Source organism: Alosa sapidissima, chromosome 6 (assembly GCF_018492685.1).
Source record: "Alosa sapidissima isolate fAloSap1 chromosome 6, fAloSap1.pri, whole genome shotgun sequence".
Taxonomy (NCBI): Eukaryota; Metazoa; Chordata; class Actinopteri; order Clupeiformes; family Clupeidae; genus Alosa; species Alosa sapidissima.
In genome coordinates this window covers 23,896,956-24,032,041 of record NC_055962.1, presented here as the reverse complement: position 1 = coordinate 24,032,041, position 135,086 = coordinate 23,896,956, and the positions used below count along the sequence as shown (strand labels likewise).

At 41.4% G+C, this 135,086-nt stretch overlaps 7 protein-coding genes, 2 long non-coding RNA genes and 1 other non-coding gene across 18 annotated transcripts in view; 7 read left to right on the top strand and 3 right to left on the bottom strand.

Annotated features, from left to right (window-relative positions):
- The window catches only part of LOC121711063 (uncharacterized protein C14orf132-like), a 29,030-nt gene extending 25,016 nt beyond the window's left edge, over window positions 1–4,014 (bottom strand). Inside the window, exon 1 of the mRNA XM_042094361.1 lies at window positions 3,768–4,014. Coding sequence (XP_041950295.1) covers window positions 3,768–3,794 — 27 coding nt within the window. The 5' untranslated portion in view covers window positions 3,795–4,014. The remainder of the gene's footprint in view (window positions 1–3,767) is intronic.
- A 25,075-nt stretch (window positions 4,015–29,089) lies between these two features.
- On the bottom strand, window positions 29,090–30,722 carry glrx5 (glutaredoxin 5 homolog (S. cerevisiae)). Its single transcript, XM_042094358.1, has 2 exons — window positions 30,296–30,722; window positions 29,090–29,587 (listed from the first exon to the last, which is right to left on the bottom strand). The coding sequence occupies exons 1-2, from the start codon at window positions 30,588–30,590 to the stop codon at window positions 29,415–29,417; spliced, it is 468 nt and encodes a 155-aa protein (XP_041950292.1). The 5' UTR covers window positions 30,591–30,722; the 3' UTR covers window positions 29,090–29,414.
- Window positions 30,723–31,011: 289 nt separating this feature from the next.
- Window positions 31,012–31,755, top strand: LOC121711067. Its single transcript, XR_006032235.1, has 2 exons — window positions 31,012–31,251; window positions 31,644–31,755. It is a non-coding gene; the product is annotated as an uncharacterized LOC121711067 (long non-coding RNA).
- Window positions 31,316–31,558, top strand: LOC121712395. Its single transcript, XR_006032611.1, has one exon.
- Window positions 31,756–33,939: 2,184 nt separating the features above from the next.
- Window positions 33,940–50,138, top strand: LOC121711031 (nesprin-3-like). Of its 5 annotated transcripts, XM_042094308.1 has the most exons (19): window positions 33,940–34,239; window positions 34,423–34,436; window positions 35,407–35,564; window positions 35,794–35,966; window positions 36,700–37,009; window positions 38,244–38,399; window positions 38,589–38,933; window positions 40,344–40,480; window positions 40,649–40,823; window positions 41,871–42,053; window positions 42,450–42,593; window positions 44,089–44,223; window positions 44,417–44,578; window positions 44,917–45,083; window positions 45,164–45,350; window positions 45,703–45,870; window positions 47,092–47,250; window positions 49,077–49,124; window positions 49,612–50,138. In XM_042094308.1, the coding sequence occupies exons 3-19, from the start codon at window positions 35,421–35,423 to the stop codon at window positions 49,804–49,806; spliced, it is 2,988 nt and encodes a 995-aa protein (XP_041950242.1). In that variant the 5' UTR covers window positions 33,940–34,239; window positions 34,423–34,436; window positions 35,407–35,420; the 3' UTR covers window positions 49,807–50,138. The 5 variants fall into 5 exon arrangements, with proteins under 5 accessions (XP_041950242.1, XP_041950241.1, XP_041950240.1 ...); XM_042094307.1 differs by lacking the exon at window positions 34,423–34,436 and having other exon boundaries at window positions 35,404–35,564; XM_042094306.1 differs by lacking the exon at window positions 34,423–34,436 and having other exon boundaries at window positions 33,942–34,239; window positions 49,612–50,137.
- Window positions 50,139–55,443: 5,305 nt separating this feature from the next.
- Window positions 55,444–59,398, top strand: clmnb (calmin b). Its single transcript, XM_042095905.1, has 10 exons — window positions 55,444–55,765; window positions 56,352–56,413; window positions 56,902–56,997; window positions 57,309–57,392; window positions 57,677–57,769; window positions 57,853–58,073; window positions 58,432–58,625; window positions 58,720–58,802; window positions 59,011–59,205; window positions 59,300–59,398. The coding sequence occupies exons 1-10, from the start codon at window positions 55,750–55,752 to the stop codon at window positions 59,396–59,398; spliced, it is 1,143 nt and encodes a 380-aa protein (XP_041951839.1). The 5' UTR covers window positions 55,444–55,749.
- A 9,644-nt stretch (window positions 59,399–69,042) lies between these two features.
- LOC121711069 lies at window positions 69,043–70,620 on the bottom strand. Its single transcript, XR_006032237.1, has 3 exons — window positions 70,433–70,620; window positions 70,234–70,317; window positions 69,043–69,186 (listed from the first exon to the last, which is right to left on the bottom strand). It is a non-coding gene; the product is annotated as an uncharacterized LOC121711069 (long non-coding RNA).
- A 3,242-nt stretch (window positions 70,621–73,862) lies between these two features.
- On the top strand, window positions 73,863–91,467 carry LOC121711041 (alpha-1-antitrypsin homolog). Of its 5 annotated transcripts, none has more exons than XM_042094323.1 (7): window positions 73,863–73,873; window positions 85,572–85,576; window positions 85,954–85,962; window positions 89,569–90,249; window positions 90,433–90,703; window positions 90,830–90,974; window positions 91,084–91,467. In XM_042094323.1, the coding sequence occupies exons 4-7, from the start codon at window positions 89,577–89,579 to the stop codon at window positions 91,279–91,281; spliced, it is 1,287 nt and encodes a 428-aa protein (XP_041950257.1). In that variant the 5' UTR covers window positions 73,863–73,873; window positions 85,572–85,576; window positions 85,954–85,962; window positions 89,569–89,576; the 3' UTR covers window positions 91,282–91,467. The 5 variants fall into 5 exon arrangements, with proteins under 5 accessions (XP_041950257.1, XP_041950258.1, XP_041950260.1 ...); XM_042094324.1 differs by lacking the exons at window positions 85,572–85,576; window positions 85,954–85,962 and adding exons at window positions 82,566–82,569; window positions 83,215–83,218 and having other exon boundaries at window positions 73,869–73,873; XM_042094326.1 differs by lacking the exon at window positions 85,572–85,576 and adding an exon at window positions 77,374–77,376 and having other exon boundaries at window positions 73,869–73,873.
- On the top strand, window positions 74,912–76,660 carry LOC121711042 (alpha-1-antitrypsin homolog). The gene is given in 4 exon segments (XM_042094328.1): window positions 74,912–75,581; window positions 75,765–76,035; window positions 76,162–76,306; window positions 76,416–76,660. Coding segments are annotated over 4 exon segments (1,284 nt in total). The 3' UTR covers window positions 76,614–76,660.
- A 28,610-nt stretch (window positions 91,468–120,077) lies between the features above and the next one.
- Window positions 120,078–122,293, top strand: LOC121711038 (alpha-1-antitrypsin homolog). The gene is made up of 5 exons (XM_042094319.1): window positions 120,078–120,214; window positions 120,520–121,206; window positions 121,299–121,569; window positions 121,713–121,857; window positions 121,990–122,293. The coding sequence occupies exons 2-5, from the start codon at window positions 120,528–120,530 to the stop codon at window positions 122,188–122,190; spliced, it is 1,296 nt and encodes a 431-aa protein (XP_041950253.1). The 5' UTR covers window positions 120,078–120,214; window positions 120,520–120,527; the 3' UTR covers window positions 122,191–122,293.
- The last annotated feature ends 12,793 nt before the right edge of the window (window positions 122,294–135,086 follow it).

The following is a 135,086-nucleotide window of genomic DNA, read 5'->3' as shown; positions in this document are numbered from 1 at the left end:
TCACTGCAAATTGCGTGCAGCCGACGTAGCATTACGGCACAGTGGTCATGGGAAATGTAGGAAGTAGGCCTACTGCCGGGGGATATATGACCGAAAACAGAGCCTTATGTATCATGCTTGTAATGCCTCATGCATCACCGGCCAAACTGGCTAGTAAGTTTTTATTAACACCCGCCAAAATGAATTTTAACCCGCATTTGGCGGGTTGGCGGGAGTTAATTTAGAACCCTGGTGACAGGAGCTTTTCGGCATGCACATGGGCGGATTATGAACTTTCGGGCCCCTGGGCCCAGATGTATTAAGGACCCCCCACTTATTGTTGTATATGTGGGAGGGAGGGTTTGGGGGTCCTCCCCCAGACATTTTTTAATTTGTTTGATGAGATTTCCTGTATTCTGGTGCATTTTGGGGATGGCCAATACTAAATTCAATCAGATTCATAGCCTACATCCTGATTTGTTGATATTGAGGCAATGATTCCATGCAAAGGCTTGGGCTTCAGGGCCCCCTGACCCCTTGGGCCCCTGGGCCTGGGCCCGGTAGGCCCGTGCAGTAATCCATCCCTGGGCATGCAGAACAGATGCAGGCCTCTTCATCTTTAGTTATTGGAGAACCTTAGAATACACCGAACCAGATCTTACAAAGAGGCCCTCAAAACTTCACCCCTCTCCATTCAGCACCAGTCGAGTGGAACAGAGAAATTCAATTAGAGATAGAAGAAGGAGCGTCGCTATCTGCAGCACGAGATAAACGGGACGAGTCCGGGAGCAATAACGGAAATCTCCACGGTAATCAGAGCCATTATGAAAAACCATAGCGACCCCAGCCATCCGTCATCATCTGCCACAAAGAATAAAGCCGCAGATTCATTTGCATAAAGGACACAAAATAAAGGATAAGATGAAAGAAATTTTGGAGACATGGTGCAGGGGCTGGAATGGGGGAAGGTCATTTAGCAATGAACTGCGGATCATTACAACTGGGGCTATTACGGAGGAGCACTGACTCAGCCTGGAGAGAACGGTGAACTCAGACTGGGGTATTCAGACGGGCAAAAGTGCCGGAGATCAAACGGTGTCTCGCACCATGAGCTGCCCACGACTCAGGCGGCTTTGAACCTTCATGCCTTTCCCTGTGAGGTGACTGGAGCTTGGTGAGACAGTAACTGTGCAGGTGTCGGGCATGGGGTTGGGTGTGTGTGTGGTGGGTGGGTGGGGGGGGGGTTGGAGGCTGTGGGGGTAGGGCCAACTATTCTTAGTTCTCGGAGACACCTCTCACTGCCACGCAGTTCCGCTGGCAGGCATGTCTGAAGTTGGCCTATTGCATTAATATTAAAGTGACAGCCTGCTGCCAGTCTGCAGGATAGAACAGAGAAGGAGAGAGAAAGGGAAAGAAAGAAAGAATGAAAGAACGGTAGGTCTGACAAAAAAGGAGGTAAAGCAGATAAAGGGAGGAGAGAGAGACAGAGAGAAAGAAAGAATAAGAGAGGAGATGAGAGTAAGAAATAACAGATAGAAACAAAGAAGGAGTGTGAAAGAGAGAGAGAGAGAGAGAGAGAGAGATAAAGAGATAGAGAGAGATAAAGAGAGAGAAAGAGAGAGAGAGAGATAAAGAGAGAGAGAGAGAGAGAGAGAGAGAGAGAGAAAGAGAGAGAGAGAGATAAAGAGAGAGAGAGATAGAGAGAGATAAAGAGAGAGAAAGAGAGAGATAAAGAGAGAGAGATAAAGAGAGAGAGAGAGAGAGAGAGAGATAAAGAGAGAGAGAGAGAGAGAGAGAGAGAGAGAAAGCAATACAGACAGCATGCTAGAGATGACACTGACACAGACTAATGGGGTGCTGGCTCTGGCTGGCGAGCGGAGCAGTGTCAGCTCCCCCTCTGTCCGCCCTTTGATCTCTACGCACTCGCTGCTCGCAGGTGTTTGCAGCTGGGGAGAAACACAGCCACCGCCAGCCAGTCAAACACCTCTAACAACCAGCTATACGCAGATAGAATGAGACATACGGAGAGACAGAAAGAGGAGAGAGAGAAAGAGAAAGAGAGAACAAAGAGGCGAAGAAAGGAGACTTCAGCTGTTTCCCAATCAAAATAGACATGTTCTGAACCAAAGAGGAAACTATGAGATAGACTCTTAAGGGCCTGAACAGAAAACGAATAACATGCAGCAGTCTCTACCTCTGTCTCTATCAACTGGTGACACAAAAGCCACTTTCCTTTGAAATACCTCTGACCAGTTAACACAAACTAAATCTGATCGGCTTACGTGAACTGTGAACTTCAGTGAATGTCTGTGCACATATTTCAAACATTGTTAGACACCTCACCTGTCTTTTAAATGAGTGGCTCTCATTTCAGCCATGAGAAAACAATGAGGTGAAAATTACAATCATGGGTGGATCAGAAACTTCTCAGGACCAACAGGCAGCAAATATAGACATCCTCGGTTGCCATTGGCAACACCAATATGAGCAAGAGGCCTAATTTCCACATAAAACACATTTAGTGAAACACTGTTCATTCCTTTCTTTTCATTCAGAGGCTGAATACCAAGATGTCCACAGAAATATTACCTATAAACACCAACTAACAGCTGGTTTTAACAGTCCACTTAGAAGGCTAGTGTGGATAGATTGATTAATTGACATTAACAAATGGGATGTGTTTTCATGGGTTGCAGATTTTAAGAGAATAGGAACACTAGTGGTGTTTCAGAATGCTATTACAGCTGTGACAACAGATTCATGGCAGGTCATGTCATTTGCACAAGTCTCTAAATGCAGGCGAAAATATTCAAATTATATGCAGGTGACATTTAGACATGGCATTAGATGCTGTTCATGAAACCCAAATAACCAACAAGTTTGAAAATAAAAAATGTCAGTATAGAAATGTCTCTTTCATTTGGGATTCTCTCCATTGGGATTTGCATTGAGATATTTTTCACCCTCTACCTCTCACTGACATCTTCAAATTGCCAGAAGGTCACTAAGTGGAATGAATGGAAAAGGGAACTTGGGGTGCAATGACAAACACATTATTCAATAGTTAATGTATGTGTTCAAGAAAAGTCATCCTCAAAATGAAACCACAATCTAAAACTGGATCATTCATTCCATTAACAGTGTGATTAATCATATAAGTATTTAAGTATCCATGCAAACCTGATTGTATACTCATAGAAGACCTTGTTATTGATGTAGTCCAGCTGCATTCTAACTGCATTTGATTTAAATTAATTTAGCAAATAACCCAGGAGATTAGAAATATGTGTGACCAAACACCCGACCATTTAAATTAATCATGTCTAACCGTAGAGAGATATGGCATATCAGGTGTTTGTGTTTGTGTATACATGTTTAGGAACATAAGTGTGCGAGTATGTGCGCGCCTGTAATTGTGCGCGTCTGACGACATGGTGGAGGAATAGGCTTCCTTAAGCATACCTTTTCACCTGTAGAGAAACGCTATTACGCATATTCAAGTAAGCGGTAGGCTACATGAAAACAGGCAAACATTGCATTACACTGTATGTACATTGAAACCGATAGCATCACTACACTCACGATCAAGTTCGAAAACTGACGAGTCTTTTCTCCTTTATAAGAAGGTTGTAATTAAAAGCAATTAGGCTATATTATGGTGCACGCGAAGTGTCTATCTTCTTGCAACTTTCTTTAAAAATGTCCCATACGTAGGTTATTTTCATAAAGTTGACTGAAAACGACATCAAATTCTCAACAATGACATTGGACACATAGATTAGACTTACCTGCGCAGCCATAAATGACAAATCCATGGTGATTTGCGCTCAAGACACCACGGGACAAATTAAAAAGGAGAGGTAGGTCGAACAAGTCCAACCGGGGACATGAAAGCGAAATCTCCGGTCCAATGCAACCTTTTTGTCCTCAGCGCCAGACTGTCTTCATGGCTCGCGCATGATGGCAGGATGACTGTATGAGGAACAGACGACTACGGGGAGCGAAAGAGCGAGCAATTGAAGAGCGAGAGAGAGGGATAGGAGAGGTAGAGAAGGGGGATGAGGGGAGGGCGCAACAGCTTTGTCAGACGACCCAATCTCTCGACAAGACATCCGTGTAGCATGTAACTTTCATGAAGATTGTTGCAGTAGCCCACGTTATTTGATCGTTTTGCACTCTTTGGTATGTTTTAGTTTGTCAAATTGTACATTTGTGCAAACAGTTCGAAAGAGATAAAAAAAAAAACATTTAAATATTTAAACTGGTATTGCAAGAGGACATGTATCATGTAACGGACATGGTACTGCTCTAAAATACCTTTCCGTTTTCTTTGTTTTGGTAATCATTCACAGATCCCAGATATCAAAATGTGTGATATCAACAAATGAAAGAGTTACACGGAAACCCAGATAGAGTTGTCAGGCTACACTATTACCAGCATAAGAGAATATGACCCAGCAACAATGGTCTAGTATAGCCTCTTGCAATGCCCTCAGCAATGTTGCAGCATTCATGAGATTGTGTTGTGTAGTCATATGCTGATTCATGGGCTAATGTAACTCTCTTATGCTAAACTTGACCTGAAACCTGACATTTACCAGTGCATGCAAGACTGTAATGTGAATATTAGCCATTTTGTTTTAGCTTTATTTAGGGCTTCAATATTCTTAAGTCCCCTCTGGACTGACTTAGCCTGGCTAGCGCCACCACTTCTCAGGAATGACTTGCAATCAGTGCTCAGTCTAATTGAGGTCTGAAGGACAATCCAATTTGTATTTAATTGTATGCCATATATCACAGCAGATCCAGGATGATCACATCCACACTGTTCCTTGGAGATAGTGGGCCATTTGTTTAATTGATAACACTTTTCATAGCATTTAGTAGTATAAGCTTGACAAGGAAGCAAACCTATACAACTTTGCATAGGCATGTTGCAACAGACTACAACTAATTAAAGATCTTATCCTCATAAAAGACAATGTGGGACGCAAATATATTAGCTTCTGCACATGCATGCATGCCTATTGCCTAAATACAGATCTACTCCTGATTCAATATGGGCAGGTATACATGCAGGTACAATTTGGAGACACTTTCAAACACGGTTTTCCTCAGCACTACCAAAATTACCTCAACCCAGCACAGGACTGGGTGGTTCATAAAATGAAGTAATGACCGTTAATGGTGCCGTTGTAAAATCACGAGACCGCTTGGAGAATATGCAGATGAACCAAAGCCGTAACAGCGACTTGCCTCAGGAGAGTAACATAAAGTGATCATGTGCCATATAAAAGCCATTAATATTCCACAGTGTTACGCCATAGCCCCATTATGAGAAAATATAATGTGGATATGACAAAGAATATGGCTTTCAAATTAAGCAATCTAAATGTATCATTATGTGCTGGTACTGTTTGGGATGCAATGCTGATAGGTAATATGAGTCCTTTAAAGAACCCTAACCAAAAATTACCCCACTGGATTTGTTCACAGCATTCATTTACTAGAACAATTGCCCTGGCATGCAATCTCTTAAGCTCATCAATTTTTCATATGTAGTTTCCCTCCTGCCTTTCAGGATCCGTTTTGGCTGGAGAAAGAGGAGCCTGCAGTGATGCAAATAACCTGTCAGACTGAGGGGAACTTTAGATAAGCGCAGCCAAGAAGAGAAATCACAACAGCGGATTCATGACACTTGTAACAAACATAATCATCAACAGTGTTACAAAGATTCTAGCTTACTTTACCTTCAGCTACGCTATCCATACCTATATAGATAGACAATGTATAGATCCTATTCAATGATAGAATACATCCATGATACATATGTCCCCCTCTCCCTTGTTTTCTATGACCAGTGTGTCATATTAATTGCACTTTCATGTGTCACTCATATACTATCCTCTGGAACGTATGTCAATTCCAACAGCAGGTCACAGCCAAAAGACAACACAATTGGACACGGGCAGTGGTGTGTGTTGTTGTTTGTGTACAGAGTCATGTAAATGAAATGACAGACGGGGACAGGTGTCCTTGGTGATATATTGGTTTCATAGCAACGACTCGCTGTGAACACAGTTAATCTTCAGAGGCCTGGGCTCGTGCTTGGCGATCATTAGGCTCTGGCAGCTGTGTGGGTGGGTACACCACCAGGAGCTGGTTATTAGCCAGCCAGCCAGCCAGCCCCATGTAGAAATGCAGCTCCGCACATTAGCAGCATTCAGGCAAAGAAAGGGAAAAGAAATGGAGGTGTTTGTTTACAAAACATAAACTGCCAGTGCCAGTACAGAGGAATGTGTAATGGCATGTGTAAACATTCTGTTTAAAGGTTAAAGTAACCACTCTCTTTAACAGGTTACTCTGAATTGATTCGTGAGTGCTTTAACCAGTTTTATTTTAAGGAGAGATAAGTTAGTGATCTTGGCTGGTTTATATTGTTGGGGACATTATTTTAGTATTAGATAAGAGATAGTGCTCAGAGTGCTAGATGTATTCTACTGCTGTTATCCATGCTAGCTACTGATCATGAACAATTATGGATTGCATGACAGCAATCAGAATTGTTCATTAAGTTGATCCACTGTCCATATACAGTGCCAGTTCCATCTTAAGCATTCTCAAGACCTTACGTTTTACTCAGTTTCCTAAATGACTGTACAGTAGGATTTAGATACATCCACGGGTAATGCAATGTACTGTGAAATGATCCAATACCTCATTGTCCCTTACAGCATCATAAACTTCAATTGAATCACCCAGTTTTACAAAGGTTCTTTAATAACCATACTCATTACATTTATAAAGGTTCTTAACTATACTCATTTCATTTAAGTCTTATGACTTTGGACAGTTCCACCAACAACTCAATGTATCATAATGTTACTTGGTTCCATATTTTCCCCTGATGTTATCTCTCCAGCATCAGACTATTATGAACTGTGATTTTTTTTGTTGTTGTTGCATATTTGTGTATCTATCTATTTGTTTTAATGTGCATCTCTGCACCTTACCACCCAAATTTCCCTCTTTGGGATAATGAAGTTAACTTTGACTTTTGACTTTGACCTGATGAGCTGACTGCACACCAATTTTTGGTTTGAGCAGAAACTTAATAAAAGTGCCATATAATGATGGCTGGCGTTGGGAATAGTGGGCCGGCACTGCCCTGCCAAGCAGACAATCATTGCATCCACAATTAAGATGGGAAAGATAAGTTCCTCACACACAGACTCTCATGCTGCACACTGGCAAAGTGTATGAGATCACCATCCACCACCCTTATTTACAACTTCGGCCGCTAAACATTTGGCTTTTGCACATGTTTCAATGCATAAAGCCTGCTCCTCTGCATTACAATGAGCTTGGTGAGTAGCACTGAGTGTAAATGCGACTGGACAGCAAGAACACAAATTTATGCTCCTGGCGATGGGGTGGACGAAATGGTTCACTTTCTCTGCAATATGATCTTGCATTATCGGATACACTTCTTGGAAGGCATGTCATCATCTGCACATCTACAGCTCGCCGTTAGAGAATGGATGGAGGGAAAAAATATAATATTTTTGAAATCACCCCCATCCCCCTTTTTCGGTTGCAAGTCAATGAAAAACTGGAAAGAAATCAAATCATTCATGCATTTTATGGGGAGGCATAGAAATGTTTAAAAGAAATGCTGCCATCTTGCCTCTGTATGCAACAGCTAAAGTGTGAAGATATTAAGCATCTGCGACAGTGTTCCTCTCCCGAGAGAACATTCCTGGTAGAAAGGCAGTGTATCTGTAATAACATGATGAACATCTGAAATCACGGGCCTCAGGGGTACTGAAGACACTGGTGAAAGCCTTAACTCCAGAACACAGCCTAGTTTCTAAGACATTTGCCGCCTTAATCCTGCACACAATGTTTCATACAATGATTCTAAACTAGGCTGAAGCAGACATTGATTCTAGGCTGAATCTGACATCACATGTTTGACCTTAAGAAAGCCTGGATGACCTTGTCCTTGTTGCTGTAAAAACTAGTGTCAGGTTGAGACACTCCTTAGAGAGATGGCTGACTTGAAAGGTCTTGTGTTTTCAGGTTGGGAAATTCTCATTGTGTGTGTATGTGAATGTGTGTGTGTATGTGAATGTGTGTGTGTGTATGTGTGAGTGTGTGTATGTGTGTGTGTATGTGAATGTGTGTGTGTATGTGAATGTGTGTGTGTGTGTGTGTGTGTGTGTGTGTATGTGAATGTGTGTGTATGTGAATGTGTGTGTGTGTGTGTATGTGTGAGTGTGTGTGTATGTGTGTGTGTATGTGAATGTGTGTGTGTATGTGAATGTGAGTGCGTGTACGTGTGTGTGTGTGTGTGTGTGTGTGTGTGTGTGTGACAGGAGTCCTCTCATGGCCTGATTTTCTGCTCCGCTTGGCCTCACTGTCATGAGATTCAGAACTCCACACTGAGTTCAGCTGCTGCTGCCGCCGCTGCCTCTGATGCTACTGTTAAGTGAGAAGTGCTCTGGAGATCCTCCAGCTTTTTGGGTTCCCAGTGTGTGTGTGTGTGTGTGTGTGTGTTTGTGTGTTGATTTAAATGTTACATATCACCCTATTCAGAATATTTGCTTCCTGATAAAACTTGACGTGTCAATGAGTCAAATAAAGTGTACAAAATGAGTCTGTGTGTGTGTGTGTGTGTGTGTTTGTGCACGCATGTGTGTATGTGTGAGTGTGTATGTGAGTGATCCCGTGGCATCACCTAAAGGATTGAGGTTGTTGAGTCACTCATTTAGTTGAGTCAGTCTATTCATTTATTATTGAAACACACATATACACACACACTCACATATATTTTCAGTCAACACACATACCCACGGCATGCACTGGCCTATATTTATATTGCATACCTATGATGTCTGTCAACAGCCACACACAGCAACATTTCAACATTTATTTCATATACAAGCCTGCACACACATGTCTCTTAGATGGTTTTGTGGTATTGAGGGTGAATGTGTTGCTAAATCCTATGATTCTTATGGATCCACCCACAGCTCTCCATCAGAATGGTTTTGAAGGAAAAAAACGAATTCCTTTATATTACAACAACAACAATAACTAAATCAATAGAACATGTTATTATGTGTGAATCACAAATGCACTGGAAAACTGCACTAGATCAAATCACATAATCATCAGTTTCTCCCCATTTTTCAATTTGTCCAAAGGGCAGAAAGCACAAGCAGTCAAACTCCACTCTCCAGCAGATGACACAGTGCTCAGAGGATGTTGTCACAGAAACAGCGTGGAGTTCATCAGATTGGATCAACGCCATGCTCTTGACAAGAAGAGAGGACAGCCTGCACGTTGTCAATCACTCGGAGCGAAATAGAAAGGCTGTAGAAAAAAACATTGTCTGGAAACTGATGTATACCCTATATCATATATGGCCCTGACATTGTTCTGCATGTCCTATGACATTCATTCATTCATTCAAAACTAACCACCACACGCTGTATTTTATTGGGAATAATGGAAATTCATTAAAGACTCGGTGGTTCCTTTTTAGATTTTCATTTGTATCTTCTTGCTACCAACCAACCAGCACCTGATTGTTGGCTGAGCACAAGGATTTCTGTTCAATCACTCCAAATGTATTTGCCATCGATTCCAAGACATGAAGGGAGGAGCAGTGAGGAGACATTGGAGATGTGTTTACCAATCAACAGCAAGACCATCCTCACTGGGCTTTTGAGCCTCCCTGCAAAGTTAAGAGCCTTACGCTCCCTTCTGTATGTGGTGACAATCCAACTCTCGGCCAGCCTCGCCGTGTCTGTGACTCAGCCAGTCCCTCAAGAGACAATCAGCCTCGTGAAAATCTCTTCCAGCAGGCCCAATCTCCTCAACCCCATCCCCCAAGAGCCCCGTCCACCCGACAGTTGAAGGTCAACTCCTCCTTGAGTGTAGATCAGATCACGCCTCAACGAGGCTTGCCCAGGTCTGCTGCGCTCCATTATGTAACGCAACACCGGGGGGGGAGACGATCTGGGACACACAGGAAGAGCCCAGGCAGCCGGGAAGCCGACCAGAAACTCATCCTCAGTAGGCATCTATTTTGTTTGTTTGACCTCAGTCAATAGCAATAGCATGGAATAAAGCATACTTTTGAATGGAGGAAAAACACCCCAGAGGCCCATGCCACAGTGTGATTATGTGTTATGGTGGATCTTTCTTCTTTTTTTTGCATTGTAATTAGGTAGGGGAGTGTGGGCATCATGAGGGATATTGAAAGGGAATTATAAGTTTGTTTGTGTTTACAGATGTGATGGTATTGAAGGTCTTAAAGGAGTGCACATTTTCTGCAGGATGTTCTGCAATTAGTTTGTATGTCACCAACCATTGGAAATTAAATTCACTGTTGTATATCAGTGGAAAAACGGGTGAACAGTCTAAAGTTGTAACCATGGAGAAAGCCTAGTCCTAGGGTAAATTAGACTTTCAGTGAAAATGTGTTTAGACTTCGTCCATATGTGAAACCAGCCCATGGTGTCAAAAATCTCGTATGACATAAAAATGCCAATGTTGTTTCCTCTGCACTCAATAATCACACAGCATATCTCCACAATACAGTGAACACATCCTAATAAGATTGAGAGGAGACAATTGCCATTATTTGCCTAAAACCAAACTAAAAATACTAAAATTAAACTAAAATTACTCACCCAGGTCTAAATATGCAGTCTAAATGTGCTTTTAATTGCATGGAGCAGGTCCCAGAACAGTATTTTGACAACACAGATGGTCTTCTTCCAACTTATTGACACACAGTGGACTCTCTCAATAGTCTTTTGTTTTTGTAAACAATCAACAGTCTAGTGGGGCCCGAGAGCTGGATCACGTAACTCCAACTAAACAAGTGAGACAAGGGCTGTCCGTCCGTAATGGAGGTGCCGAGGTCTGTGTGATAGTGTGTTGGCCTCCATGTTTAATGACGGAGAGTCTTCATGAGAAGAGTCAGGGAGACAGATTAGACCTTCTAATTATAAACATCAAAAAGGGGGGCCCTAACATTTTGGAAGCACATCCAAACAAGTGAGCCCAGTTCACTACATCATAATGCTCTCAAAAGCCAGGAGACAAACATAAAGATGAGTCCCCTCAGCCAACTCAAAATAGAATTGACCAATATCACACCTACTAATCTGGCGGAAGTAAAAAAAACTACCATGACAAAATTCGACAGAAAAAATAAACCCTAACAAAATTGAATACATGAGAATTAAAAATATATTACATATTGGAACCAATTCACCAAAACCCAACACAAACTCAAATGCTATTTGGCCCTTAAAGATGATACAAATTAGCCCCATATTTTACTACATTTAAATACAAAAAAAAAAAAATTACAAAGGTCTTGACAATGAACAGACTCCTTGAAGACAACCTAGCCATAGAACGTGGAAGGTAAAAGCAGACCTGGTTGCCAAGAGAAGCCATGGATGTGCCCTCACTGAGGTCAAAGTGCTGTTGAAACAGACTTGCATTTCCTCACTGAGTGCAGTCATTATACAGACCCCAGATGTGAATTCAACACAAAAGCAAGTAATATCTGCCCAGAGTTTAATGAACAAACAAAATGAAGGACAACTCAAATACTAGCAGCAAAATATGTATCGGCTATTCGGCATGCCACAAAAGAAGAGATATAACCCACAACCAGTGAGGCCACCCCACTCTTCAAAAAAGGCTTATGTGTTTGTTTTAGCCTTTCATCCATTAATTCTTTGTATTATGCTTTAGCTTTTTCCTCTAATATTTGTTTCCATTATTATTATTGATAATCATAATTGTTAATACAATGATTAACATTACCATTATTACTGCTGTTATTATTTTACTCTTCTTACAGTAATGCTTTGGCAATATTGTACAATGCACAGTCATGTCAATAAAGCTCATTGAATTCATTTGAATTGAGAGAGCGAGAGACCAGGAGCCAAAGAGACAGAGACAGAAAGAGAGAAAGAGGGGGAGAGAGAGAGACCAGAAGCCAAAGATACAGAGAGAGAAAGGAAGACCAGCCAATGACAGAGAGAGAGATAGAGAGAGAGACAGAGAGAGAGAGAGAAACACCACACAATTCACGGAAACAAACACATAATTCATGGATTGGGATAAATGCAGAGACTCAAAAGAGTAATACTTATACTTATACTTATACAAACAAGTGACCCCGATTCACTACATCATAATGCTCTCAAAAGCCAAGAGACAAACATTGAGAATAGTCCCCTCAGCCAACTCATAATAGAATTGACCAATATCACACCCACTAATCTGACTAAACCACCAAGACAAAATTCGGCTATCAGAGAAAATCCACCCTAACAAAAATTACATACACTGAGAAAGAAAAATATATAACATATTGGAACCAAGTCACCAAAACCCAATACAAACTCGAATGCTATTTGGCCGTTAACCATGACTACAAATTAGCCCTCGTTGTACCCAGAGTCCTGTAGAAACCTAAGACCTGAGATGTGAATTCTACACAAAAGCAAGAAATATCTGCCCAGAGTTCACAGAACAAACAAATGAAGGAAAATTTAAAGAAATTGAACTATTAGCAACAGCAAAATATGTATCAGCATGCCACAAAAAGATACAACCTCAAACCAGTGAGGCCACCCCACACACATACACAACTCAACTGGTCAACTAAGTAACATTTCTGAGGCCCTAACTGCTGTTTATTTTACTGTTCTTAATGCTTTGGCAATATTGTACATTGCACAGTCATGCCAATAAAGCTCATTGAATTAAATGAAACTGAGAGAGAGAGAGAGAGAAAGAGAGAGAGAGAGAGCATTGATGTTATGAAGTATGGGAAATATACCCTGCCTTACAATGACTCAAAACATGTCTCAGAACAGTCACAAAAAAAGAGATGTGACTCCTCATGGCTATGAATGGCTCTAGAAAAGCTCTAGAAAGGCACTACATTATGACTTCAATGTTTAGCAGAGGTAGACAAGCAGACCTGGAGACAGTTATTGCATAACTAGCCTTCACATACCTTTTACCCTGTGACTTTGTGAAGTTGTGAATTACTGTAATACTCTTACAGTACATTGACTACAATGCCATTTTGATTGATCAATCCATCACAAAAAAAGATGATTTCTCTTGCTAATGAATGAGCCTCCACTTTGATAGAAAGGTGTGTGGGTCTGGCCAAGAGAAACAGGCAGGTAAAGGAGTGAGAGAGACAGGAGTTTTTACAAAGAATCATTTTAAGCATGTTTTATAATTTAGCATTACCCTTTATGTAAACTCTTTGACTTTGTTAAGTTGTGATATAACAGTCTCAAACTACACTGTGATTGTTACAGAGCAATCACAAAGACAGAAGTTATTAGTCTTATGATTTCCAGCACTTAAGCAAGAGATTCTTCCCATTATCCGATTACTGAGCTCCTAAACTGCGTATTTCATGCACAATGGCCCATATTAATGACAAATTTGTGTCAGAGATTAGAGTGGAATGATTATTCTGGTCCTCCGACTTGTCCGTTTTTTTTTCGGCGTTGAACCATTTTAATGACAGTCACAGAGTGGTGTGAAATCATCATCGGTCTCTTAGGCCTGTCTGGTGCAGTGTTAAACCACATACTACCTTCCTCTCCACAGGGCAGTACACATTACACAAGAACAATTAAGTCGATGCAATGCTTTTATAAAGTATATTTTAGAAAAAATGGCAAAGGGCTGAAAACATTATGGTGCAATGTTACAGTTGCCATTCACCATCCACAAGTGGATAGGAATGAGTGGGATAAACACAGCAACTTTGTGTTCTGATCTACTCCCACACCACACATTACAACACAATAGTCATGTCAAGACAAGCAATTACTTTTCTAATTAGGAAACAAAGAATAAACTGCTGTGTAAATGAGTGTGTGAGATTACTGGTGTGATATTAAACATCCACGATAGGGTAGAAATGAATTTATTTTGAGTGCACTTTATACCGCATGTTTGAGTGTCCTCTATACGATAGATATTACATCCAAGAGTCATATTAATTAAAATGAAACAACAAGAGTCGAGCTGAAGCATGTGTTGAGATATTATAGATGCGGTCTTAACGATCCACAAGAGGTGGCTCAAGGTGAATCTGAATGAACTATATAGCCTACAGTCACTTTCAGTTGTAATGTCCTCTTCTACAGGATGTGTATTAAATCAGAATAGTCATTAAGGTTTGAGGATTAACCAGGGTGGTGTGGCTGTGTTATTAGTCACCTGGAAATAAGAGGCTAGACATGAATCTGAGCGTGCCAAAGCACAGGCCTTTCAAAGGGGCTGTGGAGACAGCGAGGCTCTGTCTGAGAGATGATCCACCAGCCGCTCCCTGCACAGTGTCCTGTAATGAGAACATTTGGCAAGTCACTATTCTGCAGATGCGACCCATAGTCTGCCTCGCTTGTGTCGTCACTAAGCTGCCTGATTGCATCAGGCAGCGCAAATCGGCACAAACGGCATATTTTGGAGGAGATATGAGAGCCTCAGGGCTTATTTGTTGTCTTTCAAAGTGCCAAGACTCAGGGTCCTGAAATGCATAAAATCATTTCAAATATGATTGACACTATCTGCAGATTTCTGTAAACAGAATATCTATCTGTCCTGCAAATGGCAACATAGCGTCTTGTGTATTACATCCCAGTTTGTTTGATATAAGCGGAGAATAATGAGATAGCGCACACATTTTCATAATGATAATGATAAAGAACACACAATGAAGGTTCAGTAACTATTGCAATAGTGCAGATACAAAAATGAATTGCTTAGCTTGGAACGACACCAACACATTCTTCATTCTACACACCCCCTTTATACTTCAGCTGAAAACACAATAAATAGGTATATTGGGCAGTGAAATTTGTCCAGCAAAAATGGACTCTGAGGGAAGCAACAAGTTACTGCTGATAAAAAGAATACTCTTAAACATTTGTTTTTCAACAGGCCTCAGGACGACACCCAAATGCTCACATTTATTTGTGAAGACTACTGCAGCAGACATTGATGAATGAGATGACTCACAAATCTCCCTGATTTTGTTTTCTGGTGACAAAAATAGGTGGAAATACAGTAGGCTATAGTAGTTCATCAGATAGTAGTTCATCAATCACCACATAGACTACTGAGTAATAGAGTTAGTCTTCAAATTGTCCAGAAACACCTAGGCCTACTCATAAATCATGCGCCATCCACCGGTATTGTCATGTTGAGGCAGCCTACACAACACACCACAGTGGGAGATGCGTTGTACAGCAGTGCTTATTTCACACATTAACAGCACTTTAATTCACATTCAAATTCACCTTAATTTTCTCATCACATAAAGATCTTTTACTGTCGAAAGGGCAACACTCTCTTTCCATTTCGCCCTCCAGAGGCTGTAAATCTGTGAATGCTCAGACACTTACCATGACACCATGGGCAAAGGGACCAAAGTTTCACACAGTTTTTAAAAAGTCTGTGGACTGGAACAGCACAGCACAGGAAATGGTGCTTCATTAGGGCTGAGCGTATGAGGTGACCTGACCTTGTGATATTACAGAGGTGTCCCTGGGGCTGGTGAGCCTTATTAAACTGATAAACAAGGAAATCAGAAACACGTGGGCCATGGTACAACGCATCCCACTCCAGCCATCCAACTACACACAGACACACACACACACATGCACAGACACACACGCACACACGCACTCATACACACACACACACACACACACACCATCCCAGTTTTGTGTGTATTTTTTTATTGCTAGCGTGTAAAAGGCAAAATACGAAGGGAATGGCGCATTTGATCTATCTCTCTGTGTCTGTGGGAGAGACCCACCATGGCGCTCGACTGAAATGAAAAACAAGAGCGAGGCATTTATTAGTGTGAGCCCCAACAGCTGTTACCCTCCGACTCTAACTCAGACGCTGTGCTGAATGGGGATTGGAGACCACAGGTCCAGAAAATGCCCTTTGAATCCTATTCACTCTGAATTGCAATTATGATATTTGAATATGAATGATGGAGGACAGTGAATATTGGAAGTTCAGTGAAGGAGGCCATCTTGAAGACTAGCTGAATATAATGTGCATGTAAATTTTAGTTCTGGAAAGCTACTGATATTGCTGCTTTAGTTTACGCAATGTTTTGAATGATAATATACTAAACATGTAATGATGATGTATAATGTTATGGTATGACTTAATATGACATTTGGATATAATGTATCATATAATGTGAGAGGAGGACATTAAATCAAATATGCAGTAGAAAGCCCTCTCAAAATGTATCTAATAAATTCATTTCTACCCTCTTGTTGATGGTTAATATGACATCAGTGATCTCAAACCCTCATTTACAGCAGATGCATATAGCTTCGCATGCAATGATACAGTATATGCCATGCTAATGCTAACAATACATGTAGATGCATTGCAATATGTATAGCAGTTTCATTTAAGCTTGTCAGTCAAATACAGTCCTATATGGAAAAATGATCTATAAGTATTTGCATTTAATTAATAATTCATTCAATATTGCCAACACTAAATTACCAGAGCATTGCACCATCAATTGACAGGCACTTAAGCGGGTAGGGTATGCCAATGTAGGGGAAACAAATGTGTCTGTCATAATGACAGATGACATTGAGTGTCTTGGCAGAGTGCCTAAGGTTATAAAAAGGAACAGAAGCAGTAAAAATAGATAGTTTAGAAAACAAAGAAAATAAATGTTATGTCATTCCATGTAGGGTGCAATTGCTGTCAACTCAATGCCAGCAAAGTGTGAAACTTTTGCTGTGAGTGAGATGATGAGTGGTTATTTATTCTGAAGTGTGTCTGCAGCATCTGAACATGGAATGTCACTGAGCATGTCACTTATGAACCAGAACTTGAGACACTATCATACCTACCATGTAGGCTACCTTAAGTCCTGTAACTATCTCAGCTTATACACAGTAATAATCAGGGATGTAGTGGAGGCTAAATGCAAGTAAACACAGTTTATCCACCTCTGAAATGTCAGAAATAGGGTTTATCCTCTTCTTATTAGAGTTTACCTGTATCTACCTCTCAAAAGAGTTAATTCACCAATTGCAACTTTTAACATTCAAAAAGCACACTGTATTATCCACATTCACAATATCTACATTCATCAACACTCTAGGAACCATTTACCACTAGTATGGTTATAAACATTGGACAATAACCTCCCAAACATGTTCTGAAAGCTTTTTTTTACAGCATGGCGCAGTCCACCTTACCGTGATCACAGAATTTAACCAACTTCTTATTTTACCACTGCACCCCTGGTAATAAAGTGTGATATGCCAGAAGTACTACATGGTAGCAGCAGAGCCCTCACTTCTTCTCTCCCCAATATCACAGCCGTGGTGGTGCAGGCAAGCCCATCAGTGCAGTCTGCGAGTGGAGTCTCTTCAGTGTTGTGTATCGGCCACTGGGAGCTCGAGGACTGATCCTGTCCTGTGAGGATGATGAAAGACGCGCGATGCTGCAGCTCACACCTGCGGCTACCGCACAGCTCAGCCCGGCCAGCACACAGCTCGGCAACAGAGCAGTCCAAGAGCACAGGCCCCTCCTGCGCCCTGTTGCTTTACCCAGCAGACATGTTTGGGATCTCAGACAGACAAGGCTATTGGCTGAGTTGATAGACCATGTTTCTTCTTAGTAAATGTCAAACCATGAGACAAGTGGGAAAACTGATCATGCTACCCTGTTCTCTGAGAAAAGCTGTAAAGCATGCATGGGTTTACACAGTATATGTAGCCTAAATATGGACACACACAAGAGAGAGAGAGAGAGAGAGAGAGAGAGAGAGAGAGACTGTTATACATTTATCTATTTACTTGTTTATTTATTTGGTTGACACTTGTATAGGCTACATTATACATTGTACTATAGCGTTAGACATAAGTAAAGACCCACTGTCGCACAAAAAGCTCTCTCTCTCTCTCTCTTTCTCTCTCTAATTGCCGTCTGTCTGTTACTCGAGGTGTGATTTATCATGTGTCACAACCTCAGAGCGCCACAGTTTGCTTTCCAACGCCAAACTTCACACACGAATAAATAGCTGAGGCTGTCTGTCTATCTGTCTGTCTAGCAAAAAAAAAACATTGAACGCCTGAGAGGAAAAAAGGACAAGAGAGAGAAACTGCAGGAGGAGGACAAAGAGGAGTGTTTGGTTAGAGTAAGTGGGCGTGATCTAATTTGAATGCTAATTTTGCACAAGAAGCACAACAGTTTAGATTTTCATTTATTCCACAGCATGCAAATGAACGTAGAGCCATCTTGCATGTAGAGAGAGAGAGAACGAGAGAGAGAGAGAGAGAGAGAGAGAGAGAGAGAGAGAGAGAGAGAGAGAGAGAGAGAGAGAGAGAGAGAGAGAGAGAGAGAGAGAGAGAGCAGTCTCTAATGGATGCCATTCATCCGACAGCCCTACAGGGGCCTGGCCTCAGGAAGAGGATGCCTAATTGAAGGAGATGAAGAGGAACGCCTTAATGAGTTTGGGTGGCAGCAAGGCAGACACCGTGTCCATCTATCTACTGTTGTGGCAGGGCCACACACACACACCGCTCCCACACAGTGAAGATATATTGTTTTGTCATGAGTGTTTCACAGTACATCTGTTTAGCACAAAAGCAACTGGGTAATTATTATTTTGTTTTACCTGTGCTCTGTCTTTAAATACACTCCTAAGATGGAAAATGCAATTGTTTATCTACACCATCTCTGGGGAGTATGCTACAGCTTAATGATTGTTTTTTTCCATTAGTTAATGCATTATCCGCTTAGAACCACAGATCTGAGCCAAATGCTACAGTGTTGTTTGGGTACGATATAGCAACAACAACAACAACAGCAGCAAGTGAAAGTTTCAATATAAAAGGTCTTTGGCTTCTGGTCCTGAGGGGCATTTTGCCCTCGGTCGTGTCCAGAATGTTTTATGCATGTGAATAATCCTGTGAATATTGTGCCGTGCCACAGTGATGTCTGTGGGTGAAGTCTGATGTGGGGGAAAGCACTGGCACATTTCCCATGGCCAGATGCATTGTGTGCTGAGTAAGAATGTCAACTTTAAAGGCCTGCATTTATCCTGTGCTACGTAACCCACCCCTGTTTATGGGACTCTCTTGTGTAAGGGTACTGACACATTGCGTGCCCAAAAATCCATTCACAGCATCATGGCTATTAAAACACAACACACATACTCTCATACCAAAGGATATTGTAAGATGTGCTAAATTACAACAGAGAACCCTCATATATATTGTAACTACACAGTCAAGTATAGTAACATACCAATTAGCTTTAGCACTGTCTATAAGGATAACTACCGGTAACACTAATTCCATGTCTAATCCTAACTGCAACTTCTATAAGAACAAACGTTCAGTATTTCTCTTTAATATATTAGGCCTACATTATGATTCGCAGTAAGTAACAGCAACACTAAGTAACAGTGTGGTCTGTCTGTCAAATAAGCAGTTGTTCCTGTCTGGTGATGGATGTGCAGGCCATGATCTCACCCTGACTACTGAGGGTGTGCCTGTTCACACAAAGCATAAAGGTTATGGGAGCACTCGCCTGCGGAAACACAGAATGATAAGGATGAGCTGTGTGTGTGTGTGTGTGTGTGTGTAATGGTCAGCAGAGTTGATGTTGGTTAGCGGTGAACTGTGGGGCATGTTTTTGTGAGATCACATCTGTGTGTAATGTGAATGTGGTGACATAGGAGAGAAGTCAGGAAGCAGCAGCAGTTATGTGCTATGCAGTGTGGTGAAACATTACCAAACTAATCTGTTTCTTAACGGGCATCAGGATGATACCTAAACACTCACTGTTTTTTTTTTTTGTGAAGACCACTACTATACTGCAGCAGACATTGCTGAATGAGAAGACTTAACTTTTATGTCATTATATCCAGGATCAGACTACCGGTATATCTTCTCTTCTAGAGATATCATTTATTCCTTAATTCCATATTTCATTTTATCCACCATTATGATACAGTTTTGGGCAAAGTGGCAATAATCTCCATGGTTTTATTCCCTGGAAACAAAATAGGTGGGAAAATATTAGTTCATCAATCACCTCACTTACTGACTCAGTAGTACTGAGTAACAGAGTAGTCTTCACAGTGTCCAAAAGCTTCTGGTTGAGCGAAAATTAGGTCTTGGGCAAGGTCTTTCTTGGGCCAAAATGACCTTGGTAAAGAAAAATCATTATAACAGTAACTCCACTAATGATGTCAGGGGCAGAGGCATGGATTCACTACAAGTGGTAACAACATGAGCCATGCAATTAGCTAGAGACAAAGTGGTCAGTTGCTTTTTATACAGTTTCTCAACTGCTTAGACGTTACTTCCATCTCTGTGCTCACCCTCCCCTCTCTCTTCTAACATGTATCAAAGCTACCAAAGCATTAACACTCACCCAATTAAACCACACTAACACATAAACAAAAGCAATGGATGGGTGTTATTCAATCAGTTGAACTTCTTTTTAAATTTCAGGTTCATATAGACGGGAGTGTACCTATGTTCCCTGGGTCCTATGTTCCCCGCTTTGTTTGGGACCAGGGAACATAGGACCCTTTTGTAAAACCCTAACCATAACCCTAACCCCGAGCGGGGAACATAGGATCCGGGGAACATAGGGATGATCCCATACAGACTTTGCCCACAGACCAGTCACATTCCCACTGTCGCCCATTTAGGGTCTTTCTTAGAGACGAGACTGGTACAAGTGGTCAGTCACAACAAATTAAACCAACAACTAAAAACTGCAGTCACATCTCCCCTCACTCAACCATCTCGTTAGAATTTGTGTGTGGTGGGGGGATTTGCGGGCCCCTGGGCCCAGATGTATTAAGGGGCCCCCACTAATTGTCGCATATATAAATGGGGGGGTTCCCCCAGAACATTTTTAATTTGTTTGACACAAGCATTGCCCCTCATCTCCGTCATACACTTCCATCTGCCCAGGGAGCACACTAGCTGTTGTGATGTCATTTCACAATGATGCTTGTAATGCGATTATAAAACAACAAGCACTTGAAATAACATCATTGTCTTCTTGTATTGCAAGACATCGTAGTCTTGGAACAGTGGCAATAAAAGCATGACATTTCAAACATACCAAATACATCAAAGGGCATGTACAATATATGTGAGGAACTTATAAAATACTGTATGTATGTGATTATCCAATACAGGTATATGACATTTGGTCATAGCGTAGAGACAGAGAGTGTTCAATGACAAATGTAAAAGCAATATACGTCACTAGAGGGAAGTGATGTGCATCTTGTGATGTAGGCTATACACATAAAGCCTGTCTGTTCTTCTGACACCTCAGAGGCTACATATCATTACTGATCAGGGGCCGTATTCACAAAGCCTTTTATCTTACCACTAGGAGTACTCCTAAATCGCACTAAAAGATTTTAGCTAGGAGTTTTCTCTTAAAAGTTATTCACAAAGCCTTTCAGACCTAGGCCTAAGGAAAAATTATAACTCCTAAACTAAGAGTGAGCCTTCGTTGCTGTCGATGACGTCATTACTCATGCACAAGCTTGACTGAAGTGACCACCTTGATTGGCTGATGATTGTAACGCGGGAATGATTCCAAACACCTCCCTTACGATGATGAGTGGCAGGTGACAGGTCTGAGAATGCGTGCGCTACACAAGTAGTGCGAAGGACGGAAGATGATGAATAACTGAATAAAAAGGCCTAGCCTAAATGAATAAAGAGTAAGGCAAAACAAATAGCCTAGTAGCCTAATGTAGGAACTGAAATTTGTCTAGGGATTGTTTCAGAAATGAAGTCTCAGTCAGCCAGGAGTCAAGTCAGAAATCTCAGAGAGCTTTATTCACGAATCCGGAGACCTACGTCGTGTTGCTAACAGACGCAGTCTGATGTTACAAACAGGGAAACACTTTTTATACCTCACTGACAGGTCAGACAAGACATGACATCTCCATTAATGGTACGCAAACTTGTTTACGACATAGTTACCCAAGAGTCAACACTCAGCCATGGTACACACATACACAGCATTGACACACACGCATACATCCAGACAGCATGGCATACGCACACACATACAGCAAGGCTGCGCCCATGGGCTCAGCATGGCTGCACATACACACACAGCAGGACTGCACACTCACACACTCAGCATGGCTGCGCAAACACCTTGAACATGGAATTCCACAGTTGTTACCTCATAAATCTCTCCTTCACTTTCTGCTTACAGCAGCGTCTCTTTCTTCAGCTTTGCACAGACCACACCAAAAAGAGCAAATGGTTGAATATAGCCTGCACTTAAATGGAAACACCTTTAAGGCCAAAATGTCTTACTACACTAATGAAACATAGGCCTACCGATTGATGCAGTATCTTTGCAACATTATTAAATTAACCCGTCACCATAGGCTATGCCTACGTTTGCAAAGAGGAGACCATTTTAATTTGATTCACAATGAAACGTTACATTTAATTTACATGTTAACAATGAGTAGTTTTGGTTGTTGTTGGTGGCGTTATTGCATCCCTTTTATGAATGCAAAATTGTTCCCTCGCAATTGGAAGCTCCTGTTGCCGCATAGGCGACGCATTTCAAAACATCGCAACATGAAATGCCATAAAAAGCTGTTTGTGAATAGGTCTTAGTGAGTTACGGCTCCTACACACAGCTGCGTTCTGTCAACGCATGCCAGTGGGTGTTCCCGACGGTAGTTATGCAAATGACTTGAAGTAAAACCGTAATGTGATTGGTTGGTGCCGTCCGTAGATTGGCTTGATTGGCCGGTGCCGTCTGTCGGTGCAGCAACAGCTGAACTTCTCAACGCGAGCGGCGGGAGAAACGCGATGCAACGGACCCACAATTCAGTTCGGATGACGTGAGCCCATGTAAAGTGAATGGGATGCGTCTCCAGCAACGCAACGCGGAGCCGTTAGGAGTCCTCTCGACTTCTTCTAAGCTGTCCCAGACTTAGGTGCTACTTTTAGGTCTAAAATGCTTCATGAATTACTTTTAGTGAAAAAAATTAGGAGTCCTAAAGTTAGGAGTGACACGCCCATTATTTTTAGGAGTTGCTCCTAAATTCGCCACTTAGGAGCCTTAAAATTCTTTGTGAATACGGCCCCTGGTGTATAGTTAAAATTTGGCCTCTTGGCATCTAGGAGTGTTTTAGACCATTCTGAATCACTAGGTGTATTTGAACTCTGACCTTATTTTACGTTGGGTGAGCAAGAGCTTGTGAAAGGTAATTAGATGACAACATTTAAAAAGTTCCTCCCTTTTCACCATTACGATGTCCATAGAGACTACAAACAATATCACAACATATCTTGGGTTTATATAGTATGGTCAAGAAACTCTAGAAATATATGTGAGAAAAAGGAAAAATCATTCACAGACTGCAGGACTTTAAAAAAGATATCCCCAAACATTATTTCTTTGAAATCATTTGAAGTGTGGAACAGAGGTTTAGGACATGTACAATTCTGTGAATTTCTATGCTTACTTGCAGTGAATGTAGGTTTGTTTAACCATGACAACAATGTCCACAAAACTTATGCATGATATTTCCCTTTCCTGTTTCCCCTCTCTGAATGACAACAGTACAACATGCACCATAGTAATGTCAATCTGATGTGAATAAATTGAGATGATAAAAAAATAAATCATTGCGAGAGCAGAACAGAGAAGTGGTGGTGAAGGACAAAGACTCAGGGTTCCTCATTTGTCAGTCTGACAAAGAGGAACAGGAAGCAATGTACACTGTGAGCAAGTAATCAAGCTTCAGGTTCAGTCCTCTGTTATATCCATATTTGTGAGACAAACTTCAGGTTCAGTCCTCTCCTCTAATATCCATATTTGGGACTAAGGTCAAGTGGTAATTTCTTAACTCCAGAAATAGAGGGTAAAAAACATTCACATCAAGTCATGAAACTAGACAGGCGGACGACATGCACATATTGTGCAACATAGTGCATTTACGTCATTTATATACAAACTATAACTGTCTTGAGAGATCATAATATATGTTTTTGATATTTTGACAAATGTATATTAGGCCATATTATATTAAAGATGATCAATAGTTACAGCATGATATGGCAATGAAATTATATTATTACATATATATATATATATATATATATATATATACAGTATGACAACATATACAGTTTCTTATCATACTTAGGACAAGGTTGTGTTTAGTTTACAATGCTGGCTTGCTGGCTTTGAGGGAAGTGTTTCTGTAGGAATATCCTTACAAGAACTTCATATGAAAAAGACATGCTTCAGAAGCCTATAAAGCCTTCAAACCACACCGTAGAGTATGGACCCTGTATATGAATTATGAGGCAATATCACGCTTGTAATGTTGTCAAAACCAGATCTGAATATTAATGCTGGGGCAGAAAAAAGCTGTCCCATGAATGTTTCACAAGTGTTTTTATCTTTTCCCAATTCATTTTTCATATTCTCTCATCTTCTGTTAGCCTCTGATATGTTTTCAACAATGCAGCCAGTTGTAGGCAGATATGATTTGAAAAGCAAATATATTTTCCCTGTGGAAGTGACATCAACTTAAACAACTCTCAAGAGAAGATAAACACATGCAGACTAAAATAGTGGCAGATAAGCAAACATGCTTGCGTAACTCACAATGAAGCAGTAATGTCAACATATTTGGTCCTCTGTTTAATATTCAACAACTTTGCTCAATTCCTGCAAATATCTGCACTTTTAGCTATTTCAGTATGAGTGTGATGCCTTAGAGGATTACACCTTTGTGCAGTTATGGCCATGAACAGACCACTATGTGTACTGTGGTGAGTGTCTGGAGCGACATCACACGTGGCTTTCACTGCCAGGTGAGAGGTATTACAGAGGGGAAAAAAAAAACAGCTTCTGAGAAAGCACTGATCCATGCCTTCATCACACTCCCAGGGAACAGAGGGCTGCTCCACACAGCCTAATAAAAGGTGACATTGAAGCCCAAGGATGGACCTCAGTGACAGCTACTGGCCAATTCAGTCCTCAGTCAGTGAGGGCTCAGTAGAGTGGCCGAGGTGTTTCGGTATACCTCTGGACCCTTGTGCATTCTTTGTGCCGAGGGCGGCTGCTGTGTGGGATATTAGCTCGACAGAATGCACTGCTGGGCACCTAATCAAGGAGAAGAACACTCTCACCAACTGGGACAGAGAAAAAGTGGGCTTGAGGCTTGCTCACCTTTGGAAAACAAAAACCCAACACACACAAAAAGGAAGGCCGCACATCAAATCTTAGGACCCATGATGGTATGAGGTCATCATATTTATTGTGTGGTCAGAATAGTCTGTAAATGGTAGCTGTTTCAGGTCATGAGAGAAGCACAAGGAGCCTTTTTGTTAATAGCTTTGCTTTTCCCTTCTTTATCCCCCTTAGCTGTGCCATGACACCGCCTCAGAGGGAGAACAACAATGCGCCATTAATTAGGAGTCTTATTGTGCAATTATTGAGAGACTCACAAAAGACTTCATTACGTTAAAACACTTATCCTACACAAATGGAAGGTCTTTGTGATACCCAGGGCATATCAGTGCCAAAAAATAACACACTGGTCAAAGGACACAGCTGTGGTTTCCACATTTGCCGAAGAGTTGAGATGGACAACACTGCCTGAAAAGGTCAAAGTTCATAGGCAGAACCACTCAAAGCATATATATTTTCTGTTTAACAGTAATCTGGATAGTGTTATCATATTGGACTCTTAAAATAGTCAAAAATACTAACACATGAAAAATATAAAGAAATGACCAAATAAAACAACATTGTCAGTATAATTACAACAGTCTACACCTAACATTTTGATTAGGCTACACAATGAAAGAGTATTCCACACAAAGCAAAACTTCCATTGTAGTTTGTTGCAGGATGGTACAATCTCCTGAATTCCCTGAGCCAAAATGGCCATGTCACTTTCATCACCCTGGCTTATGACTATAGACGTAAAAGTTCAGACATTCAGTTCTACAGTTTAGTTAAAAAAGAGTGGCCTTACACAGTGTAGCCAGCCTTCTGGCTCCATGTTCAAAGGGCGGTGTAGATGTAGACAAAAACCATGACGAGCAAGTTGAGTACTGTTCCAACGATGCCAAGGAGGGTCAGAACGGACTCTTCTTGGCTCTCTGTCCCCTGTGATTCGTCGTATTCAAGGATGTATTCCTCGCTTACCGTTGTCCTTGGGAGTGTAACATGCTGCTTCCTCTTGAATCCAGCCTGCTGGGACAGATTCAGACAGACTAACATGCAAGAGAAACACAAAGAGAGCACAGGACGGAAAACAAAGTCAAACAAACGGCTGGTGATTTTGATGAAAACTTACTCGGCCTCTGCGGAGCACAGATTTCACTATTGTTTTCCTCATTGCTCAGCTCTCTTTTCCCCTAAATATAGCGCCAATGCAAAAGTAGCCAACGCTGACTTGTATTGGCCCTGAAACTTTGTTCCCTCAGGGTGTAAGCCAACAGAGAGTAGCAAACACACTGTGCCAAAAAGAAAACATGCGTGACATTGAACTGTGCTGTCAGTGATGGGGTCAGTAAGTTTCTTTGCATTTCCATAAAAAATACACCTTGTGCCATTTCTTTATATATTATTGAAGACTCAACACCCAAGGTATTTGTTGGTTCTGTTTGATATATTGTGCCCCCGTGGACCAGATGAGACCTTGTTTCTATGTCTGTCATTTTCTCGGAAAGTTGTCCCTATGGGTCAGCCTGGAGCTGCTCATAACACTCACACTGAACTTGCCCCACAGAGATTCACCTCTGTTGAAAGATCTGAGGGTTGTGCTGGACAGGACTGAACTGGCCACGGCATTGTGAGAAATTCACCACCAGGAAGATTTGCCACATTTCCTCTATCTTGTCAGGAGGTTTCATAAGTTTCTCACATTACCACTACAGGAGGTTGCCCTTGAGGCTGTTTTTGCCTGAGATACAATCATGACTTTCAAATACTGCTGGTTCAGTTGTCGTGTCTCCAGCTGGCCAGACAAATACACTACACAGACAGACAGGGGCAGAAGTTTACAGCCATCTCTTCGAATGCTAACATTTCTTTTCTCAATTTTTTTTTCTTTGTTTGTTTAGAGCCAAAAGGATAAGGTTGTCTTTTAGAACACACACAGACACAAAGCAGCCCCTGTGAAGTCACAGGATATGCAGCAGGCTCGTCGACATAGACATACATTTCCTTTGACAGCTTTTAGGAAAAGCTCTTCCACCGTTCACAGATCTCTCTTTAGAGGTGTGGGCCTCCCTCTACACAGAGAGGAAGTGACTGAGAGAGAGAGAGTAAGAGAGAGAGAGAGAGAGAGAGCGTGAGAGAGAGAGTGAGTGTGCAGAGTGAGTGACCTGTGGGAGAGACATCTCCACAAATGGAGGGAACCAGGTGAGTGGCATTCCACGCTCCTCCTGGCCCACATTAGTGACCAAGAGCTGTGGTCGCCTAGCAACCAGCTCCAGGGAGAGGGAAGAGCTGGGAAGTGGAGGCGACAGGAGAGATCGAGAGAGAGAGAACAGAGGGGTAGCAGCTGAAAGCGAGGGATGGTGTGTCTCTCTCTTTTATTGTGTAGCACCACACAGCTGAACTGTTAGCAAAATATTATACAGGTATAAAAGCAGCAAATCTTTCATAATCCCCTGACAATTAAGACTCTGATCTGGAAACAGGAATCTAAAAGACTGCTCAGCAGTAACTTTTAAAAGTGTGTTAAATTTAATCTATACCATAATAATTAAGTGTCAGCTATTAAGATGTAACAAATGCACCTGAAAAAAAAAAAAAAACAGCCATGCACAGCCTCAAACAACTCAACCACATTGATCCCAATAAGCCCATGCCACAGCCTCAAACAACTCAACCACATTGATCCCAATAAGCCCATGCCACAGCCTCAAACAACTCAACCACATTGATCCCAATAAGCCCATGCCACAGCCTCAGAATTATTTGATGCTGCTGCCCTGACAAGCAGTTGTAATAGCAGGCCGTCATCAGTGCATCAGGCCGTCATTTTCAGTGCATTTGGATCTTCCTTCAATTGTGTTCTTGTTCAAGTGAAGACACTTATACACCCTATTGTGAAATTCTTACTGTTAAGTTACGCAAGGTGTTTTCAAATGCTCAAAATCAGACTTTGTACAATTAAAGGAATCTGGGGTGTCAGATGGGATCTAACCTTCCAGGAGAGAAACATCACATAATTTAAGCATATATCAAACAAAAGCTTATACGAATATATTTTGACCTGAAAACTAAACCAATTGGATTTTAATTCATCATTAAATCATTACATTTCATTGGACTTATTCATATCAAAATTACAAGTCTACTTAGTCATAACTTACATTGAGATCTATTATCTATCTGTGTCAAACCTAAGTAGGAGATTAGATATTATTCTGTTTGGGTTTCATACTAAGCTGTCCAAAAGCACCTCCTAGTGGTATATACAAGAACTTGTCTGTAAAGATTGTTAGGCCTATATAGGTGAACATGATTTTACATTTATGTTATGATAGTATTTCACTTGTTTTTCATATATTTCACCAGCAACACATTGGCTATATTAAGTGCCATATCTTTAAGACACGTAATTAAATAGTTCACCCCAGTGTAGGCTCTTGTCTTCAGTGCATCATCACTCAATGGAAAAGAAAACGATATGCTCGAGACACAAAAAGCCAGCGTTGGCTAATAGTGGAATTTCTGGAATAACAAGGCCTTTCTTAAGAACAAGGAAAAAAGGAAGGACACAAGGGAAAAAGTGAACCAATTTGCATACAATAGGACAACCGTAGACACTGAAACCATTTGTCAATGTAAAATGCTGCACAGCATTTAAAGCCCTCCCAAATACTTTACACACCCCACACACTAGCCTAATGGCATTAATGTCAGGTGACCAAATATCAAGTTCAGACAGACATAACAAACTAATAAAAACTCTAAAAACGTACAGTAATAGACTTTAAAATATTTTATTGACAAAGATTTGACATGCCTCTAAATTAAATATCATTACATCTTAATATACAACACGTATATACACAGTGCACTACATGAGTTAAGTTCTTTTGACCACATAAAATCAAATACGGAGCAAAAAGAAATGTGATGATGATCTGACGTGTTCCTATATATAGGATTTGGACAGTGTGTGTATCTTTTTGGGTAGTCTCATCCCCACCAAAGTAAGTCTCCAAACAGGTCACGTCAACCAACTTCCTCCAACACCTGGCCTGGTGAATCCTTTACCAACTTCCAAACTCTGTCACTCAACAGCTTGTCTACTTGGACTCTTGCTCTGCATCCAAGAGAGCAGATCTTATACCCAGTTTATTGAGCTCATCCACCAGATCACCGCTCTGGTGCATCTGCAGCAGAATGTCACAGCCACCCACAAACTCCCCGTTGAAGAACACTTGTGGAATCGTGGGCCAATTGGAGAATGTTTTCACACCTGTTGGAAGAGCAGACAAAATACATCAACAGTGCGAATGTAATACTATCAAACCAGAGCCTACAGTAGGGGTTTCCTTACTTGTTCTCCAAGAATTTGGGAGTCTATTCAGTTGACGCCCCACATGTGCTGCTCAGCACAGATAATAAATATCGCTAGTAACCTTCGTTAGATAACGCTGTTCAATTACATTTGGCCACTAGTGTAAACAGTTGCTTTAACTTAAACCATAATGGCAATGGAGGATCTGTCTGACCACCAATGACAACATTCACAAGACATGACATTTGTTTCCACGTACTTGTATTCGCCATTATTTGAAGCAAACTAGTTGGTTAACTATCAGCAACGATAACTACAAGCTGATGGAAACAGCTAACGTAAGTAAGGCAGTGAGTGTCCAAACACTTAACACTTTCAATCTTAAAGAGACTGTTAAAGACTTTCGTATTAATATCGATACCAAGCTGACCAAATGGAACGGTAACGTTCATGAAAATAGAAATGTTAACTTTCCTTTTGATATATATATAGGCCTACCTATATCCAAAAAAATTAACTTAAATATGATTGTTATTGGACTAGTGGACAACCAAGTTACTCAGCACATTTACGTTAGCGCTTTAACTGTTGTGCTATTTGCTAACAGTAGTTTAGTTGAGTTACTCAGGCATGCTAGCTAGCTGGCTAGCTTTAGCGATAGCTGACCTTGTCTGATGTCTTGGTCATCCAATACATTATACGAAGCGTAGTCGTCAACTCCGTGCATCCGCAAAATCTGGACAACGGCATTACTAAACCCGCACATTGGCTGAGCGGGCGTCCCTTTTATGAACACAACCACTTTATCCTTCTTCACCATTTCGGCAAGATTCTTCTGTATATCTGCCGAGCACAAGAGTCGGGCCGAAGCACACGGCAGATGTCTGTCAACTTGAGGCTTATTAAATAGCACCGCTCCACCTCGGAAACACCGAGCAGTTGTCCTGATTAAAGTGTTCATTTTTAAAGTAAGACAGAAAATCCTAGCTTAGCTTGGACAAAGACTCAACTGCTGGGAGTAACTTCTCCACTTGCCAAACGCCACCGGATAGTTATAACTCTTTCCTTCTCACGCATCTGAACCTACATAGAATGAGCTGGAGAATGATCTGGATAGGTTGAATCGAGTTTGCGTTTGTATCTGATTGGCTAATAGAAGTGTCAATCAAATGGGTTACACAAGTAAAATTAAATACAATCCCTAAATCATTATCACACGTATATTTGAGCTGTACATGCTGTAGTTACAAGACTGCCATAATCGTTTAAATGTAATGAGTGTTGAAAGTAAATTAAAAACTCTAATTCTTCCTCAATGGGAGGGAGGCCAATGACCATAACGCTTCCTGTTATAAAGACGTCACTTCCTTACAAAGCTGAAAGAGGGCTGAGGGTGAATCAGGCAGTATTGAAATCAGACCGTTTGAACGTTCTTGTTTTGCTTAATTAACTAATGCTAATGTGTGCATCCTTGTAGGGTAAATCATTCTCGTTTGGCTCTAAAATCTTGTTAAATACATGCTGCGAGCTTCTGGGTACCCGTATTAACGGTTGATAGGCCATACAAAACTCAATCCCAGTTCACCAAGTCTTTGTGGAGTAGCCTAGCCTACGATTGCACGGTAGGAATATATCCTGTGTGATTTTAAGAGGTGGCTGCAATCCTGCTTAGAAGCCCCTTGCGCTATTATGCAGCTTGTGGCACAACAGGATTGCATAGAGTGAAAAATGGGAGCTAAGGCGTGACTTCACAAGTTGTAGGAGTTTCACGTGCGATATCCCTTTAACAAACTGTTAAATTCTGTTTCCACGGCAGTGATGGTTCACTTTTTACCCTCACTTATCAAAAGACAGACAGAGCAAAATCGGCAACATGATATTGTTTGTTTGGTCAAGTGTTCCATTCAAACACTCAAAGTTGCTACATTGTTGCATTGGTTTACTCATGCTCCAGTCTTCGTTAGTGGGAAATTCACCATCATTCATCTGTGCTCTCTTTATCTCTCTCACGTAGGCGGGACCAGAATGGCTCCAGGATTGTCAGCAATGTTCTCCAGATTGTTTGTGTAATTTGGTTTTAATAGTCTAGAAATTCCCCATTAAATAAAGACTTTGTTGCTGATGAACTCGATGTCTTCTCTCCAGTATGGCAACCCTGTTTATGGGATTCCACACCCTTTTAACACTTAACTATTAGATAATAATTGGTATTAGGCCTAGTCAGTAGACTATATACTTGAAGTCATTGACACTTATCTGACCATCTGACTCATGCTGGATAGGATATGGTGACCATGGGGTCAATCTATTCAACCCAATTCTATATTATTAACATCGTTTCATGATCAGGGTCAGCTTGATATTATATATGTGTAGCTCAAAATATGTCATTAAGTTGGATGATTGTACTGACTATATTTAACAGCACCTACAGTTGGGGGGTGCAAACAAGTTTTGTTTGCTCCAACAAAAATTTTAAATGTAGGATGTCTCATTTAAAACTACACCACTTTACCCCATCAAAGCAGCAAAACTTTACTGTGGGCAAAAAATAAATGGACCGAATACATTTTGCAATAACAAGACCAGTGAAAAACCAGAAATACAATAGAAAACATCCAGTGATTCGAGAGTAAGACCTGATGCTATCTGATAGTGAAAATAGACATATAGAGTATAACAATATGCAGAGGTGCATGAAATAACTCCAAATACTCCATATTGCACAACCAGTTGATAGCCAAGAACATTTATATAAGTATATACACTTCTGATCCTGTGAGGGAAATTTGGTCTCTATGAATATAGGTGAAAATCCAGAATGAAAATCCAGAATGAGTGAAATCTTGCACAGGCTGACATCTGCCACTTTGTACTTCAACAGGCAATGTTGAGTCACTGCAGCTTGAAACAGCAAGGAAAGGTGCAGTCATGAGCATTGACACGGCCAAGAATTAGAAACCTAATTTCAGAGCAGGCCTGGATCTAGCCACAGACAACTCAGATAATGTCTCCAGACAAAAATACACACCCATGAACCAATTGTTTAAACACAACACAGTCCTAAACACTGGGCAACAGGTGAGCCCTTGTCAACAACAGAAATTGAAGGTAATGTAGCACAGAGAGGAGGAGTAGGAAGAGACTTATAATCCTACTTGAACAATATTTCTGGGGGGGGGGGGGGTCAAGCACTATCCTAGGAAAACCTGTTTTGTCAATTTCTTTTTGTATTGAGATCAATAGTGTGTAACTGATTCAAGCATAATCAGAACATATGATGGATGTGTTTGTGATATGAGTTTTGATAAATAGTGATATAGTTTTGACTGAAGTGTTTCATTTTGCAAAAGAGCAAAGGGATTCTGCTAAGTGGATGTAGTGTTGTGTTAATTGTTTGTAGTGTTTTGAATAAATTGGCCCTGTTTTCAAAATTGTGCTTAAGCAATCGTAAAAAAAACTTTACAAAAAAACTGTAAAAAAATTACAGTAGATACGTCCGTTTCCGCTCGCTCTTTTCCTCACCCCATGCCACCTTCTATCCCTGTCCAGCTTGCATAATCATGCCCCCCCCCCCTCTCTAGGCCACTGAATCCAAATATTAGCAAATATTCAAAAACTTGGGTGTGCAACATTTACATTTATGGTCTGCTTTCTGACTATGCCTTTGTGTGACTATTATACCATGGCCCCATGTGATCTTGTAAGCAATATTCAAACCAAAAACAACTACACACCCTGTAGGCCACTCTGAATGCATCAGTGTGAAAACATTAATATCAGACAAATATCAGACAAGTCTTTTGCTTGATGTTCAGGAATGGACAACTAACCATTTAATTAAAACATATTGACTAATCTCTTGTAGGCCCTGCACTGCATGTGTGACAAACCATAGTGATCCAATGATTGATAGCAGTCGCAGATCAACCCACTAGTTAACAATTGTTAAATTCAGTTTATAGTAGGCCTAGCTAATAGTTCATCACTACCCTAGATAAACTTAGAAAGACCACTGATAAAAATGTTACTGGAGATAAGGGCCCACAAGAGAAGGCAATTGATGTTTCAGACTTTCCAGCGATGGCTCAAGAGTTTTCCCGGCAAAACTCTGTAATCAGGTTTCTTCACTTCTGCACTCCCTTTCTCTGTCAGTTATTTAACCATTTGGCATAGCATTTTCCAGTTTGTGATTACAAGTGATTATTTTAGACAACAGTGAGGAATTGTAGCATAACAATTTATGTCTTTGTCAATTTATGTATTTTTTTTCTAAGGTGGTTTCAAAAGCCATTCAAGTTGCATGCCATTGCCCTGTTGATCCCGAGTCCCGACCGTGCCAAGAAGAGCCCTAGCCGGTCACTTCCCCGCGGGCTTTTATTTGAATCTGCGCAGGAACTATGTTGAACCAACAAGTTCGACTGCGCATGCTGCAGTCTGCCCTTCAAGGATATTGTTCACGGTCTAGCCAACAGTATGCAGTGAACTGAAGTCATATGCCAAGACCACACCACAACTTCGTTTCGTGAGAGGGAGTGATCAACTATGTTTGTATCGTGCTGTGGCTGAGCACGTTACAGGAGAAGCAACACCACAGACTTGGAATTTAGGTACGGAACTACGCTAATATGTTCTAAATAAACCAATCTTGAACAGAAATATGTTTTGAATAAGCCAGTTAGGCCAATTAGTTATTCACAGTTATATTTGGGAACCGAATGTTTCCTAAAGCTACGTTACTGTTATTTGATAGGCTAACCCTTCGCTATTTATTTGTTACACTGTATCCACAGAAGCCTCGGCTAAGGTAGGCTACTTCGGTCTTTTTAACAGCTGTTGACAAGAGTAGGCAACATAAACATAAAGTTAGCTGAGGCTACCGGTAGCCTACTCAGTTTATTCTTCTGATTATTGCTTTACGGTACGTATCTGGAAAAAAACACTCATAAGTAAAGAACTGAGTATAAGTCTAATAATCTGTCTTTAGGTGTAAGATACCATGGTTAAGTCTTTTGGAGAATGGTGCCTCCTCGATGGTATACATTTGGAATCTTTTTTTTCCTTCAGTTCTTCTGGAGACGAAAAAATGGGCAACACATTATTCAGGAAGCCCTCTCAGCACAGGGCAATGCTTAACCGTGATATCATAGCACAGTTTTACAGCACAGAGGTTAAAGCAACGAGGACTAGCAATCACATATTAAACAAACTAAAATATGTTTATATTTTTGAAACAGTTTAACCAGCATGCTAGAACATTTTTAGATTTCTCCCGTATTTGTGTCTTTGCGGTTCTCATTTTTCATAGCCTTAGTCAGATGTTTGTGTTGATCCATGTGTCAGGGACCCTATCTTGTTGAACCAGTTTATTTTCAAGTAGGCTATTATTCCTCAACCTAAACGTTTTTGTGTGTGCTTCTGTTAAAATGTTTTGCATAGGCCCATCAGTTTTACTCAACAATTTGACTACTTTCATGATCTTATTTGCATACCCTAGGGTACATTTCTCTGGAATAGTATGCAAAAACACAGCCTTACATGAAAATCAAGCTGATTTCAACCTCAATTTCCTTTGACAAATGACCAGTGAGAAACTCAACTACACATACCAAATGTTTTTTTTTTTCATACTCACTCACACACACACACACACACACAGACTAACAATTTTTAACTATGCTCTGTGCCTGCAAAGGTCACCGTTCTTGATAATTTTGAATTTGTGTTGTTCGTCAGTTTAATTAACAGCCTGTGATCTTCCCTCTCCTCCCAAGCAGCCACGCCCTGCATCATGACACAGCAGCAGCAGGTGAAGTTTGACCAGAGCCTGGGCAGTGCTCTCTCATGGATCAAGGTGGTCCAGGAGAGACTTCGGCAAAATGACAACACACAGGGACCTAGAGAGGACTTAGAAGCCCGAGTCCGTGCGACAGAGGTATGGTTGTAGTGACTTGTGACGTATATGATACACAGAACTTACTTATATGCTTGATTTAGGCTATTATATTTGGAGCAACAAAAACTTGAATACATTTAAGACATGCAACAAACTGATTTACAGTATCTGTATATCATGATCATTTATAACAAATAATATATTATGTGAAATTCTGTGATAACTGTTATAATTATGTCCTGTCTGTTGACACAATCTTGTGAACCAGGAGATCTGTGAGTGTGAGGAGGAGGGCAGGATGAAGGTGGATTTGGTAATGGCGACTGCAGAGTCCTTGCTGAGGACCATTAGCGAGGAGGACAGGGTCCATATTTGCACCAAGCTGAAGGAGCTCAAAGCATTGTGGGAGGAAACCTCTACGTACATCACACACTGCCACAGGTGCAGTAGGAACAGACACGATGACATCTCAAAGCAGTTTTACCAAGCTGAATGATAATGTCAAAAACAATACCCACAGACCTCTGGTTATCTTAAAGGAGGTGACACATTCAGTCTGGCCAAACAGAAATGTTCTGCTTTATGTTTTTTTTTTTTTTTTTTTTGATGAAAATGTGTTGAGGCTTGAAATAATACTGCTGATGTAAAAGCCTGAAACATTTCCAACTTTTCCAGCATGCCTGTGATATGCATTCTGTTTCGATGTGTAAGATTGATATCTACAGAGTAGTACTGATTTAGTCATTTAGCTTAGAGTAGATTTTACACTATACCACCTGGTAGGCTTTAGTGTTATAGAAGGCCATCTAGCACACTTCACTAAGCCTCTCAAAGGCTTTTAATTCTGCTCAAGGTTACTTCTTGTGAAAAGAGAATTTCTCCTTGCCAATGTTGGCTTGTGCCTGCCTTAGGCCAGGCTTCTGTAAGGCACTTTGAGGCCATATCTATTGTTAATGCCGTCATGGATTGTACAATTAAATTCTTACTTGAATGCTTCTCTCCAGACTAGACAATTGGCTTAACTAAACTATATAACATAGCAATAACAATATGTGTGTATCAGTGAATGTGTCTCGAACAGTGTTATAGCATTGGGATTGAAGATAAATCAATAGAATTGATATCGACTTGAATTAATTGACTGTACCTCGCGCGCGCATTCCCTCTCCCCCAGTCGCGTGGAGTGGGTTTGGCTTCACTGGGGGGAATACCTGAAGGCCTACGAGGAGCTGTGGGCTTGGCTGCTGCGGACGCGTCAGATCCTGGCCCCCGAGCCGGAGCTTCAGCTGGGCTCCCAGGAGAAGCTCTGGCAGCTGGAGCACCATCGGGTGCTGCTGGAGGACACTCAGCACCACGCCGCCCACCTGGGCCGGCTGCTGGAGGAGGCCGAGGTCCTCCACGTCCGCACGCAGGACGAGAGTGTGGGCCCCGAGGCGAGGCGGGACCTGGAGGGCGCTTACAACAAAGTGCTGGAGCAGGCCAAGGTAAGAGGCTGGGCCGACTGAGTGTTCAGACTTGTTCATGTTGTATTGTGGTAGCGGTGGTCTCGTAGTGAGGGATGTGGGATGTGCAACATGGTACACCAGAAGGTCGTGAGTGCAGTCCCAAGGGCTGGCACTGCTGTGCATCTCACTTCACCCCACACAGCTCAAGGGGGACTGTTGTAGTCTGTCTGGATAAGAGACACATAGTGTAATACAGATATTTATTACAAGATATAAACAACAAACAAGATATGTTGCATCAAAGCATCCAAAAAGTTAAAAAGGGTATTGTAATCAAGTCTGTCAAACTGTGTGTGTGTGCGTGTGTGTGTGTCAACTCACATACCATCAAAAGTGCTGGTCCAGTTTACTTTCAATTTGCACAGAGGGTAGAGAGAGAGTAGAGAGTTACCATATCTCTATCCAACCACATAATGATCCGGATCAGGATTCCGGTGCATGGATTCCAGTGTTTCCCAGAGAATTGAATTCCATTTGTGGTGGTTGGTTTGCAGAATTAACTTGAGTGCAACAGTTTTTAACAAATTAGCACAGCGTGGTTATGATGCTAATCAGATTTAAGCACAATTTAGTACAACCTGAAAAAAAAATTGTGTGGTGGTCAATGTTGATATTGTGGTGGGCCGCCACAAATAAGTCAATGTATGGGAAACACTGGATTCATCCCACAGTTGTCTGACTGCTCTTGTTTATTAGACTGCTCTTGTATATTTATTAGACTCAGCAGGTTAGCTGTTCAAGGTGGTCTGTTTAATCGTGCCTGTTTGGGAGATGTGAGAATCTTTTCTTGGGAGTGGCAAAAAAAAAAACGTCCTTTCACATTACCCTGAATGTGGGTTGATGGGAGAGACACACTCGAAACATTCCAGTGCCATTAAAGAATGCCTTTGCTAGTCAGCACAAACAAGAGGAGTGTGGCATTGTCCTTAAGTGAGATGATTAATGGTGTTGGTGACGAGACAGTCTGCTGCGTTGTAGGCATCATTAATGTGATCATTAATTTTAATGTGCTGTTTAAATGGGCCTGGTGTAATGGCATAACAGCTCTTTCTAAAGCAAAACAAGTACCCATATAGGCATTAACCTACCTACGGTATCTGTTGCTCCGTCTGGGCATGTTTAGCTCTTATCTTCCTATTCCCCCCCAGACCTTTTGCATTTCTGAATGTCTTGTCTAAGTGAACAAAATCCTCCTACTGATCCCTGTCTTCAGGAAAGAGTGTCTTTGCTGGAGAGGATTGTCGAAGAGCAGAGGGCTTATGACAACCTTGTTGAAGACTTCAGATCGTGGCTGGCATCCCAGACCCAGATAGTGAATCAGGCTTTGGATGCTGAGGACTTAGCAGACAACAACATGGAAACACTCCAGGTAGACCTGTCAAGCTCAGTCGGCTGCAGTGCAGTAATGAGACGAAATATGTCCATGCCTAAGGATCATATCTCCATTCCATTTCCAAGCACACTGGCTTTATTGTCTTCCCCCTGAAAGGCCTTAGTGTTTGTATCTATTTTTACATGAAGTCAAACGACAATGTGTTTAACCACTCTGTTTAACCAGGAGCTCTATGATACAGTGAGCAGCAGAGAAGGGTCTTTGTCTCGCATTGAGTCTGTGGCCATCGGGGTGAAGCACAGCTCCTCTCCAGGGGGGGCCGAGCGGATCTCCCAGGAAACGGAGGCTCTGCGCGGGGCGTGGGAGCGGCTGAGGGAGCGGCTCGCAGCCGAGCGGGAGGCCCTGCGTGAGCGCCGGCAGTCCCAGGAAGCCCGGGTCTCGCTGACCAACCAGCTGGAGGAAGAGGTCGCCCGGCTCCACGCTCAGACGCAGAGGTTCTCCAGACAGCTGGAGGGAGACAGCGAGGATGGAAGGGAGCAGGACGCTCTGGACGCATGGAGGACGTCCACTGTGAGTACACAGAGATAGAGCCCACCACATAGAGTCCTCTCAGTATTGTCTGAGAATATATTGTTATTATAAGTTATAGACCCTTTCAACAATAAAAACAAAAACAATGCTTGAACATTCTATTTGGTTTCCAATCTACTTCCTCTGCATTAAGACAGAGACGGTTGATAATTGATGTATATTAAGGATCTTTGATTAAGATAACATATGGAATGTTAAAACAGAAGCCTTGTGGGGCCAACTATGATGCTGATAATGGAACTCTCTTAAAAGGGTCTATATGAAGGGTTCAGATGCAAAAGCCTCTAAATGCCACCTATGTCAAAAATGAGATAAAGATGGTGAGGGGATGCTCTCCACACATAGTATACGCTAATCAAATAATTTAACTTCTAAACCCACTAAATACCACTCTCTTCCTGGTCTGAAATATCGATTTATAGGCAAAAACCTATAGGAGCCTGAATTTAAATGCTCATTTAAAAGAAAAGTGGTCAGACGGATTTAGAGGGTTTTACATCTGAACTCTTCATATGTTATTAATGTGGGCGAATCGTGCTCAACTCAAAAATGTACAGTAAGAGCAAATTGGCTTGCACAAGGCTCAACTGGACAACACACTGTGATTGTTTATTGCTTTTCACCAACTGAAACAAAATAGAAAGACAAAAAGTCATAGTGTCAAAAGTCATGGTGGGCTGCCTATGTATTTTCCTTGATCTGGTCTCAGAATTAAACAATATCGGTTAAATTAGTAACCAGTTCTATTTGTGTCTGATGGAAAAGTTCAAATCAAACATGTGTTGTTATGGAGCAAGATTACAACTAGTTGCTCAAGGCTACCACTGTTAACATTCAGAGTGAGTAAAGCTAATAAAGATCAAATCTCTCCCTGTAGGCATGCAGTGGGTCAGGGAAAAAGAAAGAAAGTACCCTCCCTCACTTTCACTCGCTCAAATCATCACTGAGTGGAGTACGGTGTGTTTTGTGTGATGAAGGAATTTTCTCTGCAGGCAGTTTAGGGGCATAACCAGTTGCAAAGCAAATGAACTGCGCCCACTGAAAGCATTGCAGGAATTTATGCATCATACCTTGAAGGGCTTGTACCCTCATATAAAACTTAGGTTATGTTTTGAAGCGTTTATTTTGTCTGAATTTATATTTTTTTTCCCTGGTATCCCTGCAGCTTTCAAGTTTGAGAATTACAGTCCTATTATCCACAGGCCTAGTTCATATTGAAGTCTGTTTATATCCCTGCTCTGTGCTGGGGAGGTTGTGGTTTAGAGGTTTGTGTGTGTGTGTGTGTGTGTGTGTGTGTGTGTGTGTGTGTGTGTGTGTGTGTGTGGAGAATGCTGGCTTGGTCTGCTTTTACCAGAATAATGTGGAATTTTAATGACTAATCCCGCTCAGGATATCCTCAGTGCCATGGCAACTGAGGAGCCCAGTGTGGAACAGCTGAAGGCGGAGCTGAAGAAACTGTTGCGATATTCACATGACGCCACGTCCCTGTCCGACCGCTTGCTGGGCTGCATAAAAGAGTTTCAGGGGTCAGTTATTACACATCCTGCTTGACTAAATCCTAATTCCACCAACTAATTCAGTTGTGCATAGACAGTTAATTTTAAAGCATGCATTTTCTAGACTAGGTCAGATTGGACTGTGGGTAAATTGCAATGGAGCTCAATGTTTTTTTTTGTCTTCCTAATGTCTGTTAGGGTGAAAAGCCGGGCATTCAGGCTGTGTGCGGAGAGAGAGGCCAGTTTGACAAATCGCCTTTGGGATCTGCTACAGGACCACAGCCGGTGGAATCAGATGGCCACAAAGATGCTGGGAGTGCCTTTGGAGTCGATTGAATCCAGACACATCGCCCCTGTGCTGGAGAATGTGGAGGTACGGCTCTGCCTAACAACAAACAGACTCCTCTGTCCCTCAACAAGAGCCTCTGGGGGAAGGAGACATGGTTCGCTAAAGAGGGAATTATGGGCCATCTGAATCCGGAAGCAGCGTCCTTGTGCTGTAAAATGTGGGGGTGCGGCTTTGCCTAATAAGCAGACGCCTCTGTCACTCAACATGTGGCCTAGAGGAAGGGGCACAGTGAGCTGAAGATGGAATTCTGGGCCATCTGCTCAGACTAAGATTGTAAAGTAGCTTGAAATTATCAGGTATGGTAATGCTCCTAGTGCCTCCGGCTTAGGTCATGGCTCTTTCACTTTCTGTGTCACTCAGCAGAGACACACCCTACTCTTGACTAGTGCAGACTGTAAACCAGACACAAGGCATCTGATTGGCCGGGTGCCAACTGGAAAAAAAAAAAAATCCAACTCTTAACACATTCCTTGGGTCCTAAACATAGACACGGGCATGTGTGTGTCACCAACATGCACTCACTCACCCCCCCCCCCCCCCCCCCCCCAACACACACACACACACACACAGACACACAGACACACACACACACACGTGCAAACAGTAACTTTTTGCATTTGTTTAGGTAGGTGTCACGCATAGTTAATAAAAACAATATGCCAATATGCTGTTGGAAAAAGGAACAAAACTGTCCTTGTTTTCACACACCTTCCGTGTTAAAGGTACTTGGTTTTAACTTCTGTGTGACCTGACCGCAGACATCATTTTACACCAGGGTGTAGTCTGATGTGACTCTCAGGTACATGTACATGAGTCATAGAGGAGTAATAAAAGATTGAGCAACTACTACAGACATAATCAGTTTTAGAAATATATTGTATATCACCATCAGAATAAATGATCTCCATTGTGAGAATGCCTTTGTAGTGCTGTGTTTGTAGTTTTCCAGTAATCTTTTGTTGTGCACACTCATTTATAGAGCTTTTCAACTCTCCCAGCATTCAAATCCCTTTTTCAGATGAATGCCTCACACTCACTCATTCACATATGTGTGTTCTGTTGCTGAGGCAGAAGTTGCTGCAGCACAGGCATGGTTTGGAGGAAAGGCAGAGAACCATGCCGCTGAGAGAGGACTCGTTACACTGTGGCCATGGATCTGAGAAAGCCCGGAGTCTCCTGAAAGAGCTCAGCTTGGCGTTTGGGAAGAGGGAAGAGCTCTATGAGAAACTCCAACAGAGGAAGGTCCACCTGCAGGTATGACTCACTTCGGGTCTTGCTAGGGCAAATATAGTTCAGACGCTTCACTGTAGAGATTGCGCATCTACAAAAACCCTGTTTGGTTTGTCATTTCATTTTGACAACCATTGATTCTGCATGGCTGCTCAAGCCATCATCTTACTGAAGCCTTGATATTATATTTCAAATGTTCTACACATGGAAGCTCTGGGTTTCTACCCACATGGCTCTGCAAGACTAATTGGACAGAGGCTCTCATTGCTGCCTAACACAATGAAGTGCATTTGCTTGGTCAGAGGGCAGAAACCAACAGCTTCTTAAATGATGTACTGTATGTTAACATTAGCCAGGAGGTGTTGAAGAATATTTTGAGAAGCATGTCTTTATAATAATTACTCTTCTTTTTTGCGCTAGGGGATGCTGTCCAATGTGGATCAGTTTGATAAAGGATATGAATCCATATTAAAACATCTAGACTCTCTCAGACAGAAACTAACATCTGTTGGCACACTGCAACCTGACCTACAGGCCAAGAGGAATCAGAATGACCAGCTAAAGGTACACATGTGTCCATTCCATTAATTTCAGCCCTACTGTAAAAAGAACTAAATGGCTCTGCCCAGGGGCGCCACTAGGGTTGTATTCCATAGTACGCACCATACGTGGTCCACCCCCCCCCCCCCCAAAAAAAAAGATACCCTTATTTACCAAATTTGTGCTTTTGGTAAATGTTTGGTCCTTATTGAGCCTAAGAAAAACCTTTACATAAACTGGAACAGAAAGCCCCTCTTAATCACGTCAACCTACAATGTCATCCCTTATCAAATAGCCTACTGAATTAAGCATCTAACTTTTACAACACTGGCTGTAGGTTACGTGGGCTTATAAGGGTGTTTCACGCTTTTTAAAAGTTCTGGGATAAGGGAGATTTCTCTCCCGGGATTTTTTAAAATTCTGGTTGCTAAACACACTATTTTAACGCAGTTTGGGAAGGACAGGAATACCTTTACAGAGCAAGGGGCTCTGACTCAAATTAGGTGAACATACCTTATGCGCATTATAACTTCACTGCCCAACCCGCGAAAAAGGGAAAGAAAAGAAAAAATAAACCAATGAGTTTATGTCGCGATTTGCGAGAGAAAAACACAGTTATGGTAACTTACTAACAATAAAGATTTGCTCACAACACTCTAAATACATTGCACTGCTGTTTTGGTTGTCCCAAACTTTTAGATGATAGGCATAGGCCTACGCACAGTCAAGGAATTTTTACACCCGCACCAACCCGACTCGTCATGACGTGCCTTAGCCCCAAAAAGGCTGAGAACCTCTGCTCTATGCATTAACTGAATCCCTGTTCCAACCAGTGTTTTATTTTTTTTAAAATAAGCCTACAGAGGTAAGCAAACAATTCAACATTTTAAACATGTGTAGACCGTGACCGTAGAGGACAATCTCTCACTGCTGTCAGTGCAGCATCACTGCTAAGAACAGTATGCCTACATCTTTTAACGTTACGGTTAAACGCCTGAAAAATATTAAGCTGCTGCTGTTGTTTTCTTTTCATGACTGAATGATTTAGGCTATTATCCTATGAATGAATGGAACGTTGTGTTTTTAAGCGCCAGAATTGACCTATCCAAAGCCACGCCCGAAAACCGCCACAGGTCAATCGTTATCATGTCATGACAATGCTACGTTTTCATAATATAGTCTATCTTTCCATGCACACCGGTTTTATTCGGAATACTGCCAATATTCAGATTGCACATGAGTCAATAAATAGTAAATAGCTAGTTGTCACACAAGCTTTTTTTTTTATTGTTGTAGGCTAATATTGAATGATTTCACAAATAAAGCCGTGAAAAAATTGTACGCACAGTGCGTACAGGATTACGCCGTCCGGCGCCACTGGCTCTGCCCATTGATTAGTAATCCAAATGTGTTTAAACTAAACATGGGCAACTGAAAGTGCCATCTTTGTGATTATTAGATGCCAAGATAAGGATGAGGTAAATATGGGCATATGTGTTATTGATGTTCAACTCTGTAGGTAATCCTGGCCGAGTTGGAGGCCATCCCAGCTGATTTCACATCTCTACAAGTCCTGGTTTCAGACAACTTAAGCAACATGAAAAGATTCAACTTTCTCCATGCCGAGTGGAAAAATATGCTCAGTGGTGCCAAGGTAAGCCAGGCCCTTCACTGAGTTGTAGGTTACAGTACATGCAGCAATTGCTGAAGTGGAACAGATGGTGTTTGTGTGTGTGCGTATGTATGCTTGTGTGTGCCTGTGTGTTTGTGTGGATTTGTAATCCTCTGCGTGATCTAAGGACACTTAACTACATGATTACCTGATTACCTTATATTTGTCTTGTCAGGTGAAACTGAAGGAGAGCACTCAGAATGTGGCAGAGCATGACGAGTTTGGCCGGAGCCTGTTAGACCTAGAGAGCTGGCTAAAGGCCATGCAGGAGAGACTGGCTGCTTCTGGTGCCGTGTCTGGGGATGGAGGCCCAGTTGATGTCCAGACAGACATCCAGGTCTGCATCTACTTGTTGTGGCCTTATGTTATAGTGCAGGAGGTTGAATTTGGAATTGAGGGCATTTAGTTAAAGTGACAGAGGAAAGACAATTATTTTTTTTAAATCATGTGGAGGCCAATTAAGAATTGTTTGAATGATAAGAAGCACTCGAAAAGTGTCATGTGCGAAGATACTACAGTTTTTATGTTTAATCAGGCTTATTGATCTATCAAATGATTACCAATGTAGAACACTATCTAATCTCTCAATATATAAATAACATGGTCTAAAACACTAATTCCATCAAATCAACAAGTTTGCATTTTTTGTAAACCCTGGTATTCTTTTTGTCAAAGTTTGAAGACCTTCTAGAGAAGGAGATACAGTTACACCAGATAGAGGTTCTGGGTCAACGAGTGATGGCCAGGACGTCCAAGGAGGGCCAGGAGCAAATCCCGCTGGTTTTGCTGAGGCTGAGAGAATCCTGGAACTCAGTACACAACCTCTGCACTCAACGTCAAATGTAGGTCCTCTTAATCTGATTGCATGTGACGTGTCAAATGAAACCTTGTGAGTAACATTGTTTGTGTTGTTTGTCCATAGTCATCTGCTACTGGCGGAGAGAGACCACACACACTCAAAGGAGCGTATGGAGACTGCAGATGGGCTCCCTCTAGGGGACGTTTCTGGAAGTTCTCTGAGCCACAGGATAAAACCTACAGGAGAGACTGAGAGAAGGTCGTCTAATACTGTGTTGTCCTTTGAGGGCCAACTGGCATCGGATGCAGGGGTATTGTAACAGCTCTCTTATCTATGTTGAAAAGTCTAATACGTAGTTAGTCCAATAGTGATTTTATGTCGTATATGTGTCTGTTTGTGTCTAACATGTGGTCTTATGCTTACCATATTGTCATGTTCGTGTTCATTGAATGATGGAGTTAAGACGCAGGTTCTAAAATGGCACAGCAGCCTCAAAGTACAACCAATAAATAGATAGAGCATCTGCCATTGAATTAGAAAAATTCTAAATATCATGCTTTCAGAAATCCCTTCAGAATTGACTCCCATATTCAGTATTTGACATTAAGATCCCACATTGAGCCACTCATCCAGCTCATGCAGCTCTGTCTTCTGGCCTGCAGGGCTCTGGAAAGGGTTCAGGGCGTGGTCAGGGTGAAGGAGGATCTGGTAAACACAGAGAGGTCTTTGAGGCTTGGCTGAAAAGGGGGAATGTGGAACTCTCTAAACTCTCAAGTTACAAGGCGCCTCTAAGCAGAAAAGAACTCCAAGCCCAGCAACAGAAGCTTCAGGTGAGGTGGCGTTTGTGTATAGTCCCAGCATTTGTTGTTGGTGCAATTTACATTTTGACGCCTTAACCTGCTATTTCTACATGCTTCAGATCAGATCAGATCAACTTTATCGTCCACAGGAGGGAAATTATGGAGCTAAATTTGTCTCAATAATATTTGTATATGCGCAGAGGGGGATCCACAAATATTTCTTGATTTGCATATGTGTTTTGATATCTACAAATAAAAAAAATCATATTTGTAACTCGTATATTGATTTTTACAAATATAGATGTGCATTTGTAAATAAAATGCCATTTGTAAAACCGAAAATTTCATTTGTGAAATGTGATTCTGCATTTGTGGATCACCAGCACACGCATTCTTCGCTTTCCAAAGTTGCGTGTTTTTATCGTAATTCTTGAATTCTTGATTCGCATATACAAATATTACTGAGACAAATTTAGCTCCAGAGGAAATTAGTCCTGGGCATCAAGTACCACTGACAGCTGTTTTCAATCAAGACATACATTATTGCAGGGGTGTCAAACTCATATAATGCATTCTCATGGCCTTTACCATATTTCTTTATGGGTATCAGAGTGTTGTTTGATATACTCATTTACTATACCCACTTCTGAGCAAACAGGTACAAATCATGTATTGCTGTCATATACTGCTCTTTCTCTCTTAAAATACCCTACTTCCATGTCAGTTTTTTTCTGCCTCTTTCTTCCTGAGGATGGTTTGTAGTCCTAGGTTTAATCAATTTATTTTTATCATAGAGATATTGCTTATTAACCATTGTTGAAGACAACTGGATGTGAATATATTTTTTTCTTCTTCTAAATTTCCCCTTCCTACCCAAAACATCTGGTATGAAACCCGCTGGCGGGACTGATCTGGCCCCCGGGCCGTATTTTTGACACCCCTGCATTAGTGGTACAGGCAAAATAGGTATACAGACCACACGCAATTCAATGACAGTGGTGTTGCGCGTCACATTTGAGGTGATATATAAATAAAGAAATAAATAACAGTGTTACACAGGCCAGTCGCCTACCTTGAGTAATGACATGTTACATGTCACATTTTAGGTTATGTATAAATAAAAAAATAAATAAATAACAGTATTATTCAGTCCCATCGCCTACCCTGAGTAATGACATGCCTTCAGGTACACAAACCATGTGACTATTTTCAGTTTCTTACTGTATATATTCTATTCTGTTCTATTCTCAGGAACTTCGTGCTGACCTGGGTCAAGGTCATGACCTGTTCCAGAGGATGATCTCTGCTGGGACTGAAGGTCAGGCTCTAGAGGACCTGAGGTATCACTGGATGCTTTACAGGACCAAATTACACGACTGTGGAGACCCGCAGGCACATCCAGAGCTCAAGGTGATTATGAATGGACTGTTTCAGATGCTATAGAACACCTTGGTGTCTCTGTTAAAGACTGGCATCTCAGGAATAGAACAATTGAAATTATAGGTGTCATATAGACTTCAAATAATTTCTGTCATCCTAGACCTTCACAATGCATTGATGTCTCTGTTCACTTTGATAGTATATTTTACTACCATATTTCTCTTAAGACTCAATCAGGACGATGAAAGATCAGGATCCAGGCTTTATTCTTTTCAATGAGGGCCAGTGGCCCTCAAGGGAGAGAGGTACATGTTTGTGTCACCCCATCTTGGATTTCACCAGTATTCTCTGACTATACAGAAACAGTCTACCAAATTTAAGTTACACACAAAGAGGAGTGATCTACTAGTATGGATATGCAAGGTAAAGGTGTGGTGTGTGGGGGATGTGGCCTTTTGGGTGACATCAAGTCTGGCCAGCTTCTATTGTCTTTTAATTAACGGCCTGTCCACACGGAGACGCTTTTTAGGTTAAACGCAGAGGTTTTGCTTCGTCTTGGCTGAGCGTCCAAACGAACCCTGTAAACGCACTGCCTGAAACCGCATTTTTCTGAAACCTGGTCCCAGAGTGGAAAAATCTGAAACCGTAGCCCGTTTGAATTCGTTTAGACAGCGAAACCGCACATCCTGCTTGCGTATCGATGATGTCATCGCCACACCTCAGCTGCCCTGTACTTGCACTTATAGTATTGCCTAATAATACAAGTTTACATACATGACATTACCTACGATTACACTCCGTAAGATAAATATCACAACTGGTGCTGCGCAGCGCCGATAGCTTATGACTTGGTGGACTGAACACTGTTTTTCCCGGTGTTTTTTTATGCATTCTAGCTACTGTCAGTGACGCGAGAGAACTTAAGTTATTAGGAAAGTGCGGTGTAAGTTTAGGCTACATTAATTTGTGCGTAGTGCCAGTGTCATTCATTTATTTTACATGTCTTACAATACATGCATTCACAGTCGAGTGAAATCAGATATAAGCATACAAAGACGCTTAGAACTCACGTTAAGCCGATGGTAGCACACTGAATGCGAATGCACGATTTGATGCAGGCAAACGTATTGACTGTTACTAACGAAGGTTTTATAGCAATATTATAAATGTGGCGACAGAATAGCCTAGAACTTGGGTAAGCCTTGCGTTTAGTAGCCTAATTGCGGTGATAGCCAAAACTAATGTGAATCACGGACTATCCTGCAACCAAAGAAAGTAAAGGTGATTAGTAGGCCTACCTGCGTTAGCCAAATAAAGGACGGGGCTGCACCCTTCACAAACCGTAAAATAAAGTTTATTAGTTTTACAGTTGACTACAGTTGACAGTTCACCATCAGTCCACACAAACAATTCTGGTTTCCTTGCACTAGCCATTTCGCCGTAGCCTATTCTGTCTGTTTTTAAAGCGCAAGTTTTGCAAGTTTTGGTGAATTTCTGTAAAGACACAGTGCCACCTATAGGCCTGGGGTATGAAGTAATGTGTTGAGATGGATCCGTTTGGACGCAAATATTCTTGATACGGTTCCAGGGAAGACGGAGGAAAAAAAGATTGGTTTGGTATGTGTGGACTAGGCCTAAAACTACCCCCTTTCCTGGGAAGTCCTTCAGAGGCCTGGACACATGCTGTTCTACAAACATTAACATTTCACACCTGGTGATAGGCAAAAGGCCTCTAGACAGGCTTTCATTGAATTCAAGGATAAACAATGGATGCTTGCATAGGACAAGTAAAGGAGAAATACAGTAGACTATAAAGCTTATTCACAATTCTTTCAACTTCGACATGTGTTTCACAGGCCAGTCGGGTACCTAAGCAGAAACTGACTGTCACTGAAATGAGAACGGTAAGATATTCCTAAAACCATGTGTTATAATATTTGGTACCTCTGGAATTTTACACAACTCTGCTGGCAGTGAGCTGGACAAATTCATTTAGACTCTAAGGGTTAATTTCCATTGGAGTCCAGGGCTAGCTCAAGCCTTTTCTTTGGGCTTAAGCATTAGTGAATAGCCTCAGTCTTCTATTTTCAGTACAAGTTGTAATGGCCACTCCAGAATCAAACTGAGGCAATCTGGCCGACGGCCATATATTATATATATATATAAATTGTCCTGACACAGGATAGAATTTTACCGCCTAATGGAAATGTGCCATGTTAGCTTTCCGATTTTTACACATAGTTTTTTGACATTACATCAAAACAGTTACTACTTCACATTTTGTCGCTTTTTCTAGGCAATTACTGCACATCATAGCCCCTTTAATTGTGCTTTCTACTGCACATCATAGCCCTTTTAATTGTGCTTTCTACTGGTCTTGGTTGTGCGCAGGCCCAGAAGAGCAGCAGTGGCTTCCTGCAGCGGGTGTGCTGCGCGGCGCTTCCTCTCCAGCTGCTGCTTCTCTCGCTGCTTCTGCTGGCCTTCCTGCTGCCGCTCACCTACGAGGGCAACAGCTGCTCACTTGTCAACAACTTTGCCCGCTCCTTCAAGGTCATGCTTCGCCACGACGGCCTGCCACCCACTTGAGCCAACCCTTACTGCCTGCGTTCGGAACATCAACTCATTCACTACATAGTGCTTTGAATAGCGAAGAACTTTACAATGGATATTCTGAACATAGTCTCAGTTAGAACAGGATGAATGTTCGTTTACAGACTTTTGACGATGCTCTCTTTTCCTGTGCTGGCAGTGCTGCAGTCTTACAGGTTTCTTACAAAAAATGTTTAACGTTTATGTTTTGGATAAGCTGGATGGAGCACTTAACTCATTGAGTGCCAAAAACGTAACATTACGTTTTTCCTTCCCATGCGTTGAGTGCCAAAAATGTAATATTACGTTTTTAGCTTTTTTTTTTAAATTACGAAACTAGACACTCTAACACACCTTATATGTGATTTTGGGAACTAAAACTCATGAAAACGCACAATCTGAACATTTTATCTGGACATTTTATCATAACTCGGTTGCCGCTTTGGGTCGAATCAGTGACGCATGCACGTCAGCTCAAAACCAGGCCATTTTCTTGGGTCTATCACTAGGTGGCAGTCTCGCCAGGTCACTTCCCGGAAACTTTACAGGCAACACTTCATATTTCATGAAAGACGTTATATCTCCATTTCTAGAAAAAAAAAGCGATTTTGATGAAAACTAGCCACTGTTTAGCTTGGGATTTCTCAGGAACAGAGGCGTGTAGAAATACACGGTTTGCACCCACTGAGAGCTTAAAGTCTCACCTTTCAAACGAGCCATTGTATGTGTTCATAGCTATAACACAGAATATGCTGTGGCTGTACAAAAATCATCAACAATGGTCTAGATTGCTGGCACAAAGCTTCCGAAAACAGCTTGGCATTCAATGAGTTAACAAAAAGCTTTATGAGGTAGGTTTTTTTTTTTTTTAAATTTTTAATCATCTGCCAACCATGCAGTTGTTAGCAAAGGCAGGCTTGCAAGACTTTGCAAAACTACTTAGCTCATTTGTTTTAAACAAAAAGTTCCTGCTGCTTTCAAAACAAAACTAAACAGAATGTAACGGTACTTAGTTACCAAGTATGTAGTGGTATAAGGAGAAATTATACTAGCAGTCTATTAGTCACATATGATAATGTTGGCACATATTATTATATAAATGTGTTGAAACAGTTTTGTTATCTACAACAAAGATAGGTTTAACTACATCCAAAGCTTCAGGTCTCGTCTGATTTGTACCAATAACATTGTTTGCATATATTCCACTTGTTACAGAATTTTGTTTGCTAATACACTGACTAAATAGTACTGTCACATACTCACACCCTGTCGGGGCAATTCAATGTAAAGTGTTACTTACCTTACGTTACGTACCTAACTAAATTACTGTTTTTCATCTCTGTAGGTTGGCTTGCCTCCATGGTTTATTTATCTACTGTAAGCTTTGAACCAAAAATATTGTATATGAACTTTTGTTTTTGCTTTGAGAAATACATTATTTTTTCAACCTGAGCTCTCAATCTATTTTTTAGGTCTGCATTTAGACCCCAAATGATCCATAAATAGAGCCCAGGTTAAAAATGTTATTTTTTAATGCAGCCATGTCATGCAATGGAAAATGAGTTACGAGTGTCAGAGTGCCTTCCAAAACTTCTTGTTGATCTTTTCTCTGCTTGACAATGATCATTCTGCCTCTGTCCCAACAGGTGTGGGAATGTTTTATAAATAAATGCATGATGCCTCTCCAATTTGTCTTTCATTGTTCATCTTTTAATGATGCTTCACCAAAGAGGTGTGTATGGTTCTGTCCAGTACGCCACTACTTGGCACAGTTAATTACTAGAAAGGCCAAATGATTTGGTTATCCAGGTCCCAAGTCAGGGTTAAAGGTTAAGGTTATGCAGGGTCATACATGAAATATTGCTCACATACTTCTGTTTCTGTTTCATGGCAGTTGAAAGCCTCCAGGCCTCCCCTGTAGGTCACCTCATGTTTCACGTCACAAATCTTTGGTAATTTAGTTAGGTACATGTAAAGCCTGCATGAATGCTGACTTGCGGAAAGGGCTCAATCAGTGAGCCCTCATGCACTTCACGAAAAGTGGAACCACCCTAGACCATAAAAACTTCCTGGGAACATGTATAAAGACTATGAGCCCTATTGTGCACCTGGCGCAACAGAGCACAAAGATTGACCAGTCTTATGGTAGGCTACTAAAGTGGAGGTAGCCTACTTAACATGTAATACTGTTAACCAATGCAAGGAATTTTATTGAAACGCTCACAAATATCACTGACATATTCCTCCAAAGCATCATTCTGTCTTTGTTCAAGTCGCCAACAAGGTATTTTTGATAGGGTGCAGTGGTGAACTTAACGGCTTCGCCACTAACTTATATATTTTCATTAAACCAAGACGATTATCAGGCGAATATTTTTGCCAGACCGGTAGACTCATGGAGGTATATATAACTGGAGAGAGGTCCTGCCCTCCATACAAATGAATGGTGGTGGCTAGGCTAGTAAATCCAGCCAATTCACAGTCAACGCCATATTGAACAACTGGGGCTCTGACCATAATCTGACTCTCGCCAGATGAATTTCGTTCTGCCTAGCTCCACTCATCCATCTGGGATCGATCCATTGGAGAGGTGTTTCAGAACGCTGGGCCTTTGATTTGGATACGTCACATCTATGAAACTCCCGCCCTGCGTCCTGATTGGCTCTACCATACAATCTCGTGCTGAAATCACTCTCAATGGAAGCGATCCCAGATGGATGTGAGTGGAGCTAGGCGGAACGGAATTCATCTGGCAAGAGTCAGGTTACTCTGACCATGCGCCAAGTTCCAAAGCTGGACATGACGCATGGACCTATGTCGATTTTTATTGGATATTCTGTAAAAAGCGAGTCGTCCTCCAGTTCAGAGGGTGGCGATAATGCACATACCTTGCTTGCCACGTAACAAGAACAAGAAAAAGTTGCTTGGAAAGGAGTCGCCCTGAAGCGCAACTTAATTTCATTGGTTAACAGTGGCATAAACTAGATGTACCGCAGAGCGGTACAAAATATGACCGCCGTCCAGTCCAGCACATGTTTTCCACAAAAATAAGTCACGCTGAAAGGCATATATGATTCTAACTGTCTCACTGAATTGCATTATGCACACTCAATTCTCACTGGTATCTGCTAGACAACAAGTACCAAAACATGATTAGTTCATAGATTTCACATGTAATATACATTTTATACAACCCCACCCCCATCTTGCCTGTTCATAATTCTGAGAAATTCTTGAATTGTGTGCATGTGTGCGTGTACATGTTTATGTTTATGTGTGTGTGGGTGGGTGTGTGTGCGTGCATGTGTGTGTTTGCCTGTTTATGTGCCTGTGTGTGTGCATGTGCATGTGCATGCATGCGTATATATGTCTACTGTGTATGTGTCATACGTACTATTACTGTGAATGTATGTGTGTGTGTGTGTATCTGTTTATGCACATGTGTGCATATGGAATGGGTTTACATGACCACTGGAGGCAAACATACGCAAAAAATTGGTCATCCTAGGCCCTACGGTTCTCAAGATATTCACAGAAAACTGTGTCTGCCCTACCCTGCTTTCGGGGGGTCCAGTCCAGCGGGGGGGGGGGGGGCAGATCAAAACGAAAAGCGATGGTTCTATGCTATCCATGTGGGGTTACATGGCCACCAAGTTTCGTGTACCCCGGTCTTTCAGTGTCCCGGGAATCCTTGTTGGTGTACGGTCACTAAATGTACACATAAATTATTTTATTGTAAGGCCCCCCATGAACGAAAGTCCACGAAACTTGGCATGCATTCGGAAGGTTTCATAATGATCCTACACTTTCAATTTCGTGCAGTTTTGACCATGTCAGCCAGAGATATTGTGATGAAAACACCTAATGTTTTGCTTTTTAATTTTTAACTAGGTGGCGCTATACATGAAATAAGTGGTAATGGGATGGGTTGACATGCCCCCTTAAGACCAGCATACAAAAAAAAGGTGGACCTCCTAGGCCCTACGGTTCTCGAGATATTCACAGAAAACTGTCTCCGGCCACCTACAGGCCAGTTGGTGTATAGTAACATAAATTAATTTATTGTGTGGCCCCCCATGAACGGAATTCCTTGTTCAATCCCTGAAACTTGGCGTGCATTCAGAGGGTGTCATAATGATCCTACACTTCCAATTTCGTGCAGTTTTGACTATGTTAGGTCACAGATACCTGCGATTACAACACCTCATTTTTACTTTTTTGTGTTTAACTAGGTGGCGCTATACATGAAATGAGTGGTTATGGAATGGGTTGACATGGCCCTTTGAGATCAACATACAAAAAAAAATGGTCCTCCTAAACCCTACGGTTCTCGAGATATTCACAGAAAACTGTGTCTGCCCTACCCTCCTTTCGGGGGGGTCCAGTCCAGCGGGGGGGGTACAGATCAAAACGAAAACAGGAGGTTCCATGCTATCCATGTGGGGTTACATGCCCACCATGTTTCGTGTACCCCGGTCTTACAGTGTCCCGGGAATCCTTGGCGAAAATTTGGACATGCGAAAAAGAAAAAAAAAAAAAAAAAAAAATCTGACTAAACCTATATGACCGCCGCTTCGCTGCGCGGCGGTCATAATAACCATAATATACACGTCTTCTCATAGGCTCCTCAAGAAATACGCACAGAGCAATGTTTGGCTGTAGCCACCGGATAGGTACCCACTCACCAACTTGTACGCGCAGGAGAGCTCGAGCCCAACACGGACTTTCGTGCACGGAGCTGGTTCCAAATGCTCCATGCGGCGCCATACTTGAAAATGGCGTATGCTAATATGCCGAAGCTAATCTGCACGTTCTTGACCCCCTGGGTAGACTAGAGCAAAGGAGAATACTTGTTTAGGTCTACTTGTTTACTCATTGGTCACCTCTCATTGCACAACCGCTTTCATTTGCATAAAGTTCAGCAGCTCAACAAACCGCTCTCTCGACAAACTCCTTCTGCTCAAATTAAGTGACATGAATGATGTTTTCACTGGGAAAAATGTTTTTTCCCATACGCATGAACGCCTCAGGAAGTGCATCATAACAAAGGGACACCAGACCCACTTGCAGTGCGTTCACACTTGGGGCTGTATTTTGCACCCTGGCGCATGGCGTAATACTCATTTTCCACCCGGCGCTAAGTTTAATTCCTTTAATTTTGCACGTTTATTTTTTAAACAATGCGCCCAGGGGTGTGGCAATTAACAACTTAGGGAGTGGCTTAGCGCATTGTCTAAAAATCGCTATTGTACACCTAGTCAGTCAGAAGTCTATGGCAAGTTGTTTATATGTTATTTTAAGAGCGCATTGTCAACAGTCATATTGGCGGGTGCACAACGCACCATCCTTCTATCATCCATGAACGTACCATGTCCATGCAAAACATTACAAATTGCAGGATTACAATGGGAAACATAATTAGAATAAAGATATTACGAAATACTGTACATCTCATGATGAGTAGTTATTCACCATCATTTGCAAATTGGTAATGACGGTTAAAAGTGATTAGGGGAGAGGTGAGAGACACGTATGGAGCACAGCTGAAGACGCACTGTCACGAGATATAAGCAACTCCTCTGCAGGATAAACGCAGGCTGTGGGTTAAGTAATGCACTATCATGTAGGATCCTTGTGCAAGGGGGTAACCAATGGCATGCAGCTAGGAGTGTGTCTGACTTGTAGAGGCGTCACACCTTGACGGATCTGACTCAGTTCATCTCAGGAAGAGAAGGCAAGTGGCTGCCACAACACCCTGGCTGTGTTTTCAGTGTTGATGACGAATTTCAGCGCTATGAAGAATTGAGCTTTCATGGAGATATTTCAGTTCTGTTGGTCAAATGCAGTGAAGTTATTCTGACCGATTTTCAAATGGACTGAAACCAAGAAAGTAGATACTTGACAGGACACATAAGCTGTTCTGGACACAGTGGCCAAGACATGCAAAACCGTCAAGGTACTGTACAGCAAGAACTTCCTATGGTTATTTATGATAAAAGACAAATATATTCATAGAACAATGTGGTGAAAACAGTTAAGAGTAAAAGGTACTAATGCACTTCAGAGAAAAATAGAACAGAATTTTGTTTTTCAATTCACTCGCATGGAAGTTTTCCATCCCTGTCTAAACACGTTATTTTTCTAATGATTTGGCAGACGTTGCCTTTGGCATGTTGACATTTGGCTGTGCACTTAATATCATGGGAGTCTGTTGTACATTGTAAGCACCATAAATAGCTATACACATTGATGTTATACAAAATGTGTAAAGAAAGTGCTGAAATAGTTAAGCTCATAACATAACACTGAGTCATACTTCCTTTTCATGTACCTTTTTTTTTAAATAATGTATTGCTCAATATGAGACCAATAATCCTACTTGTCCTTGCCTGTTCCTGCATTATAACACCACGCACACCACATCCTCTTCAGGAATTAAATGAAATCCATAAAGTTTGCTTTGACTACCATGTTTTTTTTTTCCCTGTGCGCTCTCCTTGCTTGAATTTTGAAGTGTAGTATGAATTCATATTGTCTTACAGAGGAGAAGGAGGCCATTCAGAAGCGAACTTTCACCCGATGGATTAACATTCACTTGAAAAGGGTAAAACTGCCGTTATAAAAGAACGAAGAAGAAAGACACCACTTTGTCCTTAAGACCACAAAAGCTTGAAGGATAAAAGTAGAATAAATTATTACTCCTCAGGTGCATGCCAGAGTGATTTGTAATAGACGTAGTTCTTCAAGCATATGTCATCTGATTCAACCAGGGTGTGTTGTGGATAAGCTTAAAGGCGCATTTTCTATATCCTACAGTATTTGAACTTATTTAACTTATTTGCATTCAACAGTTAGCCTAGTTTGCATTATAAATATCTAATTGGAATTGCTGCGGCTGCATTTGAGAATGCTTTTGCTTTTAAATCAATGATGTTGAGAAAGATCTAAACATTGTGTCTATAGGCCAGGCATGGGCAGTGTACTTTTATTATGTTGGAGGGGTCAGTACAATACAGCCTATCTTGTACATCACAGAAGCGGCACAAGCACAGTAGCTACAACAATTCTAAACACTTTACTTGTGTTTGCCAGTGTGAGCCACCAATGGAGGTCTGTGACCTTTTCTCTGATGTTCAAGACGGCCGTATGCTCATGGCTCTTCTGGAGGAGCTGTCTGGCTGCAAAATGGTGAGACACCAACACCCCCACACAACTGCTGTTTAAAATCTAAATCTCTGAGTAAAGGCTGATGCTTTTTGCACCCAAGTGTCAATAGCCAACAATGCTGTAATTATTCTGGTGGGAATAGTATTTATGGCTATTGACACCTGGGTGTACAGAGCATAGCATAGCAGAGACGAGCACCCGGGTGTCCATAGCCAACAATGCTATTTACACATGGGCACATATATCAGCAGCATCAGAATCAACATGAACCCCACTTGCTGTTTCAAACTGCAATAATGAATAAATAATTCACCTTCCCTTTTTTCCCGAAGCTCTACAGATTCAGACCCCCTACACATCGCATTTTTAGACTGAACAACATCACCAAGGTTCTTAACTTCCTTGAGGACAGAAATGTGAGTACCAGTTATGGTTTTGATATTGATGGCAGCAGACCTTGTTCAGAGCTTTCTCTGTCAGATGGAAGATAAGAAAAGTTGACTAAAAAATTATAAAAAGGCAGTTAAAACAAAGTCAGCTTCTCTTCTCTCATCCTATATTCGACTATTGGCCTATTTCTTGAAGAGCACCTGATTTTCCACTTTTAATTGGTCTACACACTTCTTTATAATTCAACATGTCCATTTTTAGTTTATTGTTCTCAGTCAGTTTTGTAACTCTCTCTCTATTCTTAATGCAGGTGAAATGTAAAAGCATCGATGCCTCAGACGTTGCTGATGGTATTCCCTCTGCTGTCCTTGGCCTAATCTGGACCATCATAGTCCTTTTCCATGTAAGGCATTTTGTGTTGCTCTTTATTTGTAAATAATCCACTGATAGAATTATCTTATTCAATTTTTTGTTTATATGTTGCAGATTAAAAAGTCTACAAGGAACATTAGACATATCTTGTCCACAAACAGTGGCAAATCTATACATGCCAGCAGAGATACCACATCTATCTGTACCTCTGCCACGAGTAATAAATGGGAATCAAACACCTTTCCTTCAAGGAAGAGAAATTCATCTCACACATCCAAGTATCGTGGCACAGCCATCAAAACTCTTCTGCGATGGGTCCAAATATGCACATCCAAGTAAGAGAGTGAAAGTTTGTTTCAGTAAAACACTCGCATTTTAGTTACCATGGTTGTTCAATAAAGCTGTCAGGAGATGCCGTCCAAGGCAGTTTGTTTGTTGTAATGAGAGTATGAAGAAATGATGGAGAAAGTGCAAATGATCAAAAAAACTAAAACCTAACTTGGCAAAATGAATTTGCTAATTCAACATCATGAGCCAGATCATACGCGAACACTTGTGTGGGTCAATGCAATGCTCCCACACCACTTTATTTCATCGCTCTACTTTGAGGGGTGTGATCAATGGCTGGAGGCATTTAATCTTTCTTTAGATGAAATATGGCTTTATATGTGAACGTCTGCATCCTTCTGGTAGGTATGATGTTGAGGTGCGGGATTTTGGCAGGAGCTGGAGGAGTGGGTTGGCTTTCCTAGCACTCATCAAGTCCATCAATCCAGCTCTCGTGGACACAAGAACAGCACTGACCAAATTGCCACAGGAAAATGTGGCAGAAGCCTTCCGAGTTGCACACAATGTCCTGGGTATTCCTCAGCTTTTAGACCTTGAAGGTAATGTTAAAATGTCCCTCATCAATGTGATTGTATGATGTTTTCATGGATGATACGATTAATTTTATTTAAGACTGCTTTTGCCTTTCTGTAGATGCAACAATCCGAACACCAGATGAACAGTCCATCATCACCTATGTGACCCAGTTCTTGGTGTACACACAAAATCTTGATAAGGTGTGTTTCAGAATTTTTTCCCAGGTCATTAATGCCATGAATTTGTGATATTTAGTTTATGTGAGGTGGGAAGTGTCCCTTGCCACCCTAATCTTTGTGCTTTATCTTGGGGGACTAGACCTTAAGTCCTCAAAACATTTTTTTTGTTAATGTTGTAGATGGAACTCCAGTATTCCATAAAAACTGACACTTCCTATATGTTGTATAGGTAAATGGTTCAGAACTATACACAGGGAGTTATGACACAAACACCTACTTACCTGATGGTTTGCGCTCCCCTTCATCAGCCCATGAAAAACATCCAAGCATTACAGAACCAGCATTATATGCTTCAGAGGAGGGTATTTGTTCTCCTGTTGGGACAGGCTCCACTGAAGGGCAGAGCTCTGGGAACTCATTTCCTGTGAAAGGCACAAGGGGACAGGCTTGCGCTGAATTGTCTGTGGATGTTGAGATGCTGTCCTTAAGCTCAGAGGAGGGAGTGTACATGCTCTCAGCTCTGGATTCTGACGAGGAGGAAGCATTCCAATACATCCTTGCACTCGACGAGGAGGGCAATGATCACCCCAGACCAGACTCAGGGTTTCAGCCAGTAATTGTTCTGAACGAACACCATTCAATGCTTAGCATCTCTCAGTGCAGAGAAGAGGTTGTCTCAAAAAATAGGAACGGGTGTATTTCTGGATTTGAACAGATTGCATTGGCAGAGTCAATTGCAGTTGGTGAAAATCAGCATGCTTGCAATGATCATAATGGGTATGTGTCAACACTTCCAGTGGAGGACGTATGTGGTCAAATAGTCCCTTTTGAGCTGATCACGAGTGGAGAGAATAACTCAGGGACTGACAGAGCAGGATGTGCAAAAGAAAACCGTCATTCAGCAGTGGAGACATCACATCAGAGAGAGGATCCACCGTCTAGGAAAGCAAACAGTGAAATAAAAGAGAGGTTCTGTGCCAAGCTGGAACCACATGATCCCAGTGATGACACGCTTAGTACTGAGGATCTACATCACAATGATGTTACCAATGGCAAACACATAGTTGAGGATGATCAACACGTGGAATGGGCAGAATCCCACCAAATGGACAGTTGTACACTTTGTCATAATATTAAAAGAGATACTGACCAGACGTCACAAATACAGGCGGAATGTTTATCACAGGAAGAGGTTGAGGTTGTGAGAGAAAAGGAAATGTGTGACACACAGGGTGTGAGTGGCCAACTTCTGGAGAGGGAACCTAGGATGGACCATAGGGTTGAAAGAGTGGACGATCTGGAGAGGGGACCTAGGATGGACCATAGGGTTGAAAGAATGGACGATCTGGAGAGGGGACCTAGGATGGACCATAGGGTTGAAAGAGTGGACGATCTGGATGACAGGGACGAATGCCACCTTTTGTCCAATGAGGACATCACTGAACTGAATACAGATTCAACAAGGTAGAGTTCACTCATTTAGTAAAACTGATTTGTTTCATTCTACATGCAATCAATTGTATATATTCTACAAATAATACTTTGTTATTATTAGTCCAGTCATTTTAAGCCAAAATAGGGGTCAAGGTTGAACAAATTGCAACACAAGCAAACTTAACTGATTTTGAATCCTCAATATGTCCTGAGTAAGGGAAAAAAGCCCTGAAGAATCCCAATAGGGGAAAGTTTCGAAAAAGACCCAAATATACCCTATTCATGCGCCTATACAGTATTTTTCTCACGTGAATAGGGGGAAAAAAAATAACCTTCACATATCACCATGAAAATTACTGAGTTGATTACTTACATCAAGACAAACAAAAAATGTATTATACGTTTTTTTGAAATTGTTTGTTAACATGGGCAAACAGGGCATAATGTACGTATAGTTAATTTGTATAAATACCACAACGGAGCTAATAGTCCAGGCAAAGGTCTGACCCAAAACTAATTGCAACAGAATTTATTTTTATATTTCAATTGGTGATCTTTACACCATAGTAAAAGACTATGAAAATCCAGTTGGTGGAAATATGTTAAAATGAGGGTTGTTTTATACATTATTCTTCAGCAAATACTGACAAAACTGTAATTAGAATGTTGTAGAATACACATTCTAAAGAATATCTGACCCCATCTAACTTAACATGGAATTTTAGAATCTTGCATTGTTGAGGAACATTCTTTTATTTTCAAAGATTGAATTCCTTTGGCTTATTTCAGACTGGTTTGTTGCAAAATTGGTGTCTATTTTTACATTGTGGCCCTTTGAATCAATGGAAATGGTTGTTGAATCTTTAAATAGAGCCAAGTGGGTTTTTGCATGTAAGTGTTCCACAATGTATAATCTGTACAAACACATAGTTAAGCATTATTCAGCTTAGGAAAGTGGTTTTGGTGTTTACGTAATCTGATTTAGAGGTCCTTGAAACATACAGTATATCACACTAAAGTATCAGTCCATCATTTTGCAAGTCTTATAGTAATTGACCTCTTGCCCAGGGGTTGACTGATATACTGTCTGTCCAATCAGAGGGGCCTGTATGATGCCCCTTTACTTTGCACAATTTTTGTCTAAAACAATAATCGGACAGCACAGTATGTTTATGTTAGTGAATGCAGGAAAATTGTAAAGGCAAAGTTGAAGATGGACATGATCATGTCCTAATTCGACAGAAGGGTGCAGATGGGATAACTGCAGTTAGCCTCCAAGTGACTCTATTGTTGTGACATCTGGCAAAAATGCTATACTAATAAATATAGTTTAAGATTAATAATTAACAATGCATGCCTATGCATGGTTTTACCAAAGTCATAGAACAGTCAAAACTATACATATTCTAAAAGTATATGCACTGTACATGAAATATAGCATCAATCAACTTATGTCCCATCTTCCTCCATACCATGCATAACACATACTCCTCTATTCTGTATAGGCGAATCAAGTGAACAGCTGATATATTTTGGCCTGCACTATTAAGGGAAACAAATTAAACACCCTGAACTGTATATTTTCTGAAAGCATATACCCTCTGGAGGAGAGAGAGAGAGACCATTTAAGACATTTCCCATCTTCCTCTATGCCATGAACAATACATTGCCCTCTATTCTGTAAAGGTGAATCTAGTGTAAAGTGCATACATTTTGGCCTATACTGTCCAGGGAAAACAAATTAAACACCATAAACTATATATTTTCTATAAGCATATACCCTCTAGATGATATATAATACCAGTTAAGACATGTATTATCTTCCTCCATGCCTTGGACAATTTGTTTGTCAAATGTTGCAATTAGTTTTGGTCACTAGCTATACATAATTACATTATGCCCTGTTTGCCCATGTTAACAAACTATTTCAAAAAACTTATAATACATTTTTTGTTTGTCTTGATGTAAGTAATCAACTCAATAATTTTCATGGTGATATGTGAAGGTTAATTTTGTTTCCCCTATTCACGTGAGAAAAATACTGTATAGGCGCATGAATAGGGTATATTTAGGTCTTTTTCTAAACTTTCCCCTATTGGGATTCTTCGGGGCTTTTTTTCCCTTACTCAGGACATACTGAGGATACAAAATCAGTTAAGTTTGCTTGTGTTGCAATTTGTTCAACCCTTTCTCCTAAAATGACTGGACTATGTTAACCAATGTGTTCTCTTTGACATACAGGGAAGGGGTGTTGTTTTCAGGAACTGTGGTGACCTATTGTGATGTTGACGCAGAAGAGTTACATCTGCTCAAATGGCTTTGGATTCTCACATACTGCCTCTTCATCATACCTCAACTAGACATCTGTCAGTATTTAAATGACCTCCTAAAATAAGAACCATCTCAGTCTTTAAGTAGCTAAAGCAAAGTCCTTTCAGGCCATATTGCAATGCATTTTGGGTACTTATCTGGCATCTATTTTTCGAGCAGAACAGTGCGTCCGCAAGTCTTCACAACACCAACCTCGATCCAGCGGCGAGATCACAACACATGATTGGTACAATGTACTCATAACACATCAACTGATTGGCGCGATGTATTCACATGTTGATTTTTGGCCGCAGAAGGGGCGGGAAATGTGTAGACATTTGCCATATTGGCGTTACGACCTAAACCCATGCCTTTCTATGGAGCATTTTTTGAGTGCTGTGTCTGCTCATTAAAAAGTCTCATGTCTAAAGTGTGTGTTAAAGTGCTGTTATTAATGGGGGCAATGTTCTCACACACTCATTCATGTGTGTACTACTATTCTATTGTCATACAAATTTTTACTTGCATAAATGTACATAGTATTTTAAGTTGAGTAATTTAAATAGTTTTATAAATGCATGGCAGAGGTTCAGGGGCACTGCTAGAAAATGTGGGCCCTATGACAGACAATAATTCTGTGTGCCACATTTATGTTTACTAATAGCTGATTGCATTGCTGATTATTATAACTAAGCTACAACACATCCAGAAGTAGCTTCACAACATAATGTAATGACGAATGATGTAAGTAGTGAGTAAGATCATTGGATAACCACATTTTCACATTCCCAGCAGGCCTTGTTCCTTTGTTAAAATTGACAATAAAAAATAAATTTCACAAGTTGCAGGTAATTGTTTTACTTCTTAGTCACATTGTATGTTGTAACATCTGAACGTAAACACAATACAAAAAAAAATACATATACAAATAGGGTCACCATGACTAATAGTTATAGGGCAAGAGAGTGGTAAAAAAGCTGTCATCCCTCACAATAAAATTGTTATGAGAAAGAAAAAACATATCTGAGAACTACTATAAAGATTTAATCTTACTAACGATGTTGAGTGGTGGGCCCGAGCAATGTCGTGAGGGGGACCATGTCAGGAGCGGCGCGTAGTGGTGGGCACTCGGGGGCGTAGTTATGCCACTACCTAGTTGGGGACTAGGAATCTTAGACTTAGACTTAGAATCGTCCTAACTCCAACCCAAATCTGTCACCTTAAGGGGTGGGGGGGGGGGGGTAATATTTATGCAATTGCCTATTTTGCATTATATATTTTTAATAAATTAACATTACTGTGTAGAAATTTCACTTTGACCTTAAAGAGGGTATTTTTGTAAAATATTGTAAAAAAGGTCAAATAAAGATTACATTTATTAAAGAAACTAGATGTACCGCAGAGCGGTACAAAATATGACCGCCGCCCAGTCCAGCACATTTTTTCCACAAAAAGAAATCACGCTGAAAGGCCTATATGATTCTAACTGTCTCACTAAATTGCATCATCCACACTCAATTCTCACTGGTATCTGCTAGATAACAAGTACCAAAACATGATCAGTTCATAGATTTCACATGTAAAATTAATTTTATACAACCCCACCTCTATCTTGCCTGTTCATAATTCTGAGAAATTCTTGATTGTTTGTGTTATGTTTATGTTATGTGTGTGTGTGTGTGAGTGTGTGTGTGTGTGTGTGTGTGTGTGTGTGTGTGTGTGTGTGTGTGTGTGTGTGTGTGTGTGTGTGTGTGTGCGTGCGTGCTTGTGTGTGTGCCTGCGTATGTCCCTGAGCGTACATATGTCTACTGTGTGAGTATGTGTCATACGTATGATTACTGTGAATGTATGTGTGTTTGTGTATGTATCTGTTTGTGCACATGTGTGCACATGAAATTGGTTAACATGACCCCTGGAGGCAAACATACGGAAAAAAATGGTCATCCTAGGCCCTACAGTTCTCAAGATATTCACAGAGAACTGTGTCTGTCCTACCCTCCTTTCGGGGGGTCCAGTCCAGCGGGGGGGCTACAGATCAAAACGAAAAATGACGGTTCCATGCTATCCATGTGGGGTTACATGCCCACCAAGTTTCGTGTACCCCGGTCTTTCAGTGTCCCGGGAATCATTGACGAAAAAAAAAAAAAAAAAACAAATCTGACTAAACCTATATGACCGCCGCTTCGCTGCGCGGCGGTCATAATAAAAGGGGAAATATCCAAGTGGGATGAATATTTTTATAGGCACTGTATGTGAATGTAACTGACTTATCGAACAGAGGAAGAAATTTACATTTTAGTTTTTAGTACTGAATTTGTAATCAAGGCAGAGTATTGATTATTAAAATGTTAGTAAAGTGCCTTCTGTACTGTTGGAAATGGTCTCAATCAGATACTGAAGATAACTGTTCCCTTTCTGTGCATTAAGCCAACATGGTTGACCACGTGGGGATTATTTGTGTGACAATTTCTGCCAGGTCATTGACACAAGTATACAGGATCAATGTCTTTGAACAAGCAGAGAAACAACCTTGGAGAACAACAAAGCTTGGAGTTTGGACAGGATTACGTGATACCTCCCTGTGTGTTTTTTTATATCCACCTTAGCAACTGAAGACCATGATGGGTGGCTTTGTTTTACTAGCCGTGCAACTTATCACAGATGGTCCTCCAGCGTTGGCACGCCCTAGTGGAGTAGTGGCCCTAGTATGTATTATCAATACATAATCAGTGAACAATATGTTTTCTGCATATTCAAGGATATCAAGGTTTTACTTTACTTTATACAGTATACAGTATGTGATATATGTTCTTGTCAAGTAAATATAATAGGCCATTCAGAGATGTGAACCCAAAATGTATCGGTTTAAATTCCATGAAGAAGCTGAGCCTTTTAAAAAAAAAAACTTTAAAAATAGTCTATCCATACCATAGACTGTATATAGTCTATGATCCATACAGTTTTTTTTTGTTTTTTTGTTACTGGGCTCCCTCCGACAGTAGGCTACCCCTCATGGCTTGCACCCTCCCCCCCAGGACATGGTACATGTGGATTTGTTTACAATTTACAAAATCTTTGTTTGCCAAAGATAATCTCTTAGGAACTAGGTTGACTACCAAGGTAATATTACATGATTTCATACAAAATGAATTGTGTTCCGGTTCTTTCTTTGGGTTCAATTGTCTGAGGTGGCCCATTATTTTTAGTTCATCTACTGCACTGTTCTAAAAGCACTGACCTTCACTTGCAGAGGTGCTAGAGTGCACAGGATTTCCTCATTAACGTTCCTATATGAGTGCCCAGTTCTGAGTTGGGCACCTCATTAACATTCCCATTTTGAGTGCCCAATTTTGAGCCATGTATAAAGGACTTTTTGCAGATGTTCTAGTTTCTTGTTAGTTTGTGATGTCCTGTAAGGAGATGGTGTCATTATGGCATTCTAATGGGCCTGACCTCAGGGAAGTGGACGTGCTGTTAGAACCTTTCTGACTGCTCTGTCTGACCTCAGGGAAGTGAATGTGCTGTTAGAACCTTTCTGACTGCTCAGGGAAGTGAATGTGCTGTTAGAACCTTTCTGACTGCTCTGTCTGACCTCAGGGAAGTGAATGTGCTGTTAGAACCTTTCTGACTGCTCTGTCTGACCTCAGGGAAGTGAATGTGCTGTTAGAACCTTTCTGACTGCTCAGGGAAGTGAATGTGCTGTTAGAACCTTTCTGACTGCTCTGTGTCTGACCCCAGGGAGGTGGAGGCAGCCGTTTGACAGTTGGCGAACGCTGAGTTGGCGTTTCCATACCAACACCACCGCGAGCGTGGAAGTGGCCATGATGTACCGTGATGACACGGTGGAGCAGAAGATGCGCTACGACACCAACTGCTCGGCTGCTGTGCTGTGGTGCAGCTCCAGTATGCTGGGCGCCTGTCGGCCCTACTGCTGCTGCCCCGTGGGGACATCCAACGCCTGCAGGAGTGCCTGTCCATCACCAAGATGAAGTTCTGGCTCTCGAACCTGAAATCTGGGTGATCTAATTACATCCAATAGTGTTGTTATAATACCATGCACACATTTTCGTCATCACAACATGCAGTATATTGTAGTAGTAGTGCATGAACCTGTACTTGTATGGGACTACATGGTGACTGCTCTCTTGTATCAGACCAGGCAAAGTATTCATGTAGGCAATGCATGATATACAGTACAAGAAATACAATATTTGATGAACATGATGACAGTGAAGCATTAATGCTGTTTTTCTCTCTACCTTGTCCAGCAAATATCATATTGGACCTTTTGAAAGTGATCCATGTGTGTTTGCACAACATGAAGACACTCATGCAGTGAACATATAGACCCTTTCAACAATAAAAACCAAAACAATGCTTGAACGTTCTATGTGGTTCCCAATCTACTTCCTCTGCATTAAGATAACATATGGAATGTTAAAACGGAAGCCTTGTGGGGCCAACTATGATGCTGATAATGGAACTCTCTTGAAAGGGTCTATTGTTACTCTTGTCTCATCAGGCGTGCAGAGGTCCGTCTGCATAAGTTTGCATTGAGAAAGTCATACACTTTGGATGAGGCCTTGAAGACGTCTGGTATTAAGCGAGTGTTCTCTCAAAAAAGCCTACAGCTTTTTCAGGTCAGCAGCTTGAAGGCAGTCGATAATATCTCTAATAGACTCATTGGGCCCTATCATGACAGTCTAAAACGCATGGTCACTGGCAAATAGTTTCAACAAACTTCGGGGTTTGTCCAGTCCATATTGGGTGTGGTTTAGTTATGAAACGTTATGAAATGTCTAGCGCATGGCGCTAAAAGGTGGGCCTTGTGTTTCTTAATCAGTCATGGGTGTGTTTTGGGCGTAACATCATTTAAACCAGTGGTCCCCAAACTACGGCCCGTCACCTCATTTTGGGTGGCCCCCCAAAACAAGTCCGTGGTATATAGCATCTGGCCCTCACGGGAGTACGACATCGTCAAACTATAACCTCCGTAATTTCCCCCATTCATTCTCTATGGCGAGTCTTAACTGTACACATGTAATACTCTTTTTGTCCACTGGTGGTTGTTTTGGCGCTGTTTCGCATTTGCTATCGAAAACGGAATGAAATGTAGGCCTACCTGCAAACAATGTATAGGCCTATGCTGACTGCATCAGTGCTCAAAGTATTCTAAAAGTTTATCAATTAATTGTTAATAACTAATTAACTTCTATTCAAGTCTTATTTCTGGGTCTTTCTGGGATAATTATTTCAATTTTTTATCCACTTGTTCAAATGTTCATTCAAATTCACAATTCACAAAGTTCTCATAAGGTGAGTGAAAGTGGTCATTTCAGATGTTTTTGTCAGCACTTCATAAACATCTCATAGTTTGAGAACTTTAAATTATTTGTAGGATATTGCTTGTTTACAACTTGAGCTGTGTAGGCAAAGACACAGAGTTCAGAGTTCACACATTTTGAATAAAATATACTTTTGGGACTCCCTGCTAATACTTTTGGGAATGCTTACGTCTTTTTATTAGTATTTTCATTTGTAGTTTCATTTGAGCTACATTTTACACTGATATGGCATGATGGCAATATAAACACAGCTAACAATGGTAATAAATTGCAGTAGCCTATGATTAGGGTAGAGTAGGGGAAAAATGCCCCTTGGGGTAAAACGACCCCCCCCCCCCCCCTCCTATATTTCACAAACTAATCACTAGATGAAGTAAAATGTTGTTGTTTTTATTTCTATGCACTATGTTGACAATGGTGATGTACAAGTACCCACCATAAAATGGATGTATGCTCTGTACTTCAAGAAAACAAAAGAAAAATGGATTTTTAGGCAAGTGTTCTAATTTTCAGCAGTCACTAAAACAGAGTTGGCTATTGTCAATATATTGATCAAATATAGTAGCTTGTAATCAATTTATTGATTATATTTTATTGCTCCACAATATATTGTGTTTACTTTAGTTGTTTACTTTTTGTTTTGCTATTAATGTATGAGGGGCATTGCTTTGACAGTGGGGGCATTTTACCCCACCCTTTTGCTCAATTTTTGTTGTTGTTGAACTACTAATTAACTGTTAACTCTGGACAATTTTCATATTTGGTTTATAATTCATGACATTGTCCCTCAAAACTAAGATAGCAATTCTACACATATTTAGCTTTTTGTTTCACAGAAATATCACATATTTCACCCTCTACCCAATGTAATGGAATTTTCAACTAAGGTACAGTAGACTGCTGTTGTTCACAGTTAAAAGATATTTATGGTTACTGATATACTCCGAGTCTCTGGCCCTCTCTTAGAGCCTGGCATAGCGAGCTGGCCCTCAGAAGAAAAAGTTTGGGGACCACTTTCACTTTCACATCAAACCAAACTGACACACATACATGCACACACACAAAGACAGTTTCATCTGGTAAAGTAGGGCCTATGCAGAAATATTTATTTCATGTAGAATACTAATGAAATGTCAATATAATAATCAATAATATAACTTTACCAATGGTAATCCTTTATGTTATAATAATGTAGCTCAGTTGAAGGACAACTGAACTGTTGAAGAATAGTAGATGATTAGTTGAACCATTTTTGGCTGTTCACAGTAATTTAGGATGGAGTCTCACATTTTGGGAAGGCCTTCTTCCAGGATCCTCTGTGGATAAAACGATCAGGACATAGGTAAGGGATAATGTATTGTACGCCGGTAGCATTAATTATCAGAAAATAAGTCCCGACAGGGAGAACAGAACCCCGACGCGCAACGGAGGTGTTTTGCTTCGACCTGAAGGGACTTATTTTCTGATAATTACCGGCGGACAATAGGCCTACATTATCCCGCTTATTACACAGCTACTTGCCAAAACGCGAAAAGAAACCTAACACAATGAATCTTTAAAAATGATGTTGCTACCGTTTCGTGTCTTCCGCCATAGATAGTCCGCAATAGAACTTGACAGTTTCAGGTGTTGCGTGGCAACGTCTTACTAGCTTACTTTCCCTTTCAATGAAATTCCATTGCAATAAGCGAACGGAATTCTTGCGGAGGGAAATGAAAGACGTTAATCAACCCGTTGCCATTGACAGCGGTGATTATATACTTTGCCGGTGATTTATATAGATTTAACATAGGCCCGAACGTTGGGAAGGCCCATTCATGTGAATGGAACTTTCTGCAGCACCCTGAAGAGCCGTGTAATAAATTGTGTTAATTCATTGCTTAATGTTCTAAAGAATGTCCATCTTCATGTTCTAAAGAATGTCCCCTAAGGTACAGTCTGTGATTCTGGTGGGGTCGTTGATCGTTGAGCTTAATTAAACTACTTCCCTGCCACCTGTGCTCCTTAAAGGAGAAATCTGGCGAGTTTTTACTAATCCCATAACCATAACCATATAACCATATAAATAGTGTATTGATTTATAGTCAATACAATTGACAATAAGAATAGCACACTCAAGACAGGGAGTAGCCTACAACATTCACCGATTTTTGTCAATTTTACTATCAATTATTATTAATGAATAATTAACAAGGTGCTATACAATCAAAAGCAAGATAGATAGATATATAGATTGAGCATAGAACTATACAATGAAAAGCTCCATTTAAAAAATGTAGGAAACTGGCCCTATATGAATTTTAAAAACTATAAATAGTCACTCTGAATGTACTCTAAATAAATAACTAAAACCTTTAACTTACAGTACATGATGGGCATTCTTCAGACAACAGGATCATCTTGTTGGGCCATTTCGTGCCACATCTGTCCATTAGCCACAACCCAGCCTGTCAGAAAAGGTTTGAAAAATGAAATTGTAATTTATGGACTATGCCATACCCATAAAAAGTGAACGTTGGGCACAAGTTAGCATTTTTAGGTCTATGATATTTGTGGTCTTACTTGCTGGTTCATCAGGCTGAAAATCTTGTTCATCAGCCTGAAGCTCCTCTTCCAACTTTTAGCGCTGCACTATTGAGAGCGTCCTGACTGAATGCATCACAGTGTGGCTGTATGGGGAACCTGTCTGCTCACGACCTCTTGTCAAGGACCGTCAGGACTGCATCCAAAATCATTGGGACTGACCTCCCTCAGCTATGGACCCTTTCAAGAGAGTTCTATTATCAGCATAGTTGTCCCCACAAGACTTCCTTTTTAACATTCCATATGTTATCTTAATGCAGAGGAAGTAGATTGGGACCCAAATATATGCCCGAATGTTCAAGCATTGTTTTTGTTTTTATTGTTGAAGGGGTCTATAAATGATCTACTCCACACGCTGTCAGAGGATCAAGGATGCCAACCATCCAGCTCACTCCTTCTTCTCTACACTTCCCTCTGGCAAGCGCTTTCGGAGCATTGCCACTCACACCACACGATTCAGAGACCGTGTTTTCCCATACGCTGTCAGAATCCTTAATGTACATTTCCCATGTCCATGAGATTTTATTTATGCTTTGCATGCAAGTATAGTGTTTGTGTGTGTGTGTGTGTGTGTGTGTGTCTGTGTGTGTATATATATTTATGGCTGTATAATGTGTGCATGTATGGATAGTTTGGCTAAGTGTGATACTGTACAGTCCTTCTTCAACTCCCTTTATTTAAGGTCCCCCCTACTGCCTCCCTGTGTTTATTTACCCCTCCTTGCACTAATGCAACTGTGGCACAAGAATTGTGATGTGACAATAAAACTTGAAACTTGATTTCATGTGACAGGCACAGACCCAATGTGCTCCAAAAGAAAGAGAATAACACAACAAACATGACATGACCAAACAATGAAGAGAAATTAGATAAACATAAAAAGATGGAAATTAAAATAGATATAATAACAAGTGAATAAAAAAAAGAAATTAAGAAATAATTAAAATGATCAATAATAATAAATAATAATTAAAAATAATAAACAATTAAATTACTTAAATAGCCTTAAAAGCCCAATTAAATGCTTGTGAGAATAAATATGTTTTATTTTGACTTTAAAAGAATACATTGTCGGAGCAGTACTTCGTTCAGGAGGCAGGGAATTCCAGAGGGTGGCCATAGTGACCAAAGATTCTAGCGCTTGACTAAAGGCACCATGTGCTGAATTTGAGTTAATTCTAAAGTAGCATTTTCCTCTGTGCTGCATACTTGTAGTTTGTCAAAACAACTGACACATCTACAATGCAGTAGAGTCGGGGTTATTACCCGCTACCATTTTTACCCAAGCTGCATTTTTTTTTTTCACAAAGGGGCAAACTTTTTATTATTATATTATTATATTATATTACTTTTAAAGGTGCGATTTGTAGGATTGTTACCGAACGTTCTGTAGGCCAAAATCAAAACACTGGTGAACGTTCTCAAGACTACCAGACGCGAGCCTCTTCTGGGTTGCCAGATGTAATGAAGACTTAAGGCTCTGGTATGGTCTGGTATTTTTGCCGTGGACGTGAAGCATACTCCAACTTCTTAAATCGTTAAGGTTAGCGCCTGCGCACTACGGATTAACTGTGATACTCTGCCCCGCCAACTGGGGGCGGTACGTCGAGCCTGAAAGTAGGACACAACCACCAAAGAAGCCTGAAACGCCTGAAGAAAAGAAGAACGTGGGATGTGCGAGCACTGAACGAAGGAAGAGCCGAAGGAAAAAGCACCACGAGTACTTTCGCCTGCCTGCTGGGAAGTTTGATAAGCTGGCCCATCGCATCGCTCCATTTATCATCCACCAGAACACACACAGCACACCTGTTGGTATAGCTGAGCTTAGCCTACTTGCTTATTAGGCTACTTAGCTAGCCTATAGCTAAGTGACTCGGTGCTGCGAGGGCAGCAATATTGGTGCGATACAAAGTAAAGACATTTGTCATCTGCGTACAGATGTTCTCAATTAAATTTGTATTGAGTCGTCACACCTGCCTCATACCAAAAAGTATGAATCAAAAACCTGTAAATATGACGTGTCCATAAAAGTTTTGAAGTAACTATTTGTGTTCATAATGTATAATGTCCCACTGTGATAATGGGTGTATTTAGAGCAAGAGGTAGCCGGTTATTCCTTCAATTATTATTATGATAATGCATTATCTGGTGTTGACAGGTGAGTTTCGAGATTTGAGTTCAGCGTTGTTCAGGAGTAGCTAGGCTAGGTGATAATGATTGCACCTGGGAGAGGTAGGCTACATTCCCTTTATTATTATAATCACTATTGATAACGCATTATATACGGAACAGGCGAGAATGCATCTCGATCAGCAAGTGTTACTGGGTTTCGCCGGAGCGTTGTAGATAGATACCTTTGGCTTTGGGTTTCGCGATTTGATTTCAGCATTGTTCAGTAATAGGTGCTAGGCTACGCTCATTTTTAAAAGATGCATTTAATCCGAAGTCATGTCAGCTCTCTATGCAGGGAGTAGGGCTGTCACTTTTTATTCGAACATGAAGTGAAATATCCGTAGTCGAACTATAAACAAACTATTCAGTTTTAGTGCTGTGTAGCGCATTTCTACAGTCTATGATTAGTTTTATTTTATTGTTTGCCATCTCATTCAGTGCTATATGATCCAGGGCTCATGACCAAATCAAGCCAATAAAATAGCCAGTAGCCACAATGAGCCCATGCATCCACCCTGTTTCGACAATCAAAGGTGACGCACAGAACGGCCAGCAGACAAATAATTACATCCCCAACTCATCTAAAATGTGGTGTCTTGAAATACTTTGGGTTCTACACCATAGATGGTAAAGTGACCGTTAAATATAATGTTAAAGAATGTATCTGTGGATTGTGGCTTTAATCGGTCGAAGTTGACTCCATGTCGTGGTGTCTAACGTAACTCAAAGCCAGGCAAGCTGAGGACAGGTGCTCTCTCTGCTCCATCGTCGTTATGGTAACCAAACAAGTCTTCTGTCTAGGTTTGTTTCTAGGTTTAAGTGTTGTTCTTCTATGTGGTCCACCTACTGGAGGGGAGTGTTTACAGCAGTTCCGTTTCACACATGCGCAGTCTACGCGTCACTTTGACGCGCGGTCTTAAATTTCGGTCGACTCAAAATTACGCAATTCTCGTCACGCGCTCGCCAGTGCTGGGTGCGCGGGACGCAGACGCGGGTGCGTACCATAGGCTTTAGCTAACGTTAGTTGACCTGCAGCTGCTTTAACGTTTCTCCAACCATGACCCAGCTATACATTACGGAAACAGTGAAAACAAAAATTACCTCTCTAACCAACGTAACATATTTAGCTGAAGTTAGCGATGCAGATGAAGTTTAGCCTAGGCTACCTGTGCATGGAGAAATATGGCCAGCTGCGTCAGACTTTCGTCATTTGACGAAGACGTCACCATCTCAGGAAGCTCCTCCGATGTAAACTTAATTTGTTTAAAATAAAGCAATACATAAATAGGCTACACATTCTGGTTAGGCCTACAATTCGTTTTCATATAGCCTACAAAGCCTGACAAATCAGGAAATTACGGGAAAATGTTGTGGAATCTCGTTGGTCTTATTGTAAATTTGCAATGCTGGACTGTAAACTGTATGATAACCCACAATGCATTGCACATTACATCATTTTACTGTAAAGTTAAATATACAGTAATTTCCAGTAAGATTTTACTGTAGAATTACAGCAATTTTTTACAGTACTCTCTGACAACATATGGTGATCATTTTTGTAATGGTTACAGTTTATTTTCCATTATTTCCTACATACTGGTCCTTTAACAAACTCCACTCTCAGTTAATTTTTACAGGACATGAAAGGGCTAAATTCTAAATTCACTATGCATGTCAGATTTCTCTTGCAGATAGCACGAGAGAAGGAGACAAAGAGGGTAAGACCAACCATGATTTAGTTTAACATTATCTAAACATCTTACTTCATTTTCATTGATGCCATTAACTTTAAGCTTAACACTTCAGCCTCTTAAAATAAGACAATGTCTCACAATGAATCTAAACCATTGCCTAAACTATTTCACATCTTGTTAAATCAATTTGTCTACTAGTTTAGCACAATTGTTGTTCCACGGAACCATATATAATGTAATTATTTAGAGTAAGCTTCACCGATTTACACCATTGGGCCATACATTATTTTTCTCTGTACTCTGTTGATGCAGATTTATCTGAGGATGATGATTTATCAGTGTTCGTCTTAGCTGCGCGTTCTTGTAGACCATTACTGTTTACAAAAGTGCTTGGCAATATGATTGGAAATTGAAATAGGACAAAATTACACTTGCATCATTTTTTTTACTTTTTTAATAAATGTGAACTTTGTGAGTGTTGTGTAATAGCCAATAGACTGTAATGTGTTCTATCATAACATGTGCATGATGATGTGTGGCAATACTATATCATATGCCAATGTGTGTGTTCCTGCTCTGAACAGGCCATAAGATGAGAGTGATTGTGTATTGCGGTGTGGTAGCTGCCCTGCTCCTGTCTGTGGCCTTGGCCGCCCCAAGGGGTGACCATGACGGCCATGACCACGGGCCCCACACAGCAGAGCATCACCACCACCTCCACCATGGAGAGGACGAGCCCCATCCACAGCACGAGGGCCAACACAGCCAAATGCTCAGTCAACCCAATGCTGACTTTGCCTTCACTCTCTACAAGAAGCTGAGTGCTCTACCCCAGTTCCAGTCAAACATCTTCTTCTCCCCACTGAGCATATCCATGGCTCTGTCCATGCTGTCTCTTGGAGCAAAGGGTGACACTTTCTCCCAGCTGTACGAGGCTCTTGGCTATGCTGAAATGACCCCTGAGACTGTTAATGAGGCCTATGAGCACATCATTCACATGTTGGTCATAGACAGGATAGCATGAAAATTGTAGCCAATGCTATTGTTGTTACAGAAAAGGCCAGTCATGGATAAATTCTTAGAGGACACCAAACACCACTATGGGAGTGAGACACTGTCTGTGGATTTCTCTAAACCTGATATTACTGTTCAAGAGATCAACAAATACATAGCTCAACAAACCAACAACACGATCACTGATATGGTGAAGAATGTGCATCCAGCCACTCTTATGATGCTAATCAACTGCTTGTATTTCAGAGGTATGACTCAACTCAAACCAGTGTAATCAAAACTGTGCCAATTCATTTGTGCTCACAAATAAAGATATTGTCACCAAACAGAGAGAATGGGAAATATATTTTGAGGAAGACAAAAAATCCTATTCCCATGTCTCATATTGATACAAAAACATACAAATAACAAATATTGTTTTTTACATATAGGAGGATGGGTACGATATTTTGAAGAATATCTAACTAAAAAAGATGACTTTTATGTGGATGAAAACACTAAGGTGACCGTGGACATGATGCAAAGGAAAGGTTATTATAGATTCTACGAGGACAAAGAGAACTTTACTACTGTGCTCGAGCTTCCATACAAGGGCAGTGCATCTATGATCATCATGATGCCGGACGAGGGGAAGATGAAGGAGGTGGAGAAAAGCATGACCCAAGCCCATTTCAAACATTGGAAACAATCACTGTCAGGAAGGTAACAGTACACTTATCTGCCAGATGTCTTTCTATAGCTGTAAAAATGTGTGTGGTGGGAGAATAATTGATTGTGACTTCTCTAACCTGTGGATAATCTTAGGAAAATATACTTTGTCTTTTCTAGTACTGTGATAGTTCATGTCCCAAAATTGTCCATTTCTGGCTCATATTCACTGAAAGAAACTCTGGAAGGGATGGGAATGGCCAGTGTCTTCTCTGACACCGCCGATTTTTCTGGAATGACGGGTCACAAAATGACCATGTCACAGGTTTGTACAAGGGATGTTTACCAAGTGCACAATGAGCAACTTTTAAAAATATACTATATTTGCCACATATCTCCTCATATCCCCTTTGCTATCTGAATTTTTCTTTCAGGTGGAACATAAAGCCATTCTCAATGTTGATGAGAAAGGCACAGAAGCAGCTGCCGTCACCTTGATAATGCTGATGGGATCTGCTCGTGTAGAACCAATCATCATAAAAATCAACAGGCCATTCTTGGTCTTCATCACTGAAAGTACCACCGACAGTATCCTCTTCATGGGAAAAATTTCAGATCCTACCTCTAAATGAATGTTTGATTAGAACTATTGCACATACTTTCATCAATTTTATCATTATGATGCTAAAAATATTGTTAGTTTGAACTTTTTACATATAATTGAAACAAATATTGTGAAAAAATGGATAATGGATAAAGGATTGTTTTCTTTTTGAATGTGCACTGTTCTGCTACAAATAAAGTTGTTTCAAGAAGAAGGCATGTTGTGTTTGAGCAAATGTATTTTATGTTTGAAAAGTAGGCTTGATATGTTCAGCTGAGTGATGACACCCTGTGGCCAAAATATGTGATATTATGCTGCATATAGGTTTTATATGAGCATGCAGCATAAAAACACTATTTTCAGACGTGATGCTCTTTCTGCTATGAACAACAATAAATCATACATAATGTCATACTAGCCTACTGATGGAAAGGTGAAGTTGTGTTCTGATATTATCTCACTGAGATGTCATACTGTGAGAGAGGGCCTGTTTCCATTTGTTTTTAGAATGCGTCTTGATCTTATCACAGGTGGTCGGCCAAGACACATAGCTGTTTACACATGTGTCCAATGTGTACAGTCAGAGACGTTGCTTAGATTCTGCTTCTGTCACATTCATTCAGGGGTTAAAGTGGGGAGGAACACAGTTCCGCCACCTCAGATAAAATTAATAAATAAATATATTCTTCCGCCACCTCAGATAAATTAATAAATAAATATATTATTTTTAATAAGTATATATATTCACTGAAACCGATACTATGCTCCGACCGAACAACATAAATCAGCTGGTTTTAGAAAAAAAACCCACACTTACCTCCACCTAGAGCCTGTTATTTGTTTTGCAAAACTCCACAGCTCCTGGTTCTTCTGGTCCAATCAGAGCAGGGCTGTGTAAGATCTGACTGTCAATCACAGTCTGGTGCAGTCTGGTGCGCACTGACAAGCACAAACTTGTCGTAAAACATTCAACATTTTGGCTAAGTCCCCTCAATCTGTCAGACTTGCCAACTTCAGTTTTAATACTTGTTTCCTAATTGGAAAACACTTAACACTTAATAATGTTATTGTCACACAGTCTGTCCACAAAGGAACACTTTCACATTAACGAGCGGAATCAAAGATGTCAAATAACATTAGTGGCAAATTGCTTGTGATGTATTAAACTTTAGAGTTTTGGTATTTTGGTAACTTGGTTGTGCCGTAGACCAGCCTAGCTAGTGAATGCTGGGATATCTGTATTCAGTTCCTGCTTGAGCCGAGTAAAGAGCGAACGTGCAGCAAGAGTGCTGACTGTCTGTCCAGTGCTGACTGTCTGTGTATCCAGCCACTCTTATGATGCTAATCAACTGCTTGTATTTCAGAGGTAACTTTGACTCAACTCAAAACTGTGCCAATTCATTTGTGCTCACAAATAAAGATATTGTCACCAAACAGAGAGAATGGGAAATATATTTTGAGGAAGACAAAAAATCCCATTCCCATGTCTCATATTGATACAAAAACATACAAATAACAAATATTGTTTTTTACATCCTATAGGAGGATGGGTACGATTTTGTGAGATATTTCACCAAGAGTAGGGCAGTTCATCACAGTTCATCCATTGCAACTGGACTGATGAAAGGTCATGCACACCTACATATTTGGGGAAACCAGAAGGTATCAGTTTTACATTTATTTACTTATTTATTTATTAACAAACAAAACAATCCCTGTCATTTCCATGCAGTTTTCAACAGCTATCAAGAAAAGAGGTCATGCCATGGATTTTTGTGAATGTTTCTTCTTCTACATATGCACAATTTTAGTCATCTTTAGTTCATATGATATTGAACTTTATTGTCAATGCACAAATTAAATACCAATAGTCTAAAACGAAATGCAGTTTTACATCTAACCAGTGTTACAAATAACTGACCAAAATAGCCTTCATGAAATGCGTTGCTAGACTGTTCACATTTTAATGGGCCAAGTTGAGAGCTGTGTCCATTATTGTTTGTGGGAAAAATACTGATTTCCACATTGCAACTACTGAATTCATGGTCAGGGACCACCAGCAATGTCCTCACGGACCACAAGTGGGCCGCGGACCACTGGTTGAAAACACCTGGCTTACAGTATCAAGCGGACTTAAGCTGCCACCTCTTGGCAAAAAGTTGTAATATATTTCACCCAGCTGCCTGAATCACCGAAAGCGTGAATGAAATGAAAGTGGCCACTTCTAAATGGGACCCACTGTACAGTAGCTGAAGGTCTGTGGCTAAAGCAGCCATAATGAAAGCGTTATCATTGTTTGGATACTTCCCACACACACATGCTTTTTAATCGCATAGACTACAACTACCAAGCTGGAATCAAAGCACATCGATCCACCTCACACACCCTAAACAAGCACTTCAAACAAACAAACAAGCGTCTCAGTCTCACGCATGTATAGCCATAGGCAAAACTGTATCAGACGTAACGTTAGTAAATCATCCATAGCACAGAATGGTTTTTGTAGCACGTGCAACAGGTACAGCCCTGTCCTGGATATCTCTCAAAGTGCGCTCTAAAACATTTGGTTTAAATGGAGATGTAGTCTAGATCTAGCCTAGAAATCTAGACGCACCCTAGCGGCAGCAAATTACATTTGCTTCCAGGGCTAGTCTAGCAACTCTCCGTTGGCTTGTGAGCTTGAAAAATTCAACTTCTATCAGGCCAATCAAATCGTGTATAGAGTCGTTAGGCGGGCTTAACATAATGATTGATGGCAGAGTTGCAAGGTTTGACTTGAATTCCCTGCTACTTGAAAACAAAGAAGATGGATGTTGCTGTTGGCCAACAGTGTGACACGAGTTAAGCTTGTTTTAAGTTGGCAAAAGTTTGAACTAGCCAACTAGCTCCGCTGGTGGGAAAATGCATGGGACTCAGTGCTGTCCTATTGCGTGCAGAGGGAATTTGAAAGACAACTGATTATCCCGCCCCTCGGACTGAGCACTGCGAACGGTGAGTGCCCAGACCCTACATTTTAATGTGGGTCTGGCTCGTCAGGCTAGTCTAGATCATCACTGGTGCGTTAATAAATGTACATTGTGACGAGTTGACACAAATGATTCACTTTGAGGAATTTATGTAGTCTAGTCAATTACGTCGTCTCAGCCCTAGTTACTTTACTTTGAACCATGCTCTTCCTTAACGTTACTTGAAACACCTTAGCTCAGATGCTTTTTGAGACTTTTTGTGGTCTTAATGCAACATTTTACAAAGCACGGACAGGGCAACCAAGGACTGTGAGCGAATCAACAGCAAAAAAACCTATTTAGCAAGCAGAAATGTCCCAGCCTGTTTAGGATGCTTCATAGACAGGTTATCTTTCAGGTAGACCTATATTTTCCATTAGAAAACCATCACGTTAGCGAACGCGTTGTGGCTAACTCACTTAGCGCCTGTAGGCATTGTCAGAAAAGAAGATGGCAGTCTAAAGATACAATTAGGCTACAGCGCTGATATCAATTTGCTTGGTAACCGCATTTATGGTTTTCTACAAATACACTGGTCAATAATCAAATTGGCCACCATCACTCAACCAATGCTAACGGTAGGCCGAACATTATTTTAGGCTATTGATACAACTTGTATAAGATTAACGTACCTGCAGTTAAAACCAAGCATGTCCGATAAACATTCTCAGATTTATTTCGGCTTCAAGAAGAAATGGGAATTACATTGCATGTGAAAATCATCCTACCCTTATTAGATGTTCTCTGCGGTAAACTACAGTGTTGTCCTTGTAGGAAGCGTCTTTCCAACCCACTTTAGATTAACTTCCAACAAAATTACGTCTCACTGCAACGATGCACCATCTGGTGGACAAACGACTACGTAATGCCAATACTGGAAATGCAGCCAAATGATGATGATGAATATTTGGTTTTCCTTTAATCCTACTGAATTTGTAATTATGTATCGGCCGTTCTAATTGCCGATAAAGATAGTATGTGCGTGCCTGTGTGTGTATGCATGTGTATGTGTGCACCACCATCTACAGGCCAATGAGTGTACAGTCACTAAATGTACACATAACTTAATTTTTTTAGACCCCCCCATGGATGAAATTCTACGAAACTTTAGCCTGACGAGCCAGACCCACATTAAAATGTAGGGTCTGGGCACTCACCGTTCGCAGTGCTCAGTCCGAGGGGCAGGATAATCAGTTGTCTTTCAAATTCCCTCTGCACGTAATAGGACAGCGGCAGCGCTATGAGTCCCATGCGTTTCCCACCAGCGGAGCTAGTTGGCTAGTTCAAACTTTTGCCAACTTCATAAAAGCTTAACTCGTGTCACACTGTTCGCCAACAGCAACATCCATCTTATTTGTTTTCAAGTAGCAGGGAATTCAAGCCAAACCGTTGCAACTCTGCCATCAATCATTATGTTAAGCCCACCTAACGACTCTATACATGATTTCATTGGCCTGATTGAGTTTCGATTTCTGGAGCTCACAAGCCAACGGAGAGTTGCTAGACTAGCCCTGGCAGCAAATGTAATTCATGTGGGGGACCAAACAAAATGTTTCCGTAAAAGTCTAGGGGGGCTACATACCCACCAAATTTCATGTGCCCATGTGTTTCATGTGTTCATGTGTTTCGATGTCCCGGATATCGTTGACCAAAGATTCAGGAAGTAGATGACGGGAAAAAAAAAAAAAAAAAAAACTCTGACAATCCCTACAGTATATGACTGCTTCGCTAGCTTCGCTAGCGGCGGTCATAATTAGCTATAGCTTAAAAACACAGGTGACCACGTCTGCATAATTTCATGGAGTGCTGAAATGTACACTATTTTTGACCATTTATGAACTGTGAAACTCAGCTTTGTAGTTGTGAACTTATTGCTTTTGGCTATCATCATCATAACTATTCCACCTGTTTGTGCAAAACAGTTTTGGCTACAGCACAAATATTTCCATTCATAGATAAAAATAAGTAAGTCTTACCTCTGAATTTCTTTTCAAAGTGCATCATATTGATGCATTTAAATGTTAAAATATACACAATTTTCTTATGGGCGAGCATGCGCCTGGACCCCCTAGGGGGGCTTGTGCCCCAGTGCAGTTCTAGGTCTAGTGACACCCCTGGTACAAATCAATATGGGGGCTATTTTGACTGACAGAGGTGACCAAAAAGCTAGCAATTCTTGTCCAAAAAAGTATTGCTACACCACGATACTCAATATGTTGTCCAACGGTGAGTTATTTTTCCCATTTCACACTTAAAGTGTGATTTTGCCAAATCACACTTTAATCACTGCATTCATTGGAACTTACACTGTCTGACACGCATCAGAGCGCATTAACATTGGCACTACAACAGATGGTCCAATGCATCTCAGACTTGGCCAGTGGTTTGAGTGTCTTGGTGATTGTTAACATATATTTAGAACTGACCACTTGTGATCGGATCATCTAAGATGCATTTCCGAAGGCTTCTTAAATTTTCCATTTAAAAAGTACTTGTGTGTTGTCATTACGAAAATGTTCTTTCTTTCTTTATTTCCTTCATGTTTTTACTTCTTTAATATTCAATGTCATGGCAGATAATGTTATGTTTTAGACATCTGACTTTCTTAAGACTCTGTTCTCCAAAAACATCTTAAGCCTAAATAATTGGAGGAATCCCTTTCTACGAATGATCTTACATTTTAAGAGCACTTCCCAAAAGCATCCTAGCTTAAAGGAACCGTATGTAAGAAATGTATTTCAATTAATCATAAAATGGCCCTGATAGTGTATGTCACTAGACATTAAAAAATCATGTTCATTTCAAATACTTATATCACTGACAACAGTAGTCCGGCCAGGATATTGTCATTTAAGAAGTGAAGTTGCAGCCCTTAACTGATGATGTTGATGTTGTCATGTTGTGTTTTGGCCTAATGCGCCACCCTCCACCTACTAATCACGAAGTCAGTAGTGTTTCGGCATCTGGGTTGCCAGCTCTGCCAATCAGGGGGGAGGGGATACACCGCTCTACAGTAATTTGAAAGTGATTGTAGTACCAGTTTTGGCCACAATCTTACATACGGTTCCTTTAAGTACTAGTAACAATTTACTTGGATTGTCCGCCCACAGTGACATAACAGGTCATCCGTTAAGATTCAAATTAAGTACGCAACGTTGATCCCCAGCCCAGAATATCTACCTGGTACTGACAGTATTTTCTTCATCAAATTCCACTGAATCGAATGTCTATTTGTACTGTGTTTCTAAAACTTAAAATGGGACATAGAAATGCAAAATATTTCCATAAACGGGTTTGGTGGACTTTCCAAGGGAAGGACTTTGTTTGCATGTAGTCAGACTCATTCATGGTATTTCATTACACTGATATCAGTGTAATCTCCTATCTAAAAAAAATATATATATGTTTTAATCAAGGTAGGAATTATTATGACCGCCGCGCAGCGAAGCAGTTTAGTCAGATTTTTTCTTTTTTGCTTGCGCAAATTTCCGTCAAGGATTCCCGGGACACTGAAAGACCGGGGTGCACGAAACTTGGTGGGCATGTAGCCCCACAAGAATAGCATGGAACCATTGTTTTTCATTTTGATCTGTAGTCCCACTGCTGGACTGGACCCCCCGAAAGGAGGGTAGGGCGGTCTCGAGAACCGTAGGGTTTAGGAGGACCACCTTTTTTTTGTATGTTGATCTTAAGGGGCCATGTCAACCCATTCCATAACCACTCATTTAATGTATAGCGCCACCTAGTTAAAAATGAAAAAGTAAAAATGAGGTGTTGTAATCGGAATCTGTGACCTGACATGGTCAAAACTGCACAAAATTGGAAGTGTAGGATCATTAAGACACCCTCTAAATGCACGCCAAGTTTGGTGGAATTCCGTTCATGGGGGGCCATACAATTAATTTTAGTCCATGAGCCACAGGGGGTCGTCACTACCACTTGGGGGGGCAAATTCTCACTATATTTTTCTGAAAGCTACATATATCTGGAGTATAAAATGGTATGATAGCAAGTTGGGTCTTGTAGCTTTGTGGCTGTACAGGCCTTCAAAGTTGACCTGATTTGAAAAAAAAAAGGAAATTCCGCCTATTGGCATCCCCCTGGTCAGTGTTTGGTAATAGCTATGATACTATGCAATATTTCTTCCTGCAGCATTAGGGCAATTAGCATTAACTATAGGACATATGTGATATATTTTAGCAAATTAGCTACACTTGTACATTTATAAAATGTTGTTTTTCCCTTTTCCCTGCCTCTTAAAGTAATATTTTATACATTCTTTGTGAACTACATCTATACTGTATTCACAGTTCTCTAACATTACCCCTGTTTGGCCCTTTGGCAATACAACTTGTAGGCCTATATACAGTAGCACCATGAGTAGGCTACAGGTCAGAGGAAGGTACTGAATGGGCAGTTCATGGGCCCCTTTGTTTAGGGTGTGGCCAGTCCAAAATCAGCGTAATAAGTTCACCAGGCACCAGGCGCATTGTTCAAAAGGGTTGTCCTTATGTTTCTTAATCAGTCATGTGTGTTTTGGATTCCCAAACTGTGGTAGTGTGCGAGATGAAAAAGACAATGTCAGAAAGGTGTTAATGTTTTTTTTTTTTTTTTTTTTAAATCTTAAGCCCATGTTCTCTTTGTTCTTTGTGTTTCACAGTGTTGTTCTCCACACTGTTTTTGTAGTGTGAGAGCTCATAGACCAGTTGCACATTTTGATTTTGTTATTTGTTATCATGAGAGTGACCTCTTATTCCCTTTAGCAGCAAGGAGTGCAACATCAAACAGTGCGTTGTTATTTTGACAGACGCATCTGAAGGAGCATGCTTACACGCGAGACTGTGTATGCAAAACCAGGATTCCACTACACCTTGCTCCACTAAAAAGTGTGTGACTAGCAGAGTATAGCCACATACATCTGCACTCGCCTATTATTTGAGCTCATCCAAACTGAAACTGACTTCACTGTGGACTCATAGGCAACAACAAAACAGTTCTACTTAGTTAGTGTTTAGTTACTGTATTTACTTCCACTATTGACTGACAAGGAGTTATAAATCGAAATCATAACCTGAAAAAAACAAGACTTACCCCAATAATGTTCGAATGACTGAATAAAATTGCTAAGGATATTCATTCTGCAGATGAGTCGTTGCCTGGAACTCGCTGCTAAGAGCTGTTTACACTTTGTGACAGTATGCACTTTTCGCTTTAGACCAGGATTTTCTTGGTCAGGTGCGTATAATGTCTTGTGGGTTTAAGATAGCGATTTTTGGATCATGCGCCTGACCACACCTATTCTTTTAATTGACACGCCTGTGGGCGCAATGTTCGATTGAACTGGAACACATGGCAAAAAATAAAATCACTGCCTTGGGTGTAAGATAGGAACAAGACCTGCGTTGTGCTTGGTGCCACGTTGCGCTGGGTGTAAGATGTCATCAAAGCAGCTGTAGGATCTGACAGAGGAAATGGGGGTCCCTCTTCAGGTTATAAAGGATGTTATAAAAGACCAGGAGGGAACAAGGTTGATGCTGTTGCTGTTTTAAATATCTAAACTTAGAAATGTGCTTTATCACAGTGAAGCAGCACAAAGCAGCAGAAGCGCTGTCAATAAGAACGTTAATACAGACCAGTAGACCCACAGTGTTTTGTTTACATTTCAATGTTCATATTCACAACATTTCATTGATAGCAAAAGTCCCTCTGGATTATAAGGGCACCTGCTACTTCAGAGAGGGTGAGTTTTCTGAAAGCGGAAGCCCAGGTCAAGTGAACTCAGTGAACAGAGGAAATAAGGAGACCAATGAGCCTTGGGTCTGCAATACTCATCTTTCTACAAAGTTCAATAAGCATACTGTGTTTTGCTCAGTCATTAGCACTTCAGTACAAAAGGTAGATTGAAATTAATTGATAGTGAAATTACTAAAAAGGTTTTTAATGAATAGCTACACAAAATATAAGAAACAATTATTGTATAGCTGAGGTGTGCCTGTTGAGACAGGTATATTTTGAAATTCAGAACCTGTTTGAGTTCTGTTTTAAGTAGCCATTATCTCGCTTGTGTGGCAAAATAACTGACAAATGTATGTGTAGGACATTTTAAGGCAGGGGTCAATGCATGATTCATTATTTACCCAACATGAAGCTCAAAGAGCAGCTTTATCAAAATCTCTTTGTGTGAAGCACTTGTGGCCTGTCAGCAATTTTGAAGGACATGTTGAATTCAATTTGGATCAATGCTTACAAAAAGTCACCTAGGTTTACTGGTACTCTTAGTTAATATTTACAGGACATGAACAGGCTACTTCTAAAATCACTATAAATGTCAGATTTACCCTTACGATAGCACTGACAAGGGAGGCACTAAGGGTAAGTCCACGAATTCCAAGCTTGCCATAAAATTGAACTTTAACACTTTACCCACTTAAAATTTAAGCATAACATGTGTTCCTTATAACCATCTTTTTGGTTTCTGACGTGTGTCTGTTTGCTCTGTTTGTCTGTTGATCTTGTAATGTGTAATGCAGTACCTACTTATTGCCGGATATACTGACAAAATTACAATCATGCCTTATTTATAATGACCATTTAAGGTTTGGTATTCTATTCTATTCATTTAAGGTAAAGGTATTCTAAATAAAATAATTTTATAATATGCAATATAACTACAGTAGATGTACAGTGGTACAAAATATGACCGCCGCTCAGTCCTGTACATCCATTCCGCGAAAATAAATCACATTAATCAATTTGTCTCCATCTTCTACTCCATCCCTCTTGGAACTTTTGTGTATGCTTGTTTGCATATGCAAGAGTTTAGTCATCTAGTTCATATGATATTCAACTTTATTGTCAATGCACAAATTAAATACCAGAACTCACAAGGGCTACGGTTTCAGATTTTTCCACCCTGGGACCAGGTTTCAAAAAAGTGCGGTTTCGAGCAGTGCGTTTACAGGATTCATTTGGACGATCGGCCAAGACGAAGCAAAACCGGTGCGTTTAACCAAAAAAGCGTCTCCCGTGTGGACGGGGCCTTAGCAGGGGCGTCGCTAGCTATTTAAAACATTCGGGGCTAGAGCCCAGAAGTTAGAGTTCTTTTTTGTCCGGGGGCTCGGGGGTTTCTCCCCCGAGAGATTTTGAAAATCGTGCTGATGAACATGCAATTTTAACCTACTTTGAGAATGAAAAGGAAAGCCAATCGTAATGACTCACGTCACGGCATTCTGAATATTTTGATGTTTAAAGACCGTGTAAGGAGAACCAGGCGCGCCTGCAGGTGTACGTCCGTACACACTGTGCGTACCATCAGGCTACTCAACAGCGAGAGAAAATTTCCCTTGTGTGTGTGTGTATTCACACCAAATCGGCCTACCATACCTTCCCAACTATGTACAATATCCCATTAGCTGCATGCCATCAGGGTATTTACCATTTTCTATTACGTAAAGTTAGTGAACACATTATGTTTTGAGCAGGAGAGAGAATACGCATGCAGCCACGCAATAGGCTACTTGTTGTTTTCTTTTACTCGGCTATCTATATGGTTATCAGCACACAATGTTGAGCTAATTCACTCAATACTCATCATGGATATCACAAGTTTTAAACAACGAAAACAGAAAGGATGGAGGCAGCAACGCTAGGAGTTATACAAGAACAAGGTAGGCAATTGGTGTGCTTGTCAGAACGTTAGACTGCACTAAAGCCAGACGTCACGTTACGCTAGAACAAAACTAAAGGTAACTTTAGCCTGTATAGGGCTGTATCAAGTTGTCCAAATGAATAGGTCATTGTAGACGTTGTCGTTGTATTATTGCATGTGGATGTTGTTATGCTATGTAGGCTACTTTTTTGCTGACTGACCAATGCACGGACCTAAAACGGACAAATATTGTTCACGAGTGAATTATTTCTTTTGCGGGGGGGTGGGTGTGCGTACCATAGCATTAATTCCTGCAGGCGCCCCTGAGGAGAACGTCTCTTCTGCCAAAGTGCACCACATACAACACCCCAAATATCACATTAAAATAGCCTGTAGAATAAACATCGTCATGCACCTCTGTCGTGCACTTGACAGGTGTGAGCGTTCGTCTCGGGATAAACATTTCGGACGTCATCCCCTTTAATTAATGGGCTATGGGTGCCTTGAAAGCAATGCATTTGGGTTGTATATCACGAACTTTTGCCCAAAGAAAAAGTTCCATTCTGTCAAAATCAAGCCCAACATGCATTGCTTGGAAGCCCCCTCAAACGAGGTCAGGTTTATTTACTGCGCATGTGATTCAATAGTAAATCACGATATATTGAAACTGAGCTGATCGAAATGTCCTCCTGGGTTGCGGGAGATGATGACACACTGAAGAGTTTCCACTTCTTGTCCCTGCTCTGCCCTTTTTTTCTCTAAATAAACTTCTAATATCCATTTGTCCTTATACACTTATTTCGCTAAGGCTAGTTAGTAGAAGCACGAAACAGCAATGCCTAATAGCATAGAGGAGAATTGAAATTGCAACATTTTGCAACAAATGATTCTAAACCTGCCCAGATCACGTCAGATTGTCTTGCGCTGCTGTTAATGCACACAATGGACACAAAACACAAAAGTCTCTTCTACGGGGCTATTTATTTCATTCACGATTAGAGTTTTTGTTGTTGTTGACGGCCCATAGATCCGGGGCTATCCCCAGAGGATCCGGGGCTATAGCCCCGAATGCCCAGGTCTAACGACGCCACAGGCTGTGAGATGAAATGTTTGCGCCGCCAACCCCCTTGGTAGCCATTTTCGTCGTAGCCTGTCTGTTTGTATAGCCTACAACGCGCAAGCTTTGGTCAATTTCTGTAACAAACAGTGCCACCTATAGGCCTGGGATATGAAGTAACATATTGAGTCGTGTTGAGATGGATCCGTTTGGACGCAAATATTCTTGATACGGTTCCAGGGAAGACAGAGGAAAAAAAGATCGGTTTGGTACGTGTGGACTAGCCCTAAATCATCCATTGCAAAGAATGATTTTTGTAGCACGTGCAACAAATATGTGTAGGTACAGCCCTGCCCTGGATACAATGTGCGCTCTAAAACATTTAGTTTAAATGGAGATGTAGATCATCACGGGTGCGTTAATAAATCTACATTGCGGCGAGTTGACACAAATTATTCACTTTGACGAATTTATGTAGTTTTAGTCCTAGTTACTTTACTTTGAGCCATGCTCTTCCTTACTTGAATCACCTTTGAAAATAGAGGATTGTAGCCTAGTGGGTGTTTGGGAATGAACGTTAACACAGATGCTTTTTGAGACTTTGAGCAGAAATGTCCCAGCCCGGTGTTTAGGATGCATCATAGACAGGTTATCTATTAGGTATATATTTTCCATTAGAAAACCCATCACGTTAGCGAACGTGTTGTGGCTAACTCACTTAGGTCCTGTTAGTAGCCTAGGTTATGGTCAGAAGAGAATGAGATGACAGTCGAAAGATACAATTAGTGCTGTTATCAATTTTCTTGGTAGCCTATAACCGCATTTATGGTTTTCTACAAATACATCAATAATCAAATTGGCCTCCATCACTCAACCAATGCTAATGGTAACATTATTTTACCTACATCCTAGGCTATTGATATAACTTGTATAAGATTAACGTAGCCTACCTGCAGTGAAATCCAAGCATGTCCGATAAACATTCTCAGATTTAGTTGCCCTCGGGGACCAAACAATTTTTTTCCGTAAAACTCTAGTGGGGCTAGATACCCACCACATTTCATGTGCACCGGTGTTTCGGTGTCCCGGGTATCGTTGACCAAAAATTCAGGAAGTAGATGACGAAAAAAAAAAAAAAAAAACTTTGACAATCCCTATATGACCGCTTCGCTAGCGGCGGTCATAAAGATGTGTGTTGTATCATGACATTTATGTATGGTGAAACAATACAATACTCAGTCCTATGTCTGCCAATGTGTGTGTTCCTGAACAGGCCATAAGATGAGAATGATTGTGCATTGTGGTGTGGTAGCTGCCCTGCTCCTGTCTGTGGCCTTGGCCGCCCCACAGGGTGACCATGAGGGCCATGACCACGGGCCCCACACAGCAGAACATCACCATCACCTCCACCATGGAGAGGACGAGCCCCATCCACAGCACGAGGGCCAACACAGCCAAATGCTCAGTCAACCCAATGCTGACTTTGCCTTCACTCTCTACAAGAAGCTGAGTGCTTTACCTGAACAGTCAAACATCTTCTTCTCCCCACTGAGCATATCCATGGCTCTGTCCATGCTGGCTCTTGGAGCAAAGGGTGACACTTTCTCCCAGCTGTACGAGGCTCTTGGCTATGCTGAAATGACCCCCGAGACCGTCAAGGAGGCAAATGAGCACATGATTCACATGTTTGGTCATACACAGGACGACCTGAAGATTGAAGTAGGCAATGCTATTGTTGTTACAGAGAAAGCCAACGTCATGGATAAATTCTTAGAGGACACCAAACACCACTATGGGAGTGAGACACTGTCTGTGGATTTCTCTAAACCTGATATTACTGTTCAAGAGATCAACAAATACATAGCTCAACAAACCAACAACACGATCACTGATATGGTGAAGAATGTGCATCCAGCCACTCTTATGATGCTAATCAACTGCTTGTATTTCAGAGGTATGACTCAACTCAAACCAGTGTAATCAAAACTGTGCCAATTCATTTGTGCTCACAAATAAAGATATTGTCACCAAACAGAGAGAATGGGAAATATATTTTGAGGAAGACAAAAAATCCTATTCCCATGTCTCATATTGATACAAAAACATACAAATAACAAATATTGTTTTTTACATATAGGAGGATGGGTACGATATTTTGAAGAATATCTAACTAAAAAAGATGACTTTTATGTGGATGAAAACACTAAGGTGACCGTGGACATGATGCAAAGGAAAGGTTATTATAGATTCTACGAGGACAAAGAGAACTTTACTACTGTGCTCGAGCTTCCATACAAGGGCAGTGCATCTATGATCATCATGATGCCGGACGAGGGGAAGATGAAGGAGGTGGAGAAAAGCATGACCCAAGCCCATTTCAAACATTGGAAACAATCACTGTCAGGAAGGTAACAGTACACTTATCTGCCAGATGTCTTTCTATAGCTGTAAAAATGTGTGTGGTGGGAGAATAATTGATTGTGACTTCTCTAACCTGTGGATAATCTTAGGAAAATATACTTTGTCTTTTCTAGTACTGTGATAGTTCATGTCCCAAAATTGTCCATTTCTGGCTCATATTCACTGAAAGAAACTCTGGAAGGGATGGGAATGGCCAGTGTCTTCTCTGACACCGCTGATTTTTCTGGAATGACGGGTCACAAATTGACCATGTCACAGGTTTGTACAAGGGATGTTTACCAAGTGCACAATGAGCAACTTTTAAAAATATACTATATTTGCCACATATCTCCTCATATCCCCTTTGCTATCTGAATTTTTCTTTCAGGTGGAACATAAAGCCATTCTCAATGTTGATGAGAAAGGCACAGAAGCAGCTGCCGTCACCTTGATAATGCTGATGGGATCTGCTCGTGTAGAACCAATCATCATAAAAATCAACAGGCCATTCTTGGTCTTCATCACTGAAAGTACCACCGACAGTATCCTCTTCATGGGAAAAATTTCAGATCCTACCTCTAAATGAATGTTTGATTAGAACTATTGCACATACTTTCATCAATTTCATCATTATGATGCTAAAAATATTGTTAGTTTGAACTTTTTACATATAATTGAAACAAATATTGTGAAAAAATGGATAATGGATAAAGGATTGTTTTCTTTTTGAATGTGCACTGTTCTGCTACAAATAAAGTTGTTTCAAGAAGAAGGCATGTTGTGTTTGAGCAAATGTATTTTATGTTTGAAAAGTAGGCTTGATATGTTCAGCTGAGTGATGACACCCTGTGGCCAAAATATGTGATATTATGCTGCATATAGGTTTTATATGAGCATGCAGCATAAAAACACTATTTTCAGACGTGATGCTCTTTCTGCTATGAACAACAATAAATCATACATAATGTCATACTAGCCTACTGATGGAAAGGTGAAGTTGTGTTCTGATATTATCTCACTGAGATGTCATACTGTGAGAGAGGGCCTGTTTCCATTTGTTTTTAGAATGCGTCTTGATCTTATCACAGGTGGTCGGCCAAGACACATAGCTGTTTACACATGTGTCCAATGTGTACAGTCAGAGACGTTGCTTAGATTCTGCTTCTGTCACATTCATTCAGGGGTTAAAGTGGGGAGGAACACAGTTCCGCCACCTCAGATAAAATTAATAAATAAATATATTCTTCCGCCACCTCAGATAAATTAATAAATAAATATATTCTTTTTAATAAGTATATATATTCACTGAAACCGATACTATGCTCCGACCGAACAACATAAATCAGCCGGTTTTAGAAAAAAACCCCGCACTTACCTCCACCTAGAGCCTGTTATTTGTTTTGCAAAACTCCACAGCTCCTGGTTCTTCTGGTCCAATCAGAGCAGGGCTGTGTAAGATCTGACTGTCAATCACAGTCTGGTGCAGTCTGGTGCGCACTGACAAGCACAAACTTGTCGTAAAACATTCAACATTTTGGCTAAGTCCCCTCAATCTGTCAGACTTGCCAACTTCAGTTTTAATACTTGTTTCCTAATTGGAAAACACTTAACACTTAATAATGTTATTGTCACACAGTCTGTCCACAAAGGAACACTTTCACATTAACGAGCGGAATCAAAGATGTCAAATAACATTAGTGGCAAATTGCTTGTGATGTATTAAACTTTAGAGTTTTGGTATTTTGGTAACTTGGTTGTGCCGTAGACCAGCCTAGCTAGTGAATGCTGGGATATCTGTATTCAGTTCCTGCTTGAGCCGAGTAAAGAGCGAACGTGCAGCAAGAGTGCTGACTGTCTGTCCAGTGCTGACTGTCTGTGTATCCAGCCACTCTTATGATGCTAATCAACTGCTTGTATTTCAGAGGTAACTTTGACTCAACTCAAAACTGTGCCAATTCATTTGTGCTCACAAATAAAGATATTGTCACCAAACAGAGAGAATGGGAAATATATTTTGAGGAAGACAAAAAATCCCATTCCCATGTCTCATATTGATACAAAAACATACAAATAACAAATATTGTTTTTTACATCCTATAGGAGGATGGGTACGATTTTGTGAGATATTTCACCAAGAGTAGGGCAGTTCATCACAGTTCATCCATTGCAACTGGACTGATGAAAGGTCATGCACACCTACATATTTGGGGAAACCAGAAGGTATCAGTTTTACATTTATTTACTTATTTATTTATTAACAAACAAAACAATCCCTGTCATTTCCATGCAGTTTTCAACAGCTATCAAGAAAAGAGGTCATGCCATGGATTTTTGTGAATGTTTCTTCTTCTACATATGCACAATTTTAGTCATCTTTAGTTCATATGATATTGAACTTTATTGCCAATGCACAAATTAAATACCAATAGTCTAAAACGAAATGCAGTTTTACATCTAACCAGTGTTACAAATAACTGACCAAAATAGCCTTCATGAAATGCGTTGCTAGACTGTTCACATTTTAATGGGCCAAGTTGAGAGCTGTGTCCATTATTGTTTGTGGGAAAAATACTGATTTCCACATTGCAACTACTGAATTCATGGTCAGGGACCACCAGCAATGTCCTCACGGACCACAAGTGGGCCGCGGACCACTGGTTGAAAACACCTGGCTTACAGTATCAAGCGGACTTAAGCTGCCACCTCTTGGCAAAAAGTTGTAATATATTTCACCCAGCTGCCTGAATCACCGAAAGCGTGAATGAAATGAAAGTGGCCACTTCTAAATGGGACCCACTGTACAGTAGCTGAAGGTCTGTGGCTAAAGCAGCCATAATGAAAGCGTTATCATTGTTTGGATACTTCCCACACACACATGCTTTTTAATCGCATAGACTACAACTACCAAGCTGGAATCAAAGCACATCGATCCACCTCACACACCCTAAACAAGCACTTCAAACAAACAAACAAGCGTCTCAGTCTCACGGATGTATAGCCATAGGCAAAACTGTATCAGACGTAACGTTAGTAAATCATCCATAGCACAGAATGGTTTTTGTAGCACGTGCAACAGGTACAGCCCTGTCCTGGATATCTCTCAAAGTGCGCTCTAAAACATTTGGTTTAAATGGAGATGTAGTCTAGATCTAGCCTAGAAATCTAGACGCACCCTAGCGGCAGCAAATTACATTTGCTTCCAGGGCTAGTCTAGCAACTCTCCGTTGGCTTGTGAGCTTGAAAAATTCAACTTCTATCAGGCCAATCAAATCGTGTATAGAGTCGTTAGGCGGGCTTAACATAATGATTGATGGCAGAGTTGCAAGGTTTGACTTGAATTCCCTGCTACTTGAAAACAAAGAAGATGGATGTTGCTGTTGGCCAACAGTGTGACACGAGTTAAGCTTGTTTTAAGTTGGCAAAAGTTTGAACTAGCCAACTAGCTCCGCTGGTGGGAAAATGCATGGGACTCAGTGCTGTCCTATTGCGTGCAGAGGGAATTTGAAAGACAACTGATTATCCCGCCCCTCGGACTGAGCACTGCGAACGGTGAGTGCCCAGACCCTACATTTTAATGTGGGTCTGGCTCGTCAGGCTAGTCTAGATCATCACTGGTGCGTTAATAAATGTACATTGTGACGAGTTGACACAAATGATTCACTTTGAGGAATTTATGTAGTCTAGTCAATTACGTCGTCTCAGCCCTAGTTACTTTACTTTGAACCATGCTCTTCCTTAACGTTACTTGAAACACCTTAGCTCAGATGCTTTTTGAGACTTTTTGTGGTCTTAATGCAACATTTTACAAAGCACGGACAGGGCAACCAAGGACTGTGAGCGAATCAACAGCAGAAAAACCTATTTAGCAAGCAGAAATGTCCCAGCCTGTTTAGGATGCTTCATAGACAGGTTATCTTTCAGGTAGACCTATATTTTCCATTAGAAAACCATCACGTTAGCGAACGCGTTGTGGCTAACTCACTTAGCGCCTGTAGGCATTGTCAGAAAAGAAGATGGCAGTCTAAAGATACAATTAGGCTACAGCGCTGATATCAATTTGCTTGGTAACCGCATTTATGGTTTTCTACAAATACACTGGTCAATAATCAAATTGGCCACCATCACTCAACCAATGCTAACGGTAGGCCGAACATTATTTTAGGCTATTGATACAACTTGTATAAGATTAACGTACCTGCAGTTAAAACCAAGCATGTCCGATAAACATTCTCAGATTTATTTCGGCTTCAAGAAGAAATGGGAATTACATTGCATGTGAAAATCATCCTACCCTTATTAGATGTTCTCTGCGGTAAACTACAGTGTTGTCCTTGTAGGAAGCGTCTTTCCAACCCACTTTAGATTAACTTCCAACAAAATTACGTCTCACTGCAACGATGCACCATCTGGTGGACAAACGACTACGTAATGCCAATACTGGAAATGCAGCCAAATGATGATGATGAATATTTGGTTTTCCTTTAATCCTACTGAATTTGTAATTATGTATCGGCCGTTCTAATTGCCGATAAAGATAGTATGTGCGTGCCTGTGTGTGTATGCATGTGTATGTGTGCACCACCATCTACAGGCCAATGAGTGTACAGTCACTAAATGTACACATAACTTAATTTTTTTAGACCCCCCCATGGATGAAATTCTACGAAACTTTAGCCTGACGAGCCAGACCCACATTAAAATGTAGGGTCTGGGCACTCACCGTTCGCAGTGCTCAGTCCGAGGGGCGGGATAATCAGTTGTCTTTCAAATTCCCTCTGCACGCAATAGGACAGCGGCAGCGCTATGAGTCCCATGCGTTTCCCACCAGCGGAGCTAGTTGGCTAGTTCAAACTTTTGCCAACTTCATAAAAGCTTAACTCGTGTCACACTGTTCGCCAACAGCAACATCCATCTTATTTGTTTTCAAGTAGCAGGGAATTCAAGCCAAACCGTTGCAACTCTGCCATCAATCATTATGTTAAGCCCACCTAACGACTCTATACATGATTTCATTGGCCTGATTGAGTTTCGATTTCTGGAGCTCACAAGCCAACGGAGAGTTGCTAGACTAGCCCTGGCAGCAAATGTAATTCATGTGGGGGACCAAACTAAATGTTTCCGTAAAAGTCTAGGGGGGCTACATACCCACCAAATTTCATGTGCCCATGTGTTTCGATGTCCCGGATATCGTTGACCAAAGATTCAGGAAGTAGATGACGGGAAAAAAAAAAAAAAAAAAAACTCTGACAATCCCTACAGTATATGACTGCTTCGCTAGCTTCGCTAGCGGCGGTCATAATTAGCTATAGCTTAAAAACACAGGTGACCACGTCTGCATAATTTCATGGAGTGCTGAAATGTACACTATTTTTGACCATTTATGAACTGTGAAACTCAGCTTTGTAGTTCTGAACTTATTGCTTTTGGCTATCATCATCATAACTATTCCACCTGTTTGTGCAAAACAGTTTTGGCTACAGCACAAATATTTCCATTCATAGATAAAAATAAGTAAGTCTTACCTCTGAATTTCTTTTCAAAGTGCATCATATTGATGCATTTAAATGTTAAAATATACACAATTTTCTTATGGGCGAGCATGCGCCTGGACCCCCTAGGGGGGCTTGTGCCCCAGTGCAGTTCTAGGTCTAGTGACACCCCTGGTACAAATCAATATGGGGGCTATTTTGACTGACAGAGGTGACCAAAAAGCTAGCAATTCTTGTCCAAAAAAGTATTGCTACACCACGATACTCAATATGTTGTCCAACGGTGAGTCATTTTTCCCATTTCACACTTAAAGTGTGATTTTGCCAAATCACACTTTAATCACTGCATTCATTGGAACTTACACTGTCTGACACGCATCAGAGCGCATTAACATTGGCACTACAACAGATGGTCCAATGCATCTCAGACTTGGCCAGTGGTTTGAGTGTCTTGGTGATTGTTAACATATATTTAGAACTGACCACTTGTGATCGGATCATCTAAGATGGATTTTCCGAAGGCTTCTTAAATTTTCCATTTAAAAAGTACTTGTGTGTTGTCATTACGAAAATGTTCTTTCTTTCTTTATTTCCTTCATGTTTTTACTTCTTTAATATTCAATGTCATGGCAGATAATGTTATGTTTTAGACATCTGACTTTCTTAAGACTCTGTTCTCCAAAAACATCTTAAGCCTAAATAATTGGAGGAATCCCTTTCTACGAATGATCTTACATTTTAAGAGCACTTCCCAAAAGCATCCTAGCTTAAAAGAACCGTATGTAAGAAATGTATTTCAATTAATCATAAAATGGCCCTGATAGTGTATGTCACTAGACTTTAAAAAATCATGTTCATTTCAAATACTTATATCACTGACAACAGTAGTCCGGCCAGGATATTGTCATTTAAGAAGTGAAGTTGCAGCCCTTAACTGATGATGTTGATGTTGTCATGTTGTGTTTTGGCCTAATGCGCCACCCTCCACCTACTAATCACGAAGTCAGTAGTGTTTCGGCATCTGGGTTGCCAGCTCTGCCAATCAGGGGGGAGGGGATACACCGCTCTACAGTAATTTGAAAGTGATTGTAGTACCAGTTTTGGCCACAATCTTACATACGGTTCCTTTAAGTACTAGTAACAATTTACTTGGATTGTCCGCCCACAGTGACATAACAGGTCATCCGTTAAGATTCAAATTAAGTATGCAGCGCAAAGTTGATCCCCAGCCCAGAATATCTACCTGGTACTGACAGTATTTTCTTCATCAAATTCCACTGCTGACTGAATCGAATGTCTATTTGTACTGTGTTTCTAAAACTTAAAATGGGACATAGAAATGCAAAATATTTCCATAAACGGGTTTGGTGGACTTTCCAAGGGAAGGACTTTGTTTGCATGTAGTCAGACTCATTCATGGTATTTCATTACACTGATATCAGTGTCATCTCCTATCTAAAAAATATATATATATGTTTTAATCAAGGTAGGAATTATTATGACCGCCGCGCAGCGAAGCAGTTTAGTCAGATTTTTTCTTTTTTGCTTGCGCAAATTTCCGTCAAGGATTCCCGGGACACTGAAAGACCGGGGTGCACGAAACTTGGTGGGCATGTAGCCCCACAAGAATAGCATGGAACCATTGTTTTTCATTTTGATCTGTAGTCCCACTGCTGGACTGGACCCCCCGAAAGGAGGGTAGGGCGGTCTCGAGAACCGTAGGGTTTAGGAGGACCACCTTTTTTTTGTATGTTGATCTTAAGGGGCCATGTCAACCCATTCCATAACCACTCATTTAATGTATAGCGCCACCTAGTTAAAAATGAAAAAGTAAAAATGAGGTGTTGTAATCGGAATCTGTGACCTGACATGGTCAAAACTGCACAAAATTGGAAGTGTAGGATCATTAAGACACCCTCTAAATGCACGCCAAGTTTGGTGGAATTCCGTTCATGGGGGGCCATACAATTAATTTTAGTCCATGAGCCACAGGGGGTCGTCACTACCACTTGGGGGGGCAAATTCTCACTATATTTTTCTGAAAGCTACATATATCTGGAGTATAAAATGGTATGATAGCAAGTTGGGTCTTGTAGCTTTGTGGCTGTACAGGCCTTCAAAGTTTACCTGATTTGAAAAAAAAAAGGAAATTCCGCCTATTGGCTTTTTTTGTTAAAACACTCATGAGCCCAGAAAATAATCCAAATCTTATTATTACTGATGCATATGTGGTGTTTGATGTTTGCATACATATACTCATCATGTGATTTTGCTCTTCATTTTGGTTGATAAAATTCAAGATTTATGTGCAAAAAAAAGCTAATTTGAGTTTTCAGAGCAACATGTTATGGCAATACCTGAATGCAGACCTTATGGTCCACGTAGCCGCGAAATTAAGTTATGCCCGGTGCTTCACACGTCTGATAATTTGCAGCAAGATTGTGTGGGACCGCGGACTGAAAAAAAATAGGCTAAAAGTTTCCCCAATCAGAAATACTTATTAATTTGGTGTCATCAACTATATAGACATAGCCCAGTCAGCACAGATAAGCCTGCGTCTCCAAGTCGCTTGGAAAAGATCTGAACAGCTTAATTACATCGCGTTCCATTTAGAACGTCTTATTTGATCTGATCTTACAAACTTCGGCAGCATTTCAATGTTGATGTGTGCCGTAGTGCTACATCTAGGCCTACTGAAGATCTTAATGTCTTAAATACGATCGCGTTCCATTTAGAACATCTTATTCTGATCTTACAAACGGCCGGGTCAAGACACATTTGAGTTCTACATCTGAGAACTAAGATTTCCAGTAGAACTCAAATAGAACGCTTATGAGCGCTCATGCAATGTGTGCGTCCCTGCAGCAAGTGAAACTGGTGTGGGCTAGAAGCAACAATAGTTTAAACAACAACGTGGCTTCCTGTAACTATCAATGGAAAAAGCATACAAACTGCTAATCATAATCTTTAAATTGACATTAATTAAGCTGGCTATATGCAACACAATTTATTTATATTCCCATTGCATATGTTTGGGTAGACTTCAAACATTTTTGAATTTGAGCTTACAGTTCTGTCACTATTCTGTGTCCTTTACATTTATTTAATAGGTATTAGTGATACCTCGAAATTAGGCTGCTGTCTGTTAGGCAATTTATTGTAACCTGCTAACCCATATGCACAAAATATAATTTCTGAAATGATTTCTTGATTTATAACATGATTTCAGATATGTCTCTATATAGGGTAGTGTCAAATAGTGAAGTGATAGCAGGTAGATCATGTAGGCCTACATGTCACATGAGCCACACATGGGGCGCTGCTTCTTCTGTCCCTCCCAAACTGCATTAAAATTGTGTGTTTAGCAATCAGAATTTCAACAATTTTTTGGGGGAGAAACTCCCGGACACCAATATAGTCCGCACCCCTCTCAGAAAATACGGCTCTATGAGTGGTTTAACAAAAAGCCAATAGGCGGAATTTCCTTTTTTCAAATCAGAGGTCAACTTTGAAGGCCTGTACAGCCACAAAGCTACAAGATCCAACTTGCTATCATACCATATATACTCCAGAGATATGTAGCTTTCAGAAAAATATAGTGAGAATTTGCCCCCCCAAGTGGCCCCTTTTTGGGCCTGTGGCTCATGGACTATTTATGTTACTTTATACCAACTGGCCTGTAGGTGGCCAGACACAGTTTTCTGTGAATATCTCAAGAACCGTAGGGCTTAGGACAGGGATGTCAAAGTCAAATACATTAGAGGGCCAAAAAAAAAACAAATTTGCTACAAGCCGAGGGCCGGATTGGTTCAATGTTTATTAAAACATATTAAAATGACAGCACGTAACCTATTAAACCAAGACGTGTACTGTATTTTATTTAATGATTAAATGAATAATGACTGTGAATGAAGTGCGGGCAAAGTTTGCACAGAAATGTACGATTTTTCCCATCCTCACCGACCTTGTCATAAAACTTGTTTAAATGATCATACGATGCCTCCTTGCTGCTTTGTCGTCTACATCAGCCTTTCTCAAACTTCTTTGACCTGAGGCCCAGTCAAGGCATACTTTGGGGTCATAGGGCCCACCTACATAAACCCATGAACCCCTCCTCCCACCCCCCATCAAATTATCACAATTTTTATTATTTTTATACTATATTGCTATACATGCATTTCAAAACAGTCAATGTTTAAAGTGCTAAGATTGTTCACAAAAGTTTGTGAAAACATGCACATCAGAGTACTGCTTTACTAATGTAAAATATAATTAGGCCTACAATAGTTTCATTGTTTTTGCATTGTTGCACGATGCTTGCATGAGAAATACTTCTCAAAACAACAGCAGTTATATGGGTGCCATTGTTTTGGGATGTTTCCCTCATGCAAGCATCATACACTGATAGAATATTTATATGCTATTTAATTACATTTAATTTGAATGCCTGAATGTAAGGATTCAGGAAACACAATACCAGCTTTTGTGAATGGTAAATGGCGGATCAGATAATGCGTAAATCACTGATCTGGAGATCTTTAACTAAGACTAATTAATAGCTTTTGGCTGACTTTAATACTTAATGCCAAACAGTGTTTTATATAGTCTGTGCTCTGTTTTTTATGGAAGTTGCATAAATCCACGTCGTTCTATTAAATGTCGTTTCATAATTAAATAGCCTTCCAATAGGTTGAAGCTTAGCTTTGCTACCAACGTGCACACGCATGCATTGAATAAACGCTCATACCACGACTTAATTCTATGCCTCTATGTTTGATGACACCAAACAAGTATTTCCTATACTAATTGCAGAAATGTTTGTTTTCTTTCTCTGTCCGCGGCTCCTTGATCAATTGCGCAGCAAATTATCAGACGATGACCCGGGAATAATTTCACTCTGCAGACCATTGTCCACATTGCGGACCGCGGCCCATAGTTTGACAAATGGTGACCTGCATGCTGCCATATTAAGGCCTTTTTACGGTGTTTTTAGCCGGGTTTTCACGTGGAAGGCTCTGTAGAAATCTGACACCCTATTCAAACGAAGTTAAACTGAAAGAGCGTGCCGTTCACAGACACCAGAATGAACGAGTTCACAGTAACGTCCATCAGGCAGTAGTAATACAGTAGCCTACGTTCAGTTCACGTTCGCTCAAAATATGAACGAGTTCATGAACTTTCGTTCAATGAACGCGTTTAGGCACAACACTGGGGAGGGGGGTAGCTGAAAGTTGACATCTGCCCTGACTGAATACTGATGAATAATGAAGCCGAGGCCCACTTGCGGCGCCGCAGTGAGTTCGTGGGCTACCGTTGCATTGTGGGAAATGGAGTATTGGTGCGTGCAAAACAGCAGCCGGCGGCTGCGGCCTGCGGGCGGGTTCTAATACTAATCAAATATCATCCCGGGGGCCGTAGATAATTCATTCCCGGGGGCCTTGACTTTGACATGTCTGGCTTACATGTAGGAGGACCACCTTTTTTTGTATGCTGGTCTTAAGGGGCCACGTCAACCCATTCCATAACCACTCTTTTCATGTATAGCGCCACCTAAATGAAAAAGCAAAAAATTAGGTATTGTAATCACAATATCTATGGCTGACATGGAAAAAAAAAACGAAATTGAAAGTGTAGGATCATTATGACACCCTCTGAATGCAGGCCAGTTTCGTGGACTTTCGTTCATGGGGGGCCATACAATAAATTAATTTATGTGTACATTTAGTGACTGTACACCAACAGAGTTTTCTGTGAATATCTTGAGAACCATAGGGCCTAGGATGACCAATTTTTGCGTATGTTTGCCTCCAGGGGCCATGTTAACCCATTCCATATGCACACATGTACATAAACAGATACACACGCACACACATACATTCACAGTAATCATACATATGACACATACACACACAGTAGACATATGTACGCATGCATGCACATGCACACACACACAGGCAAATACACAGGCACACACACAAGCACATGCACACACACACCAATTTTTGGGGGTGGGGTTGTATAAAATGCATTTTACATGTGAAATCTATGAACTAATCATGTTTTGGTACTTGTTGTCTAGCAGATACCAGTGAGAATTGATCATTGTGCAATTCAGTGAGACAGTTAGAATCATATATGCCTTTCACCTTTTGTTTTAGCCAGCAGCCAGACCAGCAAATACCCTGACTTTGCTGAATTACTGAAGATAAGCAGGCTTAGTTAGTCCTTGGATAAGAAACCTCCTTGGGAAAGTAGGTTCCTGCTGGAAGTGGGGCACTCTTCCTTGTGGCCAAAAGCCATATAAATCCCAATGTCCTATTGCAGTGACAGGGACACTGTACTGCAGGAGATGTTTTCCTTTGCATGAATGTTAAATTGAGTTCCTGACCAGGGGCGGAGTGGCAATCGGGACAATCGGGAGTTTTCCCGGTGGGCCGGCCGAGGAATGTGCGCAGTGCTAGCCGGCCCATAGTCTCTGTCGCGGCCATAAAGCGTACGCGGTCGGAATCATAGATTCATTATGAATTTTCTGGGAAAATCTCTGTGATCTACACTTTGTTTTGGGAAAGTTTTCGAAGTCCAACCAATATTTATACCACTCGCTCACTGTCTATAGGTCATTCATGGTTGCACACTCATCTCTCCCAAGCTGATGACTAATGACTAATTAGTGGGCCACTCAGGCTGATAAATGGTTTGTGGAACTCGTTGGAACTGTCTATATGTAAGCCTATATAGGCCTACTTTAATAGTTCTCAACAAACCTCAAAGTGCCTGGTTTTTCAATTATTTAATTACCTGTGTTATTAGGTTGGCATTGTCTGTAGGCTAGGCCTACTTCCTTTTGTAAATTTATACAGGCAACTATTGGAGTGCTATGATCAGATTTCCATCCACACAAAGCTGTTTTTATACTGCACTTAAATATCTATAGGTTCTTACACATTTATTGAAAGTGCCTGGTTTGTGGTTGATTGGCTTGTTGTATTGCATTACTGCTATCCAGTTCCTTTCTCCAAATGTAACCATACGTAGCCTATTAGTATTTTAAATTGACATATATTTTGTTTGTGCTATTGAGGTGTGTGTGTGTGTTGGGGGGGGGGGGGGTGGGTTTGGGCCAGGCCGGGCCGCTGCCGTCAGAATTTTCCCGGTGGATTTTAGTGCCCCACTCCGCCCCTGACTCATCATGGTTGTTAAAGATCCCATGGCACTTATCGCAAAGAGTAGAGGGTATTGTTGGATTATCTGGTTGTTGCGTTGTGTTTTAGTTCTAATGTCTGTATTGAAGATGGTCAATAAAGCTTGACGGCGGGATCAGGATCGGCGATTAGATGATGATTTATTGTAGATGTTACAACAATGAATAACAGAACACAGGCTAAGTCTCAAACAGTAAAACTGTGCAGAGTCTAACAGTTGTGGTTGTTATTAGAAGCGGCTGCTGAGCCTTCCGACAGAAGATGCTCCTCGGGTCGCTTCCTCGATCCGTCTCCGACAAAGCCTGTTATAGGGCAGTTCCAGCGTTATGGATGTGACAATTGGACTCATATTGGTAAACAAAATGCCTTAGAGTAGGGGCAAAATTAGTGTCAGTGAATTAATTTGCATAACTTTTAATGCAACCTATGTCCTCTGAATACTGAGAAATCCTCAAATTTCATATAATCAATTTCATCCTAAGAATACAAGGCATTTTATCAGCGTTATGGATGTGACATGAAATGGACACACTTTTGTGAGAGATTACAGGTTTTCTACAAACTCTGTGAATTTTGAAGGAAACTGCCGAAACTATGATATGTACCATGAAGGAGACTTGAATGAACACAAAAAGTGTGTTTTTGAAACTATGCGTCATTTTCGTAATGCATTATGTAGGAAAAACTGGCGTTATGGATGTGACGGTTTCACGTTATGGATGTGACGTGTCTGAACCAGTCCTCGACAAACTACATAAAACACATAATTAAGTAGTGAATTTTGATATGAAACAATTGAAATAGTAATCATGAAAAACTAGCGATGAAATGATTGCTTCCTCAGTGCCCACTATGATCCACAGGAAGAATCAGGACAACAAGTCATTTAAAATATAAAAATATTTTATTTTACCGTCATCAATTTTGGTCAGTGATTCCCGGGTTACTGAAACACCAGGGAACATGAAATTTGGTGGCCATTCCCCTAAATAACTAGCCCTACCTGAACCGTTGCACCCAAGATGACAAAATATTTATGGTATGTTAGTCTCAAGAGCCCGCATGAACCTAACCCATACCCACTCATTTGTGATTTGCACACAAAGTACATGCACGCGCACGTGCACACACACACATGTACACACACGCACATGCGCACACACACACACACACACACACACGCACGCACGCACGCACGCATAGTCGCACACATACAGACAGGCAAGCACACACACACATAAACACATACAGACAGGCAAGCACACACACACACACACACATACACACGCACAAACACCCACCCACATGAATGCAGACACATAAACACACACACACAGGCACGCATACGCATGTGGGCATGCAAACACACACACACACACACACACACATAGACACACAAACACAGGCACGCATACGCACATGCACACACACAGACACACACACACACACACTCTCTTATAAACAAAAGTAAACTCACATATGCACACACTCATTTACATGCATATGAGTTGCAGGAGTAGGAGATGGAGACAAATTGACAAGCGTGATTTATTTTTGCGAAGAGAATATGCAGGACTGAGAGGCAGTCATATTTTGTACCGCTATGCGGTACATCTAGTTTATTGCTGCCCTTACTCATGTTACTCTGTGGGTATTAGCTACAGAGGACCTGACACTTCAAATGCTGTCATATCACGTCACATTTAAAATTAAACTGTGTTAAAGCAGATGTGAACGGCAGGCTGAACAGCTCTGCAACAGAAGGAGGTTGCTATGTTAACTCCAGCTGCAAAGTCAGCCATCTTCACCAGCTAACACAATAATCCAGTTACTGTACAACATTAGTATGACAGTTACAGGAAGATAATCGCTCAGATTTTCGTTATTAGGCCACTTGAAAATAGGCTATGGCTAGGCTAATCACTGGAGGTATTTTAATATTATGTTTGTTTTGCTAATGGTTAAGCAGGGCCTCCCTGTGGTTTTGATCAACCTAATAATCTTTGAAATGTCAGTTGTAAACACTGTATCTGTATCAGAATACAACAATGCGTTGAAACTGACATGCCACCAGAACAGACGTTTTATCGGCTTTGAGGTATAATAAAGTCCCCAGTCTTGTAAATTCACATTATGTAACATCCATAACGTCACATCCATAACGCACCATACCGTCACACCGGTGTGACGGGAATGTTGGGAAATTAACATTCTAAAGAATATCTGGGTTCATTGAATTCAACATAGAATTTTAGAACCTTCAATTGTTGCGGAACTTAGAATGTTCAAAAACCTACACCTTTAAGGGTTAAAGGTTTTAAAAGTAAGAAAGGGGCACAATTTGGTCATCACACTTTACATTGATATAAATCAGCTTTGCACAGACACTATGGACATTGTCGCATCAACACTGTATGTGTAGCATAAACTTTTCCTATAAAACGTTATGGATGTGACATGGCCATGGAACTTGCTGACTTAAAAACAAAAGCCTTACAAATGTAAGGAGTTGTGCTCTTAAAGGCAAGCTGAGCATAGACATTACTCTACCATTCCCTTGTCAATCTGGAATTTGTCAAATGACACAATTTGTTTGAACATTGGGTCCATTTATCCACTTTTGAAATATGTATAATATTACCATGTGAAAAATGTTGTTTCTGTATGGTTGCACACCATATTTATGATGTAAAAAGAGTGTCATTCTCCATCAAATTCAATCAGTTACAAACAATAAAATATAGACTATGAAATGACATAGACTATAAATGAAGATTTTAACAACAGTTCTATTTGCGTATGCACAACTTTTTTTTTCCATGGTAAGGATGACCTTTGCATGGAATTGCCCTATACTAAAACATACAAACGTCAATCATGCCAACGTGGCAGGTGACAACCAGTGTACAAAACCCGGCCCTGGCACACAAACACATAAACACACATACAGTACACACACACACAGATGATCTACCCTATATATGGTTTAACTTTTACATGGTAAACTTTTTGACTTAGAGTCTAAGGTCCAAGAAGTGGACAGAAAAATAAAGATTTAATTGAATTACACAGTTGAAGTGTTTAGGAAAACTTCCTTAGCAGCATTTCCTATTCTTTTAATGGTTACTGATAGTATAGTGCATGAAAATGTTATCTTAGATATAGATTCACTTTCTTGGCACGGGATACAATGCATTTTCATGACATTGTCAATATGATTGATTATGTGCAAAACAAATCGCCCTGCATTCTATATTATTTATGTTTGAACACATGCTATGTCGTTGGGTGATGTATAGACACCCATTGGTTTATACATACAGACAGACACATTCAGTCTCAAAAGATTTAGCCTTATAATCCTGTTATTAATTGTGTCTGATTGCCTATCTGCTAGTGTTGTTTGAGAGACTCAAAAATGCATCCATGCAAAAGCTTACGATATTCCTAGATTTGATTTTTTAACCCTGTTAACTCAAATAACTTTCTGTTTAACTGCAATCTTGCACATGCAACTTTAGTGGCACATGCATCCAGTGTAGAAGGACAAATTGTTTAACTATTTCTGTGGGGTCATTGACACAAGCCTTTAAATCAATAAGGACGGGGCATCCCCTGGTCAGTGTTTGTAATAGCTATGATACTATGCAATATTTCTTCCTGCAGCATTAGGGCAATTAGCATTAACTATAGGACATATGTGATATATTTTAGCAAATTAGCTACACTTGTACATTTATAAAATGTTGTTTTTCCCTTTTCCCTGCCTCTTAAAGTAATATTTTATAAATTCTTGGTGAACTACATCTATACTGTATTCACAGTTCTCTAACATTACCCCTGTTTGGCCCTTTGGCAATACAACTTGTAGGCCTATAGCACCATGAGTAGGCAGGTCAGAGGAAGGTACTGAATGGGCAGTTCATGGGCCCCTTTGTTTAGGGTGTGGCCAGTCCAAAATCGCTATCTTGACAGCGTACCACCAGGCACCAGGCACATTGTTTAAAAGGGTTGTCCTTATGTTTCTTAATCAGTCATGGGTGTGTTTTGGGCGTAACATCCATTAAACCAGGGATTCCCAAACTGTGGTAGTGTATCACTGGTGGTACGCGAGCTTCCACTCTTCCACTAGGGGGTGCGCGAGATGAAAAAGGCAATGTCGGAAAGGTGTTAAAAAAGTGTTTTTTTTAAAATAACAAAAATCTTAAAGGAAAATTCCGGTATTTAGCACTTTGAGTCCCTTTTCTGGTTTGTTTTGGATGAACTAGAGTGGTGGACACCGAAATTTTGACGATTGGTCCTGTCTCGACTTTTCTGACTCGTTTTGAATCGCCTTTACTGCTTCAGAGTGGCTGCAACAGGCATGCACAAACATGTCCTAAAAAAACCCTTAACGTTCGTTTTCAAAACTGTGCAACTCACCGAGTGGTTAGTGGTGTTCGTTGATTATTAAAATCAAATATATCGGCGCAATGTATGATTTCCAGCCGTCTTATTTGCTATTGTGGAACTATTTTTTCAAAAAATAGTCTGAAAAAATAGTTCATCCAAAACAAACCAGAAAAGGGACTCAAAGTGCTAAATACCGGAATTTTCCTTTGTTCTCTTTGTTCTTTGTGTTTCACAATGTTGTTCTCCACACTGTTTTTGTAGTGTGAGAGCTCATAGACCAGTTGCACATTTTGATTTTGTTATTTGTTATCATGAGAGTGACCTCTCTTATTCCCTTTAGCAGCAAGGAGCGCAACATCAAACAGTGCGTTGTTATTTTGACAGACGCATCTGAAGGAGCATGCTTACACGCGAGACTGTGTATGCAAAACCAGGATTCCACTACACCTTGCTCCACTAAAAAGTGTGTGACTAGCCACATATATCTGCACTCGCCTATTATTTGAACTCATGCAAACTGAAATTAACTTCACTGTGGTCTCATTGGCAACAACAAAACAGTTCTACTTAGTGTTTAGTTATTTACTTCCACTATTGACTGACAAGGATGTTACAATCGAAAACATAACCCTTACCCCAATAATGTTCGAATGACTGAATAAAATTGATAAGGATATTAATCTTTCAGATGAGTCGTTGCCAGGGATTCGCTGCTAAAAGCTGTTTACATTTCGTGACAGTATGCACTTTTCGCTTTAGACCAGGTTTTTCTTGGTCAGTGGCGTATAATGTCTTGTGGGTTTAAGATAGCGATTTTTGGATCATGCGCCTGACCACACCTATTCTTTTAATTGACACTCCTGTGGGCGCAATGTTCGATTGAACTGGAACACATGGCAAAAAATAAAATCACTGCCTTGGGTGTAAGATAGGAACAAGACTTGTGTCGTGCTTGGTGCCACATTGCGCTGGGTGTAAGATAGAACCCTATGTCATCAAAGCAGCTGTAAGATCTGACAGAGGAAATAGGGGTCCCTCTTCAGGTTATAAAGGATGTTATAAAAGACCAGGAGGGAACAAGGTTGATGCTGTTGCTGTTTTAAATATCTAAACTTAGAAATGTGCTTTATCACAGTAAAGCAGCACAAAGCAGCAGAAGCGCTGTCAATAAGAACGTTACTACAGACTTGTAAACCCACAGTGATTTGTTTACATTTCAATGTTCATATTCACAACATTTCATTGATAGCAAAAGTCCCTCTGGATTATAAGGGCACCTGCTACTTCAGAGAGGGTGAGTTTTCTGAAAGCGGAAGCCCAGGTCAAGTGAACTCAGTGAACAGAGGAAATAAGGAGACCAATGAGCCTTGGGTCTGCAATACTCATCTTTCTACAAAGTTCAATAAGCATACTGTGTTTTTACTCAGTCATTAGCACTTCATTGCAAAAGGTAGATTGAAATGAATTGATAGTGAAATTACTAATAAGTTACCTAATGAATAGCTACACAAAATATAAGAAACTATTATTTTATAGCTGAGGTGTGTCTGTTGAGACAGGTGTATTTTGACAGGTGTATTTGGCATGAAATCATTGGTATGTTTGCCTAGGACTACCTGTGGCTAGCCTGGCTCTTCCACTCAGTTTATACCCTATGGTAGCTTGCAGTGTTAAAAAAAGCCTGTTGACTACTGTACTAGTAGACTTACTGTAAGAACAAGTTCATGGAAAACGGGAGTGACACATGCTACGTCACCGATTTTGATGAAACTTGGACAGTTTGAAGGGTCCACCTAAAAACTCAAAAAGCCAAAATAGTACAAAATTTGAAACAACCCAGTGGGAGTTAGGCCCCCGTCCTTGTTTTAGGCCAAAAAAACTCAAAAAAGGCCCAAAATTGCATAAAATGTTGACATCCCTCCTGCTGCCAGATTTAAACACAGCAAAGTAACAATCCATGCCATCAAAGGTCCATCCAAGGTTAGTTTAAAACTGGAGTTACAAGGCGTAAGGTGTCACTGGTGTCAGTCCAGGACTGCACGTATCCACTGTGTCACATGCCTTTTGGCGAATACCCAAAAAATAGCAATATTCAGACCTGAATATCTCTGATGAGCAACCTCCTTTTTTCAAAATTCTTTCTGCACATGAAAGGGCCATCTGTGGACTTCATAAATCAAAAGAAAATGCTCGGCCTTTTTATTATTTTTTTCGTGGCAAATCCCTAAATAGTGTGATCCAGCCAGTGATGTCAAATACATATCTATTTCAATGATTGGTTGAAACATAATGTTTAGGTCATTTATGGTAGACAAATGGAGATATATTATCATCAATCATGTCTACTGATCAAATCCAAGCTAGATTTAAATGTCCTAAGTGCAATATATTCCTTAAGGTAGCTCAAAATGACATCATTGGGTGACATACACCAGTATACCCGTATGTCCAATATTTGCAAATGTGATATCTCCAACATATCTCAGGGCTAGAAACAGTCACTTGGATTCAAATAATAACTTGTAACATTTTGGTAGCCAAAGATCAAAGGTCAAGGTCACTGTGACCTTATGTATATCCCTTTGTGGTGGATAAATCTAAAAAAATCCCTGACATAATTTCATATGTGATACAATATTCACTTTGACTCACAGATAACAAATATTTGAATCTGGTGGTCAAAGGTCGAGGTCAAGGACCTTGCATTCTTGAGAAAATTATAAATCATAAATGCCTGTAGGGATGTTTTTTCAAATTTGGTACAAATATTCACTTGCACTTTTGTCTTCGTCATTCATCGGTGACCTCCAGAAGGCTTAACAGTGGTATCTAGCATCTTAGACCCAGCTCCCTCCACACTCATGATAGGTTGTCTACCAACCAATACAGACACATTTTTTGGTAATTTGTCTTCTTTGCTATGGCCATTTATGATCTGATCAGCAACACAGCCAAGCAAACTGCAGTCCCTTGATGTGGGCACCCACAAATACCAACAAATTCTTCAGTTAATCATCTTTTTTGCTGTGGCCATTTATGATCCCATCAGCAACTATACAACAAACAAAACACCAACCCTTAATGAGGGCACCAAGAAGTACCACCAAAGTCTTTGGTCATTCCTCTTCTTTGCTACCACAGTTTCTGATCCCATCAGCAACATAACCAGACCAACTGTAAGCCCTTGATGTGGGCACCCACAAATACCTACACATTCTTCAGTCAATCCTCTTCATTGCTTTGGTGGTTTATTATCTGATCATTGACATACCCAGTCAAACCGCAAGCCTTTGATGCAGACACCAACAAATACCAACAAATATTTAGATACCAACTACCAACCATTGTCACAAATTCTTCAGTCATTCCTGTTTGTTGCTATGGCCATTTATGATCCGATCATACCAACATACCAAGCAATATCATAAATTCTCCAGTCATTCCTCTTCATTACTGTGGACACTTATGATCTGATCAACAACATACACAGCCGACATGCAAGCCCTTGATGTAGGCACCAACAACTACCACTCCAGAAACACAGCAGCAGCGTCTCTCAGAGTCAATTCAGGTTACAACATGACCCCAAATAGCATGTGAGTGCCATTGCCTTTTCAGCAGCCTCCGATATTTGTTACAGCTCCTTTCAGTGACTGTCCTCAAAAAAAGTCTAATAGAAGTTTTGTGGCTGATTATATTTGGGTGGTGAAAGGTCAATATCAGGGCTCCGAACCGGTTCAAGGAACGAAAACGAAAACCGAAAACGAACGGAATTTTACGGAATTTTACGAGGAGCGGAAACGGAAACGAAAACAAAATGGTCTTCAACTGTTCCGGAACAGAAACGTTATTCTGAAATCCACAAAACCGGTTAATAACGTTTTTTTTTTCCGTTCTCTATATAACAGCTTAATAATTTGATTTCTGCAGTTTGAAATAAAAAAAACGAATAAATGGACCTTTGGTCCAAATGGCTATATTTTGTCTTGCTGTTGTAGTGTAACCTATCCGTCTGCCACTTCGGATCTTAGGCCAGCTCGTAGCGTAGGCCAGTGTTTCTCAAAGTGTGGTCTGGGGACCACTGGTGGTCCGCAAGCTATCCCAAGTGGTCCGCGAGCTGTTGTAAAAAATAATATAGATGCGTTGTTTGCAATATTGAACCAACTTGTATGTAAATCCAAAGTTCTGCAATACTGCCTATGTAAGCTATGCCAATTTAAATCATATGAATCCTCTGACACAATAAGCAAGGTGCAAAGACAATAAGCAAGGTGGGTTCAGTGAGTAGGCCTATTGTGTCTATTAGCTATGTGGTCCGTGAGGTTTTTTCTAATGGTTAAGTGGTCCTTGGTCTGTAAAAGTTTGAGAAACACTGGCGTAGGCTACTGAAACTGATTTGGAAATTGTTTGTAGCCTATGCGTAATAGCCTATTTTGCCTGTCCACGCCTTGTCGTTTTAAAGTCGGGATTTGAAATGTTTGCGCAATTATAGCCTATTCTATGTAGCCTAGAAGAGTTAAACAGGAAATTTGAGATAGGCCTTGTCAGCAACAGACAGGTTCGTTTATAAACAGGGTTGGAATTATAGCGCAAGCCTTTGAAGATCTCCATATGGATAAAACTCCAAAAGGCTACAACCAGGTAAGGAGTTTAGCACGTATCCAGAAATATTTTTGATAAGAAATTATTTATAGGCATAGGTTAGGCCTACAGTAAGTCTGTAGGCTATGGGATGGATAGCCCATCTGAATGTTTTTGGATGCCGCCTGTGATTTATTATTTTTGGGCATAGCTACGGTATAGGCTAAATCAAGGGGAAATAATGAGTACGTCTATTCTAAGGTAAAGTCCACAAAAATAGACTTGATAGGCCCGCCAAACACTGCCGGAACTTTAAGAACGAACGATATTTTGCGTTCCGAACCGGTTCAGGACCGATATGTTGGTGGCGGAACGCATGCAAGAACGAAAACGTTAAACATAGGCCTACCTGAACCGTTCGGAACGGAACGTTTGAAAAATAATTTCGTTTTCAAGCCCTGGTCAATATTACTCTGACCTCACAAAAAAAATAAACTATTTCACTATTCACTAAAAAATATTTTTACAACTTGAACATGATATCCTGGAAACACAGAGTATTGTTATTATTGTTATTATCACATGATAATAACATTGTTATTTTTCATGTGATAAATGGTTTTAACATTGGAAAATGTTAATCTAGCTTGGCATTACTCAATTAGCACTGTCCCATTAGCCCAACACAGCAGACAGCGGTCATATGCAGGAATTAAAGTGGGAGGAACGCAGTTCCGCCACCTCGGATAATTTAATAATAAATCTATTCTTTCATACCAATGATACAGCACGATTATATTGTTTTTTTTTTTAAGTATATTTTTTTGGCCTTTTATGCCTTTAATTTACAGGACAGTAGAGAATGACAGGAAGCGAGTGGGAGAGAGAGTCGGGGTGGGATCCGGAAAGGACCACGGGGCGGGAATCGAACCCGGGTCGCCGGCGTACGGTGCAGGTGCCCCAGCCAGCCGCGCCACGGCTGGGGCCACGATTATATTGTTAAAATAATTGGGGAGTTAATTTTCGTGTGTACACAGGTGACCAAGAAGCTATAAATTCTTGTCCAAAAAGTATTGCACCACGATACTCAATATGTTGTCCAACGGTGAGTCATTCTTCCCCGTTGCACCGACACTGGATTTTAGGGTTCCCCCACCTGCCAAATCCCATTTTATCCACTGGTAATGTGGCATGCAATGGAAACAGATTCACAAGTAATGTACATTATCATGTTTTCAATGTTTCAGACAGATTTCCTTGTGGGACCCTAACATGAAGCTAGGTGGTTATACCATATCAGAGTCTCTGCTTTAAAACAACTTGTACTAATAAGCAGGGTCTACAGACATGTTTTTACGATAGATGGACATCTAGGTACAGTAGGCTACGAAACAAGTAAAGCCCACCCAATACCCAAAGTAACCATCACGTCCTTGTCCACGGGGGCAGCCGTGGCCTACTGGTTAGTGCTTCGGCCTTGTAAACGAAGGGTTCGAACCCCGACCAGTAGAAACGGCTGAAGTGCCCTTGAGCAAGACACCTAACCCCTCACTGCTCCCCAAGCGCCGCTGTAGCAGGCAGCTCACTGCGTCGGGATTAGTGTGTGCCCAACATTGCCATCCAGCTACCGACCAATCTCTCTCCTCAATGTGGACAATAAGATAATCGCAAAAATGCTAGCACACAGATTAGCAGAGGTTACCCCATCCATTATCCACCCAGACCAAACAGGCTTCATTAAAGGTAGAATTTCATCCACCAACACCCGCAGACTGTTAAATATAATGTATCACTCCACAAATTTTCAAGATAATACCATCATAGCAACTCTGGACGCAGAAAAAGCTTTTGATAGGGTGAACTGGAATTTCCTGTTTTCCACATTAGGGAGGTTTGGCTTCGGGGAGTCGTTCATTAACTGGATTAAACTTCTATACACCTCTCCTTCAGCCACAGTAATCACCAATGGACTAACATCACAAAGTTTCACTCTTCACCGGGGAACTAGACAGGGGTGCCCACTCTCCCCCTCACTATTTACAATCTTCATTGAACCCCTAGCAGCTGCCATCCGTCAGAACCCCCTCATCAAAGGTGTCCAGACTCCATATATGCATCACAAAATCAGCCTTTATGCTGACGACATTCTTCTCTTTCTTCAAGACCCCACAACATCAGTAGAAGAAACCATCAAACTCATTGACACATTCTCTAAAATTTATGAATACTCAATCAATTGGAATAAATCTGCAGTTCTCCCATTACATCCCAACAGCTGGGATGTGACAGCCAACTCTTCACCTATCCCACTCTGCACTAACTATATCACTTACTTAGGGATAAAAGTCTCCCCCAGGCTGTCAGACTTATTTAGCCTAAATTATTCCCCTCTACTCACTTCAATAGATGATGACCTTCAACGCTGGAAGAACCTCCCATTATCCATCATGGGCAGAATCTCAGTAATCAAAATGACAATACTGCCCAAAATAAACTATCTATTCTCTATGATTCCAACCCAGCCCACCACCCTCTGGTTTAAGTCTCTCGATTCATTAATCACTAAATTCTACTGGAAAGATAAGACCCCAAGGATCAAACTCACCACTCTCCAAAAACCAAAAGCAATGGGAGGACTAGAGGCCCCACACTTCCAGCACTATGCTCTGGCCAACCAGCTCCACTTCATCCACAAATGGCTACACCCCACCCCCTCAGACAACACCTGGTTAGACCTAGAACAAACAATCTGTAAAGAAATTAAAATCTCAGATCTCCCTTTCTGCAGTCAGTCGGTCAAAAAACATCCATCCTTCAAAGCCCCAACAATTTCAGCTACTCTGACAGCCTGGTGGAGATTCTACCACATCACTGATTCACCTATAGCACCATCAATTCGCACCCCGATTTGGAATAACCCAGATTTCACCGTCAGTAAAAAAACACTTAACTTTCACACATGGATGGGAAAGGGCATCACTCACCTTCAACACATTCTTCAAGACAATAATCTGGCCTCATTTTCCTGTTTGGTCCAGAAGCACGGCGAGAGTAAACACTTCTTACAATACCTGCAAATAAAATCATCTATCCTAGGAAAAATTAACATCCAGACAGCTAACCTTGACATTCCCCCACCAATCTCAGAGCTGCTTAATATTCCCTCTCCCAAATTTACAAAATTATATCTCGTTCAGAAAAAACAATTGGCCTGCCATATCACAAATGGGAATCAGACTTATCAATTACTCCCGGTGCTGACTTCTGGACCAAAATGTGCAAAAACATCTACCTCATGACAAAGAATAGTAATCTACAACTAATACAATACAAGGTTCTTCACAGATTCCACTTCACTGCACATAAATTGGCTAAAATGGGGTTTGGCTCGGATCTTTGCACTCACTGCACACAAAATAACCCAGATACATACATTCATGCGGTTTGGCATTGCACTCCAATCAACCACTTCTGGGTGAGTGTCACAAAATCTCTCTCTTCCATCTTTGGCTGTCACATCCCAGCATCCCCTTCCTTATGCATACTTGGTGATACATCCACAGTCAATTTAAGCAACTCCTGCAATAAAACACTGCTGGTAGCGCTGACTATCGCCAAGAAAACAATCCTCATGAACTGGAAATCTAAGAACAAAGCTCACATCACTCATTGGAAAAACTTGTTAACAGACTATATATCATTAGAAAACCTATCAACTACAAACTTAATCAATACTCAGGATACAACCTCTCCTTGGTACCCCTTTATCACCTACTTACAGTCCTGACCCTCTTTGCCTGAGTTCCATCTCCACACCATCATAACACACTTCATCAACAGATACACATATCATCGAACACTGGGCAGGGGAGGGTAGCTGGAACTATTATTGTTATTATTATTATTATTAGTAGTAGTAATATAAATAGCATCCCCTTCTTTCCCTCCCCCTTTTATTTACATTCTCTTTACTAATTTCTCTCTTTCTCTCCCATAGTTATTATGATGGGGCCCCATTGGATGGCTTGGGAGACTCGGTCCTGGCGGGTCGCTGTGTGGTTTTGGCATTGGTTGGGTCCTGTGGGTTATCTATGGGCCCTGGGCCCCCGGTGTGCACCCTCCTCATACGCTCATGCACACGCCTTGTCCTGGAAGCACACAGCACACTTTACTCTCTTTTAATTGCACTACATGTTAGGTGACATACATCAAACATAAACAAAAACTACAAAACAGGCTAGGGTAAGAGTGGAGTGCAGGTAGATGCCTCATCAGGTGTCTATCTGCATGCCTCACTTATTTTAATGCACACATTGAGGAGGCATACATCTTACACAGGGTAAGTGTGGTGTGCATGGGGAAATCCTGACAGATATTCACCATGCATGCCCACTTCTTTTAATGCTACACTCTAGATAGATCCCTCAACCTAGCCATTCACATACTGTACATATTTAGGTCAAGAGTGGCGTATTGGGTGAAGGTCTGGGGGCGAGGTGTGGTTGGTCATGGTAGTGGGGGATGTGTGCATATGCTGGGGGCCTGGGGGGATGGGTGGCACGCAGGTCCTCCCCTCTGTCAGCTCGTCGCAGTATAACTGCGGGGGCTGGGTGGAACTGTGGCCATTAATGGGTGCCCAGGTTGGCAATCAGTCAGGCAATCAACCAGGCAATCAGTTATTCCTATTATTATACTTATCTTTAATAGAATAATTACAACTCCTCTCCTCTGAAACCCTCCCTCTCTATGTTCCAGCTTCTCTCCTCCTGGCCCAACAGCAAGCCAGCCTTATACATATGCACACACACACACACACACATACATCCTCGCATACTCACTACCCCTCACCCCCCATCCCCGCCCCCATCCCAACACCACCTCATTCACACTCTCAGAGCTACCATCCGCACACCCCCCCCCCCATACCCCCTTCTTTTCATTCCGGTCATCAATTTCATCCCTGATAATCATATCATATCTGTAATCATCCTGGACGCTAATCATCCTTAGCCTTTCTGTTATTAATGTTATGTTGTGTTATGTTTGTGGAAGCCAAGTCAATGTGATGTCTTGTTAAGTTACAGTATGTGTTTATGTAATGTACATCTGTTTGTCGTATGTAGTATTCTTGTGCATGTCGTAGTGTTGCATTTTCTGTAATGTCAATGATGTTTGCAAATAAAAAAAAGAAAAAAAAAGGGATTAGTGTGTGCTTCATCTCACTGTTGTGTGTGTTCACTGTGTGCTGTGTGTGTGTTTCACTAATTCACGGATTGGGATAAATGCAGAGACCAAATTTCCCTCACGGGATCAAAAGAGTATATATATGTATATACTTGTTCGTAAAAATCTCCATTTTGGATGTCCACAGATCCAAGTAAACCAGCATTCTCTTTAGAATTTAGGTTTTAAAAAAATATCTGTGTGGGCTAAAACACGGTTTATGTGTGGACGAAAGACCCAAACATAAAATATCTGGTTATGTGTGTACAGGGCCTAAGTTGTGCTAAATTTGAAACAACTCCCTCAAGGTGTTTCCAGGATATTGTGCTCAAGGTGTAAAAATACAGTAGGCCCATGTTGTTTTTTTGAGAGGTCACAGTAACATTGACCACTCACATCTAATCAGTTCATCTTTGAGTGTAAGTGACTGTGTGTGCCGAATTTGAAAGAAAAAAAAAAACTTCCTATAGGCATTCCTCACAAGAATGTGAGTGTCAGAACACGGATTGGGAATCAAGAGCAGATCCAGTCGAACTCGCAGAGAAACAATTTAGCTTATAATTCAATCGGCAGGCAAAAACACAGTCCAGGAACGGGCAGAATTCAAAGGCAGACTGGCAGTCAGGTACAGGCAAACAATCCAGACGGGGCAGGCAGAGGACTTGGTCGGAGACAGGCAAAGTTCACAGGCAGGTAGGCAGACAGGTTTGGGCAAACAATCCAGACAGGGCAGGCAGAGGACTTGGTCAGGGACAGGCAGAGTTCACAGGAAGGCAGGCAGACAGACAGGTTCAGGCAAACAATCCGAGACGACAGGCAGCGGGCTAGGTCAAAACAGGCAGGGTCCAGAACTGGTAGAAAAGATAGTCTTTCACTCACAAGTAAGTCAGGCAGCTAACAGCATAAACTGTGACGATCCGACAAACTAAACTAAAAAGGCAGGGTTTAAATACCCAACTGATTGACACAATAAGGGACAGGTGAACAGACAAAATGGAGAGAAAGGAACAAAGACAGGAAGTTGCCCAAATAAGGTTATGGGCGTGGCATCGGGCATATGATAGCACATGGCTAGATCAAAACAAAACAAAGAATTGTCATCACATTGACAGGTAGGGGGAGATAAAAACCAAAGTCCAGGTGAGGATCCTTACAGTGAGGTCACAATGACCCTGACTTAGGACCTTTGACCATCAAATTCAAATTTATTTGTTATCTGTGAGTGAAAGGCCCTTTCCGAAACTAGCTACACTCTCTCCCTAGCCACTTGCACTCCTAACCAAGTGTTAAAGGAACACGCCAACATTTTGGTAAATTATCTTATTGTCTCTGCCAGAGTTAGATAAGATGATACATACCCTTCTCATCTGTGTGTGTGCAGTGCCTCAGTCTGAAGCACCCACTGTTAGCATAGCTTATCATAGTTCATTGAGGTGAGCAGTTCCAACTAGCCTATAGCACCCAAAAGTGATAAAAGAACTCCAACATTTTCCTATTTACATGGAGAACTCGATTTAGCTGTAAGGGTGATTCCCACCTGAGTGCACACCGTAACTTATGGGAGTGGGTAGGGATTGGTTTCAGAAAGGGTCAGTGTGAATGTTTGTATCACATTTGCAATTATGTCAGGGATTTTTAGAGGTTTATTCACCACAATGAGATGTACATAAGGTCACAGTGACCTTGACCAGACCTGTGACTGTTTCTAGCCCTGAGATATGTTGGAGATATCACATTTGCAAAAATTAGACCTATGGCATGGATTGTTACTTTGCTGTGTTTAAATCTGACAGCAGGAGGGATGTCAACATTTTATGCAATTTTGGGCCTTTTTTTGAGTTTTTTTGCCCTAAAACAAGGAGGCGGTTCTAACTCCCCCTGGGTTGTTTCAGATTTCGTACTATTTTGGCTTTTTGAGTTTTTAGGTGGACCCTTCAAACTGTCCAAGTTTCATCAAAATCGGCATGTGTCACCCCCGCCTGGTCCTCTCATGGACACACTCTTAAACCGTAGACGGGTTCAACAGAGGGAGGAAGAATAGAACACTGATGTTGAATTTGCAAAAAGTTATTCCGACTCCATAAGGAACGCCAGGTCAGCGTTAGTAACAATGTTGCAGTTGTGGCTGCTGGCCGTGGCGTTCGATTGGAACCTCATAAAAAATCTCTGGAGCGATTTTCACCATTATTTTTTGAAGCACAGAGATCCGGGGCTATTCCCAAGACATCCAGGGCTATAGCCTCAAATGCCCAGGTCTAACGACACTGATCTCTGCAAATATACATTTCCTACAAATATAGCCTACATTTGTCAGATATTTTGCCACGGTTGCCAACCGGTTGTGGCAAAATATCTGACAAATGTATATTTTAAGGCAGGGGTCATTGCATGATTCATTATTTACCCAACATGAAGCTAGAAGTGCAGCTTAAACAAAATTTCTTTCTGTGGTGAAACACATGTAGGCCTGTCAGCAGTTTTGAAGGACATGTTGATTCAATTTGGATCAATGCTTACAAAAAGTCACCTGGGGTACCGGTTAATATTTACAGGACATGAACAGGCTACTTCTAAAATCACTATAAATGTCAGATTTACCCTTAAGATAGCACTGACAAGGGAGGCACTGAGGGTAAGTCCACGAATTCCAAGCTTGCCAATTAAACATTATATCATTATACTGTTTAATGCCATAAATTTAACTTTAACACTTTACCCTCTTTGTTGATCTTGTAATGCCAGATAGAGTTACTGACAACATTACAATCATGCCTTATTTATAATGACCATTTAAGGTTTGTTAAGGTATTATAAATTATTTTATAATGTGCAATATAATGTGATGTGTTGCGTCATGACATGTATTATATGTATGGTGAAACAATACAATACTCAGCCCTATGTCTGCCAATGTGTGTGTGTTCCTGCTCTGAACAGGTCATAAGATGAGAGTGATTGTGCATTGTGGTGTGGTAGCTGCCCTGCTCCTGTCTATGGCCTTGGCCGCCCCACAGGGTGACCATGAGGGCCATGACCACGGGCCCCACACAGCAGAGCATCACCACCACCTCCACCATGGTGAGGACGAGCCCCATCCACAGCACGAGGGCCAACACAGCCAAATGCTCAGTCAACCCAATGCTGACTTTGCCTTCACTCTCTACAAGAAGCTGAGTGCTCTACCCCAGTTCCAGTCAAAGAACATCTTCTTCTCCCCACTGAGCATATCCATGGCTTTGTCCATGCTGGCTCTTGGAGCAAAGGGTGACACTTTCTCCCAGCTGTACCAGGCTCTTGGCTATGCTGAAATGACCCCTGAGACTGTTAATGAGGCCTATGAGCACATCTTTCACATGCTGGGCCACAACCAAGAACACATGCAGCTTGATGCAAGCAACGCTGTTGCTGTTATGGAAGAGGCCAAGGTCATAGATAAGTTCTTGGAGGACGCCAAACACTACTACGAGAGTGAGGCAATCTCTGTTGATTTTTCCAAACCTGATGTTGCAGTGCAAGAAATCAACAAGTACATAGCTAAAAACACCAACAACACCATCAATGATATGGTGAAGGAAGTAAACCCAGCCACCGTAATGATGCTTATCAACTGCATTTATTTTAGAGGTAGGTGTGGTTCAAGGCACAGTGAAACAACCTTGATTTCCTTTATGCTGGGGACTCACTCACTCAGCCAATGACATTTGTGTGCTTTCCAGGTGAATGGATGGAATATTTTGATCTGGAAGAAACTAAAAAAGGAGACTTCCAAGTGGATGTCAACACAAAGGCATCGGTAGACATGATGCAGAATAATGGCTTTTATGAGTTCTATGAGGACAAGGAGAACTTCACCACTGTACTCAGACTTCCATACAAGGGCAGCGCATCTATGATCATCGTCATGCCGGACGAGGGGAAGATGAAGGAGGTTGAGGACAGCATTTGCCGCCATCATTTGAAGCACTGGATGCACGCTATGGAATCTAGGTAATTTGTCCAACGATTTCACACAATTTAAGAACAATTATAGGCCTACTTTAAAATCAGTGCGTACAATCATGAACTTCAGGGGCTAAGTCTTTCCATCATAGATAGACTATTACTTATGCCTGTTTCTATTTCTATTTCAGTAATCTGATTGTTCACATGCCAAAATACTCCATCTCTGGCAAATTCTCACTGAAAGATACCTTGGAGTCAATGGGTGTTGTCAGTGCCTTTTCTCATACAGCCGACTTCACCGGAATGACGGACCAAAAAGTAAAAGTATCAGAGGTATGTATCAGACATATTAAACAGTATAGCACATGAGGACATGTTTTGTGTGTGGAAGTACACAATTACAATTGATGGGTATTCGTTCACGTTATCCATTCCATTTGTTTTATCCATTCATTCCACATTAAGGTGGAACACAAAGCTGTCCTCAATGTGGACGAGAAAGGCACAGAAGCAGCTGCAGCCACAACAGTGGAGATTGTACTCATGTCAGCCCCTGTTCAACCGAAGACGCTGAAAATCGACCGGCCTTTCTTAGTGTTCATCACAGATTATAACACTAAAAGTATTCTGTTCATGGGCAAGATCTTAAACCCTGCAGCCGAATGACCATAATATCTGACTGTACTGTGCTTTCACAGTGTGAAAGAGAAAACTGAGAAATGTGACACGTTTTGAAATATATGTAATAAATATTACATGATGTACAGCACAATGTAAATATCAATTTATTATTTGTTGCATACAAATATCAGGGTTATTCTCTGTCTGTCCCTCTCTCTCTCTCTCTCTCTCTTTCTCTCTCGTCCATTTGTATCATGAAGGCCTAAACGGGCAGGGCAAAAGAGGACTCATGCAGGCCATATCAGCACCTGATGCTGTAGCACAGATCATTTTCTGTTGTATAAGTATAGTAAGTATATATACTCTTTTGATCCCGTGAGGGAAATTTGACTCTGCATTTATCCCAATCCGTGAATTAGTGAAACACACTCAGCACACAGTGAACACACAGTGAGGTGAAGCACACACTAATGCCGGCGCAGTGAGCTGCCTGCAACAGCGGCGCTCGTTTCACTGTGTTGTAACAGTTTTTGACAGTAAGCAGTCTCATGCTACATACACATCTGCATAGAGTTGGCAATCAGTGATTAGAGATCTTCATGAAATCTCCCCTAGGGGTTTTCAGTCCATTAAGCATAATGGTACCATGTAGACGAAGTGAATAATCTAATGTAATAAGGAACGATATTATTATTATTATTATTAATATTATCATCATCATTATAAATGAGAATGAACATTTACATAATTCTACCATGAACGATTCTGTGATTATTTCTTGCAAAAACTCAACAAAATCTTCAGATTGTAATAAGTAGGCTACTTTGAAGCCATCACATCATATCTTTTACCAAAAAAGCACAAATAGCTAGGATCTTTTAATATTTTATTTACATTATAGCAAACATATATCCTAGCACTGTGTGTGGGATCAAGCATTCTATAAACTTATAGAAGAAACAATTAAAGTAAAATACATTTTCTAGGTTGCTAGCTACTTTTATTAGTCAGTTGTCTCAGATTTCATATCAGCCTGGATGATACTGAGGCATTTAACAATCCTTATACAGTACCAGGAACTGTAACCCAGGATAAGGAGTAAGGCCTATGTTAAAAAATAAATAGTATGAAAATTAAATGAGAGGCACTTAAGCCTTAAGTTCAAGTTATTTGTTGGTCACATACAATTATACAAAGTATATGTAGTGAAATGCTTAGTCCTCTGACTTAAATGACTGCAGACAGTATATTATCTAGAATGTAAATAAACCAGGGAAATCAATAGGAGATAGAAGATCAGTGATAAGTATGAATGGCAAATAAGTATGCTGATGGGATGCACGCTGATGTGCATGAGTAAGTGCATTGAGGTTTTGTCATGTGCTCTACAGTAGGTACAGTCCTCAGTCAAGATGTGGACGGACTTCTTAATAATGCCGTGCGTATCATATTTGAGACATGCATTTCTGAGACCCATTGCATCACCATGAGATATAAACTTTGCATAAAACCCTGTTGTATACAATCTATTACTTGTCCTCTGCCCCCTGTTGGATACCTTTTGCACTACAACAATTCTGACATGTAGTTTGTTAAAATTCAAAATGGTGGAATCTCATTAGTACCCTGCCGATTATGTAAAGGTCAAGGATATTGGTAATTTGATCATTTTATGGTGAGATTTACCTTTACATATTTATCAATATTTTAAGATTAAAAATTACTTTGTTCAAAAAACTTAAAATGTCCAAAAATTGTAAAATGTAGTTTGGTGTAAAATCGAGCAGAAAATGTTTGATTTTTTTGCAGGTATTTAGTGGAAAATCTTTCAATGGGCATAGTTATTTTTTTCTGGATGTTATATGTATTTTATGTCTTCCATCCATAGTCCATAATACAGTGTTTTAATGAATCAATTACACAATTTACAGATTTACAGACAAATAATTAATAACTCTTATTCATAATTCATAAATATCTATGGCTAATTTATAGATGGCTAAAAGGGAAAAGGCTAAAAGGAAGTTCTCTCTAGAATATGTCCTGAATTTCCTTGATGGCAATTTGAGCGACATACAGGGCCTTGTAGAGACAGATGATGAAGCGGAAGATATAAATTGGACTCCCCAAGGTCAGGTGAAACACTGGGATCGGAAGACGTATACGTTATGGTTCCCAGAACAGCCATTGTGGAGACAACAAATTTTTGGGTGGTGTTGAGTTTTTGGATATGTTCTCTGCCCTGCCCTGTACAAATACAGTTTGAAAACCAGGAGATGGTACTTGGTAGGCCACTGTCCTCTCCATCACATTCCCCTTCGCCACACTCCTCACCATCACAAACACATACCCCACCACAGAAGAGGCCACTATGCAGTGTTCCTCCAGATGTTAGGAGAGATGGGGTTGACCACTTCCCATCCTGGGCACGACAAAGGTGCAAGCACTGCAAAGAAACTCCTCACTTCTCCTATGTGTTCGGTGTAAAATGCAATGTCTACCTCTGCCTAAACAAGAACAGGAACTGTTTCCTTGCTTACCATTTGGCAAAGGAAAGGAAAGAAAAGACTGTTGTTTCAACGTTCAAAGATGCAGATGTTATACAAAGAAAGAGTTTTTGAAGTTCAAAATGAAAGAAAAGGATGGACAAAGCCAGCTGTTTAAAGAAAAAAAAAGATTTGAATGTTATGGATATCCAAAGATCTTACAGATTGCAAAGTTCTTGTTATTGCCCAAATTGTGTGTAATGCCCAAAGTATCAAATATGATACAAACAAAAATTGTGTGTAATGCCGAAAGTATCAAATATGATGCAAACAAAAAAAACACGCTTGCAAATTATTTTTGTTATTTATTTTTTTATATTTTGTTAAAGGGCCTAATTGAGACTTCAGATTTAAAAAAATAGAATTTTCTGTCCATTATTTCTTGGTTTAGGCATTAAGAGCTATTTGAGAAAAGGAGCATTTTAAACTAAACTAAAAACTGACCTGTGATGAGATGCCAGTTCAAGACCAGGCACTAGATGCATATATTTCAGTAGACATCCTCGCATGAGCTATCTTTAGTGTGTTTATCTAAGGGTGTGGTAGGCTACCCACCGCCAACAATAACTGTAGCTGCAGGAGAGGCACTGAAGGAGTGACTGGAGCTACTGTACATGGAATGAATAATCAATTATAGTTCTAATTGATTGAATTGAAAGTCTGAAAGGGTTCCGGTGACTTGGCCGCAAGTTGAATGAGCTCCCCAATCAACCCCTCATGCTATTATTCACTGCAAAAAATGAATTCTAACCAAGTGTTATTGATCTTATATTAAGATTAAAAAATCTATTTGGTATTGTTTTTAGTATGAAAAGACTTACCTAGCGCCCTCTCAAAAGAGCATTTTGACTTAATTTAAGAAGACTTTAACTTATTTTAAGGAGTCTTATCAAGATAAATTTGCTCAACGCACTGGCAGACAAATTTGCTTGTTTTTAGGACAAATTTGCTTAACGCACTGGCAGACAAATTTGCTTGTTTTCAAGATGAGATGTCTTAAAATAAGTCAAATTTCTTTTAAATTAAGTCAAATGATTTCACAAAAAAGCGCTAGGTAAGTCTCTTTATACTGAAAACAATACCAACTAGTTTTTTTTATCTTGATATAAGATTAATAACACTTGGTTAGATTTGGTTAGATAAGCAGTTTTTGCAGTGTTGAACATTTGTTATAACCTACGATAAAGACTAAAAAATGATTAACGTTACATGCTGAGGAATGAACCTCCGTTTGGGCACTTCAATAAAGTTTGATAAACGACCGTCAAACAAAAAGTTACAAAAGAGCAAACTGCAAGAGGCTCAAAGAATTCCGACAGGATACACAGCGATATATAAAAACAATAATGCAACAAACTTCGGACTTAAGCCAAAACTTGGAGTTGACAATATCTCGGGTGGATCAGCTGGAGGACAGAGTGAGTAATTTGGATGACGCTGACACTAATAATCATGAAACTGTTGAATTGATGGAATCGCGAATTGATGAACTTGTTGATCAGATGGAATACTTGGAGAGTAAATCCAGGCAGAACAACCTGTGTATCTACAATATTCCCGAAAAAAGCGAGGGCAGTAACACGACGGCCTTCCTTAGTCAGATGCTAGCAGACGCCCTTGGAATATCTGGAGATCTCTACATTGTGCGATCCTACCGTGCCTATAAAGAGCGTCAAAACTCAGTACGGCCGATTATTGCTACTTTCCTCAACTTTGACGCAAAAAGAAGGGTGCTACAAGCGGCATGGGACAAAAAGGAAGTGATGTACAAGGACGCACGAATCTACCTCGATCATAATTTCACTTTCAAAGTTAGGCAACAGAGATCACTATACAAACCTATTCGGGAACAACTAAAGGCCCAGAATATCAAGGCGCACATTCAAGCACCAGCAAAGTTGAAAATCTTCTGTAACGATGGAACTACAACGACCTTTGCAAACCCAATAGCTGCCGCTAAAGAACTGGAGGAGAGGGGTCTATACAAAGCTGGCAGAGTGATAACGCACCATGTTGGTAAATGAAACTCAGGTATACTATAAGATGATGTCTGATGGAAATAAGATGGTTAAGACTCATTGGACTTGTTATTTTTTGTTTTATTGTTGGACTATCTGCCTTAGTTGTACTCTATCTCTTCAGTGAAATTATTTGAGATAGAGAACAAATGACTTATAATAATAGAGGTAAATTATGATTGGTATATTGGAATACTACATAATTGTTGGAAACTGCAATTTGGTTACTCTTTGTTTAAATTATGAATGTTAATTTTTGGTTGAATAAATGGAATGAAATAAATATCTAAATAACTTTAAGCTGGCTAAAATTATCCGTAAGTAGGGCTAAAGTTGAAAAAAGGGGGGAGGGGGGTTTCTACAAGTTGAGGGGGATAAGGGATGTATTTGCCTAAGTTGGCCGGTACATTGTGCCCTTATGATCATATGACAACACTCACCAAAGCATATCACCTTATCTGGGGGTGGTACAGATGGAGCCTTCCATTATGTGTATATGTTTTGTACTTAGTGGCTTTTTGTTTTTCCTTTTTTTTTCTCTCTTTATTGTTTTACATATCCTACCATTTGCAGCAGTCAAAGAGACTGGTATATGGTCTTTCATACTTTTCACCTGGTCCATTATGGATAATTGTCAGGACCCACAGAGACAGACAAGACAAGTAGTCAAGCAGAGGGAGATTTATTTACAGGCATCAGAACATCACAGGCAGAATCCAGGGTTTTCACGAAAACATGGCCTACTGGCGAAAGTTCAGAAGTGTCATACCACACGCTGAGAACACAGGAGATCCAAAAGGCAAACTTAGGAGATTCAGCTTCAATAGCAGTTCAGAACAGATTTCAAGGAACAGAGTGACCTGGAGTTCTGTAGCATCCGATGATGAGGCCAGAGACAGAGTGCTGGGTGAATGGAGATTAAGTAGTCTGTGGTTCAATGAAGTGCAGGTGAAAGTGATCACCAATCAGGAGGGAAGAGAATGAGCAGTGGAGACTGATTGGTTGGGGTGAGTAACTAATAAGCAGGGGAGAGTGAACGGGCAGGTGTGGTTAAGTTGGACTGATTGCTCGTTTGGGAACCTGGCCTGGCTGTGACAATACCCCCCCCTCCTGGAGGCGCAACTGCGGACGAGGGTGCCCGACGAAGAGGCCAACCACGGCGTCGAGGGGCCGGACGGCTGGGATGGGATTGGTGGAACTCGGCAAGTAGAGTGGGGTCCAGGACATCACTTCTGTTGACCCACGATCGGTCCTCTGGACCATACCCCTCCCAGTCGATAAGGTATTGGAGACGGCCATGGCGACGCCGAGAATCGAGAACCTCTCTGATGGCATACACGGGACCCTCGTCCAGGAGAAGCGGCAAGGGGGGTTCAGCAACAGCGCCAGGTTCTGTGGAGGAAGGAGAGTGGGGTGAGTGATAAGGTTTCAAGAGAGAGACATGAAAAGCAGGATGGATTTTATACTCAGGTGGCAGCTGAAGACGATACGTGACTGGACTAATCCGTTTCACTATAGGGAAGGGACCTATGAATTTTGGACTTAGCTTCTTTGAGGGAAGACGCATGCGGATGTCCCTGGTAGAGAGCCACACTTTTTGTCCCACTGCATAGTCCGGCGCAGTCGACTGTCGGTTATCTGCATGGTGTTGTTGGCGACGGACAGCCTGTTGTAGGCGGCGGTGAGCTTGATTCCAGACCCTCTGGCTCTCCCGGAACCAGGTGTTCACTGCAGGCATTTCAGAGGGTTCTCCAGACCAGGGGAAGAGCGGTGGTTGATGGCCAAGTACACACTGGAAAGGGGTTAGACCTGTTGAGGACTGATGCAAGGAGTTCTGAGCATACTCCGCCCAGGGGAGGAATTTGCACCAAGCGTTCTGTTGGTTGTGGCAGAAGGTGCGTAGGAAACGGCTCACCTCCTGGATTTTCCTTTCAGTTTGCCCATTGGACTGAGGGTGGTATCCCGATGTCAGGCTCACAGTGACGCCCAAGCGATGCAGGAAGGCTTTCCAAAAGCGAGAGACAAATTGTGGTCCTCTGTCGGAGACTGTGTCTTCTGGTATTCCAAAGTTCCTAAAGACGTGGGTGAACAGCGCCTCCGCTGTCTCTGAGGCTGTTGGGAGACCTGGCAGAGGGATGAGCTTGCATGACTTTGAGAACCGATCCACTATCACTAAGATGCAGGTGTTGCCGTCAGAGCGAGGAAGGTCTGTGATGTAGTCTACCCCAAGGTGTGACCATGGCATTCGTGGAATCGGAAGTGGAACTAGTTTACCAGCTGGAAGGTGTCTGGGTGTCTTGGTCATGGCACAGTCCACACAACCTGCTACAAATCTCTGCACATCCTTGTTGATTTCTGGCCACCAGTAGCGGCCAAGTAGTAGTAAAAGGGTTGCCGCGTTTCCAGGGTGCCCCATGCCCAGGGATGAGTGTGCTGCGGTCAGGAGTTGGGTTCGAAGAATACAGGGAACAAAGGTAAGATTGGCCGGAGTGTTTGGAGGTGCAGGATCAGCTTCTGTGGCAGCAGCAATCTGGTCATCCAAGGCCCATTGGATGGGACTCACGACTACACCAGTAGGAATGATTGTCTCAGGCTGCTCAAGAGTTTCCTCCGTGCTGTGTAGGCGAGACAGAGCATCGGCGCGGCAATTGCGGGATCCAGGGCGGTAGCTGATGGTGAAGGTGAATCTTGTGAAGTAGAGGGCCCACCTTGCTTGCCGAGGATTGAGGCGTTTGGCATCTCGCAGGTACTGCAGATTTTTGTGATCTGTGAGGACCAGGAATGGATGTTTGGAACCTTCCAGCCAATGACGCCACTCTTCAAGGGCAAGCTTGATAGCCAGGAGTTCTCGGTTGCCTATGTCATAGTTGCTTTCCGCCGAGGAGAGCTTCCTTGAAAAGTAGGCACATGGGTGGAGACGTGGAGGGTTGCCATGGTGTTGGGAGAGGACTCCGCCAACTCCGGAGCTGGATGCATCAACCTCCACGACGAACTGCCGATTCGGGTCAGGCTGACTGAGAACAGGGGCCGTTGTGAACGCCTCCTTGAGGTTCTGGAAGCCTCGGGATGCTTCTGGGTTCCACTTAAGGGTCTTGGGTTTCCCACGAAGTAAGGAGGTTAAGGGTGCAGAGAGCAGACTGTAGTTTTTGATGAAACGTCTGTGGAAATTCACGAATCCCAGGAAACGCTGGAAGTCCTTGATGGTGTTGGGAATTGGCCAGGACAGAACAGTACTCACTTTTCCCTCATCCATGGAGACCCCCTGGGGACTGATGTTGTAGCCTAGGAACTGAACAGAAGGTAAGTGGAACATGCACTTCTCAGTTTTCAGGAACAGGTGGAATTCTCGGAGTTTGGTCAGCACCAGGGTGACATGCTTGATGTGTTCACTGAGATTGGGTGAGAAGACTAATATATCATCCATGAACACAATCACAAACTGATTCAGGTAGTCCCGGAACACTTCATTCATGAACCCCTGGAAGACAGAGGGGGCATTAGACAGTCCATACGGCATGACCAAATACTCATAATGACCTGTGGGGGTCACAAAGGCTGTTTTCCATTCATCCCCCTGGCGAATGCGAACGAGGTTGTACGCACTGCGGAGATCCAGTTTGGAGAAGATGTTGGCTCCTCGTAGTTGTTCCAATGCTGCTGGGACGAGTGGAAGGGGATAACGAAACCTAACAGTAATTTGGTTCAGGCCACGATAATCAATACACGGTCGGAGGCCGCCATCTTTCTTTGTGATGAAGAAGAAAGGGGATGCAATAGGAGATTTAGAGGGACGAACGTACCCTAACTCTAAGGCCTCCTTGATGTAATCTTTCATGGCCTGTTGTTCCGGTAGAGAGAGAGGGTATATTCTTCCATGTGGCAGTGGTTGGCCAGGGATCAGATCTATGCTGCAGTCCCAGGGTCTGTGAGGGGGCAATTGGGCTGCTCTTTGTGGGCAGAACACATCCTTGTAATCCTCATATGCGGATGGGATATTGACAGGTCTACTCTGGTGGGGGCTCTCTATGGAGGTTGCATTTAGCTCAACGGAAGGTTGGGGACTGCGGCGTAGAGGGAGTTCAGGGCAGCAAGATGGTATGCATCCGTCACCCCAGCTAAGAATTTCGCCAGTCTCCCAGCACACAGTGGGTGAGTGTTTGACTAACCAGGGACGCCCTAGAATCACTTCAGCAGTTGAATCTTCCAGAATATAAAAGGAAATAGATTCTACATGCAAGAATCCTACACGCATGACTAGGCCCTCAGTTTGACTCTTAACAAGTTTGCGTGTTAAGGGCTTACCCACTATGGAGTTCACGTTGAAGGGAGGTTGGCTAGGGGCCTTCGGGAGCTGGAGGCGTCTGCAGAGGGAGCCCGAGATGAAATTCCCCGCCGAACCAGAGTCAACCAAAGCCGAGACAGAATAGGATGATGAGGAGTGAATCAGCGTCACTGGCATGGTTAAAGGCTTAAAATGTATTTCAGGAGCACAGACCGTACTCACTGATAGTCGGGAGGGACGAATGGCACATTGGGCGATGAGGTGATCGGAGCCTCCACAATACAGGCAAAGACGTTGCGACATTCTTTTTTGACGCTCAGCAGGGGTGAGTCGGGTCGTGTTCACTTGCATGGGCTCCGCGGTGCTTCCTGAAACTGCAGTTGAGGTTGTTGAGTGGGCTGCTGGGGTGAATCGCAGATCCTGCAGGCAGCCCTCTCGCCGGTGTGAAACCCGAATAGCCAGCTGAATGAAGCGTTCAAGGCCCATTGCATCGGCGTAGGCAGACAGCTGAAGTCGGAGTGAGGGCTCCAACCCTTGTCTGAAGGTGGTGAGAAGGGCAGCTTCATTCCAGCCACTGGCTGCGGCGAGGGTCCGGAATTGGAGAGCATAGTCAGTGACCGAGCTTTTCCCTTGTCTGATGGCATGCAACTTGGCTTGGAGTGCAGAGTCTCCCTCAGGAATTCCAAAGACTTCTGTGAAAAGGGTCAGAAAGCTGTCCAGTGAATCGATTGTGGCTCCACCTTGGCTCCACACTCCTTCAGCCCATTGGAGGGCACGACCAGTGAGCAGGGAAACGATGTATGCAATGCGTGATGTCTCTGTGGGGAAACGGGCAGGTTGCATCTCCAGGGCGAGGCTGCATTGCAAAAGGAATCCTTTGCACTGTTCAGGTGTTCCGGAGTACGGAGTTGGGTTTACCACTGGACTTGAGGCCATCCTGGCTGGGTCAGGTGCTCGTGCTGCAGCAGCGAGGGTTCTGCGTAGCTCCTGGACCAGCTCCTGGATGGGATCGTTTTGTTGGGTGGTCATTGGGTGGTCACTGATCCAAGATGGCGGCGCGTACACACGCAGCGACCTCTCTCTGTCCCAACCGTACGGTGTTTTGTTCGTTTAAAAAGTGTTTGTCCGAAAGTTTTACGTGTTCGTCTCGTCTTACTACGTCGTACTACAAGCACAGCAGGCAGTTTTTAATTGACATCTGCAAAAGCAAGTTTTGCAGCGTTCTGGACTTTGCAACAGAGACGCTAAAGGAACTCGGACTACTCCGGCCTGCAACAACACTGGACTCGCCTGCTACTCCTCCTCCGGAAAGAAAGCGTCGGAAGCGGTGTGCGAGGAAGCAGAAGAGGGGCAAGCGCGGAGGCGTCCGGGCCAGGCTAGCGGCTAGCCCAACTCGCCCAGCCATACCATCCATTCTCCTGGCAAATGTACGATCACTGGACAACAAAATGGATCACATACGACTGCTGAGATCAACGAACCGGACAGTAAGTAACTGCTGTGTGCTCGTCTTCACTGAGACTTGGTTAAATGACAACATTCCGGACTCTGCTGTACAACTGGAGCAGCTAGCATGCTATCGAGCAGACAGGGCCATTGTAAAGGGAGGTAAATCACGAGGAGGAGGAATCTGTGTTTACATCCGTGACGAATGGTGCCGGGACACTGTAGTAGTATGCAAACACTGCTCACCACTGGCAGAGTTTATGATCATAAAGTGCCGTCCTTTTTACCTGCCAAGGGAAATTACTGCGATTCTGCTAGTCGCAGTATACATCCCGCCCACCAACAACAACAGCGATAAGAACGCGGCTCTTAGTGAACTGTACCAGGCTGTCAGTGAACAACAGACGGCACACCCAGACGGTTTCACCATCTTCACTGGAGATTTTAACCATGCTGATCTTAAAACTGTACTTCCAAAGCTACACCAGCATGTTGATTTTCCAACAAGAGGAGATAACATCCTGGACCTGGTCTACACTACACACAAAGGAGCATACAAAGCCACCCCCCTCCCCCACATTGGACTTTCAGACCATATCACTGTTATGCTAATGCCCGCATACAGACAAAGGGTAAAAGCGAACAAACCGGTTCGTAAGCAGGTAAAAGTGTGGCCTGAGGGAGCCTCCGATGCTCTTCAAGACTGCTTTGACACAACAGACTGGGAAATGTTTAAGCAGGCAGCCACTTACAACAACCGGACAGACATAGAGGAGTATACAGACACTGTAACCTCTTACATCACCAAGTGCATCGATGATGTGACCCACACAAAAGACATCATCACTCGGGCTAACTGGAAGCCATGGCTGACAGGGGATGTCCTCAGGCTGCTGAGGGCCAGAGACAAAGCCTACAGAGCTGGGGATGAAGCCGGCATGAGAACAGCGAGAGCCAACCTGTCCCGTGGCATCAAGGAAGCAAAAAAGGAATACACTCACAAGATAACCACCCACTTCAAAGACAGCAGGAACGCACAAAGCCTATGGCAGGGCATTCAGGCCCTCACGGACTACAAGCCCGCGCCACAGAGCTGTGAGAGCAACATCCCTCTGCTCAACAACCTGAACCGCTTCTTTGCTCGCTTTGAAGCACAAAACAGCACCTGCCCACAGAAGACCCATCCCCCTCTACATGAGCAGCCCCTGTGCCTCTCTGCCGACAGCGTGAAGAGGACACTTGCTGCTATCAACACCCGTAAGGCAACAGGTCCAGACAACATCCCAGGTCGTGCGCTGAAGGACTGCGCAGGGGAGCTTAAGGATGTCTTCACAGACATCTTTAACACTTCCCTGAAGCAAGCCATCGTCCCATCATGTTTCAAAGCTGCCACCATCATACCTGTGCCGAAGAAAACTGCTCCATCCTGCTTCAATGACTACCGCCCTGTGGCACTGACACCCATCATCATGAAGTGCTTTGAGCGGCTTGTCATGTCACATATCAAATCCATTCTCCCCCCCACCCTGGACCCCTTCCAGTTTGCATACCGAGCCAAGCGGTCTACAGAGGATGCAATCTGCTCTGCCCTCCACCCAGCCCTCACCCACCTGGAAAAAAGAGACTCATATGTGAGATTGCTGTTTATAGACTTCAGTTCTGCATTCAACACCATAATACCACAACAACTCATCTGCAAACTTGACAAACTGGGACTCAGTACCTACCTCTGCAACTGGCTACTGGACTTCCTCTGTCAGAGGCCTCAAGTAGTACGTGTTGGCAACAATACCTCAAGCAGCATCACACTGAGCACAGGGGCCCCCCGAGGCTGCGTGCTCAGTCCGCTGCTCTTCACCCTGCTGACGCATGACTGCACTGCAACCTACAGCAACAATCACATAGTGAAATTTGCTGACGACACAACTCTAGTGGGTCTCATCACCAAGGGCGACGAGACTCAATACAGGTTGGAGGTCGACCATCAGACCACGTGGTGCAGGGACAACAACCTCCTGCTGAACGTCAGCAAGACCAAAGAGATTGTTGTTGACTTCCGGAGAGGTCACACCCAACACCTGCCACTGACCATCGACGGTGCTGTGGTGGAGAGAGCGAGCAGCACCAAATTCCTCGGGGTGCACATCAGCGAAGACCTCTCCTGGACCACCAACACTGCATCACTGGCGAAGAGAGCTCAGCGCCGCCTGTACTTCCTGCGGAAACTCAGGCGAGCAAGTGCTCCACCAGCCATCATGACCACATTCTACCGAGGCACCATTGAGAGCATCCTCTCCAGCTGTATCGCTGTGTGGGGCGGAAGCTGCACTGAATACAACAGGAAAGCCCTGCAGCGCATAGTGAACACAGCTGGAAGGATTATTGGTGCTTCACTCCCCTCTCTGAAGGACATTTACACCACCCACCTCACCCGCAAGGCGACCAAAATTGTGAGTGATGCAAGTCACCCCGCTCACAATCTGTTTGATCTACTGCCCTCTGGGAAGAGGTACAGAAGCCTGTGCTCCCGCACTACCAGACTCACCAACAGCTTCATACACCAAGCTGTAAGGATGCTGAACTCTCTCCCTCCTCCACCCTCAGCTACATAACATCCTGGACATTGGACCCACAATGGCCGCCTGCACT

Coding starts and splice junctions, on each gene's coding strand:
- glrx5 (XM_042094358.1), bottom strand. CDS start 30,590: ATGAACACTTTAATCAGGACAACTGCTCGGTGTTTCCGAGGTGGAGCG. Junction 29,588..30,295: donor TGACCAAGACATCAGACAAG/GTCAGCTATCGC, acceptor CTCTTCCAACAG/GTGTGAAAACATTCTCCAAT.
- LOC121711031 (XM_042094304.1), top strand. Junction 37,010..38,243: donor AAGTGCTGGAGCAGGCCAAG/GTAAGAGGCTGG, acceptor CCCTGTCTTCAG/GAAAGAGTGTCTTTGCTGGA. Junction 44,224..44,416: donor ATATGCTCAGTGGTGCCAAG/GTAAGCCAGGCC, acceptor TTGTCTTGTCAG/GTGAAACTGAAGGAGAGCAC.
- clmnb (XM_042095905.1), top strand. Junction 56,414..56,901: donor TTAACATTCACTTGAAAAGG/GTAAAACTGCCG, acceptor TGTGTTTGCCAG/TGTGAGCCACCAATGGAGGT. Junction 58,626..58,719: donor TCAGCTTTTAGACCTTGAAG/GTAATGTTAAAA, acceptor GCCTTTCTGTAG/ATGCAACAATCCGAACACCA.
- LOC121711041 (XM_042094323.1), top strand. CDS start 89,577: ATGAGAATGATTGTGCATTGTGGTGTGGTAGCTGCCCTGCTCCTGTCT. Junction 90,704..90,829: donor AAACAATCACTGTCAGGAAG/GTAACAGTACAC, acceptor TGTCTTTTCTAG/TACTGTGATAGTTCATGTCC. Junction 90,975..91,083: donor ACAAATTGACCATGTCACAG/GTTTGTACAAGG, acceptor TTTTTCTTTCAG/GTGGAACATAAAGCCATTCT.
- LOC121711038 (XM_042094319.1), top strand. CDS start 120,528: ATGAGAGTGATTGTGCATTGTGGTGTGGTAGCTGCCCTGCTCCTGTCT. Junction 121,207..121,298: donor CAACTGCATTTATTTTAGAG/GTAGGTGTGGTT, acceptor TGTGCTTTCCAG/GTGAATGGATGGAATATTTT. Junction 121,570..121,712: donor ATGCACGCTATGGAATCTAG/GTAATTTGTCCA, acceptor TTTCTATTTCAG/TAATCTGATTGTTCACATGC.